The sequence below is a fragment of the Numida meleagris genome, chromosome Z (assembly GCF_002078875.1).
Source record: "Numida meleagris isolate 19003 breed g44 Domestic line chromosome Z, NumMel1.0, whole genome shotgun sequence".
NCBI classification, from domain to species: Eukaryota; Metazoa; Chordata; class Aves; order Galliformes; family Numididae; genus Numida; species Numida meleagris.
The window spans coordinates 53029012-53153776 of NC_034438.1; the positions used below are offsets into that span (position 1 = coordinate 53029012).

Sequence of the window (124765 nt, forward strand, 5' to 3'; positions counted from 1 at the left end):
ATGGAAAGTCCTGCTTATATGGAGAACAGTCATTTGTTGATTTCAGGATACTGAGCCACTATCTGAGCTTATCACAGACAATGGACATGAGTGAACTGACATGTAGAAAGGGATATGCATCTCTCTGGAGGAACATTCTATTGCATATCACATTATACCAGCTTGTTCTAAACAGATGTGTTGCCTTGGAAGACAATGGGAAAATGTGACCTCTGAGTTAAAAAAGGCTGAAGTTTATCATATCTCTTTTGAGTCATCTCCTTTTTTAAACAAAGCAGTATAAAAGTGTAAGTGTATAAAAAGCTACTGACAACAAGAAGGAAACAGCCTGTTTGTCATATTGGTCTTACAGGATAGGAGAAAATAATGGATCCACACTGGAAAGGCTTCCACAACAGGGGGAATACTGAAACACTGAAAAATGTTACTCTTATCTTCGCTTAGATGCTTCTAGAAATAAAGATGCCATCCTTTTCCAAATAAACGCTTGTCAGAAGTGATGCACATGTAATAACTCCTGCTTGGTGGAAGAGGTATGGATGAAATAGGTGAAGTAAAATGCCTTTCCATAAGGGTCCAAGTTCCCTTGTCCACAGCATCTCAGGCCAGTTAAAAGTGAGGAAACCAGTGTTTGGACGCCAGGAACAGCCTCACTTGCAGTAGTGTAAGGTTTCCAGGCAGGAGTCATTTTTGTGATGATTCATTATGAAAGCTGCAGTCATTCTTCAGCCTTTCAAGACCCCCACCTCCACTTACTGTCAACTTGGGACCTTCCAACATGATGAAAAATGTCATCTTTGTTTCATCCCATACTAACAGGGAGTAGAAAAAAACAGGTAAGGTCAAAGTATTTAAAAAACTTTTCAGGAGAGTAACACAGACATTTTGGATTCTGATATCCCACTGGAAGATTCCTACCACCTGGATTTTGAGAATGGCCTGAGGTGAAGTGGAGCTCCTCTTACAGTTGAGCATGCTGTGGCCTGGCAGTTTTTCAGATCTAGCCGACTTTCCTTGCCACAGGTCAGTTTTGTGGAAGGGACATCTCTTTGGGAGCTCCCAGCCACTTCCCTAATTGTTTCAATATCTAACAACCAGGTTGCGTATCAAACGGATATCACAGCACAGATCTATGCAGCTGGAGGGTGTGTGCAGGATGCCCTGTGTCTGAACAGAAGGTCCTTTGGGATTGGTACCATATGGTGTTTTCCAGGCAAGCTGGCTTTCCTCCTTGCATATAAGCTGATGTAAACAGGTTTGGTGACTGTTTTAAGGAGTACGTAAATCATTCTATGCACTTTTGGGTTTTGATTTGGGAACTGGAAAATGGCAAGTGGAGAAACTATTTGTGTTGAATCAAAGCTGACACTCTTTTAGATCTCAGTCTTGCAGACTTTTGTACTTTGTTCAGTACAAAACATTTTGTTCAGTTCAAGATAAATGTTTTTGTTTTGAAACAATTATAAGAAAAACAAACCATATCCAACGGGGACACTCCAGGCTCAAAACATAGAAGATCCAAGTTCCTTCCCCTGCGTGCAAGGTTTGAAACTTGACAAGAAGATAAGATTTTTACTGGGGAAAGAACAAAGGTCCTGAAGTACTGAATGTTATAGCCACAGAATGGGAGAAACAGGGACAAAACTGAATAAGCCAAGCTAGGGCTGTAGTGAAACTGAAGGCAGGTAGGGATAGCAGGGGGAAATCTAAATCATCAGTATGCAGGGAGCCAGCAGTTCCAGAACAAACCCCATGGGTCAAGGTGGACCGACATACCCCCAATTTAGAGCACAGGGCGCAGGCTGCAAGTGTTCCTAGGCCTTCAGGGAAACTTCCGTGGAACTCTGTTGGCAAAACAATGATAACAGAGGTGGATACAGACTAAGCTTGCATCTGGATAATGCTGTTTGATTGGGCTTAGGCAGACAATGGAGGATTTTGGAGAAGGATGAGTCTGCTATTTTAGGAAACTTGCACTAAGCTCTTGTGGTATAATAATATCTGAGCACGTGTGGTTGCACACATTTGTTTTTAATAGCTTTAAAACTGAATTGCAGAGTTGGCATAAGGTCTCTGCTGGTGCTTTTTTTAAAGGATGTCCTTTAAACACTGTTTCAGATGGAAACCCCAAATGTTTAAACTGCTCTGATGGCTTGGCTGGGAGCTGGGAAAATAAACGGGAGTCCCTTGGAATAAAATCTCTACCCTCTGAATAACTCATATCACAGTCTTTCTGTGGCCCTGGGATAGATGATACTGAGAACTCCAATTGTGAAGGAAAACCATCCAGTGGAGGTGAAGCAAAACATACTGCCCAAGGGAAGCAGTGCTGTGAGAGGCATTTATGGGCCTGTGCCCAAAGGAGATGGTGCCGAAACTGCCTATAAAGCAACAAAGCATGATGGCAAAAGCTGAGGATGACAGCTCTGGAGATGTTTTTCTCCCTCCTTCATGGGAACAATGTTTTTCTCCTAACCAAAAGGCTGAGGGGGGAGCTGCAAGTGGCTAATTTGATTAGACATTATCCTTACAGGATGATGTATTGACAGCTACACTCAAACCTTCCAGGCTCACTCATCCGTTGGTATAACAAGATTGCAGCTTATCTGATTTACTGAGTAATATTCTCATGCCACCTGCTTGTGTCCAAGAATAAGCTTTCCACCGGGTGAAGATGCCGGCCATGCCCCTTGCCCCTCCAGAGCTGGGGTCTGCTTCCTCTCGTGGAGCCAGCCAGCTCCCCTACTCACAGTAAGTCCCTTGGGGCTGGCAACCAAAACCTGGGAGGCAGCTTCTCAGGATCCTCCTGCCCCAGCTGTGTCCCAGCACCCTTGGATGGCACTGCTGCACAGCCCTGTGTGCCTTGGGGTGGGAGCTGAGCAGAGAGGAAAATAAACAAACAAAAAATAGCCTAAAAATGCAAACTTTTAAATTGCATTTTAAAAGTTTTAAATGAATGCCTGTATTTATTTGTTCTTTTCCTTAGTAACAGTCTAGTGTTAAGAGGGATGTTGTGCTGGAAACGCTTCTCTCAAAGGGAACAGTAGTGTCTAGGAGCCTGGCCCCCGGATTGGCCAATGTTCCAGAAGAAGTCCTGTGTGTTCAAAACTAGCAGCCTTTCCTGTACACTCTAGCATGTAAATATGTTTGGGATTCAGGAAATCTAGCTGTTCTTTTCTGAGAGGTCTTTGAGAAAATATATTTTTGCTATACTAGAAAGCTGGACACATGGACAAGTTTTGAGTGAGTAAGTCCACGAAATCCAATATGGTGAGTTGACTTCTTGTCCTCATCCTCCTTATTTCCATTGCAAACATGCCCAGATTCTCTTACTCTTAATTTTCATCATAGAATAGAACGTAAAGGTCACCCAGCCCCAACCCTGTGCCGTGGGCAGGGCTGCCCCCACCAGCTGAGCCTGCCCAAGGCCCCATTCAACCTGGCCTTGAGCACCTCCAGGGATGGGGAACCCACAGCTTCTCTGGGCAGCCTGTGCCAGGCTCACCTGTGCCTCCAGCCTGTGCCTCACCACCCTCTGAGTAAAATTTTATGACAAGACGGCTCATTTAAAAAAATATTTACGACACAGAGGTGGTGGTAATTTCTGCAATGAGACTACAAGTGTCTCTCATCTTTCAATCAACTGATTGTATCCAAAGCTCTTGAGAAGAGCTTTGGATAACAAGACGGCAGCATCTCAGGTGAGAAAAGTGATTTGTGGAAAAAATGGCCACACTGGAAAAAAAGGCAGAAGATAGTACTGCTTAGTAAAGGGCAAGTGGGGGAGAGAAACTAACCGCAGTTAATTCAAGAATAAACAGAAAAGACGACAAAGTAACAGTTAAGAAGGGCTAATGAGCCCATAAGAAACTGTGGAAACAGACAAGGAATGAAACTTGAGAAGGAATATAGAGAGTATGGAGAGCACAGTGGACAAAAAGAGTGATGATGAGACAGGCCGTGAGACAAAAGCTACCAGAAAATGCCCATCTACGCTTCGGTCATCAGCTGTTGAGAAAGGAAAGATTTAGGGGATGGCACAACACGGGGGCTGTCAGGAGGGGGGAAGTTGAGGCTGAAGAGATCCCATGGGGCATGTTTCAGAATTTGCTTTTTGGCTACTTAGACAGGAGCAGGTGATGCTTTGTGATTCCCAGTGCAACAGCTCCAGGACAATGAAATGAGGCTAGGAAGACTCTCAGATATGTTCCTGTGAATTCAGAAACAAGTTGATGGCATGCCAAGATAAACAAGATGGAAGTAACTCGGGGATGTGCTTTCCAGCTTAACATGATGGTGCAGGGCACTGCCATGCACTCACAGAGAGCGGCTCTTATTCAAAGGACAGACAACTCTGAAGTATGGAGTGGCCGCAGCTCCAGCAATGAGAGTCATGACTCCTACTCTTTTCTCTCCTTATAGGCCAAGGAATGCTTCATGTTCACTGCAACAGTAGAGGTTGCTGCAGAGATAATATTTTTAATGGGTATTAGTAGCTACCTTTTTCAAGCAATACCGCAATTCCGAATGTTTCCATCTGGCTGCTCAGTCTGAAGTATATGTAAATATGGTCTTTGTGTTAAGCCTGTCTCAGCTGCAAGCCTCTGGAATTAGTAATGTGGTGGGATCCCAGGAGTTGACTGGATCCTTTGGATCTCTCCATAAAACAAATCACTTTGTTACTTCAGTTCCCTTAGCTGCTAAGAAGCATGACAAGGTGAAAATGTTGTAGTTTCCTACCCATGGAAGTGTTAACCTACCTCAGGTCTTGCAGCTTCAAAAAAGGTCATCTGCTTAAATTATAAAACAAACAGAAAATCTTCCATGAAGAAGTAATAATTTTATCATTTTTGATAGCTTTGAAAAAAATACGCTACCACATTTCTTCTCCCTTTTCCAAAGCAGTATAATAAAGGCCACTCTTTTCTCCCACAGGGAAAACAGACAGAAGGCTGAAATACAAGTGTATGCAAAAGCCTTTGGTTTATTCTCTAGCTCTGTGACTCTCTAAACCTCATGTTCACAACCACCCTCCCCTTGGAGCATAGAGTGATATAAACCTTCCTCCTTAGCCTGTTTCCATGTCCTGTTGCAGATAGGAACTGTGTCCTCTAATGCTTGCTAAGGCCAGGTGCCTGACTAATGGTCTTTGGCTGCATGCACGTACAGATTCCTCTGGCTTTGGCAATTTGTGCTTCTGGTTTTAGCTTTTAAATCCATCTTCAAGTCTGCTGTGGACATCCAGGCTTATTCAGAACTGCTCAAGCTCTGTGCCAGCAGTATCTCATTTGTAAACCACCTTGAGATGCCATGTAAGGAGCTGTAAATATCCTGTTAGAGTAATCTGGAGGCATTAATTGCTTTCTGCAGTATATGTTATAGCCTTACACTATGGTTGACTCGAGGCTAAAGCCCATAGATTCGTTCTTGATTCATGAACTAGAGGAGCTAGACCTACTGTGCTATACACATAATTTATACCTTCAAAGACATTTCTTACCCTCTATGCTTCTCATCTTTAGGAGGCATCCTGTGAAAAACAGAGGGGATTGAATGAGCTCCAGTCTGTTACCTGACAGAGTAGCGTGGCATGGGCTTGGTCTGCCCCAAGGAGACAGCCCCTTTACTCCTATCTCTCCTTGGGAAAAGAACAACATCTGGCTACTAAGATACCCTAAGACTGCCTTCAAGTGCGAAGACCTTGGCTCCAGACAGCTTAATTCCCTGCGTGTTTACAGATGCCACCCTCATTTATTTGGAAAATGCAGGCTCCCCATGCCTCCTGTGCTGGAGCGGGCGCCCTCTGTGCTCCAGGCACCACGGCACTGGCAGAAAATACAAATGTTTTGTCTAGGGACAAATGTTACAACTGAAATGAATAAATCTGTCAACATATGCAAATAGCACAGCTCAGTAGTAATAAAAGTAGACATACAGTACTGAGTAGTATGTCTAGTAGCAAAGCTAGGAAAGAATAAAAATTTTTTTAAATCCACTTCTTTATTTGATAGTCAAAAAAATGTCTTGTCATGGTTTTGTGATTTTCGGTTATTGGTATTCCACATCATAACATCATGTAGTGGACATACCTAGTTCTCAGAAGAGAAGGACTACTACAGTCCCCATGGTACTTTGCTCCTTTGTTACCATTTTCCAGCCGGAGGGAAAAGATAGAAGCTCGCAGTATAAAAACTTGCAGATCACGAGACCTCGTCCCTTTTTTTCCGCAGTCTCTCATCTTGGCAGCACCTCGCTCTCCAGCCGTCTTATCGTCGGTAGTAGAGTAAGGCCTACCTTGATTTTGGGACATTCTCTCTCTCTGTATTGGATTTATCAGCTTAAATTGTAATTATATTGTATTATAGTGTGTTGTTTTGCATTCCAATATTTTATTTAGTAAATTAGTTTGTTTCTCCTCAGATTGTTGCCGCTGTTCTTTGCTCTCAGGGCCATCTCCCTACCCTTTTCCCCTTTCCCCTTTTCCCGGGACGTGGGCCCTTGGGTCCCCCGTCCCCTTTGTCACGGAATCGGGCCTAACGCCTGTAAACCGTCGACATGTCTCTTTTTCATCAAGTTGCCCCAGGATTGGGTGGTCTCTTGGTACCGAGCAACAAGAGGCCATTGGGAAAACTGTTGTGAGTTGAGGTGAAATCCAGCAGTTTACTGATCAAGCTGACACCATCTTCCACATAGCTGTGCAGGAAACAGGTAACAGCACAAAATAACAGTCAGCTCTTTGGCCAGCAGATCCATGCACATTCACATCCCTCTTCAGGAGAGATGTTAGCCAGCTGTGCATTCACCCTGTGCAGCCACAGCTAAGGACTTCGGACAGAGGCTATGGCCTAGTTTTGTGGCCAGACCCTCGACAGTGGCCCTGCTGAAACCACCACTGAGACGCTACTCTTAGTGCAAATGAAGTGAGAAAAATCCAATCAGGCTGGTTGCAGCAAGGCAGTGCAATTAGAGGGGAAGAAAGTGTTATGATAAAAGGTGGTGAAGCACTGGCACAGGTTGCCCAAAGAGTTGGTGGATGCCCCGTCCCTGGAGACACTCAAGGTCAGGCCGGATGGGGCTCTGAGCACCTGATCCAGCTGTAGATGTCCCTGTTCAGTGCAGGGGAGTTGGACCAGATGGCCTTTAAGGGGCCTTTCCAACTAAAAAAAATTCTATGGCTCTATGACTCTATAAAATACAATACCAACTTCATTTCAGCCTTGGAAAGGAAGGACACAGACATTCAGGACTTACCTGCCTGATGGGCAGCAGATCTTACAGAAACAGCCCATCTAAGGTCTTGGAGACTTTGCAATAACTGCAAGAAAAAAGCTAATGTCCCTGCAATTTTTTTGAAATTCAAGTTGCACCTGTCACTGAAGTGGATGGCGTGCAAGCAGTGGTGGTGGAGCCTAATGCCTTCCTCCCCTGCTGCCCAGGGGTGGGCAGGATGGAGGAGGACAACCCCCAGGCCAACCACCCCTTGTGGTTGGCTCCTTGTCTCCTCTGCATCCTCTTGTTTTCTTTTGCAAGCTGGGAACATGTGTAAGTCCATCTCCACCTGGACTGTCTCATGAGCAGTGGAGCAGACGACCCCTGGTCTGTAAAGTGCCAGTCACTATGCTTAGCAAGAATGTCATTATCATACTCCAGAAGGGAAAAGTGCCTTTCAGTTTATGTCATTTAAAGCAATGAGGTATTTAAATTGCGCCTTTACAGTCATAAGGCAGTGATTTATGCTGCTTTTTTATCTAATGACACAACACACCCAAGAACCTTACCCCTGAATCACAGAGGAACAAACTTCAAGTGATTATTCTGTCATCAGCATTGCACCACTGTCTTTGTTGGGAATGATCAGCATTTTGGAGTGAAAGTCACAGAAACCAAGAAGTCCTCAGCCAGTGGCTTTCATGTGGCCTGCCACCACCAGGAAGCCTCCGTTCTCTGCCTCCTGCTTTGGCAAGGAAACTGGGCAGGCCATTATCGTCCTCTCAGGCTTTGGCAGACCTGGGGTGGGGACATGGATCCTCCAGGATTGCGGGCACAGGGGTGACAACGCCAGAAGGAAGCCCTGCATCCCTGACAGTGTGAACTGGCGCTGAAGCTACAGCTGGAAATCCTCCTGACTTATAGCACAATAACCACCACTTCCTGTGACAAGGGCAACTCAAAATCCATCCACACGCAATTGTTCTCCATCACGTTGGTAAACAAGCCCACAACTTAATTGCCTCCTGGGCAGCAGTGAACTGAAGGCCTGATGCTGGAGGCTATTTAGAGATCTCAGACTGTGCTATCAGCTGCTGAGCTAGCACATGTTGCTAAATCTGAGCCGGCAGTGCAGTTGCAGTAATTCCCAGAGCAGTTTACCTAACGCTTATTCCAATAATAAGGCATAAGGAGGGGGCTGTTAGGGATAGGAAAACCAAAACTGCTGCTTCTGTATTTCATAGGATAGGCAGAATATGCCATTAATTATCTCATCTGCAATCCTGCTTTACTGTAGGCCATTCAGACTCTCATGCTGAGTCCAACAGACTGAACATTTTATTTAGTGTGAGCAACTCTTGTATAAACAATACCAGTTTTGATGAGCAGACCTGAAAGAGGCTCTTGGATGTCTTCTTTGATAACCAGACCCTCCAGTGTACCTTTGTTTTTATAAGATCCATTTCATGTTGCATCAGATTTAACAGATCCAGGAGCATACTTTGATGCTTCTCCCCCCCTTTATTTTCCTATGCCCAGAATAAAATACAATAATACTGTTAAAATGAAGGTTAGTTTGATATTGTTTTCTTCTTGCTCCAAACAGCAAATAATGGAGTAACAGATGTTGCAGTCACCAACCAAAATCTTGGGCTGTGATTAGCTATTATTAGCATGTCTATAATCTCCAAGGGATTAAGTGGTCACCTAAGCATGGCTTCAAGTGTCACCTATGTCTCACAGGGACATAAACTAATCTCTTTTGTTGGAAACAGATGAAGTGATAAGTGTTTCAAAGCCATTCTAATTTACAGAAAAGCTGCAGTCCATTCTCTCTTAAGTCACCACTTTGGAGTGGAAAAGAATGTTTCTGAGCTCAGATTCTGTTTCAGGGAAGGTTGCTTGAAGAGCTGGTGGGCACCTAACCCTCATAAAGCAGCTGGTGAACTTAGTCTTCCTGACAGTCTGTAGGTTGCCAAGCATTTAAAGCCTTCTGTTGATCTTCTTCCCACTCCTAAACACAACAGCTTCTTCTGGGGAACAAAAGGTGAAGATGAGGAGTGTGTCCCAGGGTGGCACAATGTGTGCACAAGACTGCAGGTAAGCTGCTGTGTCTGAACTAACAGAGCTGGTTACCTTTACATGCAGTGCTGGGGGCTGCCAGTGCTTCAGGGACCCTGCTGATCGTTGGGGCACAGTACATATGGTAAGCAGACAGGTGCAGCTGAAGGATTAGTTTGGCAAATGGCTATTTGTCATCTTTCTTTTCTAGAAAAACGCCAAGGTTCCAGCCAGGACATGAAGCACCCGGTGCCTTGTTGGAGCAGCTGGGCATGCATCACCTCCCCACGTCTTCGTATTTCTCTGTCCCTGATAAACTCAGCCACAGACAGGCAAAGAGAGAAGAAGGGGCCATTACTGCTAACAGTGACCATCTCCAAGTGCTCCACTGGCTGTCCCCTTCCCGTAGGTGCTGAGGAGCAAAACCCTGTCCTATCTGCTCTCCCCATGGTGCCCAAAGCATGAGGACAGTGAAACACCTCTGAGCTCTGCCCCAACCTCCACGTGATATGCAACCCAGATGGCTCCTGAACCAGGAGCCAATTTTAGGTATGCAGCAGTCCCCAGTGAACTTGCCCAGGAAACTGCTAAGACACATTAATTTTAGCACCTCCGTGTTCTACTGCACAGTTTGCCATGCAGTCTTCCCACCTCATTGGCGGAAGACAGCACCTTTGTCACCATTTTGTGGGAAGGGCAATGCGTGTAAGTGTTGTAGGGCAGTCTCCAGCAGATGCTTCAGTAGTGCCTACAGATATTTTATTGGCTGCTGCCAACATTACCTGTCTGTGCCTGTCTGAGGCAGGGATCTACCAGAGATTTGGTGGTGATGTTTGGAGACATGAAAGAAATGTTCCGCTGAGAGTGTTTCTGCATGAGGTCCTTACCACACAAGGGCTATACTGTCTTTTTAGCCATGTCCTCCTTGCCTTCTTACCCTGACCACAGCACTGGATATGATTGACTTCAAAACCAATTTTTGTTTAATTCACAGTCTTTTGTTTCAATGCCCGTGCTCAGCAAGCCTCTGCTATTTTAGGTAGGCTGTGCCTGTGAAGGTTCTGCATGCAAAGCAAACACTGAAAGCCAATTTCATGCTGCTCACTTGGAATAGCAAGGTACAGTCAGTCACTTCATCAGAGATGCAGATGCCAAGTATCCTTGTCTCCTTCTAAAATATAAATGGAAGCTGCACAAAGGTCAAACCAAAGTTTCCCCTGGCAGAAAGATAGCATTGTCTTTCCTTTCCCCCTTCCTTCAGGCACCCCTGAAGAAGCTGTTTGGAAAGTAAGATAGTACACACCAGGCGAGATGGCTGGAGGGCTGGGTTGTGTGCTTCCGTTGAGGAATTCTTGGGCAAGCGATTGCTGCAACAAGACCAACACTTCCAAAAAGCTTTACCCTTTCTGCTCATGTCCAGACTGTTGAGCAGTACCAGGAGGTTCAAGACTCCCTGGCCTTACTCCACAGAAACTGCAGCTATCCCTAGTGAGGGTGTCTGAGACTTCCCAGCACCCACCAACCTAGTGGAAGAAGTAATAGCCAGTGCGCCAACTCCTAAAGGAGTGGCTGAAATCTTCTATCTCTATCCAGGTGACCTTGGGTATAAAGAGTACACAGCCAGCCTGTGCCGTAGGGGAAATTCTTTGATCACTTTGGGAAACTGAAAGAATGGTAGGCACTTTTTCCTATGAACAACTTTTCCTAGCCATTTCTGCCTCTTTTGTTGTTGTTTCCTAGTGTGTCCCCATGGAGGCTTCTAGGAAGAACATTTTGGGAAGGAAAGGGCTATAGCACTTATAAAACTGGAAATGTTGACAAGAAATGCTGGTAAGGATATGTATAAAGATGTTTCACTGCACAGAACTGAGGACTGTTAGATACATAAAGGCAAAATCTTAATTTTTTACACTTTTTTTTTTAGTAGAAGGTTTCATTTTAGCAGACAATGCACAATATCTGTCTACTCCTGCATGGATCATCTTCATTTGATGATGCAGATATTGGAAGTGCTAATAATATAACCGCTCCAAGCAAGTAATCAAATATGAACACGTATGTGCCTGTGCGGATGAATATGTATGGTCCATGAGTTTGTGATTAATGCTTTGTGCTTATTCTTCTAACACGTGTAAGAAGCAGGAAGACTTCAGTGAGACAAAGGTGTGGTACAATCACATCAGCAAAGTTATTAGCTTTCTGGACAGCTTTTTCCATTATGTAAAAGCTGTGTTTGTATTAGAATAGCAGTCAGACACACTGGTGTGAGGATTACAGTTGGTTTTTACATAATGGATTATCCAGATTAAGCGTTTTATTCAGGCACACGAGCAAAAATAACCAATTAGTGACTTCGCAGATTCATTATTTAAAGGCAGCTGGAGGGCAATTGACACAAAACTCTCCTGCTGACTGCAGCCCAAAGACTGAAGCAGAGTAGTCTCAGGGATCTCCAGCACCTCTACCCAGCAGGTAGGTGTCTCTTCAGCAGAGGCGGGACAGATCAGCAGATCTTGCAGTAGGAAAGAATAGCTTGCACATCAGCAGTTGGGAACAGAGTAGCTGCTTGGGTGTTTGGAAGTCCTAGGTTGATAGCTGTGTTTGGATGTTGAAGGCAAGATACAGGTAGCTGTGTTTTTTCTGGGCATTAGAACAGGTATTCAGGGTCAAGTACTCTGCAAGAACGTATGTGCAGTTGCTCTCTCTTCTCAAAGTGTGAGGAACAAATACTCAGAGGTATGGATGAGAATGGAATACCCTGGGGAATTAATACAGCCATAGCCATCTGGTAGCCATGCTGCAACAGCAGATCAAGCTTCCAGAAATAGAGTATTATTTGTTATGTTTGTAGGGGAAATGGTGTAAGGGTAAACAGTCCTAAGATGTATTTTTCTAGGAGGAACCTGATTCACTTAGAAGAGTTGGTCATAATGAACACAGCTTTGCTGATTTCAAAGTGACGTGGACAATCACTATGAAATAACATCCTTCCATCCTACAGTGCTATACCAGAATTCATCAGAACAGTTTTCTTGTTGTCACAAGAAAAATTAAAAAAATTTCAAATTTCTTTCAATTTTTAATAACCTTGATTCATAATGTACAAATATTATGCTCTGCAGTGCTACTACTGTCAAGCAAAATTCTCTTGCAAAGCAATTGCCAATGGAGCTCAGATTTGGCTGGAGTCAGGCACCGTGATGACCCAAGTTTCTCAGTGCAAAAAAGAGTACACTACCAAACGCTGAAGAAAACTAGCTTTGAAATTAGGAGGATATATCTGTAGGCATAGCATTAGCTATCCACATTTACTGCATGAAATAAAACTCTGCCCACTTGCTTTTGTCTTGCAGAATGAAATACGCACAATATGTTTTCCTGGCATCAGTCTTCTCCACGGTTGAATATAGCCTAGCTCAGACCTGTGCAGTGGACTCTTTCTCCGTGAAAGACAATTTTGATCCAAAAAGGGTAATTATGGTTACTTCATCTGGTAAATAGATTATATACGAAGAAGCTTCGCTATATGAGCTGGTTTTCCATCTTAGAGGTTGCGCTAATCTAAAGGGGCTCCAAACCAAGAAGTTAACTTCTTTTACATGCTGTCTCTCAAATGCTGCTTCTGCAGTTTGCTTGCCTTGTTACTGCTTAACCTGCTGAGAGTTGTGGAAAAGTTGGCCCCACAAGTCAGGGATGTCACACTGTTACACCCAGCCTTCTGTTAGCTGAAATTCAGCTCAGACCTCAATCAAATTTAACACAGCTAAATTCTGCTTTCCCTAGTGTTTCCATGGACAGTGTTAACTTCTGAGGGCCTTCCTGCCTTTCACTGTCTTGTTTACATCTTTTTTTCATTTTACCAGATATTGCTCTTGCATTTCCAGGAACTCCCATTTTTTTTTCTAGGAATTCTCTTCTTAATCTCATTTCTCCCACACCCTGCCCTGCTGCTGGTCTGCCCCAACACATCATGTCCTGTCCATATCACCTCCTCTTTGCAACGTTAGAGATCAGTTTTGGCCCTGGCAGCCACCAGGGTGAGTCCAGACAGGTTGCTGGCATCTTCGTGGCTGCATTTTGTTATTGTTGTTGTCATCTTCCATGGAAAAGCAGGGTGCTGAACAGCAACATAGAACTGTCCAGATTCACATCAGGCATTCCAGGCCAGGAGAAGCTTTCAGAGTTGAGCTTTCAGAGAAGCATGTCTCAAATGGTAGGGGAAATGCAGACTGTGAGACTCATTTCTCAGGGCATGAGACAAGGGTTACCACACAGTAGAGCAGGACCCGTGTGGGACGTACCCACGAGACTCAGACATTCTCCACAGGCAAGGCAATCGGTAGTTAGAAGGGCACTATGTTTATAGAAGTGCTTTTGTGCTAATCTTGCAGTGGTGATTAATCTAGATGATAATAATTTTTCACTTTAGTATGCAGGGAAATGGTATGCCTTGGCCAAGAAGGATCCAGAAGGCCTTTTCCTTCAGGATAACATCTCTGCTGAATATACCGTTGAGGAAGATGGCACAATGACAGCTTCATCTAAGGGCCGGGTGAAGCTTTTTGGGTGAGCTTTCTTAACTTCCAGCTTCAGCAGCTGCCGTGAGGTACTGAAAGTGGGGACATGGATGGTGATCTGTCCTGAGTGCACAATGCAACCAGGCTGTCTTTGTCAAAAAAGAGAGGTCAATCAAGCCAGTACATTAATGGTTAGACTTCTAGGTCTGGGTTAGTTCTCACCCTGGCTCTGGTCTGGGTGCATCAAAAACTGACTGCATAACCTCCCGTTCAATTATAAAGCCCGATCTTGCATATGGACCAGTTAGGTAAACTGCAGCCAAGAGAAAAAAGCTAGCAAGCCTGTAGGCAGACAAGCGCATAACAGTGTTGATTACATAGAGGTTCATGGGAAGGAAATGAGCATAAGTGAGCATTGTTTTTGCTGATCATTCAACATGGCATTAAACAGACTTTTGAGGAAAATGCTCAGTTAACTCTTGGCTACCATTGTGGTGCCTGAACAGACAGATGGAAAGAAGCTTAAGAATTCTGCTTGTCAGTCATGGTTACTGTAAGGGCTCACAGTATGTGTAGGGATTAAATAGCTTTCTGCATATGGAAAAAGACAGTCTGGGGCTTCCAGCAGGCCAGCACTAGTTCCATTCTGCTTCAGCTACTAACTACTGCCTAACTGCATGAATAATAGAGCAGAGTAGGTAGCTGCAGACTTTAGTTCTAGCAGCGTAGTACGCTAGGCTATTTGAAGCAGGGTGAAGGAAGCTTTGCAGGCATGGCATGCAGTTGGGTGGGTATTCCTCAAAGGACTCTTCAGAGACCAGGTGGGATATAAAGGCTGCCAGGAATTTCTTTCTGTAAAGGCAGCATAAGAAGGAAATACATCTCTTAGAAAACAAGTGAAGAGCCTTCCACTGCTTCACAAATCCAGTATCACTTGCCATGCTGTGCAGAGGAACAAAGCAAGCAGGTGTGAATAAAGGCCATTAGAGGAAACGGACAAAGACGACTGTCTGTCCAGGTAGTTACAAGGCCCTCATCGTCTGTGTGAAGGATTCTGACTGGCTTGGTCAGCAGAGGCTGTGCTTGTTTCCACGCATGTAACAGGCATCCCTGTGCCAGCAGGAAAGTGGAAGGAGAGGAGAGCCAGCCCCCAGCAGGGGGGGTTGGAGCCTGGCCTAGCTTCAGTGTGGCAGCTCTGTAGGTAGTGGGGCTATAGCAGAGCAGCCAGGCAATGGCATCGATGGGACCACAAACTCACTGTGTTTAATGGCAGACTGGCTTTGCTCTAGGAAAGGCTGTGTCCAAGGTTGTTGAGCTGAACGTGGCCTGGTGCTCGCTCAGTCCTGAGTGGGGTGTGGCCATGGCCTTAACATCAGTCCTATGGGTCTTGTTGCAGGTTCTGGGTAATCTGTGCTGACATGGCTGCTCAGTACACAGTGCCAGACCCAACCACTCCTGCGAAGATGTACATGACGTACCAGGGCCTGGCAAGCTATCTGTCCAGTGGTGGTGAGTGCCTCTTCCTGCCTCCTCCCTGTGCTGCCTAGAGCTCACCACTGCCTGGGTTTGTGCATTTGTGAGCCACAACTCAGGCTGCACTGTGTCTGCCCCAGTTCTTCACCTCACAGGTGGAGATCTTCTGGGGGTGGGGAACTGTCAGCCCTGCAGGAGGCTGCCCAGCTCTGTGTTGCAGTGAGGCACAGCCCAGTCTCCCATCAGTCTACCATGTCTATAGTGACAAACACGTGCTCTGTGTTTCAGGGGACAACTACTGGGTGATTGACACCGACTATGATAACTATGCTATTACTTACGCCTGCCGCAGCCTGAAGGAGGATGGCTCCTGCGATGATGGCTACTCCCTGATCTTCTCTCGCAACCCCCGTGGTCTGCCCCCCGCCATCCAGCGCATTGTGCGCCAGAAGCAGGAGGAGATCTGCATGTCTGGCCAGTTCCAGCCTGTGCTGCAGTCAGGTACCTGGCATCACACCTGGTTATTGGGATGGTGGGGCATCCCTGCCCCTTGCCCTTTCGTGTTCATGGGATCATGCTGAGGTGTTCACAGGACTAAAAACTCAGTCAGCCGGGACTAGCAAAGGTTTGGACAACAGGTACAGAATGGCACAACTTGTCCTAATCTTGTACTGTGAAGCAGTAGTATTCTAGGAAGGTGGCAACTCCAGTTTCACTAAAGACTAGAAGGATGGTAGAGCACATTGCAGATTTACTTAACTGGACTGACGTTTACTCTTCTTTCTTTGCAGGAGCCTGCTAGAAGTACACTTCTGATTCTATCCCTAAGCACAGAAGCCAGACCTCTTGGTACTGAAGCTGCCACTCAGCTAATAAATCATAGTAGTGTGTTTTTTCTGAAAAACACATGAAAACGTTGGGGATTTTGTAAACTGTGTGCAGTACAGTAGTGGTATCTCAATTTTCAAGGTAATACCTAATGTGGCATTTGTCAATAAAAGTTTTTTAAAAACCCATCTATAACCGCTTTCTGTTGCATGCCACTGGGGAGCAGCAGAAGCAGGGCAGCTCCCTGGGAAGGCAGGAGACCAGGGTGGTCTGCCACAGCTCTGCCTGGGGCCAGCAGGGCAGGTGGGAGCCTGGCCAGATTCCCCTGCCAGTGCTGGCCAGCAAGCAAACACATAGTGGGTGACAAGGGGAAGCCGATCAGCGCATGGGCAGCAAAGTGCATGGCAGGGTACGGGCAGAAGCAGGACTGGGGCTGGTTAGAAGGAGGATTACTGGCAGCAAGGCTCCTGGGGCCTTGGCCTGCACTCAGCTGCAGTGGGCTTGTGGCCCATGGGCACAGGGTGCCTGGGAGGAGCTCCAAGATGAGGCTGAGGAAAGCAGCCCAGTGGGGTGCCCACTGGGCCGCAGCACAGCTCCTTTACCAACATTTCTCTTCATATTCAATCTTCTTGAACATAACCTCTGAGGTCAGACTGATAATGTGATCCTTGCTGCCTGGTAATGTCTTAAAATTATTTCTGGAACAACTGAATAGAAAAATCAGTATTTCTGATTAGACCCTGACTTTAGAATGCAGTAAAGCAAGTGTTTCTTTTCAGGAGCACTGAGCCATTGCTTTAAGTGAGCAGGTACTTGTGTTTCTAATGACACAGGCAATAACTTAGTCCTCACTGCCTTCCTATCCAGTCTCCGGTACCTGACAGCTATAGAATTGAAAGGTACAGAACAGGCACATTTTGCGGACAAGATTTTCATTGATAGAAAGAACCAAATAATAATATCTAGACAACTCCTTATAGATAAAGGGTAACCTGAGACAGTGTTTCTGACAATTTCCACATTCCATAGTGCAATCAAACTCACTTTCAACATTCCTATGAATACAACTACCAGAACAGAACACGCCCCACACCACACTGAACCCTGCAGTTTGCCAGCAACATCAACACACAGATAAGACCAAGCTGGGCAGCCCCCACTCCTGAGCCCTTCATTAGATCTGTGGTACTGGGGTGAAATAGAGAGAAATGCTTCAGCGCACCACATCATAGAACACCTTCTGCAACATGCAAGATCTTACTTATAGTATCTATAAACACTATCCACTGTATCTGTGGGAGGAGCATGTAAAACACTAACTAAAGACATTTCCCCAGGGCCAGACACATGATCCTCAGGATGCAGAGATGTCTCCCAGGCTTTCTTTTCCTCAGAAGCACTCTAAAGCCTCTCAGTTAGCAGAGAAACTATGGTACAAAGGTATTCCTAGCTTTTCTGGTCTAGGATAGCTACCTTCAAGGGAAGCAGGATGGTGAATCATCTAAAGTTAAGGTCAGAAGCAGAAGAGCAGCATGCAGTAAAAAAGGAAAACCACACAGATAAGTGACTATTGAGTGTTGAAAGAGTCCAGTCTTTTGTGCTGGACTAAGTGCAAGGTTAGTAAATTGATTTAATGTTCACCGCTTGTCCACCAATTTCATGAGGAAGTATTGGGGTGGAGTTCTGCGAACTTAGGACTTGTATCACAGATGATTAGACAAGTCCCTAGATGAAGGAACCTGACCTTTGGCCAAGACATTCAGACCAGACTACCAGTCACAGAGAGGTGGGATTTTAAATTGTCTGCAGCTATAACGTACCAAGGTGGGTGGGCATTCTAGCAAACACAATCCAGATGCAGGACCAAGCACATCCTCACTGTGCTAGGCATAGTCTGTCTGTAAGAGTTAGGCAGTAAAATGCCTTCTCTGTCATAAAAGGAATGCAGGAGGATAGTGGTGACTTTGGGAGATTACACCACAGAGTTACACGTGTCCCAGGAGCCTGCCTTGTCCTGACAGAACACATCCCCATCAGGATCACATGCAGGCCCTCACTGTATGATGAGCAGTTAATAAACAGATGGAAGTGAGCTAATTTGCTCATGTCCATTTCTCTCTGCTGACTTCTCAGACTGTAAGTAAAGTGGGTTAGGCAGTAACAACTATATTCTGCTCTGAGTCAAAGTTCTCTCACTGGGTTCATCATCTGATGTCCAGTGTATGTCTAGAGGCAGACACACTTCTGCCTGCTGTTTCAGCTGGCTGATGGGAACCAGGCTATTATTCCTTGTTGTACATGTGTGTATAGGTCCCAAGTCATTCCTGTTCTGCACAAACTTTCCACTAACAAGAGAAAAGAAAAAGCTGTTTACAAATGAAAAGGACTGTTGTTTTGTCCTCAGAAGGTCCTTTGGCGCTGGCAGAAAGGCTGAGACTGCAACAGCAGGAGGAACACTGCAAGAATCTTGTCCTTCACACAGCAGTGCCCCTCCTCCCAGCAAGGACACTGCAAGTCCTGAGATCTGATGGTAGGATATCGTAACATGTTAAACCAGTTCTCCTTTGGGTCTAAAAAGTGTCCTAACCTGAAGCTGAGGCAATCTATGTGTCTAAAGTCCTGCTTCAGTCTTGACATTTTTTTTGGTCACACTTCTTTCATGCTTCAGTTCTTTATAAGGTTGGAACTCGCACCATTCAGGCTTCTATACCTTGAGAACAGCAGCAATATTTCACAATTAATTGCTGACAGAAGAGTTCTGAGCAGCTTCCAGACCACAGTAATTGGATCCTGTTTTTACAGGATTCATATCAGAGATTAAAAAACTGATTTTATTGCGTAGCACAAAAGATGGTAACAAATCCAGCATATACACAATTAAACAATATAAAATATCCCCTTGAGAGCTTTTTCATTTGTATTAATTTTAACGAACAATTGCGAAACAATCTCAGAAGCTTTTGCTTGTTGAAAAGCATGCAATCTCATCTTGAGGTTGCAGTTAGATCTTCTTACTGGTATCGCTCAGCCAGAAAAAGACTTATCTGAATACTCTGCAATGCTGTGTTGGCTCAGTTGCTACAAAAACCACCAAGCACTTGCTACTCTCCACTTACCACCATGCTCATCCAGCACTTATAAAAGCTTTAAGTGTGGGGGGGAACTGACTGCTACTCCTGTAAAGGAGGAGATGGTAGAGATGAAGGATTAAGCGAGCAATGTTGGAAGCCCTATGAGACAGTCAGTGGCAAATAAGTCACAGATAACTCAAGTTTCAAGTACTGAACAGCAAATTTTGTAGTCATTAAAATACAGAAAAGACCAGAACAAGTTCATATATTGTTGGAAACATATTCTAGCCTAGAAGCTTTCTCTCCTCTGCTACAGATTTTTAGGCTTGCTTACTGCTTTAAGGAGTAAGTTTATACTAAAGCAACAAAGAAGAAAAATAAATAAATCTTGACGAATCTGTAAAACTTGTTTCTGAACAGTTAGTGCACCATTTTTGGTCAGCTGTTTTCCATGCACATTTGCCAATGCCAGTGAAATAGCTGAAAAAGCATCATCTACACTTTGGATGATGCTTAACGTAGAAGTCCTAAAAGAGGTTGCTAGTGACAGATCTTCAAGTAGCTGAAGTTGGTCCTGACAGAATAGATTTTACCTCCATCTGCAGTATTCTTAGGTCTACTTTTGCAAATATAATTTTTGTAACTACTGCATGGTCCTTGATTTGAAAACTACTGCTACATACTGATTGCCCATGAAGGAAAATTGTAGAGAATAAGGCTACATAAATATGACATCCTAACATGGTTAACTGTCCTCTCAAGCTTCTGTATCTTCCCCTATTTCAGATGCACTGAAATCTCTTTGAGATCAGTACTTAAATATTTCTAAATGTTGTTTTCTCAGTGGTTCCACTTCATACTGGCAAACTGCATATCTTAACTAGTGGATTTATTTAGCTTCATTTTCTGATTCTTCACTTGGATGTAGTTGTAACAATGTTAAAATGCATTTTCACTATCTCCATCCAGGTAGAACTTCTCACTGACACTTTTTAGAAACTCATAAAGTTGTCAACTAAGAAGGCTCTGATGTGGTTTTTTTTTCTGTTCTGTACAAGTCTTTACAAGTAAGGGACTGGCAGATTTGGATCTAACAATCACTCCTCAGCTGAATTTCAGTGAGGTAAGAAATATTTCACCTGAATTCTGACACCAAATGGATCTTTTAAAGCTAACTTTTTGCATAAGCATGTGAAGAGTAACTAGAAAGTGTCATTGGGTATATACCAACTTTTTGTATGTGTTTCTTTCCTGTGCTGTAAAGGTGAGGCCATTTTAGATAGTTTAGCTATCTCCTACTGTGCAAACTTGGTTTTTTTTGTCTGTCTTTTATCAAAAATGCAAGCTTTGTTGTTAGGCTGGTGAGGTGTCCTACATCAGCAAAGAGAGCAGTAGGGGAGATGTTTGCATGACAAAGTTGCTCCTCTTATGGAAAACACTCCAGCTGTTTTCACTGGCACTATCCTTCCCTCTACAAGCATTTTAAAGGCACAGTTCAAACTGCGCTGGTTGTGAAGAGGGGTGAGTAAAAAAACATCCCTGCAATTTCAAGGAACTTTGGTGTTGCATAAAGTGTTTGGCATTTGCAAGGACAGCCAGAGGTGTTCTGTGGCTCATTATCTGGAGCAATAACACACTTCAGCACGTGGTTTGTGAAATACAGAAACTCAAACTGTTCTTGATTAGTTTCCTAGCTGGCCATCAGTTGCAGCCCTCTGTTAAATGCAATTGCGTTTTATGCTGTAACACAAAACGCTCTAGCCAGCATTTTAACTTCCCTGGGAATCCAAAGCCAAGCCTCGGCTCCTTTACAATCTAAGCATGGAACTCTAGAAGGGAAGCATGCTGGGGAGAGATGTTACCTGAAGGGCTGGATAAAGTGAGACTAGGTAAGAGCAGAATAGAGAGGAAGAAAAACTTTTCGGGCTGGAGTCTTCACCCTAGAAAGGCAGTAACTGATGGTTCTGTACAAACACAAAGGCCTCCACAAAGGCAAGAAGGTGACTTAGGCAAAGACAGAGAACAGCAGGTGCAATGTAGTCCACAGGCAGGAACCCCCTCTCAGAGTGGGAGAAGAACCTCATACACGTAATGACAGTGGAAGTGCTCTGAAACAACCCTCAGGAGCATGTATGATTAACTGGTGGGAAAGAAAGGATCCTCCACTTCATGATCTGGACGTGAAAGTCTGGTTGCTGTGTGCTCTTCCATCACTCTGTTATGTCAAGATAGCCAGGCAGCTGAAACAGGCAGTTCACTCTCAGATCCTCCTTGTGCCTTTACTGCCATCCTCACTCATATAATAAAGTGACGGTATTGCTCCTGCTGCAGTTTGTGGCCTTCATAAATATTTGGCTGTTCTGAGTATTAGATTGGTAAAAAATAGAGAACAATAATTTCTAGTTACCAAACTGAATGCCAGTCCTATGACTGTTGTCAGCAGTGGTTGTTTGACAACACTGTCTTTGAGCTCTGAAGAGTTAATAGGGGCAGTTGCTTCTAACTTGCATTCCTAACTTGCTTCATCAGGTCCTTTCTATACTCCCTCCTTAGCTTGGGAGGAGTTTACTTTTCTGGGGAGTTGTCATCTGCAAGAAGCATAGACCGCTCAGTCAACAAACCAGGCACCACTCTTCAGAGTCACTTGAGAGCTTCAACATACTCCACTGGAACAGAGGACAGGCCTGCCTTTCCCCAGTAGTCAATGGCATGCACTCTGTAAAAGCCGGAGACTGAGCTTCCTGCAAATGAAAAGGTTAGAAATGGTCAATGCGAAAGGCTGACACCGGTGGTGCTTGGAGGATGTGGAGCAGGCAATACTCCAATAAAATGTAGGTTTGTGGAAGGGACTGGGGAAGCAGTTAATTCTGTTGTGCACACTACATAAGTGTGCCTGTACCTGCCTAACAGAAAATGCTTATAAAATCCTCAGGGCCAAATGCTAGCCCTTATTTTCACTAGCACCAAGTACTTTGCACCTCTCTTCGTATTAGGATTTCTAAGTACAGTTATAGGTCTGCCTTCCCAGCAGTCCTTCCAGAAGAAGGCTAGGATATCTCTAGAAATTTTCTTTTTTTCTGACTTGAATTCTGCCTATTGTTGCGCATTTGGGACAGGTTATATGCGGACAGGATCAACAAAGGAGAACAACGAGTATGCAAGCTGACTGAAAACCCTCTGCTCAACTCCAGTAGTGGGACGGCTTTCTCCAAAGGTATGTGAGTTGCTGTTCTGCAGCTCTGCTGGCTATCACCTTCAATCTAGATCAAAGAAGACAGCCTTCACTAGTAAAGGCTTCAACTTCACAAACAATATCAATGTTTTTTTGTAATCTATTTACTTGATTTTAATCTGAGCTTCAGTACTTTAAGTTTCCTTTTCTGTAAGAGAAAAAAAAATGGCGTGGAAATAATGAGTAAGAAATAATTATCTACCAATAAAAGCTGCAAAGATTTGGGAATTTTTTTCAAGAAGTCTTTTTTTTTTTTTGTAAACAAAGAAGTAAATATGGTAGGTTCCCCAGATAAGCAGCACTAGATGATAATGAATTCTAATCTCAGAGATTCACCTTAGCCATGATTTACAGCTTTTTGTTACCTGTGCAGCCTTTCTGCTGCAATAATCCATCTTGGCTCTGAACTTTACTGTATGCCCACTGAAGCTGCTAAGTCCTTCTCAGGCTAAAATGAGCTTTTGTTTCTGGAAACTTCTCTGACTTGCAGTTTATTAGTATCACTTTGAGGCGAGACATCTATTGACAAAGATGAACTTCATTTCTTCCTAATGTGAAACATCTAAAACTTAGGCAGCTAGTCACATCTGAAAAGAAAGCTCTAGGAAAGAGCAAAGAGATGCATGTCACATTGGTTAGGTATTCAGACAGTTAGAACAAACTGCCTGACATAAGGACCTATTTAGTTCTTAAAAAGTGGGAACCTCAATAGCTTGTCAAACCATAAAAGGGTATAAGCACAGGATAGACGACCAGAAGTGCAAGCTTCCTCTGTTGCAGCTCAGAACACGATGAATGCATGCCAATCAACCCTTCCACAAAAAGTGGACGTGAACTCATACTTACTTGTGTGCTGAAGTGAAGTCCTTGGGCAGTTTAACACCTCAAAACTCAGAGATGCAAAACAAGTGTTATCAAAGCTGCTTTCTCCTATCACCCTATGCCAAGAGGACTGTACAAACTTAACACACTTAAGCTGATTCAAGGCCAGTGGAACTGAGCCTAGACCTCAGACTTTTCTTGCTTTGAGCCAACTACCAACACAATCACACAATGCCAAACTCTGGTCATGTGGAGCAAGTTTTTTTGTTCTCATTTTCATATGCCTTTACATCAGCTAAGAACAGAGACAAAGGAGCTGCTTTTACTTCCAGAGAGCACACTAGGCCTTCATCTGGGTAACTTTGGTTTCTGTGACAAAGAATTTACTCATAGCAATGTTCTTAGTAATGTCCTCATAGCTGTTGGTTTTTTTTTTTTCAGTAAATGCCTGTTTTGACAATAAGGCTTTTACAAATAATGTCATCCTACTGAAAAGGATATGCTCTTATTTGTGATGGGAATGTGCACACTAGCAAATTACATATTTTTGATACTTATTAACTGAATTTTCAGACATTTATGAGTGGAGCAATTAACATGACAGAAAACACTATGTGTGTATTTTGGCTTTACCTGGACTGTAGACATACAGAGTGAATATTGTGTCTTTGGCATTAATCCGCTTGTAGACTTTTCCATTTGGTGAGAACTCAACTTCAAATGTCTTTATACATCTAGAGAAGAGAACTAGAGAAGTCAGCAGACATAACTTACAATACAGTAAATTATCAAATCTCAATCACAGAGACAAAGCTGAAGCATCTAGACTGGCTATGTCAGTGCTTCCTGAGGAAAACTGGATGTATCCTGGACAATTTTTGATAGCTCAGCTACAGAGAGCTGCTAGTCTAGTACAGCTTGCTGGAGTAAGAAATTGGAGGTCTTCTGTTCCAGCCAATACCCATTATAGATGATTCCACCTAGGCACTTGCTGCTAATGTAATAACATTTATCATGGATATTCCTGTCTCCTATGCTGAAGGAATGTCTCTCAAAAATGTCATTGGTTGCTCGTGAGCAGCAGGCAGGTTTTCCTGTGCAGGCAGCAAATTAGTCAAAATTTTCCCTGTAAATACTGCATGGGAGTCCTACACGTCATTTTGTCAGGGAAATGCACTGTAGAATCTCTTGAGGAGCAAGTAATCATTAGTTAGTGAATTAGTAGGACTGGTGGTAACTTAGCAATTCACGTGTTGGTTATATCTTAAAAGTCACTTACTTTGAATTTACACAGCCGTCGTCCCACAGCACAACAACCTGCCCCTTTGTGAGAGGGATGAAACGAACACCAGTCACCTGTCCAAAGACAAATGTCCATGTAAGAAAGCTGCATGAACCAGTGAGCTAGATCAGATGTTCTGTGCTCATCCTACCTTACTCAGTTTGATTCTTTCCATTGAGACTGGGGGAAAAAAAAAACAAAATTCCTGGCTCTGTGGCTTTGCAGTGTAGAGATCTCCAATGTCTAAACCTTGCATAAGACTTTCAGAGGCTCTGGACACCACTATGAACATTTTTATCATTTGGGATTGAACGAGCAGAAGCAGATATTTAATCTGAGACAGATACTATTTCAGTTTAGTTTTAGCTATAAATTATTAACTGGGGAGCTGCTGTCAAGCACATTATGTAATTTTAAAAAAGAAACTGCATTACTACATTATATTTTCCCACCATTTGTTAAACTCGCGTTTATCTCAGTAATGGCTCCTATCACTTCCGTGGAATGCTTTATCTTGAATTATGCCTTGGATAGCCTGTTTATCAAGGAAAGAATAACTGTTTATTTACTAAGTGTATCACAGTACCTCTAATACATAATTGGCCCAAATGCTAGTCCAGCTCTCCTTAATGAGATTTTAAGAAGGAAGCAGTTTCTAATTTGGTGTGTGATGACAGAATACAACACATACTTGATCAGGAACAGAACTGGGTTTTGAACAGATGTGGATCAAAAAGACTGATGGAACAGGGAAGTCCTGCTTCAGTGTCAGGGTGCCACTTTCAGGAAAAGGGAAGGGGCCCGTTACCACTGGGTCCTGTGGAGCCAAAGACATGCCTTGTGAGTAATCTTTCGTTAACATTATAGAACATAATATCTAACTGTTACATCGTGTAAAATGACTGCATATTTATTTTGGAGTAGTAAACTTCTAGTAGAGTTGTAATTATGTGCTGATATGCACCTTATAACCATCAACATTCTTCAGTCTCAGAGAGACAGAGATTTTCTGTCCTGCCTGTTTTCCAGTTCCTCACAAAACACATTTGTCCCATCCCACAATCTACTAGTTTTGTCCCATCCCACAACCTACTAGACCACAGCGCCCTTCAGGCACAGTCTGTCAGTTTTAACAACCTCTCAGGCATACCTTTCAGTCTCTCAGGTCTTTACAAATTGCTCTCCCCACCCCTTCACCTCTCTGCTGTGGATCTCCAGTGTGCAGTCAAAGTGATTGCTAGTTATAATAGTCACTCAGTTTGTTCCCTCAGGATGAGGTTTCTCAAGATGACCAAGAGAATCTAAAATCTTTCTGCTTTCTTGCTGAAGGTAGACCTTATGACTCCTATAGGATCCCAAAGACTTCAGCAGTACAGTGACTGGGAAGAGAAGACAATACTGTATACCAAGGTCAGAAGGCAATTACTGTCTTTGAGCACAGAGGTGGTAAAGGTGGTCTCCCTTACTTTAACCCACAGGGCTGAATGATATGAGAAAAGCTACATGACAGACTGCTTATATATTCTCACATACAGTAAGCAATCCGGGCATGGCTTTTCTTAGGAAGAGGTGACATCTAAGGACATTCCTCGGTCCCCTATGGGGTGAAATCAGAATTAGTAAGGATGAGGAGGAACTGCAGGCTTTCCTGAGAGCCCCTAAGAGATGCAAGGAGGAGCACCAAGCCCTCAAGGGGCTCTTTTTTGTTACTGAGGGGTTTTCTTTTCAACTGACTGCTGAGGTAGCATAATCCTTCTGTAATGCATGCAGGGCCATGCAACTTACTCAGGGCCACTAGCAAAGAAACTAGGGACATTTAGTCCCTAGTACAAAACGAATGTAAAACTATCAGTTATCTGTGAGTTACATTTCTCTGCATGGCTGCATGTCACTTGTATAGGAGATGGAAACTCTGACTACCTTAGCTGGTGTCTTGCCTCTTTAGCTGTAATTAACCAACTTACAAACACTTAGCCCATACAATACTTCAAGCAAAGACGTGGTCATACCTCAGCGTCCCTTATTTGCTGGAACTGTTTTGGGGAAGGAAAGTCAGGGCTTCCTAGTTTTTTCCACTTCAGGTAGGGATTGGTTTGGTTGTTATCCAGGTAATACATCACATACCTTGGCTCTTCAGAACACAAATGAAAGACAGAGAACCCTTCAATTGGATTTAAATACCACATGAACAAGTTTAGCAGAAGGTGCTGAAGTTTACTTTCTCAAGAGTGATTTCAGCACTTCGGAGTCTGGCTTCCACTGCAAGTCATAACAATAGGACTAGCACTCTTATGAGGCTCTGTAACGTATACTTTCCAAATTCCATACCCAGAATTGAAACACTCTTATTTTTTTGCAGAGGTCCTACATGCATTTGTTGGACAACTGCATCAACTGTGTAATCATGTGGTCATGTTGAGTGATCCTCATAAGAGAATTTGTTGCCCATTATCACCCAGCTAAGGACACCAAGACGAATAGCTTTCTGAAAAGCTAGCATTTGCACTGCCATTAAAAGCAGTAAAGAACTTTTCCTAGAAGAGCACCACTGTATCTCAGAAAATCTGGGAGTGCCCAAAAGATGAGTAAGAGAGTTAGCAAATGAAACTCACTCTCACCAGGAAAAGCAACTCAGCAGAAATGTTTCAGAACATGTTCTGTCCTCACAATCAATTATGAGAATTGCCCACATGATATCTGTTTACCTTTGAGTTTGGGGAAGTGGGTGGCATTCACTATGATGGTGCTGATATTGAATGAAGTCCTGTTATCCTCACTTGAATACATCAGTAGAGTAGCTTGCCAACTGTCTGAGGGCTGCAGCTCACTTGGGGTGTGCACAGACGCCAGGACACCAATGGTATTGTTTTCAGTGCTTCCATCTTCACTGCTGTTTACTTCTGCAAAAATCTGCTTTTCTCCTTTGAAAAATTTGACAACTCTGTAAGTATTCTAGTCAATCCAAATTCTGATACAAGAAGTGTCAAAACATAGGGATCTATAGGTTGAGCTATATTCTGGCTTAGTTAACCAGGTGTAGTATCAGTCAAGCTTGGTTTTTACTACTGAAAAGCATGCACACACTATGGCAGGTCCTATGCTTAGCAATTCAGCTAACAATGCCTAAGGATGCAGCCATGAATTAGGATTTCCCCTCAGAAGGCTGTATGAGTCTTACAGCTGGGAGGATTTCTTGAATTCATTTGTAGCCTGAAATGATGGCACACAAGGAATGTACTAGCCCACTAAAAAGAAGTGTTTGGCTTGCAGAATTTATAAACAAAGCAGCAGATTAAATCAAAAAGGTGACAAGCTGTCAGGAAGATCTCCTGATCTCAGAGAAAGTTGAATTTGTTTTATTTAACAAGCACAGCTGAGTAGCAAAAATCCAGCTTTTTGTCTGGAGTGAGATGGCTGATATAATCTCTCTCATGCATGAAGCATCTATGTAGATGAAGTTACTGATGTGCTCTCTAATCAGTGACTTCTGTACCTAGCAGTGCCAGCAAGCCCATGACAGTCAGCACTGGTTTCCGCACCATCTGGACGTGAGGTGGCTTTGTATTGTTCATCTGAAAACGTGCTGTCAGAGTCCGCTGTGTGAAGTAATGTGGGTAGTAGCTCAAGAAGGCATTGTCATTACTCAGCAGTGTGTAGTTGATGGTATTATTGGCTTTGGAAATAAGCAAGTTCTGATGCTGGGTGATTACCTGCAAAACAACAGAGAAGATGGAAAAAAATCCAATAAACACGTCTGTATATGTTTTATTTTTAAACTTCACAGCATATTGGGAAGACATGTCACTCTGTCATTTAGAAAAGTATGAAGAATTACTATTCATCATAGCTCATGAAGAAAGTATTTTTTCAGGTGAAAGTTTAAACACTGAAAAATTTGAAGTATTCACACAGTTCAGTCCATTAAAAAACTGAAATGAGCACTACTAGTAGTCTGCATAAATTATTAATATATTTCCTTGGTGACTGAACTACAAATAATATTCCACTGTTTTGAATAGTAGATTAGTAATCTGGATTTACCATCTGAAATAAACATTTATTCCAGTTCTAAAGATACTTCGTAGCCATTAGACTAGGGCCTGGGATTTGGTCCTGGATTCTGTTCCTCAGTGAATAATACTACCCAGTTGGTGCTAACATGGAATAAATTCTCTTTCAGTACTTCACTGGTTACTTTGCTGTTTTCCTGCAAAACGTCAAAGCATCCAAGCTCTCTGCTTAACATATTTTGCCTAGATAACAGAATCAAATAGTACTTCAGAAGGCTGACAACAGAGAAGGTCTCAGAGTTGTGCCCCTGAAATAAGGGCTTTTTACCACACAGGGCTCTTGCTGCTATCTACCAAAGTGTTAATTTTCTGTTGGATATGTCTTTTCTATCCCTTCATAACACCACGTCTCTATAAACATTGCTGTTTGCTCATGAATTTGCTGCAATGCAGCCCGTGACTTGCTGCTTTGGAGAAGACTCCTTCTGTATGGAGCCTGGAGGAGGTAGAAGCCCTTGACCCAGAGGTGCAGGTGAAAAGATGTAACTTGTTTCTTGGTGAAACACGTGTTGTCACATTTGCAACTTTCTGCTTTGCACAGGAGAGTTTGTGCTCCAGATGCTGTAGGAGGTAGTGGCTCACAAAACAACAAGCATTTCAGTGGGAAATGTTGCTACATAGGGGCAAAAGTTGAGCTTGCTCTGGGCGCAGAACACAGATCCTGCAACGGCAGGAATGCTGAGCATTCTCTTCTACTTCTGCTTTTCCAAGCATGAGCAGTAATGACTAGCTAATTAATTAATAAGACCATATATACAGAGTCATTATCCAAAGCCAAAGAACAGGCCTGTGCTTAGAGATCAATTTAATTCTTAATTGTACATGATGTCCCTTGACAAGTAGAACTTGTGAAGAGGCTGGAAAATAACATCCCACAGAAGAGAGGTGGCAACAGCAGTATTACATAGAGAGAGAATGGCTAATCTTACAGGTGAAGCTAACTGGGAGACTGTATATAATATCCAACACATTCTCCAACACATGGAAGGTTAGCTGCCAGTTGTTTTTTTTAAGGGAAGATGAAGAAATTTAATATAAATTAAATAAAGCTAGTGGGAACAAATAATTCAGGGAAACACCAGCTATATCTGTATTTTCTTGTCTCTGTCATTGAGTTGTCAGAACAATAAAAATTAAAAATTGACTACTTTTGCAAAATAGTCTACTTTTACAATTGCATTAATGCTTCAAGAGACTCTACTATGACAAGACTGTCAATGAACTGAGTTACCTTTACAACCATAGCTGCATATGTCACATCAGCTCTCCACAGTTGTGGAGCAGACCATCCAACCATTGGATCTGCTTCATCATTGTATATGGGAATGGAAGCAAAATCTGGAAACAACTTCTGAATTTGTTCAACTGCTTCCACTTCCTGTTGCAAGATGTAGAGAGAATGCCCACCTCCCTGCAACAATATTTCATATCTGCTTAGTAAAAGTGAGCAAACAGTAGTGATCACAGAGATACAACACTGTATTTTGAAAATATATTCCTGGATATATATTCTTCTTCAAAGTTTCTTTTGAACATGTAATTGTATTTCCTGCCATAGGCTGCCCACTCACAAGGAAATCAACATCATTAATCAGAATAAAATGTAACTTAGACTGAACTGCTTAAAAATAGCTTTAAATTGAAGTCTTGGACTAACCTTCTTATGAAGAGAGATGTAGTCCAACCTTACACCAGTCTCCCCTGTGAAAAAGTTGGTACCATTGTAGCAATGACACAGAAGACTCCAGCATATGGGTGACTTGGGAAAGGGATGGAAGGAATCCCCAGGTCCTCCAAATTTTAGTAGGGTACTGGCTGCTCTTAATCCTTCTGAGCAAGCATCATAATAGTTGAGAAACCCTAAAGTCCAAGCAGATGCACATAGCAACAGTGATAACTCAAAACAGAATCTTGATCTAAAACTAAACATAACTCTATTATTGCATTGATTTGGACTGACAATATGAGAAGATATGAAAGCCTCCACTGCATTCACAAGGTTCTTCCAATGGTCTTGTGAGGTCAGGTTCCTAAAGCACATATCTGACAATGAATTATTTTCCTCTTACTGCACCCTAGTAAACTTATTTTATAACTAAACAATGGCCTTAAGAGTGTAACTTGTGTTTTGCTTTCCCTGTTCTGCTATCCCTGTATTTATACTGATGTTCAAGCAAGGGACAGAGTAATTACTGCAGTCAGTAACATGGCCATAGCATAAAAGATTAGATACATTTTCCATGCTCATCTCTCAAATCTACTTTATTTATTTGACAGCATTCCTCCTTTCCCACTGTTCCCCACTCAACACATACACCCTTCTGACTTTACTACGCTAATAAGTACTCAAAAATATGCTTACCTTTCACTGTCATAGACACATTGTCAAAGTCATGGTGATCTGGTTCATTCCAAGTTTCAAAATTCCATTTAGCAACATGCTCCAATCCGTATCTGTCTGTGCAAGAGGCCTCATTTATCAGTGAGTTGCAGTGCATGTACAGACAATCATACCAGCTAGTCATGTGCTGTATGTGAAGGTAAGGCACCCAGAGCTACAACAGGGTAAAAATTATCTCTAATAGTCAGAAAAATGCAATTTTGGTAATTTAAAAATGATCTTTCATCTTGGGTATAGCAGTACTGGAAAGATGAAAGGACCATCAGCACAAAACTGCTGAGTGAGGTGATGTGAGTAATAGCTTTGTTGTCAGGGCACACAGCCTGCATGAAGCCTAGGCTAAAGTTTCTGCCTTGTTAGAAATACTTGAAGCTGCCATGTGGGATGTTTCAGGTTATCATAACCTAGTACAAGCAATGTAAGTTAAAATTCAGTCCTCACAGGCAGCTCAAATGTGCTACATGGACCACACAAATGTACATTCAGGCTCTTGGTCGTGGATCAGCAAAATGGGGCTATTGTGTCATCTGCTACTCTGGTATACATATTTTCCTGTTCTGTGCTGAAAACCAGTGTCAAGAAACTTTTAACAAGCCACAGAACTTTCTGAGGTAGTTAAAACGGATTACAATAGAATAAATAATAGGGCTGTTGCCTCCTTTTGGAACTTACCTATATATCTGCTGGCCAGAAGTGTAACTAAGTTTCTCCATCTTACTACTTGCTCTTTATCTTCAAAATTTGAAAAATATCCTGATGGATTCCCCATCAATTCAAATCCTAAAATAGACACAAAATATGAGTTTGGTTTTTTTTAATATTATCCCCTTTTGATTAGTGAAAGGGTTATTGTATTATCTGAAGCAAACTTATTAGTGAAGAAGCATAGATAACGAAGAAACATCAATAAGTTGGCTTTCTTTCCTGTTTCCACATGTCCCCTCTGGAATATTTCAGATTTGAAGTTGCTCACACTTGTTACTTGCTGATGACAACAGTAACCAATAGAAGTACTTACCATCATAAATTCAGTGCAGAAGGGGAACTCTACACAGTAGATATCTGCAGAAATTCAGGGGATGATGTATTCTGAGGACCTGCTTCTCCAGCTGGCCCCTTCAGGAGCATGTTAATTGGTAAAAAACTTTCTCCTCTTCAAGAGATGTAATTTCCCAATCAATACATCTCAGACTATCACTGAAAACAATGTAAAAGCATTTGTGTTGTCTTTATTGCCCTAATAATGTTGTTCTCGGACTGTTTACATTAACATGGATGTAGCGCAAATGCAAGTAGTAAAAAATAAATTTTGATCAAAATAGAAAGTTCATTAAGAATAATTCTATCTAATGATTGCACAATGTGGACAAAGCAGCAAATGCAGCACATTCTGGAGGTAAGGAGCTACTCTTACCTGGAATGAGCTTATTTTCCCACAGACGATCCATAAGATTATCCAAGGCAGTAAAATTGTAGTAAAGTTTCTCATTCATCATTCTGAAAAAAAAAAATCAATAAAATAATTAAATGTAAATACTGTAGTATTTAGTGATTCTGCGATTCTAAGTCCAACCCTAGTTGTGTAAGATGGCTGATCAGGGTCTTGCCAGAACCATGTCAGAGATGACTTCTCCAGTCTTTCCAGATAAACCTGATTTCTCTGGTACAGTGCAGCCTGAGCTCTACCCCTGCTGTCTCATCTACTCTGTCCAAGGCACCTTGTCTCTGCTTTGGTGGTACAAAGGAACTGCAGATGCAATCTCCTAAGACAGAAGTGGGAGAGATAATTGGTTACAGGGTCTGTAACTGATCAGAGCTAGCAAAGAATGCTGGGCACAACGAGTAAAAAGTGGGAGCTGGACAGTCAACATAAGATCTATTAAATCACTGTTAGGTTCTGTGCTGAGATTCACAATCCACTTCTCTCCATGCCATTAACAGATGGGAAGGACTCCAAGCCTGTTAGGTCGAGGGTCCTTCTGACCTCTCTTGCCAAGGGAAGACTTCAGTGAAGAACCTGTAATAGTAATCCTGAAGTTCTCAGAGAAATAAGGGGCTGACAGAATTGCCTACTGAATAAAGAAGTATGACTTAAAGAGGAGAAAGTGTCATTTGCATCTCTGACTATCATCTGCAGAATAAAACAGAGCAAGCAAAAAAAACGTAATCCAAGCCATATTTGCCTCGTCAACTCCGTCTGTGATGTAACCATGCACACACTTTTAGTCTCAGCAAGGTCACACTCTTACCAAAGACCTGAGGCTGGCTTTTCTCTTTCAAGGTTTGCCCTGCCACCATGACATACATTGTTACATCTACAACTACTGACAGGATTGCTGTTCCTGCCAAAGTCAAATAATGTAACAGAATGATGAAATAATTAAGCAAATAGCAGAAAGATTTATTTTACTATTTACTTTAGTGCCCATAAAAGCATTTCAGAAGTTACTGCTGGACTTACAGAATAGCTATTTAGAACTAGGGTGTTTGGGGTTTTTTTTTGTTTAGACAGACTTAAAGGAAAAAAAAAAAAAAAGTCTGGCAGTCCCATTCCAAAGTTCAAAGACAAATATTTTGCTGCAAAATGTAGTTTTCCTCCCACAGATCCATTAACTATTTCCAGTTATACCCTGTGTTCTATTGAAATATTTGCTTACTTGCACACTTACATTCAGTGAGCATAGAAATGATTAACTCTACTGTCTTGTAAATACTTAATAATGCCACTCAAATAATAGCACAAGAACAAATGTCCTTCTAACCCCAGTCTAAAGGCAACATAGTACTATGTGGAAACACAAAAGTAAGCACAGCCTTCTATCCTATTCATGTATCCTTAAGATCTCAGCACATCTATTTTTTTTTTCTTGCTGTCTCCACTAAGTTAAGCATTTAAAATAGAATGCCAGCGCCAGCCATAACAGAGGTGACACTAAATTATATGCTGTACTATGTGTTTAAGTGTAGATGCATGTTTTACTCCCTTTGGCTGATCTGCCACTTTACAAGAATCCTTTCTTACTTGCAAATGGACTAAGAAGTATTCTGCTATTAATAAAACTATTACTTGACCGATATGATTGCCACTTTCATAGACCTTGTTCTTACCCTTAGTAAGATGTCAAATTAATGAAGGATATTTCATAACTTAGAATCATCACAGAATTTGGGTTGCATCACTATGTGTCTTAAGGTGTCTCGGAGTAATGCTGGCTGCCATAAGTGAGACAAGATGGTATCATTTCCAAACATTCTGCATGGCAAATATTGGCTCAGCTGTCAGGCTGCTACTAGATGTGATAGTAAATATTATTGTAGGACACTAATGACAAGATCAAAACTGATCAACTCAGCTGTCAAAATATTTTTCTACACCTGACCTAAGACCTGCTCATACAGCACTGCCTTTGACAATAAATTTGCAAACTCTTACAGATCTTCAGAATTTTTTTTTCTTTTGCATTCTCCTTCTGATTTTTCTGCTCTTAAGTCATGGTTTTTAGATGCCACTGTCTTCATTAATGGGCAAGCAGAAAGAAGTCTATGTACTTCTCATTTCACCTGAACCAGGCAGGCTGAGACTGCTCTCAGTTAACTGTTGGCTATGTCAGATGTGGAGCAGCAATCACTGTCCCATTTGTGCCTGGCTTCCAAAAGTCCCTTAACAGGGCTTTTCAGGGAGAATTGCCAGATAAAGTCTTCTTCTTCTTCAGTCACAACAAGTAAATGCACTTAAGCATGTTTTGTGGTATTTTGGCAGCCATGTCCTTGTAAGCCTGGGCCTAAGTTTGCCATATTCCAGTGATTACACTTCTTTTCAGTTTTTGTCACAGTCTCAGTTCCAGACCCATTTGTTTGTGCTGCCTTGTGAGAGCAACAGCTGTGCTGTGAACATGAACAGTGATGAGTAATGGGAGGTGTGTGTAGGGATTACCTGCTTGCTGTCACAAAATCTTATTTCTTTCCTGGAAAGAAGGCCCATTTTGTGGGCCATCCTTTGCTGAGGCAAAGACTGTAGACCCTTGTTAACAGCTTTGCTTTTCTAGAGTATGGAGGGAAATTATTTTCAGGTGCATAGGCAGCCCCCAGACAGCTTGCCAATGCTCTGCAAAAGGCAAATCATACCTGATCAGTCTGGTGCCCTTCTATGATGGAGCGACGGCATCAATCAACAAAGGAAGACTGACTGATGTAATCTATCTGGACTGTATAAAGTCTTTGACATGGTCCCACACAACATCTTTATCTCTAAATCGGAAAGATAAGGATTTGAGGAATTGTCTGGATGGTCACAGACACAGGGTTGAAGTCAATGGCTCTCCATCCAGGTGGAGGCTGGTGACGGGTGGTGTCCCAAAGGAGTCTGTCTTGAGACTGGTGCTCTTCAACATCCTTATCAATGTCCCAGAGAGTGGGACTGAGTGCACCCTCATCTGCAAGTTTGCAGATGTCAACAAGCTGAGTGGTGCAGCTGATGTGACAGAAGGAAGGATATTATCTAAAGGGAGCTGGATAAGATTGAGAAGTGGGTCCATGTAGACATAATGCTGCTCAATGAAGCCACGTGCAGGCACTGAATCTTAGTTGGCACAATCACAGATATGAATACAGAGTGGGAGAACTCCTTGAGAACAGCCCTGTGGAGAATGACATGGGGTCTTGGTGGACAAAAACCTGTACTTGAGCCAACAGTGTGCACTGGTAGCCCAGAAGGCCAATGGTATCCTGGGCTGCATCAAAAGAGGGGTGGCCAGCAGAGAGAGGGAGGTGACTGTCCCTCTCTGCTCTGCCCTTGTGAGGCTCCATCTGCAGTACTACGTCCAGGCCTGGGGCCCCCAGCACAAGGAAGACATGGAGCTGTCAGAGCAGGTCCAGAGCAGGCCACAAGGATGATCAGAAAGGGCTGGAGCACCTAACCTATGAAGACAAGTTGAGGGAGCTGGGCTTGTTCAGCTTGGAGAAGAGAAGGCTTCAGGAAGACCTCACTGAGGCCTTCCAGTACTTAAAGAGAGCTTACAAACAGGAGGGAAACTGACTTTTTACATGGGCAAATAGCAGTAGGACAAGGGGGAATGGCTTTAAACTAAAAAAGAAGAAATTAAGATTAGATATTAGGAGGAAATTCTTTATTCAGAGGGTGGTGAGGCACTGTAACAGGTTGCCCAAAGAAACTGTGGGTGTGCCATCCCTGGAGGCATTGAAGGCCAGGTGGGATGGGGCCCTGGGCAGCCTGATCTAGTCGGTGGCAGCCCTGCACACAGCACGTTTAAGGTCTCTTCCAACGCAAATTGTTCTGTGATTCTATGATTCCATGAATATATTGTAAGATCTTCATGTTGTGAATCTTATCCATTCCACTTTCAGCCTACTTTCCATTCACTCTCTCAATCTCTCATGAAGGAAGGGATGAGCTTGCTTTAGCAAGTCAGCAATTTAGTTCACAGCCAGATCAGCTTCAGTTAGCATAGCTGTCAATTCTGCTCCCTGGCCTATGGCTACAGCTTCCCTCCTGTGCTCAGCAGGTTCCATCTGTCTCTCTTCTGTCCCAAGCTGATCCTTTCTAGAGGTACAGCAGTGAAGTCTGGAAAGCAAGTGCACACACAGACATTGGACCAATTATCTTATCTGTAAAGACAGCAAGAAAAACACAGGCAGGGAGTGTTTCTGTTCCAGATAGTCTTCAGTCAGGTATTGAATCTCTGATAACATGTGAAGGTAATTTTATCAAACTTCACTGAACAAAATTATCTGTAAGAGGAAAAACTGTGGCTGACCTCCATCAGTACATCACAGCCTTGATAAGGAAATGAAAGGCAGCATATGGGGTAACCACCAACAGAGGTCTTCTGCTGAAGAGAGTTTTGTCTGGCCTAGCATTAATATGATCAGGAAATACCTATATATTAGAGTAGTGGCTTTCTCATTCACACATTCCACTTAACTTGTGTAGCCTCCCTTAGCATTTCTGGTGGATACAGATACCACACAAGTCAAAAGCTAACATAATTTGACTTGCTTTCATCTGCCTGAGAACAGCAGTAGCAGCAGGGCCACATGTGTCTGTTACTCGTCTGTTGCTCTCTTCCAGCTGTGGTGGCTAACACCAGACTCAGAGCAGGAGAGCCTGCTTACACCTTCTTTGGAAGCTTCTGTTGGAAAAGACTGGTGGTCTAGTGGTGGATGCAGACAAAAGCAGGAACAGAAAACTGGCACAGGTGTTGACAGAGGTGAGGTGCAAATGGTACCTCAACAGTAAACATTAAAGTAAATGTTTAGCTGTATGCTGGATCATCATTATGTGGCCTGATAAGCTGGCTCACGAAACCATAAGCTCCTTTGTCCCACAGCACTAGGATGTGGTTTTTGGCTATGCTGGGCAGCCACTGTTGCTCTGGTGACTTGGTATGCATGGTAATTAAATACCACCTCGCAAGTGTAGGTGACAACTATAAATACTACTAAATATTCTTAGATACAGTAACCCAAGGAATTGCTTACTGCATTTTTAGCATCCCTGATGGCATTTTAAGAGACCATGAACCTCCAGAACAGACACAACAAATCCGATGAACCAAAAAATGTCCTTCTATCCTGAGTCTTACATTTTGCAAGTGAAGAGAGAAACTTCTTCCAGGAAATGTTCACTGGAAAAATGAAGGCACAAGCACTGATAAGCTGTGTCAGTTCAACCTCTTACTGCTACAAGGTTCTCCAGAAGAAACCATCTTCAGAAATAACTGTCTTCTTTAGCCAAGAAAGCAGGCTGTGAAGTGACAGTACGTCACATAAGTTGTGGGCACAGCATCTTCAAGATGAAGGTCAAGAGCTCTAGACAGGATATGTCCACAAGTCTATCTTTTTAAGAGGCCAACTTGCTGCCCTCCAAGTCCCTCTTACAACACAAAAGGATCCTGCTTCCTTGTTTTTCACTTGACTTTTGTCAGCTGTGAGGAATGATAAGGAGTCAGCTTAAAGTTCATACTGTTACAAAGAACTTGTTTACTCCAAAACCACCAGTTGTATATACTCAACTCTTGTTCTGCTGATTACTTTAAAATTTCCTGACCTTAGAAGCAGGTCCTAAGAGACTGAGTAGTATGGAAGTGATACCTCAGAGTGAAGGGCAGAGTGTATTTCATGAGCATCCACCTTTCCAGAGGCCACCTTCTCAGTGGTTACTCCTCCAAGTTTCTTCAACATCAACTAAAAAAACTACTAAATTGATACCTCAGGTTTAAGCAAAGATCATTAATAAATAACTATGAAATTAGCAAGCTCTTCGGTTACCAATAAACAGCACAGTCCCTTGTGAACTCAGTGGAAGCTGGCAGTATGGTACTCATTCACAGAACAGCTGCTTCTACCGTGTTCTTGTTCCACTCAATCTCCTTTCCTATAATCATCACATGTACAGTAGTCAGTTCTTTTCTGTGAAATCCTTGTAACCCAAAATAACCACAATCACTCAGCCTTTTGCAGGTTCACTGAAATACTGATTATTCCTCCCTACCAGTCCCTAACCAAAACACTGTCTCTGCTTTTCACACAGGCATTACAGACAGAAAGCCTAATTTAGACAATTTTTCCAAGCTGTAAGGCCAAATATTACTTCACCCATGCTAAAGAACTGACATATTTTGTAACTTCCAGTTTTATTTGCTAGCATTAATACTTCTTTTCATTTCCTTCTCAGCTATATCATCTGCGTACACACAGGCTGAAAATCTGCTTGCTTACAGCACAGCTTCTGCACAGAGGCAGAATGCCAAAGACTTCATTCCATGCCATGCCTCTCTGAGGACAGAACTGGGTCAGTACTAAGCATAATTCACTCACCTTGTACAGTGAATGAGTCAGCCCAGCAGAAAGGGAAGGGAGGATGCATCGCAAAACTACACAGCCAGGCAGCATCCACCCCTTGCTGATGTCACAGCTTGTCACAGTTAATCTATCCACACAACCAACCAGCAAGATACATGCACAAAATGAAGGACGGGCATGAATCTTTGTGGCTTAGAAGCAAACTGGCTTCATACATGCAAAACACTTTTTTTTTTTTTTAATTGGAATTCACTACCTCTTCTAGAAGCCAGCCAGGAGGCTGTGCATTCAGCTGAATCCTTTTGCTTTGAAATACATAAAATCAAATTTGTATTTCATTTATAGAGCATCTCAATTAGCTCATTTCTTCTTTGATATCAGCATTATTTAACCTTTACCTTGTAAAGCAACTTACAAAATCTGTGATCTGGCTAAATCTCACATGCACAGAAATGTAAGCAAACAATGAATGCTTTGAAGCTGATGCTAATTGAGGCCTATGATTTCCTATTTCTTACTCAGCCTGCTTTTGTGAGCACAGTCTCAGTCCTTCCTTCAGCAATGTGCATGTTGGCTGTGGGGGGAAGAAAAAGAGAGAGGCAGACAAAGCATCAGCAGCTTCCTGTGCAAAGGTGAGTTAGCTTGCTAGGAAAATACTGTTAGTCTGTTGTGTCTCTAACCCCCACCTCCCTCCTTTTATAACAAATTTAAGACATAAAAGGGAGAACAGGCTACAGAATTGTAGCTATTTAGGCAACAGCAAAAGGCATTTTGCCACCTGGCCTCTCCAGACATGAACAGATCCCATAAGATTATCTAGGTCCGTAAAATTTATTCTTCTGAGATCTTGTTGTGCTCTCTTACTGAGATCTGCTGCATCTACATTCACTTGTGAAGGGAATTAAACCATATGATAACAAGAATCCAGAAGAACGGACTGGTTTTTGATTGATTCTTGACTACAGATTTAAAGGCAGATTTAAAGGCAGGCTCAGACACTATGTAAGCTGGGCTACTTAAGCAGACCTTTTTGCTGATTGGGTTTGATGTATGGCAGTGACTTGTTCCTGCATTAACACGTTTACTGTACATAACAAATGTTTAATGCAGTTTTGTGCTGTCCTTGCTGACGGCACTCTAAATGATGTCATCTATAAGCAAAATTTTAGAGAGTGGAGTAGGGAGACTAAATCCACAATGAATGCTAACAATAGCAAACAATTACAGAAAAGCAAAAACATGGACTAAATACTAAAGCTGCAAGGACACTCAGCAAGCAGTCAGCTGACATATTTCTCTAGTGTCTTGCTGAAGTTCAGATAGTACATGGTGTCTAAGCCCAGCTGCTGCTGGATCTATATGCATAATAGATATCGTTTTAGGTATGTATTTCTATGTTAATCCTTGTTCGTGGGCAGACAGAGGTGACTGTTTTGAATATATCATTTACTTGCAAAATGAGAAATATAAATAAATGATATTGAGTCCACTTCCTAATTTACTGATGTTTAATAACTTATGATGGTGAAAAGGCACCATGAATACAACTTGCTCTTAATTTTTTCAGAATTTTTGAGATGAATTGTTTCTGAATACTTCAGAACTGTTAAATGAGCACTATCACCCAATATAAAATGAGCAGCTCTTTAAACAGCAGACATGTCACTTTCTGGCTCTTGAAATGCAAAATACAGCAATACTTCTTATAAATGAGCTGATAAAACTAACTAATTGCAGACAGTTTTCAATAAGATACAAATCTATAGCTTTCTGTGCACTTTTAGGTGATGATATTATTCTGAACCTGGTTTTGGCATTACAATTTAGTTATATCTAGTGATACATGATCATTGATAGTTCTTCCACTACATGGTCTATTTTGCTTCATGTATAACCCTTTTTTTCCATTCTCTTCCTGCAACCAAAAACTTCCACTAATATGGAAAATCTTTTCAATATAGAAGTATCTTCTTTGCTCAAGAAAAATGAGAATTTGGTTCACAATGCAGTGAGAAGTGCTCTGTTCTCTTTGCATACAGAAAAGGGTTTCTGAATAACCAGTCAAGATCACGTATGAATGTGATGTACAGATGAAGAACCTTTAATGTTGCTTAGATACTATCCTTGCCATTGTAAATTAGCCCCTATAAGTATCACTAGAAACATTCATCCCAAAGTGACAAATAAACAAGCTTCACAGTTCTGTCTGTTTATGGATGAAAATGTAAAAAGAACAGGAGATCACACGACAAGGTTACTAACTCTGGCTACTATCAGACCCCCGGCTGTTAAAATTATGTAATGATAGCTTCCAGTCTGGAGAACACCTTTCTCACATGAAAGTTTTAATTGTTTTAGAGGAGCTGAGGCTTGGGAGAGGTTGCAGGGTTTTTTTATGTTGTGTTTAAAGGAACAAACAAAATCTTTGAAAGTAATTTTCAGATATGAAGGTAGATTCTTGAAAATCATTACTAAGGGCATCAATTCTGGAAACTTGTTACAATTTTGTTTACTAGGCAGACAAGCTCAGCCATTCTACACTCAAAGCCATTTGAAGGTATGTAAATTCTTCCTGGACCTAAAGTTATTAGCCAAGCTTCCACTATAATGTATTTTAATGAAAATCCTTTTGCAATGGATACATTTACATCAATGACCATGGACAGCTCATCACTCTTTAAGGACTGTTCTGCACACAGCCTTACCATTATTTCATTTAACACAAAGTATTTTTTGATTTTATGAAAGAAGTATACAAAACCCTTGCAACTGTTAAAGCAGACCATATTTCTGTTTGGTCTCCATCTAGTATTAAAACAGTATAGCAGAGATGAGTAATAAGGCAGAGATTAACAGCCCCTGTAGTCTAATGTTTTCAGGCTTATCTTCTACCTGTAATTACACTCTACAGGACAAAGATTTTTTTTACTGCTACTATTTATTTGTGTTATCTCACTTTAAATACTACTGGAGTAATACAATTGGACAGATTCAATCTATATCACAAAAGAATTTTTAATCTACTCTTGTAGAAAGCTGTGCTCCTGAGGAACTGCGCTACTGTGCGCTGATAAGAAATCTGTTGTGGAACTACTGCAGCTGCTTTGTGCCTTTGGTAAGTGCTATGCAATTGGTTTTATGTTTGTTGTGGGAAGAATGTATATTAAAGAATGGTGTCGTTCAGCTTTATACAGATATGTTTGTTTGCACTGATCTTTACTGATCTCAGTGTTTCTCCTGACACTAGGGACTACAGAAAAAAAAAAAAAGAAAAAAAAAGAAAAAAAAAACTAACTGATAATGTATTTCCACCCCCACATACACATCATCTTCTGCCACACTTTTCCTGCTCTTGTCACAGCTAGAGAAGGAATGTTAGGCATGGCAGGCAAGGGCTTTTAGAAGTGCTGGAACACCACACTTGTAATTTTCCCAGGTGATGCTGGCAGGAACATTGGGGATGTGCCAGTGATTTTCATTTAATAGACTCTATGCTGTTGGAAGGATTTAGTTTCTGGTCTCTGTATTTTCTTCTGTGGACAGATTGCAGACTGGGTGGCCTTCCTAACACTGTTGCAAGACCCTGCTATACTGGCAGTTATGGGGGTTGCACATAGGGAGAAGGAGGGAGTGGAAGCTAGCAGAAAGATGTAGAAGCATTTCCTACAGATTGTTCTGGGCTAAACTTCCATTGATATGGCTGTCAAAGATTCCACCATTTTTTTGTCAATAGAATTCCATTTAACTGTTTTCCCCTAATTCTGCTCCTTTAGAGCACTGAAATTACAAACATTTCAGAAAAAGGCAGGGAAGAGGGAATCATCTTTGCCTATCCAGAAACACAACTTCTTTCAAGTTTCACATCGCAGATTCTTATTCCATGCAATTGTGCCTGTTCTGTCTTGGCTGAGAAACACACACATCTCCTCATCCTTTAGCTTGTAGCCCAACATAATTTCTGATAGAAATACTGGAAATTCAGTGACTCAAATGGGAAGTTAAAAACGCAGTTCCTGTGAGTCACGGTTTTGTGCCCAATCTGTTCAGCCGCACTGCCTAGTAATCATTCAACATTAATTAATGTTAGGAAACACATGATTATTGGTTATTTGGACAGGTGTGCACCAAGTAAGAGCTAAGGTAGGAGAGGAACTTCATACAATCCTATCATAGAATCATAGAACGGCTTGGGTTGGAAGGGACCTCAAGGATCATCAAGCTTCAATGACCCTGCCACAAGCAGGGTTGCCAAGTGCTACATCAAGCAGGTTGCCCAGGGACCCATCCAGCTTGGCCTTGAATACCTCCAGAGATGAGGCATCCACAATCTCTCTCAGCAACCCATTCCAGCACCTCATCACCCTCTAAATCTTCTCTTCTCCCCCTTGTCCTATCACTGTCTATTCATGTAAAAAGTTGATTTCCCTCCTGTTTATAATCTCCCTTTAAACACTGGAAGGCTGTAATGAAGTCTCCTCACAACCTTCTCTTCACAAGGCTGAACAAGCTGAGTTCCTTCAGCCCGTCTTCACAGAAGAGGTGCTCCAGCCTTCTGATCACCCTCATGGCCCTTCTTGAGACCCTCTCCAAAAGTTTGACATCTTTGCTGTGTTCAGGGCCCCAGAGCTGGATGCAATACTCCAGGGCCTCACGAGGGCAGAGTAGAGAGGGACAATCCTCTCCCTCTCCCTATTGGCCACCCCTCTTCTGATGTAGCCAAGGATAACACTGGCCTTCTGGGCTGCAAGCACACAGTGCTGGCTCGTGATAAATTTTTCATCTACCAGGACTCCTAAGTCCTTCTCAGCAATGCTACTCTCAAGGAGTTCTTCTCTCAGTCTGTATACATACCTGGGGTTATCCCGACCTAAGTGCAAAAACTTGCACTTTGCTTTGTTGAACCTCATCAGGTTCACGTGGGCTCACCTTTCAAGTTTATCAAGATCCCTCTGGATAGCATCCCTTCCTTCCACTGTATCAAGTGTAACACTCAGTTTGGTGTCATCAGCAAACTTGCTGAGGGTGCACTCAAACCCATCATCTATGTCACTGATAAAGATGTTAAAGACTACCGGTCCCAAGACAGATCCCTGGGGGACACTACTTGTCACTGGCCTCCACCTGGACATAGAGCCAGTAACCACAACTCTCTAGCTGTGATCTTCCAACCAATTCCTTATCCATCGAATAGACCACCCTCCAAATCCATATCTCTCCAATTTAGAGATAAGGATGTAGTGGGGGACTACGTCAAAGGCCTTGCAGAAGTCCAGGCAGATGACACCACTTGCCTCTCCTTTGTCTACCGATGCCATCACTCCATCATAGAAGGCCACTAGATTGGTAAGGCACAACCTTCCCTTGGTGAAGTGACTTGGTCATTTATACACTTCACAATGAACACAGTCTTTGTCCCACTGACCTGCCTACATTTTACAGTCTCTTGTTTACACAAATAACAGAGATCTTGTGATCTAAATGCAGTGACCTGGAAGAATGGAACTCTGACCTCCAGCACTCCTGTTTTCTGCAAACAGCAGAAGAATACTTATTCTGGACCATGAAATACACAAATCTTATACAAGACTGCAGTTCAATTCTTGCACCATACATAAAATTCAAAGCTAATGCTACACGAGAATGCATAAAGCAGAGAAAATATCAAATAAGAAGCAGCTTCAAAGGTCAGAAATGTGCTACTCTGAACTCAGCATAATTTTTGGATCACTGTTAGTTAATTAATAATCTCATGTATTATTTAAACTCAAAGTCAGTGAGTGCTGTATATATATCCAAGTTTTCAAAGAAGTACAAGTGACAGCACACTACCAAGCAGGAAGCTAAAGATTCCTTAACTACCAATTCCTCTCTTGAAGGCTGCCTAGTTAATAATTATCATTTATGCAAATAGATCAAAGCCAGACTGACGACTTTCATTCATTCCAACATGCAAAAACAGAGCTGAACATTTCTGTCAAAAAACTATCCAGGTAAGAGATTTGCCTTCCCTTCCACACCTCTAAACTCAGGTTTTGTTCATTCTTTGCCTGTTCTCAAATGTGCCAAACTGTCTCTTTTCAATTATTTTGCATGCTGGCGTTGATTTGTAAGTTTTGCCATTATTCTGTGTTCCACAGATATTATTCATAAGGTAAATACAGGACAAAGGTTTTGAAACATGTAGTCTGCAACCGAAATAGAAGTAATCTTTCCTACAAACCTGGTCTAAGAGTTTAAGACCAGGTATTTTGCCTGTTCCTATTCGTACTTATGAAGTACTATATGAAGCTTGGCTGGTATTATTGGAATCTCAGAGTATTATTATTAAAACTGAGCATCTTCAGAGTGATTAGGTAAGAGAAAGAGACAATAAGTATTGTCCTTATTGGTTGTAGTAAACCTAAGATGTCAAGGAAGGTAATGGGAAAAAAAAAAACGTGAGCATGAGCTATCTATTTTTTTTTCTCTACGACAGCTTCAAGTGGCTTAACAGCCATGGAACAGGCATCCAGCAAAAGCACAGGGCAGAAAACAGTTTGCTGTTTAGCACTGCAACTGAAGACTAAGATCTTGGGAGAGCTGTCCTGGAAGACTTCTTAAAAAAGCAGACTTTCACTTTGGACCAGCTACCCTTCCAAAAGAAAGAAGTCTGATTTTAAGGAATGCTCTTTAGCCCCCACAGAAAATGTCTCTTTGGCAGTCATGCCCTAGGACTCTCCAGAAGAACAACAGTCTTCCCTGTGTTTTGATCAGCATCTTCTGGAAACCCTGAACAAAAATAGTTCCTGGAGAAGCACTCTACCTGATTATTTATTTCCAAGGTCTGATCATTCCCATAGATATCTGTTGGGACAGCCTTAAAAATAGCTGCTGTTTGACTGCACGATTTGTCTTCTGGCCTGCTTATCACCTCTGGGATCATTACGCATCAGTGGTAGCCCTCTTTCTCATGGAGACACTGTACTAAGTGTCAATCCTTTGGGGAAACAGGAATTGAATCAAGGATACTTGTGAATGCATGCATTTGAAAAAGATCTTAAATTGCCTTGGAAATACTAGATTAGATTTAGAGACAGAAGTAAAAATTGTGATTTTGAGATTTTAGTTAGAAATACAGAACTCTCAATATTTTCCCTCTTTCAGCAGAGAATTGAAACAAAATAGAAAAATGCTTTAAAGGTACAACAGCTTGCAAAATTGGTCAAAACAAACTGTGCCCAACAAGTTTCACATGCTTTTCTTCAAAAACACCGCAGTATTCTCTGCCTACAGTCTGAAAGTTTCCTAGGTCAGTCCTTAAATAAATGGTTTTGGTTGTGGGCACCTTGCGTAAGTTTGCTTCCAAGTACATTTAGGTCCTGGTGATCTAATGCTCAAAACACCACTGCTTATGCAAGGCAGAAGGAAACATTCATTTAAGTTTTCCTGTTTTGTTTCCAAAACTTATTGTCTATGTCAACATTTCCAAGTAATCCTGCATAATAAAAGTTTAATAAATCAAAGCAGTAAATGCTGAAACAATATTATATTATAAGCAGTTCAGATGATTTTATTTTACACTAGTTCAAGTCCTCAGCACATCTACTCAAATCTGCCCAGAAAAATCAGGCTTTTGTATCACTATAAATCAGGATACACAGGGGCAAAGCTTCTGGGTATTTTCCTTTGAAAAGGGCTGGTTTGCATGCATAACACTCCTCTCCACACTGAATCTATGCACAGTAAGCGAAGCTATTGAGATTTTTTTCAAAACTGTGTTAATGCTCAGAAATAGAACAGTAATGCAGTCACAGCCACTAGAGTTCAAGAGAGGTTTCTTACAAGCAGAAAAGGCTGCTGATATGAAACAGAAATAACATGAACAGTTTAGGTTCATGACAGTGAGGTGTCTCATGTTTTTTCTGTGATTTATGCAACAAAACTACAATGAAACTTCAGACTATAAACGCAAAACTTGCTCCACCTACATTACTTTTTTAGCTGATTTTTCACTGAACACTGAAAAAAATGTAAGCATCAACACTTAGCTTGAATCATATAAAGGGTTGCATCCCATCTTACACTGAGACTCATTATTACAGCAAGAGTGATGCTAGTCCAGAGTTGCGATTTCTGCCCCACACAGCACTTTTCTAAGATCACCTTAGCATACAGAAGCAGGCTTATCTTGCTTTTTCCTCCTGTGCTTTTTAGATATACAGTTTCATTTTTTTTGTTTCTGGAAGATCATGATGAGGAAACAAAAGGAAGCAGCAGGATGCATTTTTTTTTCAGCTTGTGCTGTTCCATAGAAAAAACTCAGTTAGTATACGTGTCCCACCAGGGGACTGTAAGGGTATCTGCCAAAAAAAATCCCATTGAACGTGTTGTGATGAATGCTTCCTCTCATTGAGAGAGCTTTTGTCAGTTCCATGGTATGGTGAAAAGACAGGAAGAAAGGTGGGACTAAGGCCAGTTGGAAAATCAGTAGTTTGCTTGGCTTGAATGATTCTTTGCTTTGCTTCACTACTTCACAAGATGAACTGAGTCACTGCATTTAACCTGATCAGATGACTGGTTCAGGGCTAAAACAGAAAATAATATACATGATTTTTGCTCATATCACCATGGACAATTTGAAAAAAACGTAACCTTTAAGATTCCAAACATCAAAAATTACCCATTACTTACAGTAATGATATGAGTAGTACATATGTGCATGCATGTAGCTTTCACAAGTAGGAAACAGTTGAGAATGTTCCAATATCTAAGTTAAATGCAATAGATGGACACGTTCTATTCTATACCATGCTTCATTTGCATGTTCCCGCTAAGAATAGCTCCTTCAGTAAGCGACGGGAAGCCTTCACTCAAATAAAAGGCAAATATTATGTTACGTGAAGCTTTGATGGGGCTAGGGGCAGCTGGAAACATGCGTTTTCCCTGTTCCCACATACCAAAGAGCATGGGCAGAACCGAAAAGTCACTTTAGCAAAACAACAGAGTAATCTATTTACTAACACCCTTAGGGTGCCTGAATATTGCTCGAGTATTACCATCGAGGAAGAATGGTGTTGTATCTCACTGTCAGAATCAGCTGGCTAGAGTCACTCATACACAGGAGTATACAGATTTGTCCTTACTCATCCTGTCTTTGGAGCCAGCAAGAGCACTGGAAGTTCCCAGCTCTCTGCTAGGCTACATAAAGGTAAGGGGGATAGCTAGTAGTCACAGTGGAATTCCATTTCCTTCTAGCAAAGTAACTAAGTTATTACTGAGCTATTGGCACCACAGTCTAAGAACTCTTGGTTTACACAGCTGAAAAATGTTTTGCAGGTAACAACATCCCCTCCATTATTTGCTGTGGCTTTACTACATTCTAAAACCTTCAATTAAGCTATAATCATTAACAGCACCTGCCAAAAATGGAAACCAATAACGCATTTTAGAGTTATTTTACAGCTAGCCTGTTCATTTGACGTGGCATTCTGAAAACACATCTAACAGAAGAAATGGCTGTTTACAGAAAGGTGGTCCTTATTTTCAGGAGGAAAAATTACTGAAGAAAAGGATCTCATGTTAGCATTTGTGTTTTAACTTGAAAACTTCTTTCCATCAGAGTTTATGACCTTAGGCTAAAATTCTAAAGAATACTTTTTTTTCCCAAATAAACTTCTTAGTTTGCGTTTACAACAAACTACAAGTCTAATTATCCAGCAGAGCAGATATTATACAGATTATACAGTGCAGGCAAGGTATATTACAAAATTATCACTCATACACAATATCTCTTAACAGATTTGACAGAGAAACTCTATTCTAAAAATATTATGTACTAAAAACTACTATTATACCGTCAGGAAGCTGCACAGACTATACATGTCTGTTAATGCTGTTTTATTGTTGATTTCTTTTTAATAAAAATTTATTTGTAAGCCAATTGTGCAAGATCAGAAGACAGCAGACAGCAGCTGTACAATTAAGTATCCAGCCTAGAGTACAGAAGCCAATAAAATCTTTTTTACGTAGCCTATCAAAAGTGAGCACTGGATATTGAACTGCCCACTAGCTTGTAACTCAGTTAAACAAGGCCACTGTATTTATTTCTTGGCTGTCTGAATTCACTTGGCTGTAAGAAGCAGGTGGCAATGAACAGAACTTGCAGTCCTCAAGTGCAAGACTCTCACCCTCCAAACTAATGTAGGTAAGAGAGGAAGCACTGTTTTTTTGCAACTGTTAAAATGAGTGTCTTCATTACAGTTTCTAGCATTTAGTATTCCATAAGCTTTAATTATATGCTTTTAAGTAATCTTCTTGGCGCTGTAACTTATTTCTTTTCTCTCACTTTTGCATTCTAATGAAGGTTAGATCTAACCTAGTTGCCATCTAGGTATGTCTTGCCTAGCATAACCTCTCAATACAGTATAGTCAAAACTAAATTTGACAATACAACTAGAAATTCCCATCGATCTTTCTAAATAATTACATTAGAACTGTAATTCATTTTCTTTTATGATGGAAAGAAGCTATAACAAAGAAATGTATACAGTGGGAATTAAAGATTACTTAATGTCATTGGGATGGATATAAAACTAGTAATATGTAAATATATATTTAAACTGCCATGCAGGTTTTTTCAGTTTGGACAATAGCTCCACACATCTCCAACAATAATCCCTTTTTCTGCCTTTTGGCATACTATGAACTATATACTTTTAACATTTAAGCACCCTGTTTCAAGATGTAGTTAAACTTTGGATGGCCTCAGTACTCACACTGTGTCATTCAAAACAATACTTAGGATTTTTTTTTTGGTAAGACTTTTGCACTGGGTCCATATGCATACTTCATATTTGTTTTCAGTTTGCTGACAAAAGGTATCTGTTAAAGTCTTGAAAAAGTTCATAAGCGGAATATACACCTTAAGCAGGACAGAAATAAAATGCTTTGTAATGAGCCATTCTCTGTTAGGGGTCCCTACATATAAAAAGCTGACTGGCTTGGCAATGTATGCACTTGTTTATCAATCACATTTCCAGTTGTGACATAGCAGATATTAGTATTACACATAATTTCTAAGAGTCCATCAGTGGTTTGTGCACAATTTTTTGCCTGAGATAAACTGTTGGACCCCAGGAACTCTGCTTCACAGGTTCTACAAGCAAAAATCATCTGCTGTGTGCTGAGGACATCTGCAGTGACAGATCACTATAACACACATGAATTCCACATCAGCTATTAGAAATACACTATTAGAAACACCACAGACTACCTCACTACTATATGCTTATTTTACACCATCAGCTGCTGCCTCTTATGACAGAGTCCTTTACGATGCAGCACTGGAAGAGCTGATGGAATTATCCATTGTACGAAGAGATGGCTATTTCAACTCAGTTTTTTTCTTAGTAAAACAAATTGGATTCAATCAGAGGCATATTCAAGGGTTTGTATGAAAGGATCAATTTGAAGATTTGTTTCTTAATATTATGTGCCTAGTCACCAGAGCCCTGTCTTGGGATAATATTTCCATAAAAGCTTCTTTAAAAGAGGATAAACTATTATCATTATGCATCTATGCTAAAAAAAACATTCACTAGTTCCAGTCTAACAGGCATTTTCTTCACACTGCAGGGAAAGATACATGAAGTAAATACTAGGACAATGGAAAGACCACTCGAGGCTACGAAGATGGAGAACAGCACTTCTTCCTGCTTTTTCATGGAAAGAAAGACTCATGTGAAGGCTAATAGGAAAGAGATGGTGCTAGCCAAGCTGAGAAAGAGCTTCTCCTGCACCCCAAAGAAACTGAAGAACTTTGTCATGGACTTCTTTCCTGTTTTACGATGGCTTCCCAAGTACCAGTGCAAAGAGTACATTTGGGGTGATGTTATGTCTGGGTTAGTGATTGGGATCATTTTGGTGCCCCAAGCAATCGCATACTCACTGCTGGCAGGCCTGAAGCCCATTTACAGTCTTTACACATCTTTCTTTGCCAATATCATCTATTTCTTAATGGGCACATCTCGTCATGTCTCAGTTGGCATTTTCAGCTTGATAAGTTTAATGGTGGGACAAGTTGTGGACCGAGAACTTCTCTTAGCTGGGTTTGACTTGAATGACGATGCCACACCAGCCTTGGGTCATGGCTCCCTGCAGAGTGACAGCCAATCCAACACAACTGTCTTCAATCTTACCACTGAGGGGATGAATGCTGAATGTGGAAAAGAATGCTATGCCATCGGCATTGCTACAGCCCTGACATTTGTAGCTGGAGTGTATCAGGTAAGTGGTTGCTAATATTCAGAGACAAAGTATGAAATTCCTAAAGCTTTCTTGCATGACCTAAGCTCTGGTTTGACTGTCCTTCAATGAAAGACACAGCATCATTTCACTTGAATGATCTTGGACTCTTCTCCAGGAAGCCTAACTCTGTGGGCAACTTACAGAAAACATGACGTAGGCAGTTTTATCAGCAAGCACAAGTAAGACAACAGTCTTCTGCAAAACTAGTAACGTTGTTTTAACAATCTACTACCTCCTAGCCTTGCTGATTTCATGGGACTGTGAATCAAACACAAACCTCATCATGAGAGAAATTCCGAGGTACCTATGTACTACAACAACGAGAAAATGATTCTGTGATTCTAAATAATGTTGTGTTGCTAGATATTTTAATAAAGGTGCAGGCCTGTTCACCTACTTCTACACTAGTTCAGAAAATACTGCCCAATGTTTCACTATTGGGTGCTATGTTGTACCAAAGCACTGTCCAGTGGTGAAATGAGAAAGTAGACTAACCTATGTTTCAGACAGTGGCTTTGCTGGACTGTTGGACTCACCAATCTGCTGCCCATCATAAGGACATCAAGACAACACAGAAGGAAGCACAATGAACATACTTACCTGTTAACTATCCACAAATAAGAGTTAAGAGGGACTAGCTACCTTCCTTTTACTAAGAACTTCCAGGTCATGTACACGAACAACGAAATATGAAGCTGTATTTTCCAAAGCCACCAAAAGAAGCAGCAGCAACTAGTTAGGACAATATCCTAAAATCTATGAAAGTTTGTGGTCTCTTCTGCCATTACTGATCTTAGGCACGCCACAAAGGCTGTGTTCCACTTTCTCTTCCGTTCACAAGGCTAACATCAAAAGTTGCTTAATGTAACCATGTCACTAGAGAACTTAGCTGTTGTCACTCAAATTCTGTTTGCAAAGCAGTGTTGGTAAGTTGTAATCGTAATCGTTTTTAGCCAGGAAAAAAAAAAAAGAAAGTTGATATAACAGAGCACTTTTTGATTCACTGCTCTTTGGCATGGGAATTAAAATTCAGACAAGCCACTTCACTGGAGTTACTTCAGAACAACACTGGAGATAGGGAGTTCAATTTGATTATTTTTCAAACTTCTAATTCATCCCTTGGTTTTGCAGTATCCCATAACAGTAAAAGGAATTATGTTTTAAAAGCAGACTGTAAACACTAAAGGATAACTCCTGCTTTAATATTCAGCTAGCCAAATTCTATCTGCCTCCAGCTATTTCTCTCCCATCTGTACTTATTAGCAGTATCATTTAAGGCTTATCTTTTTTTTTTTCTTCTGTCTCTCCCCAGGTTCTGATGGGAGTCTTTCGTCTGGGTTTCGTATCTATGTACCTGTCTGAGTCTGTTCTAGACGGCTTTGCAACTGGTGCTTCCTTAACCATTTTAACAGCTCAAGTGAAGTATCTGATTGGAATAAAAATCCCACGTAGCCAAGGGCACGGGATGCTTGTTATCACTTGGATTAACATTTTCAGGAACATTTCTCAGGCTAACATTTGTGATATCATTACAAGTGCCATTTGTATTGTAGTGCTGGTTACTGCTAAGGAACTGGGAGATCGGTATAAGCATAAGCTGAAATTCCCTCTTCCCACAGAGCTGGTAGTTATTGTTGTGGCGACATTAGTGTCACATTATGGAAACTTAAATGAAGTGTATTCATCCAGTGTTTCTGGAGCTATTCCAACAGGATTTATTGCCCCCAAGGTACCACGTTTTGACTTAATGATCCGTGTTGCTGTAGATGCCTTACCTCTTGCTGTAGTCAGCTTTGTCTTCACTGTATCCCTTTCTGAAATGTGTGCAAAGAAATACGCTTACACTATCCGAGCCAATCAGGAAATGTTTGCTGTAGGGTTCTGCAACATCATTCCTTCATTCTTCCACTCTTTTGCAACGAGTGCAGCTCTCGCGAAAACACTTGTGAAAACATCTACAGGCTGCCAGACTCAGGTCTCTGGAGTGATTAGTGCAATGGTGGTTTTGCTGGTACTACTCTTTTTGGCACCTCTCTTCTACTCCTTGCAGAAGTGTGTCCTGGCTTGTATCATCATTGTCAGCCTTCGAGGAGCTCTGAGGAAGTTCCGAGATGTGCCAGCACGGTACCATGTGAATAAGGTGGACACAGTGGTCTGGGTTGTTACTATGTCTGCCTCTGCCTTGATCAGCACAGAAATAGGGCTACTAGTTGGCATTGTTTTCTCTATGTTATGCATCATTGTTCGGACACAGCAGCCACGGACAGCCTTGCTTGGTCAAATCCAAGATACCAACTTTTATGAGGATGACTTAGAATATGAAAATCTCTCTTCTGTTCCAAAGGTCAAAATATTCCGTTTTGAGGCACCACTTTATTATGCAAATAGAAACTATTTCCTCAAGTCTCTGTACAGATTGACTGACTTAGATCCTAACTTAGAAGCTGCTAGAAGGAAGAAATATGAGAAGAAGGAAAAGCAGCATCTGAAAAAAGGAAATCACCCAGCTGTTAACGGACTGGGCAGGAGAGACATCACTCTGCAACTAGTTCCTAAGCAAATTGATTTTCAAGCCCTCGTTGTAGATTGCTCTTCCATCCCATTTTTGGACACCACTGGAGTTAATACTCTAAAGGAAATTCTAAAAGACTACAAAGAGTTAAATATTTCTGTTCTCTTAGCTTGCTGCAATCCCTCAGTGATAGACTCTCTGAAAAGAGGAGATTACTTTGGGAAAGATCTTGGAAGTATGCAGGAAATGCTGTTCTACAGTATACACAATGCTGTGCGGTTTGCAAAAGACCAGAAGCTTCCAGCAGACTGCTCTGTTTAATCCCATGATTTCCTTGACAATATGCTGAAGAAAGTCACAGAAGAAGAAGGGCAGTTTGCAATAATTATCAGACACACTTTGTACAGCAATGGGCCTACAAGGCATTTTTCTCTGAAGAGTTCTGCAATTTACTGGATGCCACTTAGAATAGCCTCTGGAGATGCAGTCTGGGACCAGGTTGGAACAAGCTGGATAATTGTCTGCACCTCAACTTCAGAATGTGAGTGAAAAAGAAGTGAATCTTGGGGCAGTTTTCCTCCTTTTGTCACAATAACACGTGACCAAATGTATGTGTCATGAGTCTTTTGTGCCAGGAAGTCTGTCAAGAGCCATCTGCCTCTCCCAGTGGTTAGCATTAAGAAGGATGAGCCATCTCCATTAAAACACAATGGATCTATGATCAAGGACACATAATGGTTTAAACTCTTGCAAAGCCCTGTCCATTCCATCATTCAAGACATGCTCCTTAGCAACTCCCACTATCCGCAAACAAATAAAATGTATAAAATATTGTGGGATGTATTCTGTCTTTCCTCATCACCTTGATTGCATGGGCATAATGACATGACTTGCCACAAGAGAAGAAATTGCAGTCTACCACAAATTCTTCTAAAAACCATCTTCTCCAAGATAACGTCCTGGAGTCACTTGTGTTATTGGAACTACCATATGGTAATTAGTTACTGAAGGTTTTGACACCTCTGGTAACACAGGAAGAAACATGACCCTGATGCACAATTTTTTTGTGCCTAGTGAAACAGGATAAATGGGATTAAGAAAAGAGAATGGCTTTTCCGGCAATCATACAGTTACCATAGTAGTTACTACCAGTCTGTCAAAATGCGTTACCTCTGTTGGTGCAACACTAATTGAGGGACACACAAGAATCACTAAATATAAATCCCAAGACTGTGATGCAGCACAGCATGATCTTCCTACAACAGCCTGTAAAGGTACAAGTGTAAGTGAAGAAAACGAGAGAAAAGAGGATAGGGTGAGAAGTTAAATCTGTGATCTGTTATGTAGAGGAATGGCTAGTCAGTCAAAAATGCCAGGCTGGTACTCTCTGATGCACTCCTAATGAAGTATAGTCCACAGCAGTATAACCGATGCAAGCAAAGCAATGCTTCGTAAGTTGTGTATCCCCACATTCAAGAAAAATCTCACCATAATACATTCTACATACTACTGACATTTTTCCCCATCATGTAATTCTTTGATTATAGGTCCAATAACCCATGTTTTACAGGTCTGTGTTAATTTTCATGACAATTTGCATTAGGAGTTGTTCATTTTGTATGGTGTCAAATGATACCCTCAGAGTCACTTTTGTTGTTCTATATGTATGTTCTCTCTATGCAAATAAGCACACATCCAGATTTTGATTCTAGCACCATTGGTACTTAGTATTCTAGCATATGGCATTGGCAGAAAACTCTTACACTGAAGTTTATAACTACCCACATGAAAGGTAGGACAGCTGCCCTACCTTTCTGTTCTTATTCACGGCTGGTTCACACATGGAACCAAGCATAGAAGGAAACTGTCACACCTGTGCTTCGTACACTTAGCAGACACCAGATATAGGTTACGTGTATGCTGAAACTATTTCTTTGATATGTCATTAAAACAAATGCTAAATTGACACATCATATGACTTGCTTATTTCAACTTTCAGGTCACTGAATGAAAGAACACTCAAACTGAGGTTCTCCAGGTGCCCCAGAGCCTGTCTGGCTCTCAAGAACAAATATTTCATTAAAACAAAAAAAGCAACGCATTCCCAAAAGACAAAATAAGAAGTATCTTAATAGAGATTGAGAATAGCAGAGTACTAGGTAAGTGACTCAACGCTGACATTCTCATCCATTCATTACAGAAAAGTCTATCAACTGCACATTGTTACGCTGCCAGAGCAGTAAAATGGATAGAAATGCCTGTCAGATATTACAAGATTGAACACTGGCAGTTATTTTCTGCCATAAAACAATTAAATAATATAATTCTTTAAAGTGCTGACTTGGTACGACTGGCTTATTTTTGTCATAAAAACAAATGGACAAAGTCCAAGGACAAAGTGTTGTGTTTATTTTTGTTTGTAACCATTATTTGATCCAGGAATATCTCTTTTAATGTTTTGCCAAGAACTCACAAGAGGAAGTGGTAATCCTAGCAATCTACACTTTTTTTTTTAATTTATGGGTCAAATTACCAACCTAGAATATAAAAGGGAAAAAAATCTAAGTACCTTTTATGCTTGATGAATGTCATCTAAGAAAAGAAAAAAAAAGAAAGAAAAATGATGACTCCCCTGGAAAGTGGATGCTTGCAACAGTTTCTGAGGAAAAATAACTAGAAGCTGCCATGCAATCCTTTTTTATCCATCAGACTGAAAAATCAAATCAGAAGCCTCTTTTTCATCATATTTTTTGTAGGAGTAGCACCAAAGGAGAGCAGAGAAACTCTTCTATGCATAAGAGGGGGCATGAGCTTTAATACTTTTACTAGAAGGAAACCATCAACCAGAAAGTGTAAGAACTGTTACCTGTTTCAGTTTCATTGACAGATCTGGCTCACAATCAAGTTGACTTGGACAACATAAAACACAGCAAGGAAACAGCCTTTAGTGTGATTATGTAGGGATGCTGGGAGATTGTGAATTATTTCTGAGTATGCAAAATGTAACAAAAAAAAAATGTAAGCCTTTTTTCAGCAGGTTAATGTTTGCTATACTGCATTAAAGCAAGACAAAGCGTCTGAAGACTGAAAATGTTACAAACTGCCAATTCTCTTCTCTCCTATTGTACCCTGAACTATGTACTGTGACTTGGAGAGGAGCTGGGGATACTACTGTAATTCCAACTAGGTTAATACTAATTTTGAAATAAAACTGTTATATGCCTATTAGAAAATGTTATATCTATAATGTATATTGACTATATTTTTGTCCACTGTGGTGCCTTGCACAAATCATGTATCCAACAAACTGTAGTACAGCTACACAACATTATGCTGTTATTGGGACCTTCTCTTGGGACTGCGTGAATCCCATGGAGCTGGGCATAAGAGTTGAGAGTATTTACCTCCAACTCTCCTTTCAACTACTGGCAGGATAGCCAGAATATGTCGTCTAGGTTCCAGAATAGTTGCATTTACTGGGACTGGCAAATAACATCCTGGGAACTGTCCAGTCCATGAAAGAGACTTTGAGATCCAGTGTAACCACGAATCCTATGTCTCATGACGTGGATACAAATGCGTGCTTTTGGCTGGAAAATAAAACTAGCAGTTCTTTAAGCTCACCTCATGGTATGTTTTCATGGGTGGTAAAATAACAGGGTAATACAGAATAAAGTAAAAGATAAAAAGTAGGTCTGGTGTCCTAGAAAAGAGTTAAAACACAGGAATGCATTTGGAATTGAGGCAACTATTGTTAAAACACATAATGAGGAAGAGCATTCTAGAAGACTTGACACTTTTTTCACTTCTACACAGACACATCTGCTTTTTGGGTGGAACATTTCTATCACCTTTTTACACATAGCACAACTGGGAAGAAAAGCAACATGTTACTGCCGGCCATTCACAGTGGTGGTACCTCCCAGCCCACTGTCTTCCATGGGTAGATTACACCCTTTCTATTCACCAATCCCACAGCATAAGCCAACTTTGCTGTTACAGGGGTTTTACTCAAAAACTCTCTACATTGTTCTGGAAATCAGTGGTTCAGAAAAATAATTGCAAATGCATAGAAGTAAGCATCAGCACAGAACTCCTCCTGTTCTGATTTGCACCCTTGCACCTATTCCTTCTTTCAAGCCCAATGTTCGCCTGCAGGGCTCATGCTCTCTCCCTTTCCAAACACCACTGCTGCACAATTTACTGTCTGTCTATCCAGTGTTTAAATGCCATCTTTGGAAAATGTATATTTTTGCAAATATGATCAGCTAAGAGACAGCCTGAGCCAAGCTGAATTTTAAGAGCCATTTCAGCTTTGGATTTTTATTTATTTGTTTATTGTATGTTTTGTTTCCTCCTACAGCAATCACTCCTGTTCTAGGCATCTTCATTTTTTATTCCATTGGGTACACTGAATCATAGAATAATAGAAAAGTTGGGTAGGAAGGCACCTTGAAAGACCATTTAACCCAACAACCCTGTCGCAGGACAGTACATCTTTCACTACATCGAGTTGCTCAAAGCCCTGTTCAACCTGACTTTGAACACTTCCAGTGACCATGCATTTACAACTTCTCTGGGCAGTCTGTTCCAGTGTCTCACTACTCTCACCACAAAAAATGTCTTCCCCATCAGAGAATAGTTTGGGTTGGAAGGGATCTTAAAGATAATCTATATTCAACCTGCCATGGGCAGGGTACCATCTATTAGATCAGATTGCTTGAAGTCCCATCCAACCTGGCCTTGAACACTTCCAGGGAGGGGGTATCCAAAACTTCTCTGGGCAACTTGTAGTAGCGTCCTACCATTCTGATATTGAAGAATTTTTTTCTAATAACTAACCTAAGTTGACCCCCTTTTTATTTAGCTTACTCCTTGTCCTATCACTACATTCCCTGATAAGAAGTACCTCTCCCTCTTTCCTGTAGGACGCCTTATGTACTACAAGATGTCTCCCCTGAGCCTTCTCTTCTCTTTCAGCCTTTGCTGAAAGGAGAGGTGCTCCAGCTCTCTGATTATCTTCATGGCCTTCCTCTGGTCCTACTCTAAAAGGTCCACATATGTCTTGCGCTGGAGGCCCCAGAACCTGGCTGCAGTACTCCACGTGGGGCCTCAGAATAGCAGAGTAGACAGAGAGAATCCTCAATCTGCTGGCCATGTTTCTTTGGATGAAGACCATGATCGCAAAATCGCAGAATCACAGAATTGCAGGGATTGGAAGGGACCTCAAGAGATCACTGAGTCCAAATCCTCCTGCCAAAGCAGGTTCCCTACAATAGGTCACACAGGTAGGCATCCAGGCTGGTCTTCTCTGTAGAAGGAGAATCCACAACCTCTCTGGGCAACCTGTGCCAGTGCTCTGTCACCCTTACCGTAAAGAAGCTCCTCCACACATTTGCATGTAACTTCCTACATTCAAGTTTTAGGCCATTGCTCTTTGTCTTATCACTAAGCCTTGTCCATTTACCTCCCACTACCCTTTAGATATTTACAAACATTAATCAGATTCCACCTCAGCCTTCTTTTCCCCAGGCTGAACACATCCAGGTTGCTCAGCCTTTCTTAAGGGAGATGCTCCAGGCCTTTTAGCATCTTTGTAGCCCTCCTCTGGATTCACTCTAGGAAATCTCTGTCTTTTTTGAACCAAGGAGCCCAGAACTGGACACAGTATTCTAAATGTGGCCTCACCAGGCCAGAGCAGAGGGGAAAGATCACCTCCCTTCATCTGCTGGCCACGCTCTTTTTAACGTGTTCCAGAATACCACTGGCCTTCTTGGCCACAAGGGCACACTGCTGGCTCATGGCCAACCTGTTGTCCGCCAGAATACTCAGGTCCTTCTCTGCAGAGCTCCTCTTCAGCAGGTAATCTCCTAACCTGCACTGATGTATGCAGTTATTCCTCCCCAGGTGCAAGACTCCACACTCACAGCTGGCTTTCTGGGCTGCAAGCACAAAATGCTGGCCCATTATCCAATTCTCTACCCACCAATATCCCCAAACACTTATCCATAGAGCAGCTTGCAATCCACTCATCATCCAGTCTGTACTGACATCGGGGACTGTCCAATCCAGATGCAGGACCTTGCATGTGGCCTTACCAAACTTCATTAATTCACTTGTAGGCCCACTTCCCAAGTCTGTTAAAATCCCTCTAGCTGGCATCTCTTCTTTCAGGTATATCAACTGCACTAGTTAGCTTGATGTCACCTGCACACTTGCTGAGGGTGCACTCAATTGCACTATCTATGCCATTAACGAAGATAGTAAATTGTATCGGTCCTTGTACAGACCCTTGAGGGACATTACTTGCTATTGGTTTCCACTTGGACACTGAGCAATGGATTGTAACATTTTGGGCACAGACATCCAGCCGATTCATTATCCATCTAACAGTCCATCCATCAAATCCCTATCTCTCCTATTTAAAGGCAAGAATTGTTATGGAAGATTGTAGTGAAAGCCTTACAGAAGTCCAGGTAGATGACATCAGGAGATCTTATCCACTGATCCAGTCACTCCACTGTAGAAGATCACTATGCTAGTCAGGTATGATTTGTCCTTAATGAAGCCATGCTGGCTGTCTCTAATCACCTCCCTGCCTTCCATGTGTTTCAGCATAGCTTCCAGGAGGATCTGTGTTCCACAATCTTACTAGGCACTGAGGTGAGGATGACTGGTCACTGGTACCAGCATTGTCCTTATTACCTTTTTTTAAAAATGGGTGTGCTACTTTCCCAAGTCACTGGGGACTTTGCCAGACTGCCAAATACAATGGAGCAGCATAGCAAGTACATCATTCAGTTCCCTCAGGACACCTGAAAGCATCTTGTTAGGTGCTATCTATACTCACATTTATCAAGTGATCCTAAACCTGCTCTCTTACAATGGGAGGCATTTTGTTCCCCAAGATCCTGGCTTGGGGTTGAGGGACTTGAGAGATTTGGGAAGAATGACTGCCAGTGAAAACTGAGACAAAAAAAATTGTCAACTTCAGCCTACTCCAGACTGATTGTCACTAGTTCTTCTGTCTTACTTATCGTGGTGGGAGGCATACTGTCCTGAATTTTCCTTACATGTGACAGCATTGCCACCTGAAGTGCTTTGGTAAGGGATGCACTGAATTTACAACTACCACCCCATTCCAGCCTGTTCCTAACCTTCCCCAAAGACGCGTTACTTGAAAAGGGAGTGTAACACGGCAAACTGAATATTAAAACAAGACAGCCAGAGGGAGCTGTAGGTACATAAACTCCCTTTCCAACTCTGTAACACTGCGACCCAGATATTAAAATCAGGCTTATAGCCAGAGGGAGCTGTAGGTACATATGCAGTCAGCTAGATTGTACACTGAAAAAAATGAATTCTCAAAGTCTGGTTTCTCCTAATTCTTAATCTCAGTACCAAGTAGCTGCAGGTGTTCCTGCACTAACAACAGACTCAGCTGGACTTGGAGGAACAGCAGCGATAACTCTGGTGTAACTTGAAATCACCTGGAATGACCATTGATTGAAATCTGGCTGAGTTCTCTCCATAATACTCAGCATATATTGTTCCAACTGCAAAGCAGAGCTCTTCCCCGTTTAAAGAAGAACCAGGGTCTCCTGAAGAGCCCTGTTTTCAAGGCCTTACCAAGCAGTATTTTAAATGGATGCATCCAGTTATAAAATGCTACACTGTGACCTCAAAATGTGTAGTGAGAGTCACTTCTGCTAGCCTGAGTCCTCCTTGGAAGTCACTGTACAACTAGGAATCAAGTCACTGTGCTTGGAATGGCAGCCAGAGAGATGTGGAATGACTCCAGCATATAACTTGAGATGGTCTTGGTAAAGCTGAACAGTACACCCACAAGATTCTTCTGACAAAAAGAAGCCTCAAAGTGCTCCTTAGCCTCTTGTTAGGACAAAATGCATGCAAATTAGCCCCATCTTTCTCAAGACAAGCTCTCTCTTTCCTCAACTCATACACTCCCAAACTATACCAATCCACTGGCCATTATCTGACTTCCATGAAAGCAAAAACACACCCAGTTTGCAGTTAAGCTATGAGAACTGCAAAAGTGAGCAACTGCTGGGCACTTTAATGAGTCACTACTCTTCTTCTAGATTTTTGACGTGAAACGTTTGCTTACCTGACAGTAATCAATTCCAGTAACCAGTGAATTCGAACTTGTTCAATGCCATCATGAGGAACAGAAGAAATGTATGCAAGGTTCATCTCTTGATCTTTGCTTAGGTCAAATAGATCAGCAGAGCTGTGAGGTAAAGGAGGGCTTTGGAAAAAGGACAGAAAAGAAACAGCATATTATAACATTAGCTATCAGCTCCACTGGGTATCCAGAACTCCCTATGTTAAGCATGTATCACCTACAAGATCTTATCTGGCTTAAGGAACACTCTCTTAACAAGAGGTGAAAGTGAAGCTGAGCTTCATGTTATCTGGGGCTAAGGGCCTAAACCTATGATGTGGCAAAGGAGAACACAAATCAGGTGCGTCTCAACGTCACAATCAAAAGAAAGTATTACAAGCAGTCATTGCTCCTCAGGTAACAACTTCAGTCAGTGGTGGCCTGAAGTAGCCATGCAATGGCAATCACTTTACTTCCAAGTAACTAATGATGAGGAAAGCACAGTGACTTCTAGGCTCTGGAGCAGGAGCCAGGTTTGCCCAGGACTGTGCTAAAGCAAATACTGGGTTGATATTCCTGCTGAAATCTATGTGCTGACATGAACCCGAGGGTTGATCTGCTGTGAAAGTTACACCTGTGAGAAGCAGAATTAGACTCTCAGAGTTTTTATGTTCTTCATCACTCCTCATCTCACCTTGAAGCATAAGAAAGCACTGGAGTATGAAGCTTGATGTTTCTATGATGCTGCAAGCTATTTAACGTGCTCAGGGCTGTACAACAACGATTGTATTAATGATCAGTGTCTCATTATTTCACCAAAATTAAGAAACACTAGAGCAAATTCCTGCTGTTTCTACCTCTGAAGAGAAATAACTGCAAGACGGAAAAAGATCTCACTCCTCATTCTCCTCAAGTTAGAAACCTAGAACATCGCTCTGTTCATTGAGTTTGGGCATCTTTCAACACTTTCAATAAGACTCCTGGAAATGTGCAAATTCTGAGTTTTAAAGTGTTTATATTACAAGAAAGATAAAAACATAATTGTTTCCAACATTTGGTAAAATACTTCTGTACATCTTCCTGAAGCAAGAGGAGACAACCTGTACTATAATATACTGTTTACAGATGGTACGTTTCTGTATAAATTAGTAAAAAAAGTTATGCTTGGCCTACTGTGATGTCTCCTCTGATGGCTGGATTAGACAGACTCCAAATCTACTACTGCTTCCATGCTAACAAATGGATCGTGTGAGCTCAAATTTCTCTTTTTCCACAGTTCTACTCATTACTCTTTTCTGCCAGAACAGAACTTGTTCTCTGCAAGGATTCCCAAACTCGACTGCTCAGCTACTGTCACTGGTAGTAGATACTGGTGTTGCTAATGGTAGCAGTATCTTTGGAGCTCTATGATCTTAATTATGCTGCAGATAGTCAAACTGTCATCTTCTCCTTCCCTACACCCTCTACATGTTAATCTCACCTCCTGCAAGAACACTACTGAATGAGCCTGATACTGTATAATGTTCAGTGCCCAAACGGAGAAAAACCTGACCCCACCTGGAAAAAGACTTGATACATCCTAGCTAAGACACTGTCTATCTACCACCCCATCTCCTGCATCTTTATTAGAAAGCTAAGTCTTGGATGTACTATGTCCCTGTAGTTCCTAATGCAAATCAGCCAGCATATGAGAGCTCTTCTGTGCAACTTCACTAGCATAGAGGGCACTTAAAATACCATCTCCCCAAGATTGCTTCAAGTCACACATAAAACTGAGAAGCTACTGATTCTACTCTGACTAGAAATGTACCAGCCATCTGGATGGTTTTAATTGTACCAACAGATAAGGACAGTATTAACTGCTGGATTTTGAAGGACTGTTTTACGATCACACTGAGATTCAAACCTGAACAAATGCACTGCTTCACCCAGAGGCAAACTAGACAGAAATAAAGCATAAAGCATTCGCAGGCTTTGTCCATGCTGAATAAAACTCCTGAAATTCACACTGCTGGAGAGAAACCTTGTGACCATGACAAGATAGATCAGAATGCTGGAAAAACAGCATTTTTTGTTACTGTTAGTTCCGGTTCCCTTTCTGAGTTGAAAGCACCCATCCAAGAAAATCTCAAGTCTTGAAGCCTCCCAGGTTTTGTTATTTGTTGATCACCAGCTGCATTATGTGCCCAACAACTGGATACAGAGTGGCTGTTCAAGAGATCCTTCACCTTGAGAATTAACAGTGTTGGCCAGGTATTGCAGCACAACTGAATAGCTGCTGACCTGCTCAACAGAGCCGCTGCTTCTGCTCCTTGGCCTCCTCCCTGACAGCTTTCTCACACTTGCAGTCCTATAAAATTTCTTTCACACTATTAAAACCCTGAGTGTTTCTCGGGTTGCAGTTTAAATGAGAAAAGCCTACTATTTAATGCAGCTTTTCTTAAATGATTTTTAACCTTGCAAGCAGAAATTAAAAACAAAAGAAGAAAATCCAGGAAGCCCAAACCTTTCTCTTCATCTGATCGTTTGGATTAACATACACTACCTGATTTTAGGTCTTGTTCTGTTCTTCCACTGACATGAGGAAACGATGTAAATTTTTCCAACATTTTGCTCAGAATTCCCTTACGTATTGTGTTAAAAAAGTGCTTGAATTCCTTTTAAACCTAAGTGCACCCTGCTGATTCAACCCTGCTGTGACTCTCTGCCCTACAACCGCCATTTAACCCACTGCGTGCCTAAGTGGCAGAGACCACAATCAGTTTACACTCAGGTAAGAACACAGCTGAGGACCACGCTGTCTCTTGCTTTTGACCCGGCTCTTAGAAACCTGCACAACTGACAGAAGGGCCGTGAGTTCCGTGTACCAGTGTACATGGTGTTAGGGGCAGGAGGAAGGACGTGATGTGTTCGGGGAGCCAACAAACAGCGCAGCAGCAGGGCCGGGGCTGCTGTCCGGCCCACCCTGCGACGTAGTGTTTACACCGTGACCCACGGCAGCCGGCCCGGCGGGAGCGGGCTCGTCCGGACAGGCAGCGCCGGTACACCCCGGGGATCCTCTGCTTCGGGCGGGGTACGGGCAGACGGCTCCTCACCGCTTCCCGCCGCCGGCGCCCCGTTCCCCGGCAGGACTGCGCGCTTACCAAAAGCCCGTGCTCCTCCAAAAGTGCCGCAGGGGCCGCTCGGCTCTCCGGACGTCCACGTACACCTCATACGCCGCGGAGCACGCGCCGAGCTGCACCATCAGCCAGAGCAGCACCCCCATGGCGGCGCGGGGAGCGAAGTCGCGGCACGGCTCAGCACCGCCAACCGGCGCCGGCGACAAACGCAGCCCGGACGCGACGAGGGGAGCCCGCCCAGCGCAGGAGCGCCACGGCGCCGCTCCCCGCCCCGAAGCCGTGCGCCCGCCGCCCGCGGCGCTGTCAGGCGGTGGGAGCGGGATGGCGGGGTGAGCGCGGCCTGCCGGCTTCCGGAACAGGCAGGAGTGTTCCGTTTCAGCGTGGCCAAATAGCCGAAGTTGCTTCTCGAAGACAAGATGCCCAAGCAAAGCTCGTCCCCTTCAGGCACACTATCAGGCATGCTATAGAAAGTGCTGAAACACCGCCGTGCCATGGATGCAGGCAGCAGCGTGAAGCCTAACTAGGAAGAGAAAGCTGGAGACATTGTCAGAGAACCTGCCCTGCAGCGTGAATGCTCTAGAGGGCTCTGTTGGCATTTTAAAGAGGCATCTGTCAAAACTCAGGGAAAGACTCGTCTCCAGGAGCCTGCCTCTCCTGTTTTGGACAGTTTTCCCCAAGGTGTGCTCCTTGCTATGTCAGCCACATCAGTCCAAAAGCTGGGAGATAGAAGAAAAGGCAAAAACCCTTGCCAGAGGAGAGACGGACAGAGAATTTGAGGTGTCTTTGCATCAGTCCCAGGTTTCACTTCCTGTATCTGAGAAAACAATGAGATTCTTCAAGGTTTGTTTTCTGAAGAGCAGAAAACCTTTCCTGCGCAACACAGCCGTCCTAGTGCCTCCTGCCATAGGAAGAAACTAAAGCAAAAAGAGTTCCCTGTTATGGAACCGCATATTGCTCTGTTCCCAAAATATCCATGGGGATGCTACAGGGAGAGCAGAAGAGGCCAAACAATTTGCTCTTTGTAAACCAAGGTAGCCAACTGGACCAACACGCCCATGAATGCATTTGCAGGCCAAATGCAAGGTTATAGCAGTAATACCCAGTGGCCTACTTTACAGCACTCTCAGACATCTCCCAGGAGCAGAGGAAATGCCAGAGTTACAAGAGGTGACTTCCAGCAAGCATTTTCCAAGGCATAAAAGTTTAATTCAGAACTGAACACATATGCCCACCCTGCTATGGGTATGATTCTAGAGACCATCGGGCAGATAAAGACTTTAGCCGAAGGAAGTCTCCCCTATTGCCTCTGACTTTCTGCTCACCCAAGGGCTAGGGGAGTGGAATGCCCACCGCAGGAGGTTTTGTTTGGACATGTTTACCTGGAAGATTTCCCATTGCTAACGCTCTAAGCCAAAGGACACTGGGGATGTCTTGAAGCAGCCTTCTTCTTTCTCCTTGCACAGACCAGGAGCTCTTCTTGTCCAGAGGCATTCCTGAGGAGGCACACAAGTATAAAAAATGGTGGGAGAATGGAAGGGAAGTTGCAGGGAATTAGCTCTTTCCAGCAAGTATATAGGCTAACCATTCCCCATGTAAGTTATACCTGCCTGCCCAGTATGCATAAATTTACCCAGTGCCTCAAACTGGGCAGATGTGAAATGTGACAGCATGATGCTCCAGAGCTGAGTCATTTCTTGCTATGTAAACCATTTGGTCCCAGTTGCCCTCCTTGCAGCATCCCTGCAGATGTTTTGGGAAAACAGACACATCAGACTTCTTCACAGGGAGCAGTTGACTCCTCCGACTACATTAGCTTTGTCTGTCAGGAGGCATCTGGGCACTGTGGAGGAAAGCAGTACTCTATAAATTTGCTAATGGAGTTTTTCTTAAATGCCTCCTGCTTATAGTTGCATACAGCTTATGTAATAAAGGTGTCTGTTGATCAGAAACATATGTATCCCATCTGGAATCTTAGCAGCATCAACAGCATGGAGCTTAGTGCTGCTTTTCTCACAGATGTCTTGTTTTTAGATCTCAGCTTATGTCACTATTGCAGCTTTCCCCCAAGACCTGGTGAGCTTTGTCAGCCCTGAGACATCCTTTCTCCTTCTCATTCATTCATCAACAGTCTGTAGAATGAGTACTTAAACTGCAGCTGTCTGTTGCCTTTCCCTTCAGTGGGGCAGGCTCATGTTTTTTCAAAATCTGCTGTACCTCTCTTCTGCAGCAGGTTTCTGCCAACATGCTGTGCAGACTGCAGAAAGACGTAGTGTCTGCTCCATGATGCTGATCCTTTTGGCTTGTTCTTGCTTTTCTCCAAAATATCAGTGGTTAGCCCCAGCTAGAAATGGGATGTGATTAAGATATGCTGGCATTCTCCTGAGAGGCACTGAAAATCTTGAAGTTGCCTGAAATATGTCTTCCTAGAGTTATATGGTCACCTCTTTGAGAGTAGCAAGGGTTGGTCAGTCAGGTAGGAGAGAACATGCTGTTTTAGTCCCCTCTGTAAGCTGGGATATACCATTTCATCTCCAAAGTTTCCAATTTTTCAGCATCTACTTCTTTCCTGGTGCCAGATTATCTTTCTGTTTGTTTGTTTGTTTTCCCCAACCTTCTCTTTTGTTCTAAAGATACAATTCTGACAAGTTTTGGCTTTCACCCAAGTGTTTGTAGCCCAGGGTTGCTCAATAATTGCTTTGTCTTTTGTCCAGAGATATGAACCTTATCATCCAGATGTTGCTGCCTCCTAACCCACCTTGGTTCAACATGACCCAGGGAGTTGCCTTGCTGCCGTTTAGCCCTAGACATCAACTTTTGTTTTCAGGCGTAACATGTACATATGATTCTGTATAAGGCTTTATAATCCTATATAAGGTTTTACATTAACCTGACAGTACATTGTTTCAGGGCTTGTCTGGTAACTACTGTTTGGTAATCAGGTCACTATTGTCTGAAGTTTTTCAGCTTAGCTTTGTGAATACCATTCAGTGTAAAATGTGCCAGGGCGTGGCAAGGGCCAGCTGCTCCCTTCAGCAAGGGAATGCTGTCCACCACCTCTGAATCGAGGAGCAAGGCAAATTCTGAATTAGTAGAGATAGCATTGACCCACAGTCCCAGCTATCAAGCAAATTCACGGTGGTAGAGTAGTTTTGAGGTCAAGATGGGAAATCAGTCCACAGATCAGGGCCAACAAGGTCCATAGCTAGATGTTGACATAGCTATGGTTAAGACCAGCACTTCTGCAGACTAGCTGGGATGGGTATTGAAGGACCCAAGCTCGTGGCCCTGAAATGGTTCTCCTGGCCCATGGTTTTGCAGTTTAACATGGAAGGCAGATGGTAGCACACAGCTGTTCCTTCAATCCACCCCAATGGGATGGGGAAGAGAGAATTGGAAAGGTGAAAATGCAAGAACTTGTGGGTTGAGATTGATAGGTTGCTGTACATGCAAGCAAAGTAAAAAAAGGAGTCCATTCACTTCTTTCCATCACCAGGCACATGTTCAGCCATTTCAAGGAAAGCAGAGCTTTATCACATGTATTAGTTAACTGGGAAGACAAGCAGCGTAACTCTGAATGTCTCTCCCTCCAGTTTGCCCATGTATGGCACTGACACTGAGAAACATCCCACTTTTCTTGACAGGTAGGTTGCTCTTTGGCACCTCTTTGGCTGGTAGAATAACTTGTGAATTACAGTTACAGGGGAGTTACGTAGATGAACACTCCTCCTTTTCCTTTAGCCTGTGTTACCTGGGGCCTTTTTTATTCATGAGCTATGGGGCTAATCTTCCTACTGCACAAGGACCTCCATTAGTATCTGCTGCAACATAAGTGTAGGCCATCTTTCTACAAAGTTTAAGCCATCCTTCAAATTCTTTGATTTATTAGCCTCAATTCCAATTATATTGTATTATATTGTGTTATCTTGCATTCCGATATCATATTTAGTAAATTAACTTTCCTCCTCAGATAATTTCCACTGTTTTGTTTTTAGACCCATCTCCCTTCCTTTTCCCCTTTTCTTCTTCCCCCTTTCCCGAGGTGTGGGTCTGTGGGTCCCCCTGCCCCATTAGTCATGGAACCAGGCCGAACCAGCCTGTAAACCATTGACACGTAAGACAGTTGATCAGGAAACTCTCCAAGACTCAAGTTGGAGTGCTGGAAAGCAGACATTCTTTAATATTAACACTGGATGCATGGGGGTAATCCTCCTATCGTGCATGGCTTACAGAAAAGATCTTCAGTTTATATACATTACTTGTGTTCTGCATGAGCAGAAGTTTTCTAAGAGGTATGTAACATATGTGGAAGCTTCTCAGAGTTATGTTACATGTGCAGATGTTTCCCAGAGATATGTTATATACGCAGAAGTTTCCCAGAAGTATGTTACATATTCAGTGACTGATTCCAAGCAGGACCTCCTGTTTCCTTGGTACAAAGATCCAGAAGAACTTACTTATCTCCTTGGTTCAGAGACACAGCTCTTTCTATTATCTAATCAGAAATTGCAGGGCAGGGGTATCCATCAATGAACACTAGCAAGATTTACAATATTGTTATAACTTGTATCATTCTCATCATAAATCCAGAACCCATCACAATACCAGCTACTGTGAAGAAAATCAACCCTGTCACATCCCAAACCAGGACACGTGGGCAGGATTTGTAGGTGGGGCCTCTGGGGCGGCTGCTCAGTGTACCCAGGCCATGAGAAAAGGTCTGTCAATACAGTCACTGCATTGATTGTTATATTAACTGGCATGATGGAAGCTGATGGAAAATGGTGTCAATGCTAAACATTTATGTTTGGAGAGCACTGATGTCTGTGAAGATGCAATATTGTTTCCTTTCCAGGGTACGGACTGGTTTCTCAGGAGTGTTCTGGTGTTGGGCTTGATGCTAGCATGTGCTCACTTTGCATTTAACTCAAGAGGCAAGTAAATCTGACAGATTTTATTGCTGGTTGTAAAGTAGTGGGTTTACTCCACTGCTTCCAAGGGAAGACTCACTCTGTATTTAAGTTTCAAAGTTTATCTGGGAACTAATGAATACAAAGAAGATTTTATAAAGAAAACATACAAAAATACCCTTTAACAGGGCAACCATCCTATATACACTGCTGTCTTCCCCTTTGTAAAGAAATCAGCGTGCCAGGGACTCAGCGTGCTACCTACTTTCTGCTTAGGGAGAGCTTATCTCTCCCCTGTGGATCAGGACTCATAAAGACAACTGTAGGCTAAGTGTAAGGTTGAAGAAAAGGAGCAGATTATAGGAATTAAATGTGTTACCAGTCTAAACTTTTTTTTTCAGAATGTTGCTGTTACCATAACCGAACTATCAATAGCTTTCTGCTGTCATTTTAATTAGAATGTGAAAATGTGAAGGCATTAATTGACTGACAATAAAGTCTGAATTCTGCCTATAATCTGTGTTAATTTTTGCCCATAACAAGATTTTGTTTACATTGTATAGAGACACCAGACACCAGAAAGGATGTCTTCAATTTTAAATAGCAGTCATCTTCCATACATCTATTATGTCTGTGGTCCTGTATAGAAAATACCATTTCTGTTGGAACACATCCGTGCTTAGGTTGTACAGAAGATAGGGAGATGATTTCCACAGTTCTCTCTGCTAAGAACATACAAAAGAAGCTGAACCATTGGAAGAGTATTTAGCACCCTTTGTTTCTGGTGCAGAGGTGAAAGATCTGGTTTTTGTTGCAAACTGTATTTACAGGGCTTTCTTGGGGCAGGACATTCAGTGTCAGCTCCTGTTTGGTACCCCTGCTTCTGCTCAGGAAGCTACCATCCCTGGTGGTGTTCAAGAACCGTGTAGATGTGGCACTGAGGGACTTGGTTAGTGGGCATGGTGGTGATGGGTTGAAAACTGGACTAGCTGATCTTAGAGGTCTTTTCCAACTTCAATGATTCTACCATTCTTGCTGTCCTTGACAGGGAGCAGCTACAGGGCTTTTCCTCAAACCTGTCAGAGTCTAGCACGCTTCAGGCAGCTAGTGAATTTGTGTAGATGGTTCCATCCCAGGTCAGACTTGACTATTTCCTGGGCCACCTTCTGAGCAACACTGTATTTTTCAAAACTATCGCTGTTGGGTGTCAGAAAGATGCAGTGCTCTGACCTGTTATTTTATTTCATTTTCTTCTCTGCTCTGCTCTGCAAACTTACTCTACTCAATGCGCAAATAAATTTTAAGCTTTTCTTCTGCATGAGTGGGAATAGCTAAAGACCAAAACAGAAGCTTTCAAATCCTATGTACAATGGGAGTACTGTGTATTATCATTTGAAGAACTTTTATCAGTGGTTCTTTCACAGCAACACAATGCACTTTGTGGTGATATATAGAAGTTGAATTCAGTCACATGGCTGGACAATAGTAATTTATTGGTTACAGTTTCCAGTTGCTCCCAGTTGCTAGAGGACTTGTGTCAGCTTCTGTTTTGCAGCTCATCCAGAAGGGAATATTTGTTATTCATCTGCCTGTTCTTAATGGGTCACAATGTCTGTTAAGCAGAATCCAACAGTTTTTTTGTGAATTAAAGTGAATGTTGTCGACATCTGGGCTGACAGCAAGTTTTGGGAATCTGCTGGTTGTATTAACGTCAATGATGGTTCACATTAAGTCCAAGTTAGATGCCAGTCAAAATACTACAAATTTGGAAACCAGCCTCAAAAATTGAAAGACACAGGATTTCCACTTTTTTGTTACCTCCTTCCACAGGATGTGTATTGTAACTGACATTTTGTGTGCTCTGCAGAGATGCAAAGGCAGTGGGAATAACAAACCACAGAAGTCCTCCAGAGAAATAAAAATGGCTGTTGTTTGAGTCCTTCAAAAAGCTTTCATTGGCTCATTTTGTCTAAACAAGTCAACGCAACTGTACTCCATTAAACAACACCTCCATTACAAAATGATTTGCCACTATGACACTAAAGCATAGCCTTGATTCCCATATCAGACATTCTGTGACCACAGCATGAGCTCATGAGGCAACCCATCAGAAGCTGTTCCAGTTAGGAACTATTTCAATAATTGAGAATGTAAGTACTCTCCCAGCACTGTGCTTCTGAAGCCAGTTAAAGGGAACTGAGGGCATTGTGCCACATCTCTTTCAAAAAGGAATAAAGAAGGTTTTTCTGCTGTAAGACCTTCTTGTCTGTAGGTCTGTATTCCTTGTAATCAGTCAAGACGCCAAAGTTCAGAAGTAAGTGCTTTGGCTTGTGTTCTACTGTTCTAACAGCAAACTTACAGTTTATCACTAATCCTTTTTATATCTATCTTGTATAAGCCCTAATTAATATTTAATTCCTTACCAAAGTCTTCCATTAGGGATCCACTTTATTTCTGGGGGGCATAGGGCCGTCACAACTAACATGTATCATTTTTTTGACAGTTTTATGGTTCAGCTGGAACGATTTGCAAAGCTGTCCATCAGCATCTTCCCTGCAGCTTCACAGCTCTTCTATTTTAGTAATGGACTGCAGAACAAAGCAGAGTAACAGGCTCTTAAGTCATACTTAGAAACTAAAGGAATAGAGTTCAGAAGAACCACTGCAAACATTTTACCTAATGGTTTATTAATTTGCTTTATTTTGCAAGGCTTAAAACTAATGTGGTAGAGGAAGAGCTGTGCTTTAGAGACATTTCAGCATTGCAGGATTCGAAGTATTTTAATGTCATGAGTTCATCAGATCTTCTCTGCAAGTAGCAGCACTAACCATCACTTCTACTCTGAAAGAGGAATGGGGGATAACAAACACCTGTGTTGTCCTAGTGTGTGCTGGACAGTGCTCCATGGAATGTGGTTAGAAGCATTCTTGCACCCTCTGAGTCTGGGCATCATCTGGTGGTCAGGAGCAGGAGAGAACAGAAGACATCACAAATTTCAGCCATTGGGTACTCCTGCAGGCATGCTGCTTTCAAAATAGAAAAATATCTGTGCTCTCTCTCCTCCAGGGTTGTTACACGGAACAATCTCTAGCCATTTGTGAAACTGTTGTGCCCCTTCTTTGTGTTCTCCAGTAGTATGTCTACTGCTTGCATACAATCCTCAGGCATATCATGGCTCAGGTTTATAACAGCCACTTCCAGATCAGATGATAAATTAGTGGTAACAATTTGCAGCATCTTCTCTACTTCTTTGCCATTCCCAATGATTGTTTGGGATACTCATGCCTTGGCCAGTGTTTCATACAACTTCCCAGGGTAGCGTATCCTTCTTTTAAAGATTAATAATCAGTTCCAGGGCATGAGCCATACAAGCTGACCCAGGCTCCACTGAAAATTTGGCATTGGCAGGAGGAGCCTGCTAAAGCATAGAATGCACTCTTGTGGAAAGAAAAGCTTGTGATTTGCACTTGTATTCATCCTTAGCCTGATTCTGAATGAGAGAAACAAGTTCTGAAATCTATGTGTTCATAGTGATATCCAGGCTAAAGGATTTCCCTCCTTTTTATAATCCCCTTTCAAATACTGGAAGGCTGCAATGAGGTCTCCTCGCAGCCTTCTCTTCTCCAGGCTGAACAAGCCCAGCTCCCTCAGCCTGCCTTCACAGGGGAGGTGCTCCAGCCCTCTCATCATCTTAGTGGCCCTCCTCTGGACCCTTTCCAACAGCTTTGCATCTTTACCGTATGGGGGGCCCCAGACCTGGATGCAGTACTCCAGATGGGGCCTCAAAAAGGCAGAGTAGAGAGGCACAATCACCTCCCTGTCCCTGCTGGCCACCCCTCTTCTGGTGGAGCCCAGGACACCTTTGGCCTTCCAAGCTGCAAGAGCACACTGTTGGCTCATGTTCACTTTTTCATCCACCTGAACCTCCTTCTCAGCAGGGCTGTTATCAAGGAGTTCTTCTCCCAGTCGGTATACGTATCTGGGATTACTCTGACCCAAGTGCAAAACTTTGCACTTTGTTATGTTGAACCTCATTATGCTCACACGGGCCCACCTTTTGAGGTTGTTGAGATCCCTCTAAGCCTCCTCTTCTCTAGGCTGGACAGTCCCACCTCTCTCGGTCTTTCCCTCCAGAAGAAGTACTCCAGTCCCTTCATCTTCCTGATGGCCCTTAGCTGGACACTATCCAGTGTGTACATGTTTCTCTTGCACTGGGGAGCCCAGACTTGGATACAGCAATCCAGGGGTGGCCTCACTAGAGAGGACAAGGGAAGGATCACCTCCTTCAAGCTACTAGTGATAATTTCACTGATGCAGCCCTGGATGCCATTGGCCTTTTTTTGTGGCAAGGGTACATTTTTGGCTCTTGCTCAACCTGGTGTCCACAGGGATCCCCAATTTCTTTTCTGCAAAGCTGCTGTACAGTCCCAAAATTAATTATTTTGTTTTTAAGAGAAATTACTTCAAAAATTTCTGCTTACTATACAGGTGTCTAAGGAAAATGAGGTATCTGAAAGAAGAGTCTCCTGTCTTTTCATTGTTGCCCTCTTTCATACTTTGACCTTCTCCGAATTACAAGGCTTCTAACTAGCCTAGATTAAGGGGTCCTGTTGGCTTATCCAGTTGCATTTTAGTTCCAGTAGATGCTAACTGTAATTGCTTCTGGCTCTCCATAGGTTTACTTAGAGAATTTCACTCTGTTTTTCCCTGTCAGGCTGCAGCTCAGTGCCAATGTATGTTAGATAGGCACTGGCACTTGTCTTGCTGCTGACTCTTGCCCTGGCACTAACTTGTTGTGATGCCCAGTGGAACACTGTTGGAACTTTGTACCATTTCTTGCTGTTCATCATGTTTTCACTTCATCTTTGCTTTTGTGGCTCTGGAAATTTACTGCTGAATTTTCACCCCTGACACCAAGAGAGTATCCTGGCAATTTACATTTACCTTCTTCACCACTTTTGTTTCAGAACAGCTGCATCCTTGGTAGCATGTATGGATGACAGTTAAACTCTGCCTGCCCTGCCCTGTGTGCTCTAGCTCAACACATGCTTCGCAGCCTTAAGTGTGACTCTTCATTTACATTCTTCCCTGTGCAGTTAACATGGGGTGATTAATTATTCATATACATGAGGCATGAACTCAAGTATGATATACGAACAGTATTATAATGCTTTACTGTGGAACAGAAAGCTAACATATGACCTGCTGCACATACTCTAGATCCCTGTGGAGGAAATGTCAGGTTTTTCCTCACTTCTCTCACCTACTGTTTTATCTGTGAAAATAATACAATTCTTCCCATCATTTTTGTACATCTGCCTTACTGATAATCAGTCTGAACATTTTCCTTGTTACTATCTACATGGCAAATTTTAGGGGAAGTCTGGTGATACAAGCATACAGCAAACAAAGTCTAACTGGACACAGTCAAAGCGTTATTCTCCTATTTTCCATTCCCAAATGAAAAAAGAAAGGAAAATATGTGGAAGCTGTCTGACCCTACCAAAGCCACCCAGAAAGTAGACTTCAGAAAGCGAGCTTAGAAAACGCCATCTTCCTTCATTAGTGTCAGAAAAACCTTTGAACTAGTCACCTAGTTCATAGTTAGCTGGAGTTGGATGGAGTTAATCCCCCACTAAGTAGTTTATCCACTTTTGCCTAAAACAAATGCAGTAACCTCTCAGCTCTGCTTACAAAATTTAAGACGGCATTTTAAAGGCTGTGACATGCTAACAGATCGTCAAAGCCTGTCCCCTTAACATATCACCTTTCTTAGTTAATAATGGCAGTACTTGTGTTACTAAAATAGATGATGTTTTACAATTTTTTTTCATTTCCTCTCACAATCACACTGCTCATTATAATGTGGCTGTTATTCTCATTTTTTCCTTTCCAAATGCTCCCTCAAAACACAACAGAGAAGATGATTTTTGACGATAATGACATCAGGTTTTCTCCTTACACTTTTTGGCCAGAGGCACAAGAGGTATTGATGGCTCTGCTTGTCCTAGAAACGTCTGAGCGCATAGCATTCACAAAACCATGCAATAAAAGAAGTGTACAGATCTCTGTGGCTGTCAGACTGGCGTTCAACAAAAATAAAGCACTGCAACATAAAGAAGAAAGCTTTGCTGATGGTCTTCATGCCTTTCTTACAAATACAAAGATGTCCACAGAGAGATGGACAAGTCCAGCAACCTAACAAAAACAAGATCTCTTACTCGCCCGATTGCACTAATTTTTGCTTTTTGTGGCAGAGTTATTGTTTTCTTAGAGGGATTGCTTTTCACATAACAGAAGGTAGATTTTCTTTTTCCTGCATTACCAGAAGATTCTGATCTTGATTTGTTATCCACTTAAAGGAGAATGGGCAGCTGGTCTCCTTTGGCATCTTGGAAGTGCTCCCCCTCCATATACAAATTTAAGCCATCACTAAGAGGTTAAAAAATCATATAATTCAGACCTCCCAAAGTAATGACATGTTTCAGGAACACTGGAGCTTTGGTCAGTTATATTGCAGTGTCTTTGTTCTTCGCCCCTCTGCGGATTTATATTCTGCCAGTCCCACAGCTGTCTTTCTCCATACACTTTGAGAGCCAGCAATTAAGTAATGACTAAAATGGATTAAAAACAATTTCAGCTGAAGTCTGAGTTTTGAGCTAAGTGGTTCTGTTTGCAGAAAGATGGTACTATTTTGTAAGAGTAAATAAAGTCCTCTCGCTGCTTTTCATATAAATCAACCAAAATTTGAAATATTTTACAAAACATATGTGTCATGATGAGATTTCATGGGAGATGTCACTGTGCTGCATGCTCTCCTGAGGTTGCTATATGTATATGTCACGACAGTCACAGAACAGTCCTCCTGTCAGAGAATTTAGGTCTGGGTGAATATTTATTTTCATCATTTTGAGTTTTTGTTTTGTATATTGGTTTTGGTTGTGTAATTAATGTTGTGTGAAATAAATGTGTCTTGTGAAAATGGTCCTGCTTTTCTGACAGACTGTAGAAATGGCTCAGGAGAATAGCTCTGGGCCATTCAGAACAACACTGCTAAAAGATACTGGCACAATCTGACTGCAAGTTCTGCAGCAATAACTCAGTGTGGACTCAGTTTTAGAAGAGAGATAATAATTTTCAAACAGGAGGGAAGTTACCAGACACTTGCAGCAGTTTCCTCTGGAGGTGAAAAACATTCCTTGAGAAGAATTCTGACAGTGTTCAGCTGTGAGAAGTCCAAGCATTTTGACTGATGTGCAAGCCATGAATTAGACTTTTGTTGCACCCAGTACATCATTAAGGTTCTCCTCCAGCATCAGCAAGATATACGTTATTACTCAGGTGTCAGATGTGACCAAATCTTTTCCCTCATCTTCTGACAGAAGATCAGTTGCCGAGGAACATCGAGACACCTGGTCTGTGTGGTGCATTTCTGAGGTTTCTGTCTCAGGAGAAATTTGCTTAATGAGACATGAGTGGATTCAGTGCTTATTGCCACGTAGCCAAGCATTTGTTCTTGCTGCTGAACATGGTAGGCAGGAAGTTTTCCGGAGATACATCTCTGTACATCTCTTCTTCTTGTCCAAGTATTTGATCTTCTTACTACTGCATATTCTGGGAAAAAAGTCTGGGAGAGACTGCATATTTTACTTACTTCATGTTTGATTATTTTATTTGCTATGTATCCTTCCAGTGAGTAAAGCAAAAAAAAAGTTTGTTTTGTTCCAGCTTCCTATTCAAACAAATTTTTATGTTGACACACATTCTTTTCTGTCTTCTCACTGATCCCTAACAGGCCAATTTACAATGAATTTTTTAAATATTCAAGTTTATGGAAATTTGGTGTGAATCCAAAGCTATATAAGGATAAGAATCCAGATGAAATTTCCACTTTTCCCACGTAGGAGCAGCAGGCAGGTCATCCCTATATATCTCATCTAGAATTAGCCAGCTGGCCAGTCAACATGTGTACATTAGCCTTCAATTTGGCATAATCGTAACTCCTGCCTAGCTCCTACACACTGCCATGTACTTCTTAGGAATCTCAAGGGTTTCAGGAGGAATGGTTGTTTTTGTTTGGGTGTGGGAGGCTTAGAGACAAAAAAACACATCTGTAAGAATGAAGACTTCTTTGATCTTCATCTTCACCAATCAGCCCATTTCCCTTGTGATAATTTTTCCATTATTTCATGCTAACCAGTTCAAAGACTTTTTTTTTTTCCCTCCTCAAGTTTCCAGCCACGAAGTTCTCCATGGATTTAGGGTTTCCTTTGGAACACACACACACATTTGTAAAAACATTTGTTTATTAATTTATTTGGTTTTAAGTCTGAAATCTCAGTCCACTCCTCAGGGAGTATGGGCACAAAGAGGTTATTCAACCAGCATATGAGTTCATCCTTAACTTGCGAGAGCATTGTTGTGCTTGTTCTGAGTGGCTCAGTACACATGGTGCATGAACCACCTGCTCCGTGTAACGGTATATTATTTAATTAATTCATAAGGTCTAAAACTCTGCGTCTGTATTGTCATTTTGAACAGCATAATCTTCATTCTTTCAAAATAGAAACATAGATAAGGAGGAAAACCAGCTTGATTCTTAGATACAAAGCCATGTTATCTCACACTAACTTTTTTATAGGGCCACCATACTGCTTCACATTTCCAAGCAATATTCTCTGTACTGCTGAACTCTCTAATAATTTAATTTCCCTTCATCCTTTTTAAGCTACAGAAATCAGACCTTCAGGTATTCTTTACTTCATTCATATTCCCTTCTCTCTTCTGCTCAATCTGACTGTTTATCTTTTGTTCTAAAACACCTATCCTTTCCAGTCATCATATTCATTGCTAGCATATTTTCCCCAACAGTATTGCTTCTTTATGCATCATCCTCAGTACTGAAACAGGACATTAGGAAGATCCCCTACATTCACTGAATCCAGTGATCCACCATTTCAGGACAGGATGCCAGAGCAACCCTTTCAGTGATTCCTTTTACACTTCTGCTTGTTTTTTACCCCTACTTATGTCTTAGAAGTTAAATGCTGGCTATATTACTACCCCTGGAGATGTTGCAAATGTCAGTGTAGGATTAAGTAGCTTTACATTATTTATGTTACCATAACTGCATAAATAAATGATTGTCTACTGGTTTACCTGTTATATCCTTTCAGAGTTGCTTCAAAATATGTCTTGATTTCCATTTTGGTATTTATGAGCTATAGCAAAAAGGTCTAAGCATAGCACAGAAACATCCAAATCATGACTTCTTGCAATGTTAAAGTATGTTTGCACAAAATAAAGGCATTTATATTAGAGAAGTACGGTTTACATATTTTGCACGTTGAAACACATTCCCAGGACTTTCTCCTTAAATAAGAAGAGTAGAAAAGCCAAATAGAGATTACTAGTCTGAGTTTTAGTTTCCTTAGAACTGATCGGGTTTTATCAGCCTATAATAAGTTTCTATCAAATTACAAGGGTTGGTCCAAACTGAAGGTCACTGAAACTGCAAAGAGCGATGCTGTTTGGCTCACGTATACAGTGTAAGGTGCATTGAGGATGTTGCCATCAGTGATGTTTTAACTTTTAAAAATGTTCTAACTTTTAAAAGATGGATGTTTGTCTCACACTCTGGGTACTGCAGCACCTCAGCAGGCATCCTCCTTATTGTACTGTTATTCAGCATGTAATGACTGCCACACTATCAGATTGTCATGGTTTTATTCCTTTAAAATGGAAGAACAAGGAAGAAAGGACTGTACCACAGAGCATCCTACTGAACTGAACAAATTCTATGCTCAGTATTTGTAAAAGTTTTGGTCAGTGCAGGCTTCATGGCCTCTTCCCACCCATCACTTAAAACCTCACCCCCAAAAATGCCTTCGCATAAATCATCTTAGAGCATGGGACACTGCATTTGCATGCAGTGGCCCCCTGAATTCCATCCACATTCATGCTCCAAATCTCCTGCACACTAAAAGCCTCCAGCCAGTGACTAATGGATCAGGGAGCAAACACTGCTGGCATTTATGGTCCCAGAATAGGACAGAGGCACAGCCCAAGATTTGCACATGGCTTTGCTGCAAGTAGTGCAGGAAAGCCAGCTTTATGAATGCAGTGCTCGAAGTGTGAGACCTTTCAAGCTATGCTGTACTCACACTTGAACAAAGGGTGATGACCTGGAAGCGCTTCTGTGGTGATAAAATATCTGCCAGAGATGCAGCAAAACTGGATTCCTAATATTCTTCTGAAAACTGCTTTACAATGCAAGATTACCAGCAATTTGTGCTGAGTGTTGAGTGCAGAAATCAACAAAACACAGGATCCTAACTACACTCAGCACGGTACTAACACAGATTAATAGCGACCTCCTGCCTTGACGAGGCTATAATCCTCACAGATGAGGCAGGTTTGTGCAGCATAGTAATGCTATTCGTAGTTCATCAGCGCCCTCAAAAGAGCTGTGTTTCTTCATTCCACGAAAGAAGAATTAAGAAAGTAATAAGGAGTTGCTTGCTGTTAGTAGTGCCTCAGCTGTAGGAGATTTTACTGGATCTCTGAGGAATCTGGAGGTTGGCAGTCTAGTGTTTCCAGCTGGATTTCCAGGTGAAGCACTTGGAGAAGATATGCCCAGTTTTACAAGGATAGAGATGACAGTCACGTGTATGCACAGTGTAATATATATTCAGAGCTGTCTGAGTTCATGTCTCAGTGTAAACATGAGAGAGGCTACCCGGGCATCTGTGGAAGCAGATGTATGCTTGTGCTCTGGTCTGTGTGTTTCAGCGGTGAGACATCATGGAAGGTAAAGTGGGCTTCAGAGAATAAAACATTAATGAGAGGGAGTACAGAGAGAGACAGAACAATGTCAGATACCAGAAGTACAGAGGAAAAGAAGGGAGAACGAGAAAGACAGAGGTTGAAGCAGGCTTCATGCTTGTAGAGGAGGAAAAAGAAGAACAAGTAACAGTAACAAAAAGGGACAAGAGAGGGGAGTAGGCAAGCAGAGTAGGCAAGAGCTGTACATGAGCCAGCAGTGCACGCTCGCAGCTTGGAAGGCCAACAGTATCCTGGGCTGCTTCAACAGAGGGGTGGCAGCAGGGAGAGGGAGGGGATTGTCCCCCTCTGCTCTGCCCTTGTGAAGCCCCATCTGGAGTACTGCATACAGGCCTGGGGCCCGCAGCACAAGAAGGATGTGGAGCTGTTGGAGTGGGTCCAGAGGAGGGCCACAAAGATGATTAGAGGACTGGAGCACCTCTACTATGAAGACAGGTTGAGGGAGTCAGGCTTGTTCAGGCTGGAGAAGAGAAGGCTCCAGGGAGATCTCTCAGCAGCCTTCCAGAACCTAAAGGGAGCTTATAACAGGAGGGAGACTGACTTCTTACATGGGCAAGAAATAATAGGACAAAGGGGAATGGCTTTAAACTGGGAAAAAAAAAAAAAAAAGAGAGAGAGAGAGAGAGAGATTTAGGTTAGATGTTAGAAGAAAATTCTTTATTCAGAGGGTGGTGAGGCAGTGGCACAGGCTCAGCTCAAACTTACCTCCATCAGCAGCAGCACCAAGCTGGATCCAATAAGCTCTGGAGTAGGGTTTCTGTTAGTAACCTCCAAGACTGCCTTTTCATCCCTCAAAATTTGCTAAGGGAAACTTTGTTGGCTTCAGATATCAGTTCTATTCAGAAAATTCATTCCTAAGTCTCTTTCTTCCATGCAGATATCTTCCCTTCTAATCATATTTTAACAACTTGAATAGAAGGTATATCAGTTTCACCTCCTGAGCTGCAGCATTGCCTCTGTGTTGTGCAGAAAGAAGGGCATTTTTTTTCCTTTCATGGCTTTTCTTTTCTCCCCACACTTATACAACAATGTTATGATGGGAAATCAGCAGCATCTCTGTTTTGGTCAAAGCACTCATCTCATTGCTCAGATGTGTTCATGCTGTATTGAGTGCACATAAAGGAGATACCCTGTCTGCACACATGCACACAGACACACAAAAATGATAGGAAAATGGATGTTGTGAGCTGGCTTATCTATCAGGAGAGAATTCAGAACACTTGGTTGTTCCTGTCAGATGGCCACAATGAATCTATTTGCCTTTAGATTTATTTGCCTGGAATACTGTCAGGCAGTTCCAGTGCATGATGCTCTTCCTACTTCAAGGCTCAGATCTCTTTTCTGGTAAACGCATGCATCCATTCCTCCTGCTGCAGAGTCAGTCCTTGTCCAGAAGAGTGAAGTTGTTTCATCCCTGAATATTTTGACAGGCTCACTCTGGTGAGGACAAAGCAATAGTTAAAACAGATGCTTTTGAATAAGTGTTTTATTCAGCACGTGGAGAGCCGGGAGGATTCCTCCCCCACCTCACAGCCACGGCCACCCTGCCTCTTGCCTTTCCTCCCTCTCCCGCACTCTCACACTTTCCTCCAGAGGCAAGGGTGTGGGTGCCTGGAAATGTGAAAGTCATATGATAGGATGCTCCCGCTCCCATCTCTGCGCAGCGTAAGCTCTTCTCTCCTGGTGACTGTGGAAGCAACTCTACCAGGCTTTGCTCCGTTTAGCAGACTGCAGAGTTTGCTGCAAATGCAAAACTGAAATCCATCTTTACACTCCTTACTTACCAAGGGGCTTCAGTGTCTTCTTGCTTTCAGCTCCTGGGGTTCCTCAAACCTCTCTTCTCAAAAGGAAGGACTGTTCTGCTTCTGGTGATGCATCCCAAGAGGCGGCTATGTTGGTGTCTCCCTGCTTTTGGTGCGTGGGCATTCATGCTCACATCCTTAATTACAGGTAGGCTGTCTTTGATGCTAGTCTTGTAAAGTATTTTCTAGCCACTGTCTCTGTTTCTGTTTCTATGGAATGAATTCAATTTAAAGCTTCTATTGTCTATACCTAACTTGAAACTTGTAACATTTCAACAGTATTTTAAGAGAGCTACAGCAGTCTTAGTTTTCACAGGTAAAACTCTTCATTTTATTCTGAGAACTAATCAAGGAACTATTTCTAGCAAAGAATGAAAATGAAAGAACCTCTCACAGTTTTGCTTAATGCTTGAATTTTGCCACTGCTTTAATAATGCAGGCTGAAGGAGTGCACATTCTGTGCTCACACCTCCAAAAGTGAGAACTCAGTGCATTTTATCCACTGCTGTTTGTGATCTGTTTCTGGGGCAGTGATTTCCATGCATCTCACTGAGTTTCAGCAGGATTCCTGCTTTTAAGTCACTACGCCTTTTCTGAAAGCCTGCAGGTCTAGAGTGTTTGTGAGCTTATATTAGCAGAGCACAAAGGCATTATCTTAAAGCAACACCAACCGGATGAGCATCTGTAACTGGAGTATAAAAATGAGAGGCCTAAGTATTTGCCTGCTTCTGCTACTTTAAGTCTCCTACTAAGCCAGTAGGAAAAGTTCAGATGAAACATGATTTTAGACTCATTGGCTTTAGATGTGAGACTGTGGCAGGAAACCTGTGTTCCCACAGCAGGGGTCTTCTGCTCACAGTGTGATGGATGGTGATAAGGAGATCTGAAAAGGAAACTGCAACTTCCTTTTTAAGTGGCACAATAGACAATATACAAGCATCCAAATTCTGCAGACATTCATGTCTCTAGGTGTTGCAAAAAAAGGATGGAACAAAACACCAAGTCATGCAAGTTTTACTGGCATTTTTGCTCACAAATGAAAGTCAGCAATAACCAGTGTTTCAGTTTAGATCATGATAATCCTCTGAATCTGAGCATGCTTTGTTAATACAGAAGGTTCAAAACCAAGTAAAGAGTCGCCCAAGCATGAAAATAGTGTTGTATGTTTAGAGTAAGCATCTTTCTGTAGGACATCTGTGATCACAGGCCAGAACCCACCTGATTTAATCTAGCCTTTTAAAATCAAAGTCTTTTCTCTTGAGCATTAGGAAAATAACTGTGTTGGCTTTGGGATGTATGTAGCAGATTCAGAGCACTCTTATTGTGTCTGCAGTGAGGCAGTTCAGGGCCTGCCATGTGCCTTGTTCCTGCCAAGCTATCCAATCTGTCCTGTACTAATTGGGACTGCAGCTCTGTCTGATGTGCTTGTTCCCAAAGAGTTGCTCTCTTTTACAAAGCCTCCACTTTGTTTTTCTCACAGAACTCAACAAATGGACTTCCTTCAGAGCAGAAGGAAGCTTCTGTATCTTGATACACAGGGTCAAGCACAGGATCCAGAAGTAGAGATTGGAGCAGCATGTTATTTAGCATCTTCTTCCCTCTTCCTAACCTCTGAAGTACTTGTTATTTATCTTTACCAATGCAGACACCACAGCCTGCAAGTCAGAGGAACGGCTGTTTCACAAACTCTTCTCCCACTACAACCAGTTCATCAGGCCGGTGGAAAACGTGTCTGATCCTGTCACAGTGCATTTTGAATTGGCCATTACCCAGCTTACAAATGTGGTAAGATTGACTACAGAAGACTGAGATTTGGGCATGACTGTAAAACACACAAATTGCTCCAACAGCAGACGTACTGCACATACAGCCCTCATAGCTGACATTATCATGCGATGTTTGCAATTCTGTCAGCCAGGTCACTTCAGCTTCTCATACAAGCAGTTCAGACTGTACAGATTCATTGGCTATCTCTGTCACTTCAAATCCCTCCACTCTAGACAGCATCCCCTAGTATCTGGAGCAGAAGTACCAACTGTTCACAGTCACAGGGCTCACCTATCCCCGCGACATGGGATTGTATTTGTGCTGTGTAACACGCAGCCTAGTTCTCCTGTGGGTCCAATTGGATTTTGTCAAGTGTTGTAGGTTTGGGAAGGGCTTAGATACCTTACCCATTAGACAAGAGCCCAACAAGGCTATCAAAACTATCTTGGTGCTTAGTCTTCTGTACTCAAGGATGAAAATTCTCTGCATTATCTGTATCCTTTGGTCTGTAAATCACAGAATCATAGAATCATGTCCTTCTCTTCCCCAAGCTAAACAAGCCCAGTTCCTTCAACCTTTCTTCATAGGAGAGATGCTCCAGCCCTCTGATCATCTTAGAGGCCCTCCTCTGCACCCGTTCCAAGAGCTCCACGTCTTTCTTGTGCTAAATATCTTAGAACTTTTGACAATCACATGTTTAGATATTAAGAACTGCACAAAACAATATTCTCACAGATATTTTTATTGGAAATGTTAGGCTGCATTCATATGTGTTTGTAACCTGAATCTTTCCAAATACTTTTAGGCTGAAGGCTACTAAGAACAGGATCCCATTTTTTATTTTTGTGCTTTTTGCAGCACCCTCATGATTCACTGCTGGTTGTCAGCAGCAGTAAGTGACTCTAAAAATAAGTTTTCATTGCAACAACGATTTAACTTAGTGCAGATTTAGTTCATCTGCTATAGAACTTTGCATGGAAATGCGGGAACTATGCTGCACGTGTTGTTTTCCTTGAATTTTATCCAGTATCTGTCAACGGTTTACGGGCAGGTTCGGCCTGGTTCCTTGACTAATGGGGCGGGAGAACTCACAGACCCATGATAACCAAATATAAAACCATGACAGTATTGTACTATGTAAATACAACCTTTTAAAAACTGAATCCAACAAAACACATAGACACCCACAGAACCTTATTCCTCTGACACTGATCAGAGCAGCTGTAATTCTTTTGTCCTCCATACATGCAGGACTCTGGCAATCTAGTGCAGCTCTTTTCCACACGTGTGTGGGGCATAATTTTTCAGCAGAGCCTTAAAACTTTTTTGGTAGAGCTGCAGTTGTCTGTATACAATTTGTAACACCCCTCCTTGAGAATAGCCCACCTCTACCCAGTTATGTTTATTATCCACCCAAGTGCCACTGACCACAGACGGAAAAAAGCTGGTGTCAGTTAATGTGGAATTCTGGTTTCTGTTTTTATCAGAATAAGACTGTGGCCATCTCAGCACACTATAAATGATTTGTGAGTGAAGACGTACATGTCTGTGTTTCTTTCTAGGATGAAGTCAATCAGATTATGGAAACCAATTTGTGGCTAAGACACGTAAGTAACTGCATTGCATTTCTCATATACTTTGCATTAATATGATGAAATGTTAGGTCTATATAATAAGTGCTTATTTTGTAATATGGTTTTAGAAGTACCAATAAGGAGAAGTTACATTAGCAAAATTTGAATAAGTAATTTCTTCATTCTTTTTTCTGAGAAATTACATATCCCATTTTTCCTGTGTTCTGAGTTTCTGCAATTTCATTATCACTGGTTTATCACTAGTAAATTTAGCTAGATATACCCCTTAAGAGTGATTAAATACGCAATTCTGTAATCTTAGGTCATCTCCATATTGAAGCTTCCAATGAAAACATTTGTTAGCAAAAAGAACGTGCCTCCATTTCACCTGATGGTTTTAGCACACATACATAAGGAAAGATTCCTAAAGAATCTTAACTGCTGAGAGAAACAAGCTGTCTTTCACCAACACATCTTCCTTCAGACCCTGTCTGCAATCCACACAAATTTTCTTGAGAGGCTGTGGTACTTATGACCAGGATCTTCAGAGTAGGCTGTGAGAACTTGAACCATAACCCAGTGGAAAGTCACTATAAAACAATAAAAGAGATCTGCTGGGCACCCCTTGCTGTTCCTGACTTTGTAATTCACTGCCCCGTAAAGCCAGTAATGTTCCCCGGCCACAACAACCTGTCACTGTGCACAGGCACCTCCTTTATCTTTATGATATTATTCTCCTTTGATGTTAGGCTCCTTCAGCCTTCAGGATCCACTCCAATAAGGGCAGCAGCAAGGCCCGTGTTTCTTTCTTGCAGTGGAGTGCAACATTGCTATACACTGAGGTAGCAAGCCAGAGGAGAGATCTCAGCATATCAGCAGCTGATAGCTGTTGTTATCATAGCTCCTCACAGGGAAAGGGATAGAAAGCCAATGAGAGCAATGCTCACCTATGTCCCATGTGTCTCCAGCTTGCAATCTTAATGTCTTTCAGATCACTGTTCCCTTCTTCTCATGATTCTCTTCCAGTCTCTGTTGTAACCTCTCATTCATGAGGAACATTTGTGAGGCAGATAGTTGCTGATAACACAATGTTTATACTTCTTATCCATTCTTCTTTTAGATTTGGAATGACTACAAATTACGATGGGATCCCAGAGAATATGATGGAATTGAATTTGTTCGGGTACCAGCAGATAAAATTTGGAAACCAGATATAGTCTTATACAATAAGTATGATGAACACTTTTCCATTTTACCCTTTCTCTGAAAAGTATCATCTTGCTGTATCCATGAAACACATTATTTTCCTTTCATGGTATTTTCTTTTCTTTGCCTCATTTGTCTTTCTAGTGCTGTGGGAGATTTTCAAGTTGAAGGCAAAACCAAGGCCCTTCTTCACTACGATGGAATGATCACCTGGACCCCACCAGCTATATTTAAAAGCTCCTGTCCCATGGATATTACGTTTTTCCCATTTGATCATCAGAACTGTTCACTGAAATTTGGTTCATGGACTTACGACAAAGCCAAAATTGATCTTCTGATCATTGGCTCCAAAGTAGATATGAATGAGTTTTGGGAAAATAGTGAGTGGGAAATAGTTGATGCTTCTGGCTACAAACATGACATCAAATATAACTGCTGTGAAGAGATCTACACAGATATAACATATTCCTTTTATATTCGAAGGTTGCCAATGTTCTACACCATAAATCTGATCATTCCCTGTCTCTTCATCTCATTCCTGACTGTGTTAGTTTTTTACCTGCCATCTGACTGTGGTGAGAAGGTGACTCTTTGCATCTCTGTCCTGCTTTCTTTGACTGTATTTTTACTGGTGATCACAGAAACAATTCCATCTACCTCTTTAGTAATACCTCTTGTAGGTGAATATTTGCTCTTCACTATGATATTTGTGACTCTCTCCATTGTCATCACCGTCTTTGTCCTAAATATACATTACAGAACTCCAACTACACACACAATGCCCAAATGGGTAAAAACTGTCTTTCTTAGACTACTTCCCAAAGTTTTGTTGATGCAGCGGCCTCTAGAGCAGGAGAAAAAAAACATCTCCAAAAAGGCCAAGAAAGGATCAGCCAAAATGTCAGGCAAATCAAAGCACAGCAAACACAAAGATAACAAATTACATAAGGAGCACCAGTGTTGTCACTGTGATAAAGCAGCCGAACTCACCTCAACCAAAAGAAGTCGACTGAGTCATCAGTCATTGAAATGGATGGCGGAGCACACAGAGTACTCCCCGGAAGTGAAAGATGTCATCAGCAACGTTCAATTCATCGCAGAGAACATGAAGTCTCAAAATGAAACCAAAGAGGTAAGGGAGGTAGCCACCAAGCTGGGCATGAGGTCACACTTGCAGCATTCCACAAGAGAATAGTGAGCAAGGGCAAACAACTGTAATGTAGGAAGGCAGCTCAAAGGCACTGGAGCCGGTATGTCTAGAGAAGAAACGTTTGAGTCCTGTGAACTGGTCAAAGTTTCCTTCAGAAAGGGAGAGGCCAAATCATGCACTGGGTATGGAACAAGAACAGTGATCTTGCCTGTTCTTCCTCTATCCCTGGTGGATTACTTAAGTGGTAAGACAATTTTAGATTAGTCACGAGGATGACTATTCTCTGTGAAGAAGAGGAGCCACTGCCATGTGACAGGGGATAGTCTAGATGAGGCTTTTGGAAGAGTCTTCCTGTGCTACTTCTGTAATTCCTCAGAAGGGACTGTACTTCCAGTGCTCCCGAACTGCTCAGGCTTGGTGAGCAGCGATATCTCTGTAAAAAAGGTGCTGTTTGCCAAGCAGGTGCCCTTCTGTGTTAGTAAAGGACACAAAACAAACAACCTGCTACACAGCTGGTGTTCTGGAAAAGAACTCTTTACAGCCAGTGACAAATGTGGTAGAGATATTCCTTTCCTGTCGCCAGTGCTGTGTTTCAGTATGGTATTTTCTGATTTGTTTATTTATTTTGCAGTGATTTGACCCACTGTGCCTTCTGCAAGACAGTATTTCCAATTTTGAAATAGAAGTTTTGGAACAAATAAATAAGAATAAAAACAGAAAACAGATGAATAAGATCACACTAAAAAACTAAAAAGAAGGTTTTTTTTTTTTTATAAAAAAAGAGACTTGTCATTGAACTAATAGATTAGGATGTGTGAGGTTATAAATCTTTCATCCTAGCTGGGGTTGCTGTCGTAGAAAATTATGCACATTGGAATCTTAAGAATGCCAGAGCCAATTTCTCAGGTGTAAACACACAACTAAAAGCAGCTCCAATAAAGATTATCTCACATAAGCACTTGCCAGAGACTCATAAGGAATAAAAATTCTTTGACACTTCAAGATGTTTTTTAAAAGAGTTTTGATCCTAATGAAACACTTACTTTTGCTCTAACTTTAAATGTTGATGTTTTTTAGATGCTATGAGAAAACAAATTCCATTTCAAAATGAAATGCTACTGTGTTTCTATTGAAAAAGGCAAATATTTTGCAAGAGAATTACTGAGATATTCTTTCTATCCAAATATTTGGTTGAAATCAGCACTGATTTATGCAATTTCAATGCAACCCAAAAATTAATTTCCCTCCCACCCCTTTTTTATGTACCACACAAAATCCATCTGAAAACAAAGTACATAACTTTGAGTAATGGTACAGTTAAGGCCTGGTGACTGAATTCATAGGATGAGCCCAAATAAAAGGACAGGAGTCCAGCAGTACAGAGTAGGGAAGGCACTGAACTGAGCCTTTCTTACTAACTATGCCTCTAATGCTTTGCTTCACCCCAACATTTCAGCCCTGTTTTTGGTGCCACAGCAGCAGAAAATATATCCATGTACTGTATTCAGCTGATTTCTTCAATGCATTCCAAATAAGAAGAGACTTTGTGTGAAGCAGTTCAAATAATGTGCCACTTTGATTGTACAGCTCATGATAAGTTTTTCATTTCCAGTCACGCTGATTCACATTTTGCAAACCTCTTCTGCCCCATGCAATTGTATTCTTAGTCTGGCATGTGCATCAGTAGCTCTGTATCTCACCTTTCACAACACACTAAGGATTGGAAACAAGATTTTTCGTGTGGGAAAAATCCTTTCTTTGGGGAAATAACGTTTCATTCTCCAACAAGCACTGAGGAAATGATTCTGGAGGCTTCTGCTTCATTCAGACGTACAGAGCCGTGTGCGTGCTGTTATGAACATGTTCTGTATGAATAGGAGTCCTTTAAAAATGACAGAATCTCTGGGGTTGGAAGGGATCCCTGGAGATCATCAAGTCCAACCACCTGCTAAAGCAAGTTCCCTACAGTAGGTCACACAGGTAAGTGTCCAGAAAGATGTTGAATATCTCTGGAGAAGGAGGTTGTGGAAGCACTTAGGAGAGCTGTGGGAGCACCTGCAGTAGCTAGAGTTCATGCTGTATGTCCTTTCACAAGAATTAGCGCAGTAACCTTTTGGAGGAAAACAAGCGGAGAGGGCTCTTAACTCAAGCAGGGAACTTTTAACCACTCACTGGTTTCATGTGGATGAATGCTCTTTGATGCAGTGGTCCTTATGCACAGGCATGGTTTAAAGGACAGTAACTTCAGTGAAAGTGGTTCTAGGGCATTTCTCTCAGAGTTACATTCACTCTAGCCTGCCCAGCACATGGTACTGCTTTGCTCAGTCAGGATGTTTGCTTTCCTAAAGCTCATGTGCCCAGTTGTCCATTTCACTGGAGGCAGTGAGTTTGACTGGAAAGGCAGTGAGGCAAATCATGCCAGAGCAGAAGGCTGTCTCTTATGTGGGCAACCAGACCAGGTCCTTTGTCAGGATCCAGCCATGTGCAGCTGCAGTAACTCAGCCTCCTGCTACATCACCTCACTATGCACTCATCACATGATCTTGTTCTAAGTGCCTTTGTCAGCCACAGCCATAGCTTGCCAACCGAATGGAACACTCAGAAAAATTCAGTAGATTAGGAGAGTGTTTAATGTTCTCAGCCAAAAATTATAAATACTGTTAAGAAAACAGACCCCTCTTAAGACACTTGAAAACTGCAACAGTGACAAACACCACAAGCAATTTTCTTGCCTGCATGTATGTTCTTCCTGGTTCAAAAGCACAAGGGACTTTTTTTTACCACTTAATGTCAACTCACAATTATATGTTACACATAATCTGTCCTTTTTTTTTTTCTCTTACAGGTGGAAGATGACTGGAAATATGTAGCTATGGTGATTGACAGAGTATTTCTCTGGGTGTTTATAATCCTTTGTGTGTTTGGGACTGCCGGATTATTTATCCAGCCACTAATAGCAGACACATAACTTGAGTCACTGCTTTTTTTCCACTTACGTTTGTATTTCGTGTTCAGTTTGGAACTGTCCCCTGTATTTCTCTCTTCTTACATCATCCCTCAGCATCTGGCCCCAGTGGGAAGGAGAGAAGGGAAGAGTCATCTGGGCAAGTAATAATCCAAGGCAGAATGAGAAGGGGACTGAAACTGTGAGATGAGCTTGTGGTTTTTCTAAGGCAGAAGGGCTGAGATTTATGGAGTACCTGCTTGTCTTCTCCTCAATTAGATCTTCAGTAGCAATTGCACCAAGAATCACAGTAGCAGGCAGAACTTACTGAGTTTCTCCCACAGCTTCAGTTCAAGGGGCCATTCTGAGTGATTTGTGCTAAGAGAACCAAAGTCCCACTTCTCTCTCCTGATCACAACTCTTACATTTCCTCTTTCTCCCTTTGTACAATGCCTAGACTTCAGCATGGTGCTTAGTTGAGGTACCACAGACCTACTGACTGGACCAATGCTCTTTATTGTGTTCTTGTGACAGGGCAGACAAAAATCCAAATAAATGTACAACCAAACCAATCCCTTGCTTATGTAATATTTTTAATACAATCCCCATCTTCTACAACACATGTACACAAGTGAGGGTCTGAGATCAGCGACACATGTATTTAGTTTTGTGCTTGAAGTCCAAGAGGTCTGTAGTGGATGACAAATCTGCTTCATATGTTTCAGTGCACACAGTCCTGCTAACATCATTTGCAGCACCTTTTCCTCCTGCACGTGGAAAATGACCTGGGGGTTTATTTGACATCTGGCTGAACGTGAGCCAGCAGTGTGCCCAAGTGGCCAAGAAAGCCAATGGCATTCTGGCTTGTATCAAATAGTGCAGCCAGCAGCAGGGAGGTGATCCTCCCCCTGTACTTAGCCCTGGTGAGGCTGCATGTCGAGTACTGTGTTCGGTTTTGGGTCCCTCACTACAAGAAAGACATTGAGGCCCTGGAGCATATTCAGAGAAGAGCAACGAAGCTGTGAGAGGGCTGGAGCACAGGCCTTATGAGGAGCGGCTGAGGGAGCTGGGGTTGTTCAGTCTGGAGAAGAGGAGGCTCAGGGGAGACCTTATCGCTCTGAAAGGAGGTTGTGGCAAGGTGGAGATTGGCCTTTTCTCCCAGGTAGCAGTGATTGAACGGGAAGGAATGGCCTCAAGTTGCACCAGGGAAGATTCACATTGGATGTTAGGAAAAACTTCTTCTCAGAAAAGTGGTAATGCACTGGCACCGTCTCCACAGATGGTGCAGTCACAATCCCTGAAGGTGTTCAAGAACCGTGTGGATGTGGCACTGAGGGATGTGGTCAGTGGGCATGGTGGGATGGGCTGGTGGTTGGACTTGGTGATCTGAGAGGTCTTTCCAGCCTTAATGATTCTGTGATTCTATGATCTTAGGGTCACCACAGGGGATTAACATGGATGCAATATGTAAAAGCAGAAAAGACCTGAGGCATCCATGATTAAAATGTAGAGCATCTACGTTTGAGATCTACATGCCTCTAAATCTTTAAAAACTATTTTAACTGTCATATTTGTGACCAAATTCCCTTTACTTCCTGGTACTGAGCATTAAAAGCCATGGTGAGCTCCAGCAGGATTTGCAAGTCACATTCCTTACATCATCCTGACTGCTGTCCCAGTCCACAGGGGCTGCTCTGAAAATACTTTCTTGCTCAGGTTCAGTCATAAGCCCACTTCGGAAGCATTTGTCCCTGCGCAGCTACTCATCACAGACAGAACTGGATGGGCAGCATTGATTTTATCTGTTTTTAAAACCCAGGACCAAATTAGATTACACATATCATGTCAGAAGAAGGCAGATTATCATGAGTCCTACGCAAAGGTAGGCACTTTGATCCAAACAACTCTGCAGAATCTCCTCTCAGAACAGTCCTGGGTATGCAACCAGTTCTGTAACTGCAGGGATACTTCGGGGCTGGAGTTTCTCCTGAGTAACCAGGTAATGAGCTTAATCCTGAAACACTTGGTAGTTGTGCACCTAATGTGGTTTCTAAACTATGTGGACAGTTCACCTGAGGCCCTTTGTCTATTTTGATTCCTGCTGGTTTTGTACCTAAGAATTCTAAAAAGGCATCATTACTATTCCAGCCAATAGCTCCAAGAGTAAAAAGGTTTTCTCTGTTATAGGTTGTTTTAACTCTGACTGTACAGTGTCAGCACAGTGTTTTCAGAGCATGCCATGTACCAGTCTCTACTTTGGACACCACTGTTCCTTGGCAGATGAGAATCTTCCTGAAGTCCCTAATTGGCCTTTTACTCTTTTCTGCTCATATTAAAGACAATGGGGCTGACATATACGGCAGAGACAATGATGGCATGACAAGAATATGTATTTGAAATATGTAGTCGCTCTTTTCTAGCAGAAAATCATTTTTTCTATAGTCTCCCTGAATGTTGCATAATTATGTAGTGACAGTCAGACAGTCATGAATACAAATTGTTTATCAACCTGCCATTTAATATTACTCCTGGAACATGCCTGAAGAATCTGTATTTTTTAAAGCCTGCTGTAGAGTGTGTTAAGATATGTTACCAAATGATCTTTGCTGTGCTAGCTTGTTAGTCAGCAAGAAAGAAAGGGGAAAGAAAGAGAATCTGAAGAGGAAAGCTGCATTCTATGCCTGAATGTTTCATTTTGACAGGAAAGACATCTTCTTTCCAGCATTTGCTGTTGAACTTGTGTCCATACAGACTGCAAATAGAATAGCTGAAGGTGAACTGCAGGGCTGATTCTATATTCCACCACTAAGTGTACCTCCGGTGGCAATAAACTTTCTTTCCCTGAGAGTGTTCACATCTGTGAATTTATTTTAAAAATACTGTTTCCAGAAGCAATCAGACAACTCAGACAGCTCATCTCATCCTCTTCCCAAGGGAGACCTCCCCCTCACTAAAAGGCCCAGAGGAGTTCAGCATGTTTGACTGCTGGTGGATGGATGATATACATGGTCCTGCCACGCAGCACCATGTCTCTGGCAAACCAGGGCCAGGTAGCTAGACGTCACACTTGGAGGAGAGAAGGCAGAAGGATGGGTGTTCTTTCAAGATTTTAAATTTGAAATGTTATCATCCAGGGGCACGTGGAACAGAAGGAAGGAACCCAGAGGGAGATCTGCTGCACAGATGTCCTCCCGCATTGTGTTTTTTAGTGGGATGTGCTGAATGCATTTCTGGGCCAGAGAGAAAAAGATTCAGGGAAGTTCAGAAACAGTCAGCATGAGGAATAATAAGCAGTGAGACTGCAAATGTAGCAGTCCTAAGGGCTGTGCTGGGAGCACCAGAGGTCAAAAGCCATGAGGACTGTGCAGTGCTCACACATCTCCCAGTCCATGCACCTGAGCCCTCCTGACCATTACCAGAAAAAGCTGCTTGCAGTCAGACACAGTCACATGATCCACAGACATCTGCTGCCTGCAGTTTGGAAACCGAATTGAAGTAAGGTGAGGAGAGGATCATCTGCCAGCTGAGCGCCTGAAGCACTCACCCAGGAGAGAATTCTGTCATCCACCTTCTCGAATAGGCAGCCCCTTGGCAGCAATAGACAGTGGGGAAACCCATCACTAATTGATTTCAAGAGTCTTTGACTGCTGGAAATAAGTTTTCCCATAGATATTTCACAGAACTGGCCAGGGTAACAAAATGACTTGACCAATGCAAGGAGAAAAGAGCAGTTGGTAATACAGGTTAATGTGTAAGATCTATATATCGGTGTCTATGCTAAGACATCTGTCTGTATATGCCAAACTAAATGGGTCTCTTCTAGGATCCTGCAATATAATAACCACCTCTGAAAGCTTCCTCCTCAAACTCGCACACACAGGTAAAAAGTTATGAGTACTTTCCAAGAACAAGCAAAATCCTGTATTTCAATAGATCTGAGACCAGCAATTTTTTTAAAGGGTCTAGAATTTGGACTGGCAAAAAAACAAGAACACCTTCAGCATTCTCACTCCTGAGAATCATTTACTAAGCACAATTTTATTAATTATATTTGCACAAGTGAACTGCAGTGACAAAACAAGGTGGGATGATCTGAACTCACAGAGGTCTGGTATGCACGTGTCATACACACACAACAATACCTTTGCATATTTTCAAGACCTTCTGACCCCCACCCTTAGACAGAAAGTTTCAAGGCTAGCTAAAGCTTTAGCAACATATTTATGTTTATATTGTTGAAAATTGGCTCTCCAATCCCTTGTTAGCCTCAAAAACACCTACAACTTCAGAGAGAAATTTTCTAAAGGATGTAACAATGGCAGTGCTTTGTCCCAGGGAATGTAGTGAGACCCTCACCTGTGCATCTTCTGTTCTAATAATGCAGAAGGATTCCATTTAAATGCATCAAAGCAACGAAATTCTGAACTGACTTAGAAACATGGACAAGCCAACACCTGCAGATGTACCTTTCTGGCAGCCAGCACACCCCACAGCTCTCAGGAGAAACTACACTTCTGCACCAACCACAAGCTTCATTTGCCACAGATGATCTTGCATCTCCTCCAACTGAACTACTTAGGAAGATTTTTGTTGCCACTTGGAGCAGCATGGTCGCTTTCCTTTAGGTGATGTACTTCAGATGATCTTCCACTTCCAGTCCTGTAAGCATGCATGTGTGGGAATCATAGTTTCCAAATGTAGAGGAGCATGGGAAAAACCCTTACTTGTTCAGCCTTTAATTATCTTTCACAGTACAAGGCAAAAATGCAAATTATACAGAAAAGAGTATAACACCTTGCAACTTCCTCATGGCCAAGAGGAGAGACAAAGTGTGCATGCTGTAGAGGTTGGTGGTGGGTGGGCAGAGCTCTAAGTTCTCCCATGGTTGAGCTGGTCCTGAAGGTATGGCCAGAGTGGAGGTTTTGAGTATCCCATCTAAAAGTTGCTCACGCTTTTTCTGTTTTTCTAGCAACTTTCTTTTTTTCTGCTATATAATTGCCAGTTCTGAAAGATGCAGGAGGCTACCCGTAGGGACTTTGTGGTTTTTACTTGGCAATTAATAACATTTAGATATAGTGTTGAGAGACATAGTTTGGTGGGGTTATTGGTGGTAGGTGGATGGTTGGACTGGATGATCTTGTAGGTCTTTTCCAACCTAGCTAATTCTATGATTCTATGATTCTACGTAGATAAAGTGAATACTGACTTGCTACTGTGCACTAAGTACTGAGCACTATGTTGCTACTATACTCTAATTTCTTTTATTAAGTAGTATTTTAACTGACACATCTGCTCGTAAAACATAATTGTTGTGCCAGAACTACTATCCCCAAGTATAACTAATAATCCTGGCTCATATTGTAATATAACCGAACTACACTTACGCAACCCCAATTCACTTTTGGATTCTGCTGTTCACCAAGCCCGTCTCCGGTCTCTGCCAAGGCTGTAACAGTCAGAGCCACGTGAAGGACGCAGTAGCCAATGCCTGTTGTTAACATCACCTTCTCTCACTCTTGCACTGCTTCCCATACTGTAGAACAGAGATCAATCTCAAAGGCACCACCATCCCACATCATTGAGCTTGTTGTACGTTAGTGTGGGAGCATTTTCTACAGAGTGCTGTTCAGCCACATCTGTAATGCAGGGGTGAAGATGAGAACTGAGCCCGTCACAGACACCACCAGGAATAACCACAGGAAGATCCGATCCAGGACTTGAGCTACAAATTTCCAGTCTTGGACAACCTGTGAAGGAGAGAGGAGAAGCAAACAGAAACAGCAAGGAGCCCAGTACTTTGTTGGTACTACAATGCACATTTCAGCTCCAAAAACTATTTTTAAAAATCAGAAGACTGTAGTGTGCCATAGCCTGACATGGGTCAGCTCTTGAGGGACCTGCCAGTCCTTCAAAACACCAGAGCATTTCCATGGTTTAAGCACATGATAATCAGACTTCTTTCAGGCTGTGCAAAAGCTTTTAGCTAAGTGCATAGGTAAAAGCTTACAGACTGAAGCTTGAGATGTCTTTATAATGATTCCGGTTTCTTTTAACATAACTGCTTTTCCCTTGGGGGGCTAGGAGTTGGCTCTAGCAAAGCACTTTGTCACAGATGTTACTTGCAGTACAAGTGGTCCCATCAGCTTCTGTTTGCTGAAGTGCTCTGCTGGCACATACTGCATGCATTTAGGAGGGAGGTTCTGCATTGTGTGTACCAGCACAACCCTGAATAAATGGTGATAAAAGTGATTCAGGGGACTTTTTTTTTTTTTTTTAGTAACTCAAGCCTCAAAGAGAAGACTACATGCTGACATACTGCACTTTTGGTTTACTGTTCATCTCTCTGCTGATATCATCAATAAAGTTTAAACAAAGCCCTGGCTTTTGCTAGGAGAGTGCTAAGAGAACTTCTTTCCATGTGCTGCTGGTTGCTGTCCTATGCTTATGTGAGGTGCACTATTTACAGACACGTTACTCAGTTAACTTTTAAAATTTGCCATGTTAATAGCCACGTGGGTTGCTGGGAAGAGAAGAAAGACGGAGGAGAAGATGGTCTAACCTGAACTTTTGTTAGTGCAAGCCACAAAGACCTCAGCTCAAAATAGGGCATCTACACTGCACAGAATAGCTGGGAGGCCAAGAGCGAGCCCTAGCAATTGCCAGAAAGCTTGCCCAGAGCTGTTGTGAGAGACACACTTTCAGAGCATGTGGCAACTCAGAGGTTTTCCAGATTTGCTTCTGTCCCCATCTTAACCAAGGCCAGGTGATTCAAATACTCCCAAGACAGGAGTTCCTCCAGGACAGCTAGCTATGGCCTCTCCTGTCTGGGAAGAATGGGGACTCCCAGGGCACCTCTCTGTTCTTGAAGTAACATGCTTTCCCAGAAACCACACCCAGCAGGGAAAGCTCCCAGAACATGCAAGAAGAATGGGAGAGGAAGAAGCAGACAGAAAGGCATGCAGAAAAGGAAAAACTTGGAAGTTGCTGCTGTCTAGGAAGCTGTGATGTCTCTTTTCCCTCCCTTCACCTACCTGCCTGATGAAGTGCTCCTTTTTTACATGCCTGGAAATGTACCGAATGGAATCAGCTGCCTTTTCCAGAAAGGCAATCACGATCTTCTCTCCGTCTTTTGTTTGCTTGTGTTTCTTCTTTCCTGGGAGCTTTGATTTCAAGGTGGTTTCCTTTTCCTCAGTGTCTGAGAAGGAGTAACGATCTACATGTCCCTTCATGCAGAGCAACCGAGGCAGCTTCTGGAGGAAGAGTCTTTTAACCCAGGGAGCCATGGGGTGGTAAGTTGCTGAGGAGCGGTGGTGGACGTTGATAACAAAGACAGTCACAATGATAGAGAGGGTCACAAAAATCATGATGAACAGTAGATACTCACCAATTAGAGGGATGACTTTGGAAGAAGAAGGGATTATTTCCTCAATCACTAAAAGGAAAACTGTGAGGGAGACTAGAACTGAAGTGGACAATGACAGCTTTTCTCCTTCATCTGAGGGCAGGTAAAACACCAGGACAGTTAGAAAAGACAATCCCAGGCAAGGGATTATTAAGAAAAGAGTGTAGAACAGTGGAAGGCGTCTCAGCACAAAGGAGTAAGTGACAAATGGGTAGGAGTACAGCCCATCCTTCCTGTTGCCTTTCATACCCTTGGCATTTAAGATCTCCCACTCCCCATTATCAAAGAAGTCTTTCCTGTCTACATTTTCATCCACTAGAATCAAGTCCACCATACTGCCATCATATGTCCACGACCCAAATTTCATGGAGCAGTTCTGCCTGTCGAAGGGGAAGAAGGTTACATCCATCGTGCAGGAGCTCTTGTAACTGGCTGGTGGTGTCCAGGTCACCACTCCATTGTATTTCACTATGGCTTTGGTCATCAGGGACCCTTCAAAACGTCCATCAGCGCTGTGAGACAGACAGAAAGAAACAGTACCAAGTTCAGATTGCCCCAGTGCTACTCCCTCACAGCCCCATGCAAGGGAAGCCAACATTCATTCTGCCTAAATAAGCAGCTTTCTAAGAGTGCATGCAAGCTCTATGATAGCTGGCATGTCTTGTCCATGCTATGGCCTAAGCCTGGAATAAGAAACATGCAACTCACTTTTCAAACAGAACAATGTCGGGAAGCCACAGGGACTCAGAAGGGACACGGATAGTGGTGATCCCACCATATTCCTCTGGATTCCAAGACAGCTTGTGGTCCATCCATTCCTGTAATGAGCCAACAGTCCTCTGCCTGCTCAGCCCCTACAGCCTCATTCCTTCTCCCACCATCTGCTTTGTGGTTCTGTATTGTTAAGCACTGAGGGCAGAGCTTGGCATACGACTAAGCAGCTGTAGAAAGGATGTCACGCAGGCATGGCTGGGAGACATTAATCCCCATAAGCAAAGACCCTTCAGCCAGAGGTGAGCCTCGTAAACCCAGGCCTATCCAGGCAGCCTCAAAGTGGGCACTCCTGGAGAGTATGGACTGTTTTCCTACAGATATTTCACAGTACTAGATGGGAGACAAAGATGACTTGAGCTATTCTATGATTCAGTGATGGTAATAACGTCAATGTGTAAGATCTTTCATAGCAGCATCTACATTAAGACATCTATCTCTACATGTTTAATTGCACTGTCTCTGCAAACCAAATCATTGTTCTTTCATGAGAAAGACCTGCATGATATTGTAGGAAAAATAATATGATCATGTTGTAAAGAATTTGGCTACAATTCTGAAGATATATATTTTATTTTGCCATTAAAAAAAAAAAAGCAAAAGCAAGAAGAGTCCTGGCCATTTTCATCACATTGAACCGTTGTGTTTTGTTTGTTACCTGGAGAGAGCCTAGCAAAGTGGCACCAACAACCCAGAAATAGAGGTGCAGTGGAAAAGCATCTCTCTGATCTCTTTCATGATAATGGTTTTTCATTTGCTCACAAGAATAGCAGCGAGAGGAAACAAGATCTGCAGACTGCGGCTAATACCATGAAGCAAATAATGAAACACTTTCCATTGATCTCTAGCTCTAGGAGCTCCTCAGGGATCAGCTTTCTCATAAGTTAAGGACAAACCAAGAAACAATATTCTCCACTTCTCCCATTGTATAGCCCCACTCCTACTGCTTCCGATCCACATGCCTTTCACAGCCATACCCACTTGTTATTACAGTCCTTTACAGTAACCCAGAGCCTCAGCAGAGACCAAGGTGCAATGAGAGTGCCTTCCTCTTCCAGGAACAGAGAAGGGATAGGGCAGAAGGTCATGCATGGGCGCTTAGTTGGTAGAGCCTTCCTAAAGCCTGGCAGAAGGCCTGGGTTATCTGTGTTATCTACAGCACTCCTCCCTCCCCCATGCCCTGCATTGATTTCTCTCCAAGCTAAAGTGCTCTTTCATGTCTGCAAGGCAAATAGTTGCGTGTCTCCTTACTAGAGCAGAAAATAGACTGTGTGCAGAATTTGAAGACGAACAGTTTAAAATGGGAATCTCCCCATGGGCTATGCTGACATGAACTGTAGCAGCAGATGCAGAGGGCCTTTTTCTCTCCTCTCTCTGCCTTCCCACATTCCCCACTATTCTCCCTTTTCTCCAGCTCTGCCAAACTCCTGCCTCTGCGCTGACACTCAAGTAGTTAACCCAGTGAAGCCAGATCAGGAAACTCTGGGTCCCAACTTAGCAATAAATTCTGCAACTTGCCCAACAACAGATAAATCTCAGCAACCACTAAAACTCCTTTGCACATTCTGTGTTTGCCAGGAAGCTCACTGTCAGTTCCCAGTATCTTTAGAACTTGGATTGAGGGGAAAAAGAAAGAAAAATAAAAGAAGAAAACCCTTTGATTTGAGCTTTGCTCATCTAAAAGCCAAATTCATGCATAGGAACGATGTCTCTCATTCCCCCTTCACCTCACACACTCAAGGTGAGGACCAGCCTCCCCTGACCTCCCCAGCTCCTGCAGAGTGAGGAGCTCTGAGTCCTTGGAAATGTTTGAGTGTTCTTCTGTCTTCCTAACCAAAAGAGAAAGATATTTTAATGCTGCTTAGTTTTAGGCATCTTTTCTCAGCTGCTGTTCTTGCCATTTCTAACAATATTCTGAGCATTGAATTGCATATGAAACCATCTCACACTAAGCCTACAGAAATGTGCAACTCCCAGAACAGAGCACCTGGGTCAGACCATGGATATTAAGTGCTCAGCCCATCCTCCTGGGGATATCAGCATATGTGAAAACCAATGACCACGTCTCACTTATTTTCTTCTTTGCACTTCATTACGTCCTTGATGGCCCATCTGAGGCTCCTCAGAACCCTCCAGTGGAAAAGGGATGCTAGAAAGGGTAGCACCCAGCAAGAGCCCAACTCAGCAACCTGTATTAACACCTAGGGAGCTGCCCTGGCTAAAATCCGAGTTCAGTTTCCAAACAACTCCAGAGGAATTGGAATGTCTGCAGAGCAACTTCCTGGATAGGTCTTTCTTTTATCCATGGTTTAAGGCAGAGAAATCAGAGAAAACGATCTCCTTCTTCTCCTCCTCACACCTGAGAGGCAAGGAGCAGATGGTGGCATCACTCTAGCCCTGCAGTATGCTCAGCGGAACCTGCAGCAGAACCTGATTTCCTATGGTGTGAGTGGTGACACAGGCTCCAAATCAGGTCAATGTTGAGAACAAAAATGTGCCCCATATGAATGTCTGTCCAAAACTGCCCCAAATGCATTAATACTTCTATAGAGATGTCACACAGCCAGAGGGATGAAGGCTGTCCCAAGGCATAGGAGTCTTTTTGTCCTGGATGGGGGAACCAGCCAAGAGAGAGGCCATCTTTGTGTGTAGTGCCGATACAGCATCCAGGATCCCACACCATCCCAGAGCTCAGTCACTGCAGGGCTACAGACAACAAACTGAGGACACAAACCGAGCTGCACTTCTCCTTCACCAGACTAGCAACCTGGGAACTACTTCCGACAGCATCACTCAGTGCAAGCCTTGGGTTTTCTGTCCTCTCCCTGAGATCATCTGACACTTCTGTAGATGCTCACATGGCTGAGAGACTTAAAATAATTGTCTCAAGGTCAGTAAACTGGTGCAATGTAATCTACACCAAATACAGTGTTCTTCAGGAGTGAAGGAGACCTAACTGTTCACCTTGTGCGTTTCCTTCTCTTGTGTAAATTACTTCCAGAAGCAAGATAGAGAGTTATGGCTGATTTGCAGAAATCCCACAGATTTTAATTTGGGGGATTTAACACACTTATTCTTTCTCTTTATTTGTGCTGAAGAAGAAACCTATTTTAGATTGGACAAGGGACACAAGTGCTCGGATGACCCCTAAGTCTGAGATAGAATAGTCCCTCAGTGCACAGGCAGCATCCCTGAACAACAGTCGCAGCACCAGATGTTGCTTCCCCAAAATACACCTGACTTGGGCCCACAGCTGGGATGCATCCTGAAAGCTCACTGTCTGCCTCTATGTCCCTTCAGGCACTGGCTAAAGGGAGAGGAGATCTTCAGGCAGTGTTATGTGGCACTGAGTTTGTCATGGGTGGTGATGGACAATTTGGCAGGCCACAGTGGCCCTCACCCTTGCTGCACTCAGCAGCCTCGCAGGGAATGGGAAAGTCTGAGGCCATCTGATTTACCTGCTTCAGCCACACGTTGGTCGTCATCAGCTGGTTCTTCTCATCCTAGGGCAACACAAGGTAGAGAGGCCTGCAATACCAGAACAACCAGAGGAAACGACCCCTACACATGCTCCAACAAGACCCACCATGTCTAAGCCCCCATGGAGCCAGGTGCTGAGGCACAAGGAGATGACTGGTGTGGGACAGAAAGCGGGGTGGCTCACATCCCCATGCTGCCCAACCTGAGCCGAGTGTGGGTAGGGAGAAGACAAAGCACATAAATAAAGCACAAAAGAAAAACTTGTCTTCTGGAGCAGGAGGAGAGCTGCTGTCATCTGTTACTCTGGCCCTCCTGCCCTGTGCAAACCCCACCATGCACTGCAGGGATGGAGGGGAAGGAGAAGGGGAGCTCACACATAGGTTGTCTGATTCGCCCCAGGCCCCCACCTGTGTGGCTGAGGTGCCAGCTGGTTTTGGCCTGGACAGACCTTGCCTGGAACTGCAATGCCTAGCCAGCTCCACATCTCCACACCCTGTCCTGCACTATCTTGCAAATGCAGGCCCAGGGACAGTCTCTGATGCGACAAGGCTTTAATGACGGGAGCTGCAGGCAGAAGGGGGTCTTCAGGTTTATTGGGAGACCAAGGAGCCCCAGGGCAGCTGGAGGTCCCACCCCAGCATCACACCAGGCAGTGTTTTGTTGCCTGACCAGTGAGTGTTGTGTCAGGAGGCCAAGGCCAGCAGCACAACTGGCACTACAGCAGGGCACAGGGCTCTCCACAGGAGAAGCAATGCTTTATTGAGCCTGACACAGAGCTTACCACATCCACAAGCTGTGATATCTTTAACCCAAAGAGGACTTGGATGGTGTCATTGGAGTTTTCCACAGGGCGGACCCATTTCTGATAGCCTTGAAATAAGTGTCTCAGGAGCGCATCCTCATTCTCCGCAACTGAACCGAGGGCAGCCACATCTGGAAGAGAGAAGGGTGTGCAGGAGGGCACGTGTGGGAATGGCACAGCCCAAGGAGATCAGTCTGGCTAATGACACCCCTGGTTTTCCAGATACCTGTGGGATACTGTGGAGAGATGGAGTCACAGGGAGAAGGTGGTTGCTGTGGGGCTATTCCTTGCTGATAGCTAGAAACAGCAGCAATAAACTGTGGACATTTCAGGTTCATGGATTTTCATTTGCTCTCCTTCCAGAGCCAGGGTCTTTTCAGAGCTGCCAATGACAGGACATGAAGCAATGGACACAAACTTGAACACAGTATGTTCCTGCTGTGCTGTGCAGGTGATGGAGCACTGCCACAGGTTGTTCAGAGAGGTGATGGAATCTCCTTGTAGATTTCCAAAAGTCATCTGGATATGGACCTGGGCACCCTGCTCTGGATGTTCCTGCTGAAGCAAAGTTGGGCCAGGTGGATCCAAAGGTCCACCTGCCAATCCCAATCATGCTGTAATTCTGTTTATATGACCTTTTTGGAATAGAAACTGCCCACCCAAGTATGTGGATGTGGATTGCATTGTTTCCTTGCTGCAGGGGCTGTAAACCAGATGAGAGTGAGCCCTACAGAGCTCTTGGAAATGAATATTTCTCCTGAGTTTAGCAAAAGGATAGCAGCAAATCATTGGGAAAAAAAAAAAAAGAGTTCTCCCTGACGGAGAGGAAAGGCTGCAGCACCAGCAGAGCAAAAACCAAAAGTTCAGCTGGCAGCAGGAGGAACTGGGCAATGTGCTCAGGGCTGGGTCTGCACCTGCATGGCCTGGGACTCCCCCAGCGCTGCCCCGCACCATGGAAAGGGAGGGCACCTCAGAACTGGTATCTCCTATGTCTCCTCAATTCACCTCTCTCAACTCACCCCCACTGAGTGTGTTGCTGAGGTCCCACCATGACGTCCACCTCTTCCCTGGCATGCACGCTACACCTAAAGGTGAGTATGATCTCACCTTGCTTCAGAGTCCCCAGAGGGGAAAAAGGGTCTGGTACTGCATCCTTGTGCCAGAGCAGCTGCATTGCAAGCCGCAGCTCTGCCCTGCTGCCACCTCTCTTCCACCATACATGCTTTGCCAGCCCCGCTGTGCACAGCAAGCCTGTACCCCCTTCACCAGCCTGTGGGCACAGTGGGCTCTGCCCCTTCCAAGCACCAGAGTTGAGGCAGCCCTGGGGCATCAAACACAGCAGCCCCCCTGGAGTGATATCTGGAGGCAAACGCTCCTGTGAAGCATTGTGGAGAAGGGCAGAAAGAACAAAACCGAGACTCTCATAAGGCAGACTCAGTACATGCAGCGGGACAGTTTAAAAGCACACGTTTTTTAAGAAGGAAAATGTACGGGGGGAAAAAATAGCCTAAAAGCTCCTCTGATCACACTCCATGTGATGATTAAGTTAGAGAAAATACTGAACAAAGCAGTGTTGCCTTCGGAAAAATTGAGGTGTGGGCAGCAGGCTAGATGCATTCCTGAATTTTTCACACAGAATGGAGAGAGGACAAAACTTTTGGAGCTCCATATTAGGCTGCCACAAAGATGAGTAACAGAACCATTTGCCCCCATGCTGTGCCCTGTGCCACAAGCCGTCTGCCTTGCTGCAGTTTGTGTTGGTGGCAGCTCGGCACAGGCACAGGAACTGGGAGGGCTGGGCAGGGGCTCTGCCACACAAACATGCACCCCCTGAGAAACGCTGGCAGGACACCTCATCAGCTCATCTGGGACATTTCACTGTACTCCCAGTGATGCAGATCTGCCTATAACAGCAGTGAGAGCAAAGCCTTGGTTCTTTGCTTAACTCTTAACCTGTGACCCCCCTCTTGCACCATAAGTCTTAAAGCCCTGTTGCCACTGAGGTTGCAGCGCAAAGTCAGCAGCTGATATAGCGCTGTCTTGCTGGTCTGGCAGTGCTAGAAGAGGACCAAAAGAAGCTGCATCTGCCTCATCCCAGCAAAGAACAGCAAACTCTATGTCAGAAAAAAAATCTGGAACATCTGTAGCTTGGTTTGGAAGAAGAAGAAATTGCTCTTACCTGAACGGCTCCAACACAGCACACAGAGCATCAGACACAGCATGGGCATGGCTGCAGCTTTTCCTTTAAATACAGTCCTTTCTCTTCATAGGCAAATTGATCTCATCCTAGTAGAGGGCTAAAACGATTTAGTTAAAACCTAAGGCAGACAACCAAGCCTGCAAGGCAAGCGGGCACCTTTTGAGCCTCATCTTGCATCATTATGACGCTCCGTAAAGCACACTTCATTGATTTTCCGTCAGCTGTCACATCCCGTAAGCCTAAAACAGGGCTCTGGGTCCTAAGCTCTGGCTGATGTGTTTGGGGTGGAATTTGGGTGGCTGCAGCCACCACTGTCTGGGACTAAAAGTGAGGTAAAGCTCTTAAGGGGGAGAAATGCATTTTGTGATACTGCCAGTTACTGCTGGGAAAAAGAAAAAAAAAAAAAACAAAAAAAACCCAGAACCAAACCAGGCTGCAAATCAGCCCCAGAAACACATCAAATGCCTGACAGATTGTTTTGCTCCAGCTGTACCTGTGGGTCTGACAAAAGAGGTGGCTTCCCTTAAGATCTAACTTAGTTTATTCATTTTTCATAGCAGAATGGCTACTTTTCAAGAAAAAAAAGGGGGGCAATACATTACAGGTGGGAAAACAGCTGAATTCTGACTGCATCTCATCTCATCTCATCACACACACACAAAGGGCAGCACATAAGTGCTCACATGGACCACTGGCCATGTTGACTGTGTGTTGTAATGGCAGCAATGCCCTGGGCCGAGCTTCCTTTAGAGCCCACTGTAAATCTCTGGGTTCATCTCCTGCACCCCTACTGCTGTTTCTCTCCCCAATTGAAAGTCTCTTCAACATCTCTGCCTGCAGAAACGCTTTTTTTCCCCCTGAAATTTTCAAGTTCAAGGGAGAGCAGCGCAAAATTACTTCCGTTTGCATCCAGACCTAAAACCCTTTCTGCTCCGATGGATGATTTCCATCTCTCTGCTGGCACAGTTTTCCTACATGCTCTCCACAAACGAAATGATTCCTATTTGCATATCCTTAGAGATTGTCCTCATGCTCTAATGCACATTCATAACCCAGAGGAATCTCCTTGCTTGCTGCCTTTTATATGGGAAGTGTGCTTTTTCAGCAAGGTCCAGATTTTGGTTCTGTCACAATCTGTTTAATTCAGATTTGCCTCATCTGAGGTCCGTGCAGAGGTCTGATAACTGGCAGCTGTAATCTCATCATGTTATTCAGCTTCCTCTACTGAAAAAGATGCTGTGTCATCATGGTTCAACATCATGTTGTTGCTGTTGGAATGAGCTGCCCAGAGAAGCTGTGGGTACCCTGGAGGAGCTCAGGGCCAGGTTGGATGGGGCCCTGGGCAGCCTGAGCTGGTGGGTGGCAGCCCTGCCCATGGCAAGGGGTGGAGCTGGGTGGGCTTTGAGGTCCCTTCCAGCCCAAGCCATTCTATTATTCCATGATTCTATGATACCAGCAACTTTCTTCTTGTGTCTCACCTCCTGATTCCTGCTGCCATGAGCTTGCCTCATCTGTAGCTCCTGGGCAGACACTGCAGCAGATTGGTGGGTTTGCTTTTCTATCTTCAAACCACACAAAGGACATCTACAAGCCCTCTGCTAGTGCTGGACCTGCCGTGTTCACCTTGTGGGGCTGATCTTAGTCACAGGATGGGACTGCATCTGGCACTTCTCCATTAGATGCTGCTGTACAGCAGGCTGGAGAGATGCTTGTCTTCAGTGCAGCCCAAGAAGCACACTGCTTGGAGGTAATGAAGATAACCTACTGTCTGGCTTTTTAGACACTACGTGGAGACTGTCTGGGGGAAAAAGATGGTGTATTTGCTTTACCACTGCCTCCACACATTGGTTGGGTTGTGTAAGAGACAGAGACCACTCCTGCCTGATCTCTGGCTGCCAGAGCTATCTAACAACCAGAGGAGGGCACTGGAAAAAAATCTGTTGCATTTTCTCATATTTGCTTGGTGATGGTGCCTCCTGTTTCATAGAATCATAGAATCATAGAATTAGCTAGGTTGGAAAAGACCTACAAGATCATCCAGTCCAACCATCCACCTACCATCAATGTTGCCCGCTAACCATGTCGCTCAACGCTATATCTAAATGTTTCTTGAACACCTTCAGGGACGGTGACTCAACCACCTCCCTGGGCAGCCCATTCCAGTGCCTGACCGCTCTTTCAGAAAAGTAGTATTTCCTAATGTCCAGCCTAAATCTCCCCTGGCGCAACTTGAGGCCATTCCCTCTCGTCCTATCACTAGTTAAAAGAGAGAAGAGGCTGACCTGCAGCTCACTACAACCTCCCCTCAGGTAGTTATAGAGAGCGATAAGGTCTCCCCTGAGCCTCCTCTTCTCCAGACTGAACAATCCCAGCTCCCTCAGCCGCTCCTCATAAGGCCTGTGCTCCAGACCCCTCACCAGCTTCGTCACCCTCCTCTGAACACGCCCCAGGGCCTTAGTGTCTTTCTGGCAGTGAGGGGCCCAAAACTGGACACAGTACTCGAGGTGCGGCCTCACCAGTGCTGAGTACAGAGGGACAATGACTTCCCTACTCCTACTGGCAACACTATTTCTGATACAAGCCAGGATGCCATTGGCCTTCTTGGCCACCTGGGCACACTGCTGGTTTCATGTTCAGCCAAGCGTCGACCAACACCCCCAGGTCCGTTTCCTCCACACGGTCTTCCAGCCACTCTGCCCCAAGCCTGTAGCGTTGCTTGGGGTTCTTGTGGCCAAAGTGCAGGATCCGGCACTTGGTCTTGTTGAACCTCATCCCGTTGGCTTCAGCCCAGAGATCCAGCCTGTCCAGATCTCTCTGTAGGGCCTCTCTACCCCCAGGCAGATCAACACTTCCTGCCAGCTTGGTGTCATCTGCAAACTTACTGAGGGTGCTCTCAATGCCCTCATCCAGGTCATCAGTGAAGATACTGAAGAGGACAGGCCCCAGCACCGACCCCTGGGGAACACCACTCGTGACCGGTTGCCAGCTGGATTTAACTCCATTCACCACCACTCTCTGGGCCTGGCCCTCCAGCCAGCTCCTTACCCAGCAAAGAGTGTACCTGTCCAAGCCACGGGCTGCCAGTTTCTCCAGGAGAATACTGTGGGAGACAGTGTCAAAAGCTTTGCTGAAGTCTAGGTAGACCATATCAACAGCCTTTCCCTTATTCACCAGACAGGTCACTCAATCATAGAAGGAGATCAGGTTGGTCAAGCAGGACCTGTCCTTCACAAACCCATGTTGGCTGGGCCTGATCCCCCAGTTGTCCTGCAAATGCCCCATGATCTCCCTCAGGACAATCTGCTCCATAGCCTTCCCTGGCACTGAGGACAGGCTGACAGGCCTGTAGTTCCCCGGGGTTTACAAGTCTTCATCCAGCCGTCCTCTCCAGCACCCTGTGAGAGGGAGGGAAGTGTGAATGCTCCTTCCCTGCAATGACGAAGTTTCTGAAGCATTGGGATGAAGCTTGCACCTTCTCAGGGGTTCGCCTTTGCTCTCCCACAGGTGTCAGGGAACTTGCCCCTGTCATCAGGGTACGGCTGGAGCCTCCAGCACCAGGAGGCTGGAGGCGGCAGCGGGAGGCAGAGCAGCACAGACATCTGCACTACCTGGGAGACAGTGCGGCATCCTTGCCCTTCCCCGCAGCGTCCCAGCACGACGGCCGCTTTCCCCGCTTCCTCCCCTCCCCCAGGACGCGACTCTTCCCCTCGGGCCTCTCTCCCCGCCCGCTCCACGCTCGGCTCCCTCCGTTCCGTTCCGCGCCGCTCCAGCTCCGCTCCCAGGCGGGACGCGGCAGCGCAGCACACGGGCACGGCCGCTGCACGGCGTTTATTGGGCGTGCTGCTAGAGCAGCGTGGTGGTGTGAAAACTGACTCCCAGAGCGATGGGCTTGTAGCTGCAGCGTTGCCTAAGAGTACCCCAGGCCAAGTAACGAGCTCTAAAAGCGTGCACGTATCTTGCGCTTCTGCTTGGACCGGTTTGTGACAGCAACTGGAGCTTGCCTTGAGAGATGTGACCACGGCAGGCAGCAGCAGGAGGTCTGTGTGAAGGGCTGATGGCAGCCCATGGTGGATGCTGCCAGAGCTGCTCCAGGACGAGAGTTTCAGCCACGGCCAAGCTCTGTGAGGACAGGATGAGAAGAGATGTTTCAGTGCTGGGTCTCCTCGGTGCTTTCCTACCGTGCCAAGCTCCCACCTGCCTCCCTACCTGCTTCCACCACTCTGATGCAGATGGAGACATAAGCAGGTTGCAAGCCCCCAAGTCCTCTGACAGCGTACAGCCCATGGAGCTGCCCCGTGGCCATGTCCCTGTGAGAGCACTCCACGGTTCCGCTGGGACTGGACACGTGGAGGGAGATGGGGCACCGCTGGGAGCCCAGCAGGTTCCTCACCACTGTGTGCACATCAACCTTCCTAATGGATGGGGCTTCACTCTCAGTGTCAGATGCTTTTTCTCCCTTTTTCATTTCTATCTGCACAGTGAGGCTTTGTTTGGGGTATGGCACCATGTCTTTGGGCTTTGAAGTCCAATTCAGCACTCCAGTGATACTGCATATATCTGAAATGTGATGATTTTCACAAAGGTTTTGTTTGAGTTGACAACTGTAGGCTAAGACCAGGTTCTGCTCTGATTTTTTCTCAGCTGTTTTTTCCATTTTACCAAGCTCTTCTATGCTTTGGTGCTCTCCCCCTGCAGCCTGAATTTGATCTGCAGCATTCTGGACTTGCTGTTCAGACGTCACAGCTGGGAGAATCTCAAAGGCAAGTAAACTGTCCTCATGGTTCACAGCTTTGCTGGGCATGAGATAAACCTCTGGATTGTAGACGGCTGCCCCAGGAATAATATCAGAGCTTGGACCATGTCTGTCCCTGCGAGAGGCTGCTGGACTCTCAGTTTTGGAGGTAGCAGCTGGTGCATGGGAGGTTTCCTCACACAACATGTTGCACTCCAGGGTGCCAGGCACTCCAAGCTCTGACATAACTCCCTCTTCTTCTTTCTTCTTTCCACCCAGTGCAGCCTTTTTATCTCTTAAGCAATTGTAAAACCCAAGGGGCAATGCCTGCCGTATCCTATGGCCTCGATAAGCTGCCTGAATCTTGACAGCGGCTGTGTTCATTTCATCCAGCTCTCTTCGAGCTTGGTAGCCTCTCCACACTGCCTGAATCTTGACAGCGGCTTTGTTCATTTCATCCAGCTCTCTTCGAGCTTGGTAGCCTCTCCATGCTGCCTGAATGATGGTAGCCGACCGAACCCGGTTTTGGAGCTGCTGCTGTGCTTTGCTTTGCTGTATCCGGTGCGGCAGAGTGGGAGGTTCCCTTGAAGACAGCACAGTGAAACCAAGTGCTTCACTAGAAGGTAGAAAGCCCTGGTGGAGATGAATATGGATAGGTCCAACAGCTCTTCTCCTGCCTGTGTTTGAGGGCGTTTGCACATGATGATCTCCAGAGTAAAGAGACATGCTTGCTTTGTAGATCCACATCTCCACATGTGATTCACAAGGAGATTCCTTCTTAGCTTTAGAAAAGTATCTTGATACCGTCAGACAGTAATTCTCCAACTGTCTAAAAGATGAATCTGCAATGTTTGCTGTAAATGCTTGGAGGCTTGTGTTCTTTTGTCTCTTGCTTTATTGTGTTACTGAATGGTGTTCTGGAGCTTGTGGCTTTTTATTTTCCTGATCTTTCAATAAAAACAAATGTTGCACATTTTCCTCTCCTGCTGCATGCCTCTTGCTGGCTGCTTGGATTGTATTATTTCCATAGTCTACAAATTCCCCATCATGTGCATTTTTGGCATGTTTATCAGGGCTTGCGTTTCTGTGAAGAAAACAAAAAGTTGCATATTCTGTACTGAAGTCTGCAAGCACACAATAGCCTTATCGGATCGTGCTTCATCAACACAAGCCTTCAGTCCCAAGTTTTTGTACATTATGATTTGTTCTACCATCCAGAGCTTCAATAAAACATTTTCATTTTTCTAAAGCTACTATTTTCAAAGACTAAGCAGCATCAGCACCAAAAGTCTCAGCCACATTCAGCCCCACAAAACTCGGGCTGAATTTTGTGTGTCACAGAGCAGGTGCCTGTTCCTTCATCTTTATCTTTCAAAAATAGAATGGAAAGGACAAGAGAAATACAAAGAACAAGCAAATGTTGAATCCCTGCTAGGGTGCAAAGGTGTTGGCTCTCTGATTGATTCAGATTGTTCTGACCACTTCCCTCCATGTTGAGGGCTCTTCAGAAGCTTCCCGTGCCAACCACTCATCAGCAGCACTCCCTATGAATACAGGATACTCACCTTACCTGGGCACTGTATTGCTGGAATTTTACATGCCTGGCTTTCTAGGTGACCACTGAATGAGAATATACCTGCTTCTGAAGTACTGCAAAGGGAAAAGAAGCCTGCTCCACCTAGAAACACTCTGATTCCAAATGGTGGCCAGTGGCCAGGTCCACTTAAGCTTGGAGCCGCTGGAAGTGACAAGAAACTTCAGGCCAGGATCCAGGCTGTTTAGTCCTCTTGTGAGCAAGAGGTGCCTAGTCTTTGAGGTACCCATCTCCTGTATGATATCTGATGCTTGCAGCCCTTGACTAGGAAGAAGGAGGTCTGGTCCCCAGGCTGATAACAGCCTAGGCTCATCTTTTGCAGGCTGTGGCACAACAAAATTCTCCTACATGCTGAAGTTCAATTCATTTACAGTCAAGGATTTGGAAAAGCAGGAATTTCCGCATAAGAGTCAGGACACTCTATTGAAAGGGGGCAGCTCCTATGAAGTACATGCATTTTTCTTTGAATCATCCCTGGTTAAAAGGCAGAAGCTTCCCTGGTAGCATCAAACCAACTGACCAGGCTTCATCTCTGTTACAGTGTTATACCCCAACCAGGACCATAATGCCAGCTTCTCCATGGGAAGCTGCGTGGCAGGAGTTTGTGAGTGTTTAATACCTCCTTCTAACTCAGTTCTGTCCTCCTCAGGTCACATCACAGCAGAGACCAGCGCAGCCCACTGCAGTTCTAAAGCCCACCTCATGGTTTGAGCTGGTATGGGAACGTGATTGCTTGCCATGATGAATCAGTACAATTTGGGTTAATGTCAAATTTATAAAGAACAAGGTTTATTCCACCCTGAGATCCCTTAAGATTAAACAGGAATGTTCACAGGTAGGAAACAAAGAGGATATGTAGAGCTATCATTTAGAGCATCTGTTTGAGCTTCCATTTTAGCTGGTTCACTATCAGATTCCCAACTTAGAAGGATAAATGCAGATCCAGAAGCCATTTTTCATACACAGTAACATATAGAATTTCCTGCCTGTAATAACTTATCACAGAAAGCCACTAGGCCCTGTTCACAAGGGACTATGCTCACAAAATTCAGCACAGTCTACCACAAGACATTTCCTCAATATGTTAAAGCATTTCCCAGTTGTGTTCACGAATACATAGAAGCAAAACCCACTTAAACTTCCAAGTGGCACAGATGAAAGGACAGATTTTCAGTGACTTTTATTTTTTTAGTTGTCTTCTTTTTCATAAGAGGTGTTCAATAGTATTGAATGTAGAAGAAATAAATAGGCTACCATGCGTCGTGGCCTGTGTCTACAGCAGAACTGTTCTGAGCAGTATGATTAGCCTGGGAATATGTTAACACACTGTCGTACTCAGCCAAAGCAGCTGAATATGAGCACCAACTGATTACAGTTGCACCCTACTAGAAAGCATAATTGGTGTTGCTTATAAAGTATATAAAAACAAGAGTTGCTTTTTTCTCATGCGCCAGAATTCTCTGTTTTCCTGAGCAGCCTTACTGGGGTGTCTGTGACTATCCAGGGGAGTTAACCCGGTTAACGATACGCTATCTCATGCCTGGCTCCGCTCTGGCACAAACAAAGCTGCGGGGAGCAACCAGGAGCACAGGGCGCAGGCCTGTGTGGTTTCCTGGGAGGAGGCCACTCCTGGGCCACAGCCAGGTGCTCTGCACACTGCTGGGAGAGCCAGGCAGGGAACAGGGCCAGCTCTGCAAGGGAAGGGCGGCAGGCAGGGGACGGGCGCTGGCTGGCAAGACAAGTACCAGCCTATGGCTTGTCATGGCTCCTGGAGGGTCTGCGCAACAAATGCCACCATCCTAAGCTCTGCTCATGCCCCCAAACGCCTTTTCACTACCTCAGCCCTAACTAAACAAACCAGGCTGCTGTCACTACTGTCTGACAGCACTTATCACCCACGCTGGTCCTCACTGAGGCAACTCCTTGTGCAAACTTTCAGTGTGGCACGCCTGTCTGAGACCACCAACAGCGTGGAAAGGAGCAAAACACAGACTGAAGGAGCACTCTACAGGGGCACTTCAGAGTTCAGTTCCTCTGTGGGCAGCAAGGTTGACCACTTGGCTGCAAATGCTGCCAGACACTGGTAAACAGTCTTTAACGCTGAAGGGGCTGTTCCCTTACCTTGATCTCCTCGCAGCAGGTCCTCATGCCATGGCAGAACCCTTCCCCTTGTGAGATCATGAGCAAACACCCATTGTGTCACAGCTGAAACTGTGCCTGACTCTGCAACTTGTTAGCAGGGAATGATGTGGCTATGCCTCCTTCAGACAGTGATGCTGCCTGGTACTCCCTCTTCTACATGGGCTGATGAGAAAAGCCACAGTTGGATGTCCAGTGACATTGATGGGAAGAACCGCAGAGGGGTTTCCAATGGCACAATTCTCAGTGACACAAAGAAAAAATCCCAGACCCACAGGATGTTCATAGTCAGGCTTGTGTCATTTCTGCATTGATTTCTGCATGAGAAAAGCTATGCCCCTGCTGAACACACTGCCCAGAAGGCTCTCAGATCCTTTGAGGACCAGTGGATGCACCTGAGCTCACTGCTCCACCTGCCCATAACTGACGTTTTTGTTTGCAGATCTGGCCGTCACACACAGGTTGTGAGCCAAAGTAGAATAAAACTAAACCAATATGAACTGAAAGGAAGGAGAGTAAAATCCACTGGAATAATAACTAATCTTCCTCATTCCTTGGGCAAAACTCATCCATTAACCCAGAGCAGTTGTCGGCTAAGACATTTTCACCTCCTGCGCATTTTGCTGTATGCAATAGTATCAGTTACCAGCATGTAGTGAGAGGCTAATGTCTCACATCCCGAAAATCCTATAGCTCTCCACAGCTGTAACTGAGCAGTCACATCTCTCTTTACTATGTTCAGGAGCAAAAAAGAAGGGAAAGGCAGATGTGGTAACAAACACAAATGCTTAAGTTCTGACAGTATTAACAGAACAGACCAAAGAAATCTTGGTAGGAGAGGATAGCAACCTGGCAGAGGAGCAAGGCAAGGCAGACTAGAAAAAGATAGTGAAGATGAGTTGACATTTAGGACAAGAGATAATGGCCTTATGTTGCTCCAGGGGAGGTTCAGGTTGGGTATTAGGAACAGCTTCTTCTCAGAAAGAATGGTGAGGCATTGGCATAGGCTGCCCAGGGAGGCGGTGGAGTCACCATCTCTGGAGGTGTTCAAGAGCTGTGCAGATGTGGCACTGAGGGACATAGTCAGTAGGCAACACTGGTAGTGGGTGGACAGTTGGACTAGATGATCTTAGAGGTTTTTTTCAACCTTAATGATTCCATGATTCTATGATTCTGTGATTATGAAAAGTTCCTAACTTTTTAGTAGGGAGAGCCGTCAATGGAGAGGGTGGGGAGATTCTTTGGTGGGGAGAGAAGCCTTACTTCTACAGTCATATCACAGAGATGATGGCTTGACTAGGCAGCCTATTCACAAGACTTTGTGGTGACTGCGCTGTGAAAAAGAAGCAAGACCACTGCCATCTACTGCATGCACAAGCCTCTCACTCAGGTAGTAAAACGTGTCAGTGGAGGCTAGTTTTGATTTGGTGCAGGAATCTAGTTTGTCATACAGAACTGAGAACAACACAGAAAGCGCCATTCATAGGCAGTATTTTAATTACATATTATCAGTGAAGATATATGTCAGAGTTGTTAATCTGGCATACCATTAATCAAAGAATTTAAGTAATAACAAGCTCACTAGACAGGCCATGAGGTAAATGTCAGTACTGATGGACATCAATATGTTGACACTGCGAGATTTAGTATGACATTATCATAAGCTTCACTGAGTATTTGTGATTAAAAATATTCCTTATATACACATACATATGAATATACATACACATGTGCATACACATACACATATACATGTAAGTACATGAAAAGTTATCACCAGGGAATCTGTTTTTGTCAGCTGACGGCAGTCTCAAGAAAAATAATTTCACTGATACTACAATTGTAGTTTGTACTTTTTTTTTTTTTTACGGACTACTTATAAATATCTAGAGTTCCTCAAGGTGAGTACCTTCACTTTGGGAAACAAACATTTGTCCCATTATCCGCAACCACACAATTTCCCTGCTGTAGAGCAGAACCTGCTTGGTTTCCCAACATGCTGGACACACAAACTACGAGCAATTGCTCCTAGAGTCCCTTGGATAAACAGATGCCACAAAATCACTCCTTAAAGCACCACGACAGCTCAGGAACACTTGAGACAAGCTTGCATGTGCAGATCAAGCTTAAAATACTAGAAAGACAAATATTTGCCAGAGAGTTTTCGTGGCATGTACTCCACTAAGAACAGGAGCCTCCACTGTGGTGTCTGACAGCCATCTTGGGAACAGCTCAGCCTCCCCTCAGATTTCCTTTGTGTGCAGGTTGCCGCTGACCTGACAGCATTGACATCAGTGACAGTGAATGAGGAATCTGATCAAGCTGACAGAAGAAGAGAGAGAAGGAAGAAGTGGAGCACTGTTCTGAGCCATCTCGTTGGGTATCCTGAAGCTTCCTTCTCCACATAACCAGCTCCTGTGTTTATTGTCAGAAACCTGAGATGCAGGCAGATGCTTTGGGATTTCTCAAGCCCAGAGCAAGGTCACTTTCTCTCTCACAGAAAAGTGTCATCTCTGAAAATTCTTTCCTTTCTGAGCCATGGGTCCAGACTGTAAAGCACCTGAAGCCAACAGAGAGCTCAGTTCTTCCTGCAGAAGACATGTGAGGACAGTCCTGAAAAGAGATGGTGTGGGACTGTGTGACTGATTGACAGACCCCTGGCAGCGAAAGAAGGCTCAGAGGAGATGAGCAGGAATGACAAACACATGGAAGAATGTGAAGAATAACCACAAACTTTTGCAGCGATAACTGGAAAGATCTCAACACAAGGGGAACTGGATGGCAACCTTTGTTTCAGGTACACAGCTGTGCCACTGCGTTCTCAAATTGCCTAAGCAGCCTTCATATAAGAGCTACACAACTCACAAAATGCACTTGGAAGAGGGCAACTGGCCTGAGCTAGCTTTAACCCACATATTCCTTCCCGAAGAACAGAAGCATCCAGCACCATCTATTTCATAACTTGGTGGTATTGACAGTCCTCATAGGCCTAGCAGAGTTCACACCTACCTCCAGCAGCATCAAGAGTTACAGAGCTAAAAAAAAAAAAAGAAAAAAGATAAGAGAAATTAAAAGAAAAAAAAAAACATTAAAAAGAAGGGAAAAACAAGGCTGGGGGGTGGGAGGGAAGAGTGACTACAGGAGAAATTCAAGCCCATTGCCAGAACAGATTGTACCTCTATTTACAAAAACCCTCCTCTTCAGCCTCATACTACTGGACAACTAGTAATCACCATGCAAGTGAAAGCAACATTTACTTGAGGCCTAAGTCAGCCCATTAGACCAACTTCATCAACAAAAAAGCTGTATGCACCAGCCATGGCATAGAATGGCATAGGCTGGAAGGGGCCTGAAAGATCACTGAGTTCTCTCATGGGCAGTGTTACTACTCATGCGATCAGCCATCTCTCAGTATGCCTGAAAGTGACCTTACCACTACTTGTATTGGGTTGCATTTCAGAAATTTTTCAAGAAAATATTTGAAGAAAAAACTCATTGAGCACAGCAGCAAGAGCAAAAAGCAGAGGGAGATTGTGGAAGCAACAGTGCTGAAAGTTAAGAGTAAGAAGGCACCTTTATATTTGCAGAAGCAGCTGAAATAAGGTAATCGCTCGCTGCAGCCTGAGAAGAGGCTTTCCACCCATCCCCTGCTCCTGGCCCCTTTCTTGAGTCAGGTCTGATACTGTGTATATTCCTCTGTCTCTCCACCATGACCCAAGAACGCTGCTTAGTGAGTGCAGAAGGCTGCAGCCAGCACCAAACCCAGTGCAGACAGAAAGGGTGGTGATGTGAGTACACAGCCCATTGTAATCAGAAGAGGGTGGCAGGAGCACCCCAACCACAAGATTACTGGAGAGTGAAAGGCAGGGATATTTCTCAGAGAAAGTGGAAATGATCCACTAAATGGCCACATGTGCATAGCAACAGTACTTTAAACTCGTTTTCCTAGTCACTTCCTGAATTTGAGCTTTTTCAAGTTTAAGCATCAAAAGTATCAACAACAAGACTCATGAGCAGCGTGGGGGAAAAAAGATCAGCATCTAAACAAGGAAATTAGTCCATGAAAAGATTTAAAAATTGTAAATCCAGTTTTGGCAAAGTCCTGGGAAAAGAGGAGAGAGAGCAGTTAAAAAACTAACACACCATTTGCTTTTTATTTTTAATTAAGAATAATAAATGTACACAAAAGGATGTGTCAGCAATTTAAGTATGTGAAATAGCAGGGAAAGTAGATATGCAGCATGAGTGAGGTCAGAAGTATTCAGACTGGCTCTAAACATTTCAAAATGTCATGCTAATGGATATTACGGGAATTTTTTAAAGCCATCATGAAAAGGGCTTGATTAACATCAGAGCTAGATTTCACACCACACACAAGTTCGACACAGAGAAAGCTCATTCTTCTCATGTCTGTTTACATCTGTGAATTTCAGCTGTGAAAGCTACAATAGAGTCTGTATGATGTAATTCTCTGATTTTGAATGAGTTCATTGACTCAGTAAATTACTGGACAATAAGTGCAAACTGCAGCACTACTTTGTCATGCAAAATTAATTTTTAGAAAGTCTCTTAATAAGGCTGAAGGAGAGACAGCAGCATTTGAGATATTAAAAACCAGTCTAGCACCAAGCAACACCCAAAGTCCAATTCCACTTCTGCCCAGTGGTGGATGACTTTGGGGGAATTGAAAAAAGGGAAGGGTGGGTAGAAAGAAAATTGTAGTATGCTGTAAAGACAGTAGCAAACATCCAGCACTCCAGATGAGGGAAAAAATATTTCTTCATTTCTGAAGCTATGCACATTTTGAGATAACAGAATCATAGAATCACCAAGGTTGGAAAAGACCTCTAAGACCATCTAGTCCAACCATCCACCTACCATCAGTGTTGCCCGCTAACCATGTCCCTCAGTGCTGCATCCACACGGTTCTTGAACACCTCCAGGGATGGTGACTCCACCACCTCCCTGTGCAGCCTGTGCCAGTGACTCACCACTCTTTCTGAAGTTTTTCCTAATATCCAACCTGAACCTCCCCTGGCGCAACTTGAGGCCATTCCCTCTCATCCTATTGCTGTTGCCTGGGAGAAGAGGCCGACCCTCACCTCACCACAAGCTCCCTTCAGGGAACTGTAGAGAACAAGAAGGTCACCTCTGAGCCTCCTCTTCTCCAGGCTGAACAATCCCAGTTCCCTCAGCTGCTCCCCATAAGGCCTGTGCTCCAGACCCCTCACCAGCTTCGTCGCCCTTCTCTGGACACGCTCCGGGGCCTCAATGTCTTTCTGGCAGTGAGGGGCCCAAAACTGGACACAGTACTCGAGGTGCGGCCTCACCAGAGCTGAGTATAGGGGGACAATGACTTCCCTACTCCTACTGGCAACACTATTTCTGATACAAGCCAGGATGCCATGGGCCTTCTTGGCCACCTGGGCACACTGCTGGTTCATGTTCAGCCAAGTGTCGACCAACACCCCCAGGTCCGTTTCCTCCACACGGTCTTCCAGCCACTCTGCCCCAAGCCTGTAGCGTTGCTTGGGGTTCTTGTGGCCAAAGTGCAGGACCCGGCCCTTGGTCTTGTTGAACCTCATCCCACTGGCTTCAGCCCAGAGATCCAGCCTGTCCAGATCTCTCTGTAGGGCCTCTCTACCCCCAGGCAGATCAACACTTCCTGCCAGCTTGGTGTCATCTGCAAACTTACTGAGGGTGCTCTCAATGCCCTCATCAAGGTCATCAATTAATATACTGAAGAGGACAGGCCCCAGCACCAACCCCTGGGGAACACCACTCGTGACTGGTCGCCAGCTGGATTTAACTCCATTCACCACCACTCTCTGGTCCCAGCCCTCCAGCCAGTTCTTTACCCAGCAACGAGTGTACCTGTCCAAGCCATGGGCTGCCAGCTTCCCCAGAATACTGTGGGAGACAGTGTCAAATGCTTTGGCAGACTATGTGAACAGCCTTTCCCTCATCCACCAAGCAGGTCATCTAGTCATAGAGATTAAGTCGGTCAAGCAGAACCTGCCTTTCATGAGCCTGTGCTGGCTGAAGTGTGCATTAAGACCAAAAGATTCAAAGACAAGGACAACATTCTACCCATTACAGTGCTTATGAGAGTGGCATATTCCAGTATACTGGGGACTGTGTATTATTAGGATAGTTTAGAAAGCAGTCACCCTGAACAGTACACCACCTTCCTGATCCAGTAATCTGACAACATGCATGTTCAGAGCAGCACTGCATTTCAGCAGGGCCTGTAAGAATCCTTAAAGCAAAAGCTCATATAGCTCTAGTCAGCTATACTAATGAAATCTCCCCTTCTCACTCTCCACATGATTTTTGGACTATGTTACTTCAAAAGAAAAGGCTCATTTACACACCAGAGGGATCCAGGAATTAGACTTTTTGCAGTGCTTTGAAGGTATAACAACTGGTGGTTAGAAGTTTTCCCAGTCTGAAATATATATATATATATATATATATATATATATGTATCTTATCTTTCTTTATACAAGGCAGCACTTGCAGGTACTCAGTTAGCTGGCCTAAAAAAAACCTATTTTGTGGGGACCAACTTGGCAAACATTAAATGCCTCGAGAAAGTTTTGTAGTAAGTGTAAAACAACCCCAGCTTCACTCTCAGCCAGATTCATTTTGTATCCCATGTAAGCATAAGACAGCCATTCTTAAAAGGAGAAAAAAAAGTACAGATTTTAAGTGTATTTAACCATGCATCCTTTCCTTCTGTAAAGCAATACCTATTTCAAAAAATAAACGCGCATTCTAATTCTGAGATGTTTACATTTCCATTATATGAAAAACACATCAAACTTAAATGAAAACAAAGAAAAAATGTGATCTCCTATGTATGACAGCTTATTTGCTGGTTTAGGATTCTGGAAGAGTCTCACACACGGAATTAGAGAGCATTTAGTTTTTAAACTAAACTTCTTAGCCTAGCAAAGTGGAAACGGATGCTCATGTCTTTTATGCAGGTACTTCTACGACTTCAAAATAGTCATTGGGCAGAATCACATAGCCTTTTCCTGCCAGGATGTCTTTTTCTTTCTGAAACTGAACAATCTCTCTCAGTTTTTCAATTTGTCTTTCCTGACGTCGGCATCGCTGTTGCGCTGTCTTGAGCTTCTTTCGTAGTTTTTCAACTTGTTCTTCTAGCTGCTGAATTCTTTTTCGCTGATGAACTGTATCTTCTACAGTATAATTGTGATCACAAAAAACAGCAAGATTGCTAGGGGTCTGGAGAGGAGGCATCAATAATCCAATACTTGGATCTACAAATCTAGCATCTATTTGAGATAAATGAAAAGGAGGAGCTGATGGAGACGATGGTAGCATGGGAGCTGCAGGTGGCGGTGGTGGCGGTGGTGGAGGTGGAGGTGGTGGTGGTGGAGGTGGCAGCGGATCTTCTGGCTGCTCTGAAAATTCTTCAGCCTAAAACAAACAAACAAAAAATACATTTGTATGCTTCGCATTTTTACAACACTACTCCATTACTACAGGCAACTACAATATAAACAACTAGGATTGAAATTTAAAAAAACAATTAAAAAAAAAAAACACCACACATTCCAAAGCCTAAATTTTCAAAACTGGCTCATTTTGTCTGGTTTCTAAACTGGAGATATTTTACGCAGCTTAGTTTCCAATGTCTTTTGAAACTCAAATCCTTGATGTCTCAAACAAATCTGAAACTGAAGAACCCAGAAGTTGTTCTTACTTTTGAGGACAGGTGAAATAGATATCCAGGATTAGCTGAGGATCCTGGATGCAGTCCTGTGAAAAACAGTTCCGCTGACCGCGTAGCTCTCTGAGGCCATCCCATTCCCCTTTTTCTTTCTACTAAATCTTAGCATGTACACATTGAACCTGTCAGCTATTTAACCAGGAACATAGCAGTGTTAGGGCAGGCGTTGGTTTCAAGAGATACGATGAGCCAAAATAAACAGCTCTCCCAGCTCTGCTATTAACCCTTTCCTAAATATAGGATTTTGCTAAGATGACAGAAAGCTATTCACTCTTCCACCATCACTGAAAGCAAGTTCTGTCCCGTATTAAAGTCAAAGCCATGCAATGAGAGATGGCATATGGAAGGAGAGAGAAAACAGGACTGGGTGGCTGGCAGATGGGATGGAGAAGCCCCGTTCTCCCTCTTGGCAGCAGCAGAACACCAAGTGAGCTCAGCCCCACATCATACTGCATACTTCACCATACTGCTCTAGATAGGTTCAGACACTTGCATGGCTCAGGACAATGCATACCTCTCATCACTTGATCTGTTTCTTTCTGCCCCAAAGGAACATACTTCATTCAGAAATGTGCACATAATGCATATTACTGGTAAAAAAAAAATTAAAAAAAAAGCCTAAGAAACTCTCAGTGAAAGAGACATCGGAACCAATTTTTTTAATTCCCTGCCTCCAATATTATTACTACAAATAAAAGCATGAAGACATTTACAACGTCAATTTCAACAGACACCCGCTGTCCCCTCATCAGACTGGAAGATCACATTATTAAGCTCCTTGACTTAATATAAAGAACAAACCAACACTCAGTTTGGGAGGTCCAGATACCATCCTTGTACAGACTACATTGGGCACAGGAACTGAGAATGCAATTCTGCATTTGGTATTGAGGAGAAGTTTCATTGGTGCTCAGGTATTACTAATCACTTTAAAGTACAAAACCAGCCAACTACCAGTCTCAGTTCTCACTTATAAGAAGTGGATGCTCTAGGTGTGCCCATCTGAATCATATACGAATACTCTAAAAGGTTTGACCTATAACTCTCAAATTTTTCTGCTAAGAAAATGGCAAAACCAAAGACATAATGTGCAGAGAGAATTTCACCCGTGTTGGAAGCACAAGCAAAAACTGCATTGTTTCCAGACAGCTGGATTCACACAGGGGCATTTATTCACGAGTTACGCAGCACATGCTGTGTTACTCTTGTCACAGTGTATCACAGAGAGCTGATCGTTCATATCGCTCATATGTCACAAGTGAATTCTTATTCCTTTTCACATCCAATAAATGGTTCTCCTAAGACATAACTAAAAAAAATATTCAGAAAGTATTTCAAGAATCATAATGCAAAAGATAAAATGCTCTTTTTCAAAATCAGCACAAATTCAATTAAAAAAAAATACCATCCTTCTTTGCTGCTATCCAACATCTTGAAGATACATTGAAAGTTGCTGTGAGATAAATAGGAACAGCGCCAACTCCTTCTCCATAAGGAGTCACTCTTTTGTGTGTTCATATAGCCAGGCACTGCAATGAATCAGAGAATGTGGCTCAACACTACCCCAGCTGCACTGATGTCACATTAGCAGATTTCCCTATACACACCTTCAGCTTTCACACTGCAACAAGTTTTGCAAACAATTTTAAGTAACAGAGGAAGTGCATTGCTCAGATTGTGGGAAAGCATTATCAAACAGAACTTAGCACAAAGAAGTAGACCTGAAAATTGTCCACGCTTCACTTTACACTTTGTGCTATGGTCTCTTGTCTATTATTTCCACTTTTCATTTTCTAGATGTTCCTTTTTTATTTCTACATCAAATCCAATACTGTGTGCTGTGCGGGAGAATACAGACCACAGCCTTAATAGGTGACCAGCCTGTGAGAAAGAGCTCATGTTAGCTTGGGAACACAAGTAAACTGCCTTAATATGTTCAATATTGAGCAGAGAGGCACTCATTCTATATACTGTAATCAGTGGTAGCCAATGTATACTCTGGAAGATCAAGAAAAGTGGCTAGTAGGTGGTACTCTGAATTATAATACAATTTTGCAATTAATGTTATTTTGTAGGAGGCTGGACTTTTCAGCGTCTTTAACAGGGATATCTGCATAGTCCTACCTATAGCCACAACTTAACAGCTCAGGACCCAGCTAACTAGGACAAACCACCTGATGTGAAACTACAACATTATACTGATGATTTAATACTAGCCTCTGCAAATCTGCAATAGAGAACACAGTAGGCTCTCTGTCTTCTTATTTACAGGAGAAAGAATGGGCTGTCAGTCCTCAAAAGGTGCAAGGACCTGAATTATCTGTCAAATTTTTTGGGTGCTGTCTGGTCACGTACGACCAAAGCCCTACCTAATGCAGTTAATGTCAGGATACAAATGTCAGCCTGCAGTTATTACGTCAGGAAAGAACCAGTAATTGAATTGCAGTGATGACAAATGGCCTTACTGGGGGGAGCACCATCAGCCATCGCACAGCGCACTCTGGCACCTCGGGCTGTAAGCAGTGTGCGTTTACCTTTTCACTGGGCTCAGTGTAACAGAATATAGTGGGCACAGCGTTTTCCTTCAGCAGCTTGTTGTTGCACTCCCGCTTGAAGCAGTCGGGCGTGAAGTGCTCCGAGCAGATGCTGCTGTACTTGGTGGGCTTGAAGTTTTTCCTTTTCACCGCCGCCTCCCATTTCTTGCACAGATCGGGCCTGGTCAAAGGAAACCTGGCAACAAGAAGCACTTTCAGCGTTTCTCAAACGCATTTTGCGTGGGGCTGGGGCGCAGCCGCGCACACCCACGCGCCGTGCCCGGCCCGCCCCGAGACGCAGCTCCCCCCGCCCGCAGAGCCAACCTCACGCG

General features: G+C 43.2%; 7 protein-coding genes across 18 annotated transcripts in view; 3 read left to right on the top strand and 4 right to left on the bottom strand.

Annotated features, from left to right (window-relative positions):
• LOC110389719 (purpurin) lies at positions 7136-18768 on the top strand. The gene is made up of 4 exons (XM_021380590.1): positions 7136-12741; positions 13700-13836; positions 15184-15296; positions 15549-18768. The coding sequence occupies exons 1-4, from the start codon at positions 12625-12627 to the stop codon at positions 15839-15841; spliced, it is 660 nt and encodes a 219-aa protein (XP_021236265.1). The 5' UTR covers positions 7136-12624; the 3' UTR covers positions 15842-18768.
• Positions 18899-68799, bottom strand: IDUA (iduronidase, alpha-L-). 2 transcript variants are annotated; one of them, XM_021380588.1, is made up of 14 exons: positions 64853-68799; positions 61713-61853; positions 32381-32463; positions 31639-31746; positions 30928-31023; positions 30223-30425; positions 29797-29976; positions 27989-28205; positions 27201-27416; positions 26505-26626; positions 25187-25312; positions 24493-24569; positions 23847-23947; positions 18899-21900 (listed from the first exon to the last, which is right to left on the bottom strand). In XM_021380588.1, the coding sequence occupies exons 1-14, from the start codon at positions 64972-64974 to the stop codon at positions 21800-21802; spliced, it is 1893 nt and encodes a 630-aa protein (XP_021236263.1). In that variant the 5' UTR covers positions 64975-68799; the 3' UTR covers positions 18899-21799. The 2 variants fall into 2 exon arrangements, with proteins under 2 accessions (XP_021236263.1, XP_021236264.1); XM_021380589.1 differs by lacking the exon at positions 61713-61853 and having other exon boundaries at positions 64853-64975.
• Positions 44503-57208, top strand: SLC26A1 (solute carrier family 26 member 1). The gene is made up of 3 exons (XM_021380587.1): positions 44503-44777; positions 50401-51051; positions 52385-57208. Exons 2-3 carry the CDS (start codon positions 50431-50433, stop codon positions 53903-53905), a joined length of 2142 nt encoding a protein of 713 aa, XP_021236262.1. The 5' UTR covers positions 44503-44777; positions 50401-50430; the 3' UTR covers positions 53906-57208.
• CHRNA6 (cholinergic receptor nicotinic alpha 6 subunit) lies at positions 82235-91175 on the top strand. The gene is made up of 6 exons (XM_021381290.1): positions 82235-82527; positions 84025-84164; positions 85709-85753; positions 86841-86950; positions 87071-88058; positions 90922-91175. Exons 1-6 carry the CDS (start codon positions 82449-82451, stop codon positions 91042-91044), a joined length of 1485 nt encoding a protein of 494 aa, XP_021236965.1. The 5' UTR covers positions 82235-82448; the 3' UTR covers positions 91045-91175.
• On the bottom strand, positions 95040-107877 carry CHRNB3 (cholinergic receptor nicotinic beta 3 subunit). 10 transcript variants are annotated; one of them, XR_002433541.1, is made up of 7 exons: positions 103702-105642; positions 103455-103606; positions 102652-102696; positions 99131-99240; positions 98052-98934; positions 96405-96767; positions 95040-95679 (listed from the first exon to the last, which is right to left on the bottom strand). XR_002433541.1 is itself a non-coding variant. In XM_021381285.1 (6 exons), exons 1-6 carry the CDS (start codon positions 105701-105703, stop codon positions 96633-96635), a joined length of 1374 nt encoding a protein of 457 aa, XP_021236960.1. In that variant the 5' UTR covers positions 105704-107877; the 3' UTR covers positions 95040-96632. The 10 variants fall into 10 exon arrangements, 9 of the variants coding, with proteins under 9 accessions (XP_021236960.1, XP_021236959.1, XP_021236956.1 ...); XM_021381285.1 differs by lacking the exon at positions 103702-105642 and adding an exon at positions 105655-107877 and having other exon boundaries at positions 95040-96767; XM_021381284.1 differs by having other exon boundaries at positions 95040-96767.
• Positions 109399-114208, bottom strand: LOC110390308. Of its 2 annotated transcripts, XM_021381563.1 has the most exons (3): positions 114123-114208; positions 109882-111491; positions 109409-109794 (listed from the first exon to the last, which is right to left on the bottom strand). In XM_021381563.1, exons 2-3 carry the CDS (start codon positions 111152-111154, stop codon positions 109778-109780), a joined length of 1290 nt encoding a protein of 429 aa, XP_021237238.1. In that variant the 5' UTR covers positions 111155-111491; positions 114123-114208; the 3' UTR covers positions 109409-109777. The 2 variants fall into 2 exon arrangements, with proteins under 2 accessions (XP_021237237.1, XP_021237238.1); XM_021381562.1 differs by having other exon boundaries at positions 109399-111491.
• THAP1 (THAP domain containing 1) overlaps positions 120821-124765 on the bottom strand; it is a 5074-nt gene continuing 1129 nt past the window's right edge. The window contains exons 2-3 of the mRNA XM_021380650.1: positions 124434-124629; positions 120821-121586 (exon numbers count right to left, since the gene is read on the bottom strand). Of these exons, the coding sequence (XP_021236325.1) occupies positions 121122-121586; positions 124434-124629 (661 nt within the window). The 3' untranslated portion in view covers positions 120821-121121. The remainder of the gene's footprint in view (positions 121587-124433; positions 124630-124765) is intronic.

Bases quoted from the DNA above. Each gene is read 5' to 3' on its own strand.
- LOC110389719 (XM_021380590.1), top strand. From the start codon at position 12,625: ATGAAATACGCACAATATGTTTTCCTGGCATCAGTCTTCTCCACGGTT. The intron at 12,742-13,699 runs GTAATTATGGTT...TTTTCACTTTAG, and splicing joins ACAATTTTGATCCAAAAAGG to TATGCAGGGAAATGGTATGC. The intron at 13,837-15,183 runs GTGAGCTTTCTT...GTCTTGTTGCAG, and splicing joins GGCCGGGTGAAGCTTTTTGG to GTTCTGGGTAATCTGTGCTG.
- SLC26A1 (XM_021380587.1), top strand. From the start codon at position 50,431: ATGGAAAGACCACTCGAGGCTACGAAGATGGAGAACAGCACTTCTTCC. The intron at 51,052-52,384 runs GTAAGTGGTTGC...GTCTCTCCCCAG, and splicing joins TTGTAGCTGGAGTGTATCAG to GTTCTGATGGGAGTCTTTCG.
- IDUA (XM_021380588.1), bottom strand. From the start codon at position 64,974: ATGGGGGTGCTGCTCTGGCTGATGGTGCAGCTCGGCGCGTGCTCCGCG. The intron at 61,854-64,852 runs GTAAGCGCGCAG...CTTTTTCCAAAG, and splicing joins TGGAGGAGCACGGGCTTTTG to CCCTCCTTTACCTCACAGCT. The intron at 26,627-27,200 runs GTAAACAGATAT...TGTGTTCTGAAG, and splicing joins CCACTTCCCCAAACTCAAAG to AGCCAAGGTATGTGATGTAT.
- CHRNA6 (XM_021381290.1), top strand. From the start codon at position 82,449: ATGCATCCCAAGAGGCGGCTATGTTGGTGTCTCCCTGCTTTTGGTGCG. The intron at 86,951-87,070 runs GTATGATGAACA...TTGTCTTTCTAG, and splicing joins GATATAGTCTTATACAATAA to TGCTGTGGGAGATTTTCAAG. The intron at 88,059-90,921 runs GTAAGGGAGGTA...TTTCTCTTACAG, and splicing joins CTCAAAATGAAACCAAAGAG to GTGGAAGATGACTGGAAATA.
- CHRNB3 (XM_021381281.1), bottom strand. From the start codon at position 103,813: ATGAACCTGAAATGTCCACAGTTTATTGCTGCTGTTTCTAGCTATCAG. The intron at 99,241-102,651 runs GTAAATCAGATG...GGCTCATTACAG, and splicing joins CCAACGTGTGGCTGAAGCAG to GAATGGATGGACCACAAGCT. The intron at 98,935-99,130 runs GTGAGTTGCATG...TCTGTCTCACAG, and splicing joins GACATTGTTCTGTTTGAAAA to CGCTGATGGACGTTTTGAAG.
- LOC110390308 (XM_021381562.1), bottom strand. From the start codon at position 111,154: ATGTGGATCTACAAAGCAAGCATGTCTCTTTACTCTGGAGATCATCAT.